Raw genomic sequence first — 121,896 nt, forward strand, 5'->3', positions numbered from 1 at the left:
GTTCGCAGATGTATAGTCCATTTCATACACACCAATTGAATTGAAATAGAAATTGTAAAGATTATAATTTTTTGCAATTATTCCATATTTAGTGTAGTCATTCCATATCAGAACCCCTGAAGTATAATCCAAATGCAAGCATGAAACTTCAAAGTGTTACCTTTCATTTGAGACCAAGATTATGCTTCTACACAAAGGGGTTCATAGGCAGTAAGCATTTGATTGTCAGTATGTATTTTGAATAACCAAAAGTCCTATGGGGTAGCCCGGTTAAAACCAGACCCTTCTCAGTCGTAACTGAGAGTGGGTCTGGGGAAGGTTGTTTCAAGGCCAACACTTAAGTGTAACATTCGAGTTATGCTCGCATAGCACACCAATTCAAAAGTATGTGTTTTCTGTCGGCTACGTGTCCAGCTACTGTAGGCATATAAATGAACAGAATATCAAACCGTTTTCAGTAGCCTACCACTGTTGCAGATATCACATAGGTATCCCTTACATACATGTTTGTACAATGTTGCATATTCCAAAATAAGGAAGCAGTTAAGAAACTTCTAACTCCCTGTCTTAAACCAATGTGATATCAGCTTCAAACAAGCGGCAGCAGCCATGGTTGATGTTTTTTTTTTTAAAAACCCCGGCAGAAGTGTGTAGGCCAATCGGCCCACCATTTTTTTCTACTTCGCCAGCTATAGATGTTTTACCGGTATGATATTTCGAAATGCCATGTTATTTCACATAGACATTCGACGCCCGGAAGTTGGATGGATACGGAAGTTACGGAGGCGGGACTTATTCCGGAGAGGTCTATAGAGCATCACAGTCCCGCCCACAGGATTTTCCGGAAGTAAGAATTCAATGCAATTTCTCCATTGACAATTCGGGTATAAGCCATAAAAACTTAACTGCACATGGTAGACTCAAAACCAGCTACGGCTGTACTAAGCGATTGTATATGGTCATATAGAGGGCGAAAATTTAAGGGGCACTAACCTTGTTTTGAAATAAATGTCTTTTAATCGCGATGTCTTGGATAAGTACTTCATTACCCACAATCCTGAACAATCCCACAATCCCACAGTGATGCCTCTGATTGGTGGAAAGGCTGTTATGATCATAGTTTGAAACTTTATCAGCGAAAATTATTGACAAAGATGGCGAAGTCTTTTTCTGCCTATGGCGAAAATCTTAATGTGAATAAAAACTTTCTAGACGAACATTGGTACTTGTATCAACAAGGATTGTGGTTTATATATCACACAAACTTAGTCAGGGCCAATACACCATCAAATAGAACACTGAATGCTAGTTTAAACACTTAACTTTTCAGGTAGCCGATAGGCTAATCATTAGCCTTTCAGACATTAGAATGTCATTATAATGCTGCTAACATTAATATAATGTTTTAGTGACCATGTTGTTTCTATGAACATGAATTGTTGTTTATAGGAAACATCAACTTAGTCGAGGCATAAAAATCCCTGTATCTCATTACGAACTTCAACTTTTGAACTAGCTAGCTAGCTGATAGCACATGCAAGCTGGATGCTACCACCGGCTAGCAGCTAGACACTGCAGTAAAATGGTTAGCAAACCGTCCATGCCCCCGTGAATATTTCACTGTTTCAAGGACGAAGACCATGGGCTGTATTTTGGGCCACCAGCGCATGTCGTAATACTCGTTATTCATTCGCGGAAAGTTGAATTCGTTATTTTGCACGTTTATTTTTTAAGCATTGCGCCCAGGGGTGTGGCAATTAACAACCTAGGGAGGGACCTAGCGCATTGTCTAAAAATCGCTATCATACACCACCTAAACCTGGTCAGAAGTCAATGGCGAGTTGTTCATATGCTATTTTAAGAGCGCATGTCAACAGTCATATTGGCAGGTGCACGCACCATCCTTCTATCATTCATGAACGCACAGCAGCGCACGTCCATGCAAAGCATTACAAATTGCACGATTACAATGGGAAACATAATTAAAATAAAGATATTACGAAATACTGTACATCTATACTATTCACCATCATTTGCAAATTGGTAATGAGGGTTAAAAGTCGTTAGGGGAGAGGCGAGAGACACGTATGGAGCACAGCTGAAGACGCACCGTCACGAGATATAAGCAACTCCTCTGCAGGATAAATGTTGTTTTATTCAGTCATTTGAGCAACATTAGGGTAAGTGTTGCTTTTTCCAGCCTATGTTTTCGATGGTAACCCATTGTCAGTCAATAGTGAAAGTAACTGCATATAACTGTCTTGTCGTAGACTGACTCCTTGGTGAAGTTAGTTTCACTTTGCCAATGAGTTCAAATAATAGACGAGTGCAAATGCGTGAAGGCTATGCTAGGTTTTAGTAAAGCATGGTTTAAGAATGACTATTCCATACGGTCTCGCAAGCAGCCTCCTTCAAATGCGCCATTGAATGCCAAAATACCGATGCATTTATTTGACATATCGCGCGTTGCGCCGTTAAAGGGAATGACAGATGTCATTCTCATTGGTTTAAAATGATGTTACGCCCCAAACACACCCATATGACTGATTAAAAGACCTAGGAACACCTTGTTACGCCATGCGCTCCACTTTTGAGAACGAAACCCCTCCCAATGGTAACTGGACATCCTACTAAATTTGAATAGACTTTTGACGAGTGACGATGCACTTTAGAATGTCATGATAGGGCCCCAAGAGTGTCCAAAGGGTTACATTATTGACTGTAGTGAATGACCAAATCGGGTTACATTATTGACTGTTGTGTGTCCGAGGGTTAGCTTGTGGGTTTTGTGAGGGACAAGACCTACAAAGTTGTGTGGTGAGTTTTGCAGAGAGGTTGGTAATGCTAGTTAACATTAGCTAGGCTTCTGTAGCCTTCATACTGTACGAGTCATATCATCAATCATTAACCTAGAAATACTTCTTCGTACATTTAATGAACATTTTGCGTAATAATTCACAGCAAACTGAATATGGTGGTCCAAGAGCAGACCATGCACCGGTCCATGCATCAGGATGGCATGTCAGATACGAAGCACTGCACAATGTTGCTAACGTTAACCGCTTTCACACACACACACACAATATAAAATACACACGATGGTAAATATAACATTCAATACCAAAACACAATTATTTGCACGATTACTCCTGAAATCCTAACTGCACATTCACTATATAAAAATCACTGTTTGGAGGAAAGGGTTCGCGTGCTGTCGCCGGTTGGAAATGATTTCGCGCTGGTTCGTGCATTGCTTATATATTATTCAGTGAGGCGCGGTGATTTATGGGATGAGTAGTTCCTTTGCTCGGAAATAAAAATATGTACACAGTCTTGTACCTTTGACTTTTTTTGGACTTTTCACTCGAAATGATATGTTGTATGCTTATGAGTTACTCCGTAGCTGATTACCCTAAGACATGCTCTAAAACTCTTTAGATACGGATTTTTCCAAAACGTCAATGGGAGAAATGAATGGGAAATTTACTTCCGGAAACTAAGCTCTCTCGGAGGAGGGGCGGGACTGTGATGTTCTATTGTCAATGGAGATATTAGGCGTGTTCGACTTGAGGCAGATCTGTGCAGATCTGACTTGATGTGATGCATGCTGGGTTGAACACAATGCATACTGGGATGGACGCAATGCTTGCTGGTTAGAAATTCTGTCCGACTTCTGTCAGCCGGGGAGGGACTTACCACCGTGACACCATGTCACATGACCTTAAAATATCGCGGGAGTCTTAGCCTGCAGACAGATCTTGCAGTTGCCTTCCACGAGCTGCACGAGCTAAAACACGCCCTCATGACATCAGTTCAAAGACGTGATAGGGCCATTTGGGAGGAATGTCCTCATGACGATTTTGACGGGAGTCTCATGGTGCTTCCTTATGTTGGAATATGCTAAAATAAACAGAAATCGAAGGGATACCTTCTTATACGTGATTTCTTCAACAATGGTAGGCTAGCCTACTGAAAACGTTTGGATATTCGTAGATAGACACACATATAGGGGAAACACTTGATATTGAATTTATGTGCTACAATGCAGGCCTGTTAACTGTATGACAACAGTGGTTTATTTAAACTACATCATAATAATTTATTTTGTCAGTCATCATGCTCATTTTAATGAGTAAGAATGAAAGTTCTGCTGTATTTATTGCAAACAAAATTCCGCGATATCTCCCGCGAGTCACGTCAGGCAGACTGTAGCCTGTCTGTCCGGGATGAGCTGCCCTCTGTTGTAGCTCCTCCTGGCTAGCCTCTGAAGATCACGTTTACGTAGAAAGCCAGACCAAGTCAGATCTGCCTCAAGTCGAACACGCCTATTGTATTGGATTTTTACTTCTGGAATCGGCTGTGGGCGTGACAGTTGAGGTCTATTTTATATAACTGGAGAGAGTGAATAGGTCCCGCCCCCATTCATTTCAATGGCCCATGCTAGGCTAGCTACTTCAGCCAAAAAAGTTTGACATTGACCGCAGCCATCTTTATGAAAATGCCGTTTCATGGGTGTTCGTTTTCGGCACCAGCTAGAATTCGCCTATTACGGCTCCTACACACAGCTGCGTTCCGTCAACGCATGCCAGTGGGTGTTCCCGACGGTAGCTATGCAAATGACTTGAAGTAAAACCGTAATGTGATTGGTTGGTGCCGTCCGTAGATTGGCTTGATTGGCTGGTGCCGTCTGTCGGTGCAGCAACAGCTGAACTTCTCAACGCGAGCGGCGGGAGAAACACGATGCAACAGACCCACAATTCAGTTCGGCAACGGATGACGTGAGCCCATGTAAAGTGAATGGGATGCGTCTCCAGCAACGCATCGCACGCAGCTGTGTGTAGGAACAGTTAGGTTCCACGTTACAGACGTGAGGTACAACGTAAGGTACAACGGTATGTCATTATGAAGATTGGACATTACCTCAGAGGAAAATAAGTTGTTCGGGAACGCGCTTCACCTACCATAGATGCAAATTTATTTAATTGGTTGGGATAACATTTTGAGAATGGTGGTAGAAGTTAGCCCGGGAAAAACCCAGACGAACGTCCGGCAAATTTGAGATTTGGTTGACGCTGGTTTTAGACAGGGAGTTAGAAGAAAGTTTCTCGTAACTGCTTCCTTATTTTGGAATGTGCAACAATGTACAAAAATGTAAGGGATATGTAATATCTGCAACAGTGGTTGGCTACTCTGTTTGATATTCTGTTCATTTATAAGCCTACAGTAGCTGCACAGAGCCGTCGGAAACACATATTTTTGAATTGATGTGCTATGCTGATTTGTTCAATGTAAGCCAACAATGGTTTCTTAAAACATCACAGTAATTAAGTGTGCTTGCGGAGCAAGCCCACTATTGTTCTTCTTAAGTTTTCTTATTATTAGTGGGTTTGATCCAGCAAGCCCACTATTGTTCTTCTTAAGTTTTCTTATTAGTGGGTTTGATCCAGCAAGACCACTATTGTTCTTCTTAAGTTTTCTTATTATTAGTGGGTTTGATCCAGCAAGACCACAGCATGGCTGAAAGCCATGTATTGTTCTTCTTAAGTTTTCTTATTAGTGGGTTTGATCCAGCAAGACCACAGCATGGCTGAAAGCGGAGCAAGCCCACTATTGTGGAGCAAGCCCACTATTGTTCTTCTTAAGTTTTCTTATTATTAGTGGGTTTGATCCAGCAAGACCACTATTGTTCTTCTTAAGTTTTCTTATTATTATATCTTCCTATAAGCCCACTTTTTGGCCGAACTACTGCTCCTAGACCGTTTGAGCTATCGACGCGGTTCGAACTCCAAAAATTCAGGCCCGAACCGGTGTAACTTGCTTGTTAATTTCGTGTCGCTGGCCCTTGTCGTTTTCGCGGTATTCCCGTTTTTCGGCGTTTTTGGGCCCCATTGAAATGAATGGCGGAATGTTCAGAATTCAAATTTCGATTGTGACATCACAGCTCTAATTGCTTAAGCTTGCACCTGGAAGAGTTCTAAGCCACCTGGCAGAGCTCTAATGGGCTGGGCTGGGCTGTCTGTGTATATGAAGGTGTGTGCATGTAACTTTTGACCCGTATGTCCGATTTTCATAAATGAGGTACCGTTGGAATCCTTGGATGAGGCCGAGTTCCATGCCCCTGATCAAACCCACTCTTGCAGTTCCTCGGAACCGCAATTCTAGTTAGTGGGTTTGATCCAGCAAGACCACTATTGTTCTTCTTAAGTTTACTTTATTTATTTATTTATTATTCCTTTTCACCCACTTTTTGGCCAAACTACTGCTCCTAGACCGTTTGAGCTATCAACGCGGTTCGAACTCCAAAAATTCAGGCCCGAACCGGTGTAACTTGCTTGTTAATTTCGTGTCGCTGGCCCTTGTCGTTTTCGCGGTATTCCCGTTTTTCTGCGTTTTTTGGGCCCATTGAAATGAATGGCGGAATGTTCAGAATTCAAATTTCGATTGTGACATCACAGCTCTAATTGCTTAAGCTTGCACCTGGAAGAGTTCTAAGCCACCTGGCAGAGCTCTAATGGGCTGGGCTGGGCTGTCTGTGTATATGAAGGTGTGTTCATGTAACTTTTGACCCGTATGTCCGATTTTCATAAATGAGGTACCGTTGGAATCCTTGGATGAGGCCGAGTTCCATGCTCCTGATCAAACCCACTCTTGCAGTTCCTCGGAACCGCAATTCTAGTTATTTATTATTCCTGTTCACCCACTTTTTGGCCGAACTACTGCTCCTAGACCGTTTGAGCTATCGACGCGGTTCGAACTCCAAAAATTCAGGCCCGAACCGGTGTAACTTGCTTGTTGATTTCGTGTCGCTGGCCCTTGTCGTTTTCGCGGTATTCCCGTTTTTCTGCGTTTTTTGGGCCCATTGAAATGAATGGCGGAATGTTCAGAATTCAAATTTCGATTGTGACATCACAGCTCTAATTGCTTAAGCTTGCACCTGGAAGAGTTCTAAGCCACCTGGCAGAGCTATAATGGGCTGGGCTGGGCTGTCTGTGTATATGAAGGTGTGTGCATGTAACTTTTGACCCGTATGTCCGATTTTCATAAATGAGGTACCGTTGGAATCCTTGGATAAGGCCGAGTTCCATGCCCCTGATCAAACCCACTCTTGCAGTTCCTCGGAACCGCAATTCTAGTTATTAGTGGGTTTGATCCAGCAAGCCCACTATTGTTCTTCTTAAGTTTACTTATTATTATTATATCTTCCTATTCACCCACTTTTTGGCCGAACTACTGCTCCTAGACCGTTTGAGCTATCGACGTGGTTCGAACTCCAAAAATTCAGGCCCGAACCGGTGTAACTTGCTTGTTGATTTCGTGTCGCTGGCCCTTGTCGTTTTCGCGGTATTCCCGTTTTTCTGCGTTTTTTGGGCCCATTGAAATGAATGGCGGAATGTTCAGAATTCAAATTTCGATTGTGACATCACAGCTCTAATTGCTTAAGGCGAGACACTACAGGTGAATAGGGTAAAATTTTTAACAAGCAGATATCACTATGAAACTTACCCAGTTGATTACTTACATTAATATGAGAAAAAAATGTATTACAAGTTTTCTGTAATTTAATGTTTACATATGCAAATTAGGCATTGTCTCATTAAATATGCGCTAATTTGCATACATTTTAAAACAAGAAACCTGAGCATTGGATACAGCCAGGTTCAAAATTATGTTTTCATTGTGTTCAGATAATAGATGTTGAAAAATTTACAGAGGGATTAATGAATATCTACTTTAGTTATCCTGTAAATCAGAATATAATGTCAATAGCCCTAAAAAATCGATTTTTGCCATGTTTTTAGGCATAAAATGTCATGTAAGTCAGGCTAGGAATAATATATCAACAAACCCCTCTGTAAATATCTTCGAAATATAGTTAGGCATAAGTCTACAAAGTTTGGTGTTTGTAAGTGCTTCTGAAGTGGAGTTTCCTTGCTCAGAGTGGGAGAGGAAACTCGTTTTGAGAAAACAGCCTTGAAAGACGAGTGAGAGACGAATGAGATTCCGTTCTCAGCCTAGACTCGTCTTTGAACTTTCGCGATTGGTTGCTGATACAAAGGAAGTGTCCATATATGGATCACATAGCGTGATACAGGAAAAACAGAGCTTTCCAACGGTACTACACACGATATGTTTTGGGTCACAGTCGCGGGAGTCCATGCAAGGTTAGAATGCTAACTTTTGCTGAATTTAGGATAAATATACAGGCGCGAGTAGACACAATATAATGAAATAAACACCTAAATGTGTAAATCGGACTTTTTTGTTGTAGTAGTGTGATAGAATACATGCTAAGGTAACAGACTAGCTCAAAATCTCGAAATTGACCAGTGCATGAAAAAACGATGTTTTCACCTGCCGTGTCTCGCCTTAAGCTTGCACCTGGAAGAGTTCTAAGCCACCTGGCAGAGCTCTAATGGGCTGGGCTGGGCTGTCTGTATATATGAAGGTGTGTGCATGTAACTTTTGATCCGTATGTCCGATTTTCATAAATGAGGTACCGTTGGAATCCTTAGATGAGGCCGAGTTCCATGCCCCTGATCAAACCCACTCTTGCAGTTCCTCGGAACCGCAATTCTAGTTATTTATTATTCCTGTTCACCCACTTTTTGGCCGAACTACTGCTCCTAGACCGTTTGAGCTATCGACGCGGTTCGAACTCCAAAAATTCAGGCCCGAACCGGTGTAACTTGCTTGTTGCTTTCGTGTCGCTGGCCCTTGTCGTTTTCGCGGTATTCCCGTTTTTCGGCGTTTTTCGGCCCCATTGAAATGAATGGCGGAATGTTCAGAATTCAAATTTCGATTGTGACATCACAGCTCTAATTGCTTAAGGCGAGACACGGCAGGTGAAAACATCGTTTTTTCATGCACTGGTCAATTTCGAGATTTTGAGCTAGTATGTTACCTTAGCATGTATTCTATCACACTACTACAACAAAAAAGTCCGATTTACACATTTAGGTGTTTATTTCATTATATTGTGTCTACTCGCGCCTGTATATTTCTCCTAAATTCAGCAAAAGTTAGCATTCTAACCTTGCATGCACTCCCGCGACCGTGGTCCAAAACATAACATGTGTACTACCGTTGGAAAGCTCTGTTTTTCCTGTATCACGCTATGTGATCCATATATGGACACTTCCTTTGTATCAGCAACCAATCGCGAAAGTTCAAAGGCGAGTCTAGGCTGAGAACGGAATCTCATTGGCTGTCTTTCAAGGCTGTTTTCTCAAAATGAGTTTCCGCTCACACTCTGAGCTCAAAAACTCCACTTCAGAAGCACGTACATACACCAAACTTTCTAAACTTATGCCTAACTATATGTCGAAGATTTCTACAGAGGGGTTTGTTGATATATTATTCCTAGCCTGACTTACATGACATTTTATGCCTAAAAACATGGAAAAAAGCGATTTTTTAGGGCTAGTGACATAATTTTCTGATTTACAGGATAACAAAAGTAGATATTCATAAATCCCTCTGTAAATGTTTTCCCATCTAATATCTGAACACAATGAAAACATAATTTTGAACCTGGCTGTATCCAATGCTCAGGTTTCGTGCCTTAAAATGTATGCAAATTAGCGCATATTTAATTAGATAATGCTTAATTTGCATATGTAAACATTAAATTACAGCAAACTTGTAATACATTTTTTTCTCATATTAATGTAAATAATCAACTGGGGAAGTTTCATAGTGATATCTGCTTGTTAAATTTTTTACCCTATTCACCTGTAGTGTCTCGCCTTAAGCTTGCACCTGGAAGAGTTCTAAGCCACCTGGCAATGTCTAATGGGCTGGGCTGGGCTGTCTGTGTATAATGAAGGTGTGTGCATGTAACTTTTGACCCGTATGCCCGATTTTCATAAATGAGGTACCGTTGGAATCCTTGGATGAGGCCGAGTTCCATGCCCCTGATCAAACCCACTCTTGCAGTTCCTCGGAACCGCAATTCTAGTTATTATATCTTCCTATTCACCCACTTTTTGGCCGAACTACTGCTCCTAGACCGTTTGAGCTATCGACGCGGTTCGAACTCCAAAAATTCAGGCCCGAACCGGTGTAACTTGCTTGTTGATTTCGTGTCGCTGGCCCTTGTCGTTTTCGCGGTATTCCCGTTTTTCTGCGTTTTTTGGGCCCATTGAAATGAATGGCGGAATGTTCAGAATTCAAATTTCGATTGTGACATCACAGCTCTAATTGCTTAAGCTTGCACCTGGAAGAGTTCTAAGCCACCTGGCAGAGCTCTAATAGGCTGGGCTGGGCTGTCTGTGTATATGAAGGTGTGTGCATGTAACTTTTGACCCGTATGTCCGATTTTCATAAATGAGGTACCGTTGGAATCCTTAGATGAGGCCGAGTTCCATGCCCCTGATCAAACCCACTCTTGCAGTTCCTCGGAACCGCAATTCTAGTTATTTATTATTCCTGTTCACCCACTTTTTGGCCGAACTACTGCTCCTAGACCGTTTGAGCTATCGACGCGGTTCGAACTCCAAAAATTCAGGCCCGAACCGGTGTAACTTGCTTGTTGCTTTCGTGTCGCTGGCCCTTGTCGTTTTCGCGGTATTCCCGTTTTTCGGCGTTTTTCGGCCCCATTGAAATGAATGGCGGAATGTTCAGAATTCAAATTTCGATTGTGACATCACAGCTCTAATTGCTTAAGCTTGCACCTGGAAGAGTTCTAAGCCACCTGGCAGAGCTCTAATGGGCTGGGCTGGGCTGTCTGTGTATATGAAGGTGTGTGCATGTAACTTTTGACCCGTATGCCCGATTTTCATAAATGAGGTACCGTTGGAATCCTTGGATGAGGCCGAGTTCCATGCCCCTGATCAAACCCACTCTTGCAGTTCCTCGGAACCGCAATTCTAGTTATTATATCTTCCTATTCACCCACTTTTTGGCCGAACTACTGCTCCTAGACCGTTTGAGCTATCGACGCGGTTCGAACTCCAAAAATTCAGGCCCGAACCGGTGTAACTTGCTTGTTGATTTCGTGTCGCTGGCCCTTGTCGTTTTCGCGGTATTCCCGTTTTTCTGCGTTTTTTGGGCCCATTGAAATGAATGGCGGAATGTTCAGAATTCAAATTTCGATTGTGACATCACAGCTCTAATTGCTTAAGCTTGCACCTGGAAGAGTTCTAAGCCACCTGGCAGAGCTCTAATAGGCTGGGCTGGGCTGTCTGTGTATATGAAGGTGTGTGCATGTAACTTTTGACCCGTATGTCCGATTTTCATAAATGAGGTACCGTTGGAATCCTTGGATAAGGCCGAGTTCCATGCCCCTGATCAAACCCACTCTTGCAGTTCCTCGGAACCGCAATTCTAGTTAGTGGGTTTGATCCAGCAAGACCACTATTGTTCTTCTTAAGTTTACTTTATTTATTTATTTATTATTCCTTTTCACCCACTTTTTGGCCAAACTACTGCTCCTAGACCGTTTGAGCTATCAACGCGGTTCGAACTCCAAAAATTCAGGCCCGAACCGGTGTAACTTGCTTGTTAATTTCGTGTCGCTGGCCCTTGTCGTTTTCGCGGTATTCCCGTTTTTCTGCGTTTTTTGGGCCCATTGAAATGAATGGCGGAATGTTCAGAATTCAAATTTCGATTGTGACATCACAGCTCTAATTGCTTAAGCTTGCACCTGGAAGAGTTCTAAGCCACCTGGCAGAGCTCTAATGGGCTGGGCTGGGCTGTCTGTGTATATGAAGGTGTGTTCATGTAACTTTTGACCCGTATGTCCGATTTTCATAAATGAGGTACCGTTGGAATCCTTGGATGAGGCCGAGTTCCATGCTCCTGATCAAACCCACTCTTGCAGTTCCTCGGAACCGCAATTCTAGTTATTTATTATTCCTGTTCACCCACTTTTTGGCCGAACTACTGCTCCTAGACCGTTTGAGCTATCGACGCGGTTCGAACTCCAAAAATTCAGGCCCGAACCGGTGTAACTTGCTTGTTGATTTCGTGTCGCTGGCCCTTGTCGTTTTCGCGGTATTCCCGTTTTTCTGCGTTTTTTGGGCCCATTGAAATGAATGGCGGAATGTTCAGAATTCAAATTTCGATTGTGACATCACAGCTCTAATTGCTTAAGCTTGCACCTGGAAGAGTTCTAAGCCACCTGGCAGAGCTATAATGGGCTGGGCTGGGCTGTCTGTGTATATGAAGGTGTGTGCATGTAACTTTTGACCCGTATGTCCGATTTTCATAAATGAGGTACCGTTGGAATCCTTGGATAAGGCCGAGTTCCATGCCCCTGATCAAACCCACTCTTGCAGTTCCTCGGAACCGCAATTCTAGTTATTAGTGGGTTTGATCCAGCAAGCCCACTATTGTTCTTCTTAAGTTTACTTATTATTATTATATCTTCCTATTCACCCACTTTTTGGCCGAACTACTGCTCCTAGACCGTTTGAGCTATCGACGTGGTTCGAACTCCAAAAATTCAGGCCCGAACCGGTGTAACTTGCTTGTTGATTTCGTGTCGCTGGCCCTTGTCGTTTTCGCGGTATTCCCGTTTTTCTGCGTTTTTTGGGCCCATTGAAATGAATGGCGGAATGTTCAGAATTCAAATTTCGATTGTGACATCACAGCTCTAATTGCTTAAGGCGAGACACTACAGGTGAATAGGGTAAAATTTTTAACAAGCAGATATCACTATGAAACTTACCCAGTTGATTACTTACATTAATATGAGAAAAAAATGTATTACAAGTTTTCTGTAATTTAATGTTTACATATGCAAATTAGGCATTGTCTCATTAAATATGCGCTAATTTGCATACATTTTAAAACAAGAAACCTGAGCATTGGATACAGCCAGGTTCAAAATTATGTTTTCATTGTGTTCAGATAATAGATGTTGAAAAATTTACAGAGGGATTAATGAATATCTACTTTAGTTATCCTGTAAATCAGAATATAATGTCAATAGCCCTAAAAAATCGATTTTTGCCATGTTTTTAGGCATAAAATGTCATGTAAGTCAGGCTAGGAATAATATATCAACAAACCCCTCTGTAAATATCTTCGAAATATAGTTAGGCATAAGTCTACAAAGTTTGGTGTTTGTAAGTGCTTCTGAAGTGGAGTTTCCTTGCTCAGAGTGGGAGAGGAAACTCGTTTTGAGAAAACAGCCTTGAAAGACGAGTGAGAGACGAATGAGATTCCGTTCTCAGCCTAGACTCGTCTTTGAACTTTCGCGATTGGTTGCTGATACAAAGGAAGTGTCCATATATGGATCACATAGCGTGATACAGGAAAAACAGAGCTTTCCAACGGTACTACACACGATATGTTTTGGGTCACAGTCGCGGGAGTCCATGCAAGGTTAGAATGCTAACTTTTGCTGAATTTAGGATAAATATACAGGCGCGAGTAGACACAATATAATGAAATAAACACCTAAATGTGTAAATCGGACTTTTTTGTTGTAGTAGTGTGATAGAATACATGCTAAGGTAACAGACTAGCTCAAAATCTCGAAATTGACCAGTGCATGAAAAAACGATGTTTTCACCTGCCGTGTCTCGCCTTAAGCTTGCACCTGGAAGAGTTCTAAGCCACCTGGCAGAGCTCTAATGGGCTGGGCTGGGCTGTCTGTATATATGAAGGTGTGTGCATGTAACTTTTGATCCGTATGTCCGATTTTCATAAATGAGGTACCGTTGGAATCCTTAGATGAGGCCGAGTTCCATGCCCCTGATCAAACCCACTCTTGCAGTTCCTCGGAACCGCAATTCTAGTTATTTATTATTCCTGTTCACCCACTTTTTGGCCGAACTACTGCTCCTAGACCGTTTGAGCTATCGACGCGGTTCGAACTCCAAAAATTCAGGCCCGAACCGGTGTAACTTGCTTGTTGCTTTCGTGTCGCTGGCCCTTGTCGTTTTCGCGGTATTCCCGTTTTTCGGCGTTTTTCGGCCCCATTGAAATGAATGGCGGAATGTTCAGAATTCAAATTTCGATTGTGACATCACAGCTCTAATTGCTTAAGGCGAGACACGGCAGGTGAAAACATCGTTTTTTCATGCACTGGTCAATTTCGAGATTTTGAGCTAGTATGTTACCTTAGCATGTATTCTATCACACTACTACAACAAAAAAGTCCGATTTACACATTTAGGTGTTTATTTCATTATATTGTGTCTACTCGCGCCTGTATATTTCTCCTAAATTCAGCAAAAGTTAGCATTCTAACCTTGCATGCACTCCCGCGACCGTGGTCCAAAACATAACATGTGTACTACCGTTGGAAAGCTCTGTTTTTCCTGTATCACGCTATGTGATCCATATATGGACACTTCCTTTGTATCAGCAACCAATCGCGAAAGTTCAAAGGCGAGTCTAGGCTGAGAACGGAATCTCATTGGCTGTCTTTCAAGGCTGTTTTCTCAAAATGAGTTTCCGCTCACACTCTGAGCTCAAAAACTCCACTTCAGAAGCACGTACATACACCAAACTTTCTAAACTTATGCCTAACTATATGTCGAAGATTTCTACAGAGGGGTTTGTTGATATATTATTCCTAGCCTGACTTACATGACATTTTATGCCTAAAAACATGGAAAAAAGCGATTTTTTAGGGCTAGTGACATAATTTTCTGATTTACAGGATAACAAAAGTAGATATTCATAAATCCCTCTGTAAATGTTTTCCCATCTAATATCTGAACACAATGAAAACATAATTTTGAACCTGGCTGTATCCAATGCTCAGGTTTCGTGCCTTAAAATGTATGCAAATTAGCGCATATTTAATTAGATAATGCTTAATTTGCATATGTAAACATTAAATTACAGCAAACTTGTAATACATTTTTTTCTCATATTAATGTAAATAATCAACTGGGGAAGTTTCATAGTGATATCTGCTTGTTAAATTTTTTACCCTATTCACCTGTAGTGTCTCGCCTTAAGCTTGCACCTGGAAGAGTTCTAAGCCACCTGGCAATGTCTAATGGGCTGGGCTGGGCTGTCTGTGTATAATGAAGGTGTGTGCATGTAACTTTTGACCCGTATGCCCGATTTTCATAAATGAGGTACCGTTGGAATCCTTGGATGAGGCCGAGTTCCATGCCCCTGATCAAACCCACTCTTGCAGTTCCTCGGAACCGCAATTCTAGTTATTATATCTTCCTATTCACCCACTTTTTGGCCGAACTACTGCTCCTAGACCGTTTGAGCTATCGACGCGGTTCGAACTCCAAAAATTCAGGCCCGAACCGGTGTAACTTGCTTGTTGATTTCGTGTCGCTGGCCCTTGTCGTTTTCGCGGTATTCCCGTTTTTCTGCGTTTTTTGGGCCCATTGAAATGAATGGCGGAATGTTCAGAATTCAAATTTCGATTGTGACATCACAGCTCTAATTGCTTAAGCTTGCACCTGGAAGAGTTCTAAGCCACCTGGCAGAGCTCTAATAGGCTGGGCTGGGCTGTCTGTGTATATGAAGGTGTGTGCATGTAACTTTTGACCCGTATGTCCGATTTTCATAAATGAGGTACCGTTGGAATCCTTAGATGAGGCCGAGTTCCATGCCCCTGATCAAACCCACTCTTGCAGTTCCTCGGAACCGCAATTCTAGTTAGTGGGTTTGATCCAGCAAGACCACAGCATGGCTGAAAGCCATGCTGTGGGCTTGCGGAGCAAGCCCACTATTGTTCTTCTTAAGTTTTCTTATTAGTGGGTTTGATCCAGCAAGACCACAGCATGGCGAAGCCATGCTGTGGGCTTGCGGAGCAAGCCCACTATTGTTCTTCTTAAGTTTTCTTATTATTATTATTATTTATTATTCCTGTTCACCCACTTTTTGGCCGAACTACTGCTCCTAGACCGTTTGAGCTATCGACGCGGTTCGAACTCCAAAAATTCAGGCCCGAACCGGTGTAACTTGCTTGTTGATTTAGTGTCGCTGGCCCTTGTCGTTTTCGCGGTATTCCCGTTTTTCTGCGTTTTTTGGGCCCATTGAAATGCATGGCGGAATGTTCAGAATTCAAATTTCGATTGTGACATCACAGCTCTAATTGCTTAAGCTTGCACCTGGAAGAGTTCTAAGCCACCTGGCAGAGCTATAATGGGCTGGGCTGGGCTGTCTGTGTATATGAAGGTGTGTGCATGTAACTTTTGACCCGTATGTCCGATTTTCATAAATGAGGTACCGTTGGAATCCTTGGATAAGGCTGAGTTCCATGCCCCTGATCAAACCCACTCTTGCAGTTCCTCGGAACCGCAATTCTAGTTATTATTATTATTATTATATCTTCCTATAAGCCCACTTTTTGGCCGAACTACTGCTCCTAGACCGTTTGAGCTATCGACGCGGTTCGAACTCCAAAAATTCAGGCCCGAACCGGTGTAACTTGCTTGTTGATTTCGTGTCGCTGGCCCTTGTCGTTTTCGCGGTATTCCCGTTTTTCTGCGTTTTTTGGGCCCATTGAAATGAATGGCGGAATGTTCAGAATTCAAATTTCGATTGTGACATCACAGCTCTAATTGCTTAAGCTTGCACCTGGAAGAGTTCTAAGCCACCTGGCAGAGCTCTGATGGGCTGGGCTGGGCTGTCTGTGTATATGAAGGTGTGTGCATGTAACTTTTGACCAGTATGTCCGATTTTCATGAATGAGGTACCGTTGGAATCCTTGAATGAAGCCCAGTTCAATGCCTTGCCAGCATTAAGTGTAAAGGTAATGTAAAAAAAGATGAGACAGCGCGAAGCGCTGTCTCATCTTTTTTTTAAAGCCAAACCATGTTGATACAGGTCATTAAAAAAAATATATATATTTTTTTTCCAAATCCATTCAGCCCAGTTCAATGCCTTGCCAGCACTAAGTGTAAAGGTCATCTCTTTTTTTTAAAGCCAAACCATGTTCATATAGGTCATTAAAAAAATAAATAAATAAAGTATTTCACCAATCCATTCAGCCCAGTCCTATACCCAGCTAGCTCCATTTGAACTAAGTCATGTGTACAGTTGTATAGATTATTACATTGAGAAACACACTTTCATACAGATATCATGCATATCCACGCAGCATTACTAATCAAGTTACTCATCGTTGCCCAGCAAGAAGTCCACAATCAATTCAATTGTCTTGCCACGATCTGTGGAGCTTACAGACAACGTTATATTACTATAGGTTCTGTATGCTATTTAAAGCCGACCTAACGCTGAGTCCCTTCTAGACGGTGTGTTGCAATGCATTCTGGGTGCTGTGCTGTGATTCGACGGCTCGTCACCTGACCCACCAAACAACAACTCTCTGGGATGTGGCAAATATCGCGTAAAAACCTTGTTGCCGGAACAACAGGGAAAAGGCAACAGGATAGCAGCACGAAAGATACACAGGATACACACGGAATTTTGATGGACGTCCTTATCAGTCTATGGTCTAACTTATAAACGTGTCGGGTCAACGTCAACGATAAGTAAGTTAGGCTAACGTAAACGTTAGCTATTTGCTGTTGTCATATGCTAGTGCTATATGCTTTAGGCTACGTGATGGCCATTTATCAGACTAATTTTAGGTACTACTTTTACGAGGTCTGTAGTTCTGTCAAAATGTATCTTATCGTTGAACAGACTACAAGGTTATCTTCCTTAGACTTCGTAGATGTAGTTACTACAATTTGGAAGCGAATTTCGAAGTGTAAATATGGTTTTAGTGTGTAAACAGACCAACCGCGATTTTGCAATGAAGTTAATGGAGCCTTTTATGTAGGGCTTCTAGGCTACTTTCACGAAGTCTGTAGTTCTGTCAAAATTGATCGATCTTATCTATGAACAGACTACATGGTTATCTTCTTTAGACTTTGTAGATGTAGTTATTACAGTTTGGAAGCGAAATTCGAAGTGCAAATATGGTTTAAATGTGTAAACAAGACGCCTGATGTTTAATATATGTTAATGAATGGGCACAGTATTATTGTGTACAGTAATGGGCTATCAGTAGTATGAACAGTTCATGTGTTATGTGATTTACATAAACTAGTAAACAACAGACATGTTAAAAGCTGGTATTGTGTTTCCTGAATTCTTACATTCAGGCATTCAAATGAAATGTAATTAAATAGCATATATATACTCTATCAGTGTATGATGCTTGCATGAGGGAAACATCCCAAAACAACGGCACCCATATAATTGCTGTTGTTTTGAGAAGTATTTCTCATGCAAGCATCATGCAACAATGCAAAAACAAAGAAACTAGTGTAGGCCTAATTATATTTTACATTAGTAAAGCCAGGGGCGTAGCCAGGATTATTTTATAGGGGGGGCCAGCTGGGTCCAGACTTTTTATTGGGGTGGCACTTGGGAATCAAAACTACAATATGAAAACTACTCAAAAAGTTTTGAAGATTAGGATACCCTGTTTTAATAATGGCAATAAATTGTGTAAAGCCAACTGATACACAGGTCCATTCACAGACAACTTGAACAGTTTGTTGTCCACTCCAACACATTTTCCATAAATAGGCCAATGCTATAAAAAGTACATTATGATAATGCACCTTACTTAATCAGTCATATTCAAATGATGTTAACTCAAAGAACAATAATAAATACTACAAATATGGTATGCAGATATTTAATCTTATACTGATGGCAAAACTATATTTCTTTCTGTTATCCACTCCAAGTACTTGGCTGTAAGTAACATGGCTCTGAATCAAGACATTAACCCTTAGAACCCTAGACTGTTTTAAGGGCTTTTTCACTACCTTTAGTTAGAAGCATTTATCCTGGTCATTGTAAGTGCCATACACAAACAAGAACAATGAGCCATGAACAAAGTGAAGGGAAAAAGGTGTTTCTTTGTCGAATAAATTGGGATGCAATGTGAGTCTTGAAATGGATGCCATGTAGGAATTTGCTAGGATCTCAAAACCGGATTATGAACATGCTATGCCATAGAGAAACACATTATAGCGTTGGATTATGAACATGCTTTGCCACCACAACAACACACAAAAACGTGGGGTAAGTAAGTCGAGCTATATGAAGTTATTATTTTGATGTCCCTTCGTCTGTTTTATAACCCAGAAGGATGTACTTGGTATCAAATGATAGCTCTGTGTCTCCTCTTTCATCTGACATGCGTGGCATAGGCTATCTATCCGATCACGGGTTCGTGAGTAGGGCCTAATTCAAACGAGAGTAATGGCTGTGAAGCGTTGGTTTTTGTACATGATGTTATTTTGCAGTCACGTTGTCTGTTTTTATAGCCCAGAAGGATTGATATACTTGGTACCAATGGATAGCCCTGTGCCTCCTCTTTCTTCTGATATGCCATATCTATGCGATCACGGGTTCGCGAGTAGCCTAATTCAAACGAGAGTGTGGGTGCGTAGGTAAACTAAATATGATGCAATTTGATTTAATTTCATGATTTTTTGTATTTTCATACTTGATCGCACAGACAAGTGTTTAGTCTCGTTGGAAAGCCCCACTTCTGCTCTGTCACGCAGTTAAGGTTTCATCTCGTTGCAATTACCGGAGCAATGTAACAAAGAACTCAGGCAACGCAGCAGCCTGCCTCTGCCTGACCAGCTATGGCAAGAACCACACGCAGTCAGCAAATTATGTTTTTATAAAGTAGCCTAGGCTAGACACTATTAGCCTACTTTTATTGGAGCCATCCGGAGATATGTGCCTAATATGCTTGCATTTCACCCGAATATTATCAAAATATTTTTGTAACAGCGTTACCGCGGGCATCCGCTTATTTTTGATCAGCCTCACACGTCAATGTCAGAGCCTACCTAACAAGAACAGCCCAACGCAGCTCACTTTGCTATGATTAGTGTCACATTTTAACATTAATGTTCCAAGTCATCATCAACTCACCTGTTGTCACTGAGGTTAAGTAAGTAGTAGTCTACTGTCAAGTGTTTTTAACAGATGACTTGAATTGTCCCCTGCTGCTGCTGCACTAGGCCTACTCACGATTTGATTAGAACCGTAGGCTACACTTCCTTTCAAAGTAGGCTACCGTTGAAAACGGCAGCAATCTTTTTTTTTTACTTTTCACTGAACGGAGCTGGGGGGGCCAGCAGGGTGGCCAAGCTTTGACCAGTGGTGGCCGTGGCCCCCCCTGGCCACCACGTAGCTCCACCCCTGAGTAAAGCAGTACTCTGATGTGCATGCTTTCACAAACTTTTGTGAACAATCTTAGCACTTTAAACATTTGACTGTTTTAAAGTGCATGTATAGCAATATAGTATAAAAATAATAATTGTGATATCATTACAATTTGATAGGGGTTGGGAGGAGGGGGTGGGTTCATGTAGGTGGGCCCTATGACCCCAAAGTATGCCTTGACTGGGCCTCAGGTCAAAGAAGTTTGAGAAATGCTGATGTAGACAACAAAGCAGCAAGGAGGCGTCGTGTGATCATTTAAACAAGTTTTATGACAAGGTCGATGAGGGTGGGAAAAATCGTACATTTCTGTGCAAACTTTGCCCGCACTTCAGTCACATTGTCTTTTAAGAAAATGCAGTCCTTTTTTCGGTTCCAGCAGCCAACAACCTCAGAACTGACCCTTCAGGCCGCAGCCAGAAGAGAGTCAGCAGAAATTTGATTGCCTTTAAAAAATCTGACTTCTTAAAAAATCTTAAACTGGCTGCATTACGTGATTATTTCTGAGATTCTGATACGTTTTTAACCATGACCTATACACAGTTCTGGTTTGAAAATGTATCTCTTAAAATAATCACTTTATGCAGTCAGCTTAAGATGGCTTACTAGCAACTAACTAATTACCCTAGCAACAACCTAGAAACCACCCCTGTAATGTCAACCTAGCGACCACCATAGCAACCAGCATAGCAACCATGTTATTTATGCGTTTTAGCTTATTGGATGTTGCGTTAATGCAGACAACTTTTGATCCGTGTGCCCGATTTTCATAAATGAGGTACCGTTGGAATCCTTGGATGAGGCCGAGTTCCGTGCCACTGATCAAACCCACTCTTGCAGTTCCTCGGAACCGCAATTCTAGTTATTTATTATTCCTGTTCACCCACTTTTTGGCCGAACTACTGCTCCTAGACCGTTTGAGCTATCGACGCGGTTCGAACTCCAAAAATTCAGGCCCGAACCGGTGTAACTTGCTTGTTGCTTTCGTGTCGCTGGCCCTTGTCGTTTTCGCGGTATTCCCGTTTTTCGGCGTTTTTCGGCCCCATTGAAATGAATGGCGGAATGTTCAGAATTCAAATTTCGATTGTGACATCACAGCTCTAATTGCTTAAGCTTGCACCTGGAAGAGTTCTAAGCCACCTGGCAGAGCTCTAATGGGCTGGGCTGGGCTGTCTGTGTATATGAAGGTGTGTGCATGTAACTTTTGACCCGTATGCCCGATTTTCATAAATGAGGTACCGTTGGAATCCTTGGATGAGGCCGAGTTCCATGCCCCTGATCAAACCCACTCTTGCAGTTCCTCGGAACCGCAATTCTAGTTATTATATCTTCCTATTCACCCACTTTTTGGCCGAACTACTGCTCCTAGACCGTTTGAGCTATCGACGCGGTTCGAACTCCAAAAATTCAGGCCCGAACCGGTGTAACTTGCTTGTTGATTTCGTGTCGCTGGCCCTTGTCGTTTTCGCGGTATTCCCGTTTTTCTGCGTTTTTTGGGCCCATTGAAATGAATGGCGGAATGTTCAGAATTCAAATTTCGATTGTGACATCACAGCTCTAATTGCTTAAGCTTGTACCTGGAAGAGTTCTAAGCCACCTGGCAGAGCTCTAATAGGCTGGGCTGGGCTGTCTGTGTATATGAAGGTGTGTGCATGTAACTTTTGACCCGTATGTCCGATTTTCATAAATGAGGTACCGTTGGAATCCTTGGATAAGGCCGAGTTCCATGCCCCTGATCAAACCCACTCTTGCAGTTCCTCGGAGCCGCAATTCTAGTTAGTGGGTTTGATCCAGCAAGACAACAGCATGGCTGAAAGCCATGCTGTGGGCTTGCGGAGCAAGCCCACTATTGTTCTTCTTAAGTTTTCTTATTATTTATTATTCCTATTCACCCACTTTTTGGACGAACTACTGCTCCTAGACCGTTTGAGCTATCGAAGCAGTTCGAACTCCAAAAATTCAGGCCCGAACCTGTGTAACTTGCTTGTTAATTTCGTGTCGCTGGCCCTTGTCGTTTTCGCGGTATTCCCGTTTTTCTGCGTTTTTTGGGCCCATTGAAATGAATGGCGGAATGTTCAGAATTCAAATTTCGATTGTGACATCACAGCTCTAATTGCTTAAGCTTGCACCTGGAAGAGTTCTAAGCCACCTGGCAGAGCTATAATGGGCTGGGCTGGGCTGTCTGTGTATATGAAGGTGTGTGCATGTAACTTTTGACCCGTATGTCCGATTTTCATAAATGAGGTACCGTTGGAATCCTTGGATGAGGCCGAGTTCCATGCCCCTGATCAAACCCACTCTTGCAGTTCCTCGGAACCGCAATTCTAGTTATTATATCTTCCTATATGCCCACTTTTTGACCGAACTACTGCTCCTAGACCGTTTGAGCTATCGACGCGGTTCGAACTCCAAAAATTCAGGCCCGAACCGGTGTAACTTGCTTGTTGATTTCGTGTCGCTTGTCGTTTTGACGGTATTCCCGTTTTTCGGCGTTTTTCGGCCCCATTGAAATGAATGGCGGAATGTTCAGAATTCAAATTTCAATTGTGACATCACAGCTCTAATTGCTTAAGCTTGCACCTGGCAGAGTTCTAAGCCATCTGGCAATGTCTAATGGGCTGGGCTGGGCTGTCTGTGTATATGAAGGTGTGTGCATGTAACTTTCGACCCGTATGTCCGATTTTCATAAATGAGGTACCGTTGGAATCCTTGGATGAGGCCGAGTTCCATGCCCCTGATCAAACCCACTCTTGCAGTTCCTCGGAACCGCAATTCTAGTTGTTCTTAAGTTTTCTTATTATTCCTGTAAGCCCGATTTTTGGCCAGCTCCTGCTCCTAGACCTTTTGAGATATCGCCACCGGTCCAACTCTGGAACGTCCGGCCGGAACTGGAGTAGTGTGGAAATTGAAAATGATGTCACTGACCCTTGTCATTCTTCCGCCATATTGGATTGAATAGAAAGCGAAACTAAAGTTTCACAGGTCACAAATTTGGTCCGAACTTCACAAAACTTGACGTACATGATCCTTGGACCAAGCATCACAAAAGTTACAGAAAGGATTTTTGATTTTCAGAAGCGTTTGCCCGTCACAGCCAAACGAAATCGGCGGTGAAGCTCCGAAACAGGAAGTTGTCCATATCTCAGGAACACTGTCACATATCGATACCAAATTATGTATATGAACTCAGGACTTCAATGTGAGGGTGCATAAGCTAAAAAAAAAAAAGAAATATTCCAAAAGTTTCCAGCATTTGGCAAACCACACAAAGGTATTTGGTAACTATCACCTTTCACCTTTGCAGTTGCACTTCTATCACAATGCCTTCCAAGTATGCACAATGTCTCTGGGCAGCCTTGCCCAATCATGACATCCTTGCTCAGCCATGGGATAGTATGGACTTATGAACTGAAATGGAAAGGAGAACATTAGCTATTTATTGCTGACGTAGTACAGTTATTTTCACATTGACGGTATTCAAATTAAATTTTTCATTATTGTTAAATATCATGATGGGAAAGTATTATTATTAATGTTACAAGTATGCAAATTCATATGTTTACGGGCATTAGGTTTTACTGTGTTGTTTTGTTGTAAAGACATGCAAGGCATTCTGGGCCATGTAATGAATAGTGGTCGGCAGCACTCCATACGTATGAATATGAATAGGTGTTTCTGTAAACCTAGGGACAATAAACAGCTATCTCTGTTACAAAAACGAGCTGGTAATCGCTCATTGAAGAGGGAACTATGATAAAAAGATTGTTTTCCTAAAAGCATGGAGTTGACGAAAGAATAAGCAGGAAATGTCACGTTAATGTTAAATACATCTGAACGCTAGGTGGCAACGTTGTATTACATTTCACTAAATACGGTGTGAGCTTCACAAGTAAGGAAGGTGCAAATATTATGTAATTTATCATGGGAAATTATTGGAAATGTTATTTCTTGTTTATTCTAATTGCAAACCACACACATCCATTCGTAATCACACATACACTTTTAATACCTTGAAAAGACTCTCATTTCGTTTATTTGATGTTGTCTAGCAACGCAGCCTTCAGAGCAAAGATTCTAGAACAGAGCTTCAGAGTGACACGTTTTGAGTTTGTGGCCAAGTACCTAAAATATCGGTTTCCATGTGTAGGGGAAACCGGGGACAGTTGCAACACTTTTTGCATTTGGCTCTGTTACTCAGAGACGGTTTGGATTAGACAAACCAATTTTTTATACAATACACGTTAATAGTCTAAACCAGCGGTTCCCAAACTTTTCCCCCCGCGTACCACCGCCTACATTCCGACTCGGCTCGCGTACCCCCATCCGACACATAAACACATAAAAACGTAACGCATTCTATATCTCCCCCCCCCCCCCGTGTTGACAATATTTGTCCGTTTCCCGGTTTTAGGTGTGTGCATTTGGTCAGTTAAAAAGTTATGAAAAGTAGCCTGCATAGTAGCCTAACTACATCCACATACAATATCTTATAATAGGCCTACAACAATGCCTGACAAGGATGTATTAGTTTGGACAACATTAGGCTATACAGCCTAGAAAGGCTAAACTTAGGCTACCTTTAGTTTGTTAAATGTAAAGCCTAGCTTAATGTTACCTTTCTTGCCCATCTGAAATAACTCCTAGCTTTGCTCCTTCCCTCCTTTCTGTTTTTGTTGTTTTCAAAAACCTGTTATATCCGCGAAACTTTCCCCCCACGGACCACGGACCATCCAACGCATTCAAAAGTAACGCATTCTATTAGCTATTCCAGGCGTCATGTTTAATAAGCTGCCCTTTTTTTGAATGACACATACAGAGTTTATAAATGATATCCTTTAATTTCATGTTTCCATATCATTATGACCTGATTCGAAATTATGTATTTATTCATGAATTAATTACAAAATATTTAAAATTTTCATTTTACACCTGTCCGCCATAGCCCTTTGCATCTCGCGTACCCCCTAGAAGCAGCTCGCGTACCACCGGGGGTAATTTTATATAATATAAAAATAATAATTTTTGTATGTAAATACAAGTTATGTAAGTTATAATAATATTAGTGTTATTTATTCACCAGCTTTGATTAGATGAGTAGACCTTATGTGCAGATGTCAAATATTGAAATTGATATAAAATACAGTAGGACTTTAGTGACATAATGGAAAAATTTGGGAGGCAATTCACTTTTATTTAGACTATTGTCATGTAAAACATGTTTTTAAAAATATATATTTTATATTATCATATTTATGCATTGTATGGGACTGTATGGGGACAGTTGCAACAGTTGTTGCAACTGTCCCCTTTCCTGTCAGCCATGATAAAACCTCTGCTAGCTAAACAAGGGGACCTTGACACATGCTAACCATAGTAGCTTAAAGTTAACATATCACTTATTTAAATCATGTAAGTTTGAGCTGAATCACAAAAACAGTGACAGCTATTGTCTACAGGAGCTTCCAATCGCGAGGGAACTTGCATTGTAGGCATAACTAAGGGATGCAATAACACCAGCAACAACCAAAACTAGCCTACTCATTGTCAACATGTACATGAAATGTAACGTTTCATTTGAATCAAATTAAAATGTTTTCTTTGCAAACGTAGGCATAGGCATATGGTGACAGATTAATTTAATAATGCTGCTGTGTAAATCACGGTAAGCGCGAATGAAGTGGCCACTTCTTAATGGGACCCACTGTATGGAAGTGGGCTAAGTAAAATAGAGATGTTTTAAATAAGATAAGGTTAATCAGAATTCTACGATATGCCCGCTTGACAACGGCAGAGATAGAACTGGCCTTTGGCCATAGCAACCATCCATTTAGATCCATCTTACATCCTTCATAGCAACCAAAGATCTGAGCTGTGTTGCAATGTGAGGCAAAATATAGAAAGGTGATGAAATATACAGAGACAGGTCAAGAAATACAGTATAGTGCAATGTAGACAGTAGTATACAGTTGATTTACAGACGGTGGTTTAGAGTAATATGAAGTATTCCTTTATTCTGAGATACATCTGAGATAGGCTACATCAATAGGCTCTCAAAACAACCCCAGGCTCACAAAACAAACCCAAACAGACATATCATGACATTCTAAAGTGCATCGTCACTCGTCAAAAGTCTATTCAAATTTAGTAGGATGTCCAGTTCACATTGGGAGGGGTTTCGTTATCAAACGTGGAGCGCATGGCGCAACAAGGTGTTCCTAGGTTTTTTAATCAGTCATATGGGTGTGTTTGGGGCGTAACATCATTTTAAACCAATGAGAATGACATCTGTCATTCCCTTTAACGGCGCAACGCGCGATATGTCAAATAAATGCATCGGTGTTTTGGCATTCAACGGCGCATTTGAAGGAGGCTGCTTGCGAGACCGTATGGAATAGTCATTCTTAAACCATGCTTTACTAAAACCTAGCATAGCCTTTACGCATTTGCACTCGTCTAGGCTATTATTTGAACTTATTGGCAAAGTGAAACTAACTTCCCCAAGGAGTCAGTCAACGACAAGACAGTTATATGCAGTTACTTTCACTATTGACTGACAATGGGTTACCACCGAAAACATAGGCTGGAAAAAGCAACACTTACCCTAATGTTGCTCAAATGACTGAATAAAACAACATTTATTCTGCAGAGGAGTTGCTTGTATCTCGTGACAGTGCATCTTCAGCTGTGCTCCATACGTGTCTCTCGCCTTTCCCCTATAATCACTTTTAACCGTCATTACCAATTTGCAAATGATGGTGAATAAATACTCATCATGACCGAGATGTACAGTATTTCGTAATATCTTTATTCTAATTATGTTTCCCATTGTAATCGTGCAATATGTAATGCTTTGCATGGACGTGCGCTGGTGTGCGTTTATGAATGATAGAAGGATGGCGTGCACCTGGCATTGTTGACATTCGCTCTTAAAATAGCATATGAACAACTTGCCATTGACTTCTGACCAGGTTTAGGTGGTGTATGATAGCGATTTTTAGACAACGCGTTAGGCCCCTCCCTAGGTTGTTAATTGCCACACCCCTGGTCGCAATGTTTAAAAAAATAAACGTGCAAAATACCGAATTAAGCTTTGCGCGGGTGAATAACGAGCTTTACGCCATGCGCTGGAGCCCAAAATACAGTCCATAAGGTCTTTATAGAGCAAATCCATTATTTGTCACATAAACCAGTTAAACATAATTTGTGGGATGGAATATATAACATTCACACTCATATTTTTTTTTAAATAAATCAGTGAAAGAGTATCCTGACAAACAAGCAGCTTTTTAATGCCTTGGTCATATTTCATAATTTCAATTCCTCTGTAGGTTACCTGATAGTCCAGTTTGAGAGGCGCAAGACGCGTGATATTATTTATTTTTGCAGCCAATCACTGCTGTCATTTTATTTTATTGATTTGATCTCAGTCATAGAAGCTAAATTCGAAGGCAGGCCAAAGGTAAAATCCAACGAACCGCATTCAACCCGCAAGCCAATAGTTGAATAGCCCTCTCCTAGAGTTTTTGAGATATTGCCACTGCTCCAGCACTGAAAGGCACTGTTACAATGCCTGGATCAAGCCAGGTTCAGCATAGCGTATGCCACTGTCTGCTCACATTGCTGACCGGACCAGGGCAAGCACACTTTCGCAGTTCCCGCCGGAAATGCAGTCTAGTTTATTTTGTCAGTCATCATGTTCATTTTAAAGAAGATGACCAGATATTGAATTCTCAAAAAATTCTCAAAAAATGAAATAGGCCTAGGCTAGTCTAAACACATCAAGAGTTTTTATGGGAAGAAAATGATTTACAGACCACTAGCTGTATTAAAGGATAATTCCGGTATTTAGCACTTTGAGTCCCTTTTCTGGTTTGTTTTGGATGAACTAGAGTGGTGGACACCGACATTTTGACAATTGGTCCTGTCTCGACTTTTCTGACTGGCTTTGAATCGCCTTTACTGCTTCAGAGTGGCTGCCTATGGGCATGCACAAAAACAACCCTTAATGTTCGTTTTCAAAACTGTGCAACTCACTGAGTGGTTAGTGGTGTTTGTTGATTATTTAAAACAAATATATCGGCGCAATGTATGATTTCCAGCCGTGTTATTTGCTATAGTGGAACTATTTTTTCAGATACCTCACAACCGCGTATAAACTTCCGCTCAATATTTGAGCCTGAAGCATAGACAGTAAAAGAAGGTCTCGCGGAAAGACTACAACCAAATGTAAACAGCCCCCGTTTCCGTTTCCGGTGGTGCAGTAATATCAACGTGCAATGAGCCTTCCAACAGAAATCAATGGGATTTTACAAAATGCCAAATAAAACATGACAGAAACTGTATTTAGCTACGCTACTTGTTTTGGAACATCAACGAACACCACTAACCACTCGGTGAGTTGCACAGTTTTGAAAACAAACGTTAAGGGTTGTTTTAAGGACATGTTTGTCCTTAATTTAGGCCCCAATGTGTTAAAATTAGTGTCTGTCAGTGTTGCGCGGGTTTGGTCACAAGCGGCCCGCGGTCGCCCGATATTTTAATCAACCCGACCGCAACTCGACCGCGAATATTAATTAGGACAAAATTATACCCGACCCGCGATCCGACCCGCTTATTTACAAAATGTGTGCTTTTGGTTATAGGCTGCATGCAGTGTGACAGTAGGCCATTTCTGTAAAAACAAACTAATTTATTTACGAAACTTGATGCAGTAGAACTACACGCAGTAAGCATGCAGGACATAATGTTTGCGCAGGAGAAAGAATGAGAATAAGAGCGCAAGCACGCACGCAACGCACAAAGGATAAGAACACTAGGATAAGATTTGAAGGCCATGGACATACATCTTTCTTTCGAAAACAGAAATGGTGAGGCGAGGTAGGCAAGAGAGATACATTGCTGGTCAAAACGTTAGCGTAAGAACTGGTTTATAATGCTGAATGAAACACAAAGCTTTACTAAAGCACATCCACTGTTTAAAGTCACAAACACAACGAACTAAGGTAACTTTTATGCATGCGCGAACCTATACATACCGGTAGATATGGCTGTGTAGTCTGTGCCATAACATTTATTCCTGCAGGCTGCCCGTTTTGGCTGTCATACTTTTAAATGGCTTCGCAAGAAGTAGGCCTAGACCATAACCATAGCCTATATCGCTTTTCCTGAAGGGGTGTCTTTATTATTTTAACTCGCGTCTTGCTTCTTTACTGTTGACTTTACTGTATTGATGCTTTACTGTATTGATGCTAGCTTTCTCGTGATATTTTAAGTAGGCCTATTTGTAGAAAATATATATTTAATTAATTTTAACTGACCCGCCCGCAAATGACCCGAATATCATTAAAATATTTTGTTTATGACTCATAACCGCGGTCATCCGCGGGCGACCGCTTAATTTCGGGCAGACCGCGCAACACTGGTGTCTGTAATTCAAACAATCAATTCGGTCTCGTGAAGTGGTCACCACACATAAAAAGTCACACACACTCTACTACTTTACCAAAAGTGATTGCAAAATTAAACAAAACAATTTGTTCAAAAAAAAGTACGCCTGCATCATTATAAACATACGATTAATCTGTCAGTGACACTGGACCCCAAGCTGCCAGATCCATTTGGCATGACAGCTGCTTCCCTGCAACTTAGCCTGCGAAGCACTACCCTCAGCAGAAGGTTTGGGGGTGGGGTAAAGGCTGCTTTATGTTTCTGCATGGACTCCACGCATTGCCGACCCTGTCGAAGTTCTGGGTCTCCTGTGTCTGCGTAGCTCACCACTGGAAGTAGTCAGAATGATGAACTCCATAGACTGCCGTGCTGAAATGTGAATCTTATTTATTTGGCCTTTTCTAGCTTAGATTTTATCAAACTTATCGAGAAATAGACACTGCATTTTAATGACGTTATTTACGAAGTGTCTGTCAGCCAGTTTATGTGCAAACTTTACCACAACTGCCCACAAAGTAGGCTACCGCTTGCTGGCGAAGTGCTGATTTCAAAATGTTTGTGACAGTAGGATAACAAACGGATTACAAACGGATAATCCTGTCATGGTAACCAAAATATGTCTGAGTTTTATTTGCCAAGCTTGTCAGTGAACTAGCATGTTGCTACTCTCAACAACAGGCTGTTTAAGCAGTCGGCTGTCAACCTATTTTATACAGTCTATGCTATCAACACAGGGCGAGTCGAATGCGGTTTGCGTCGCCTCGTTGCGAGGTTAGAATTGTTTGGAGATGCGCGTCGAGCGATGGAGAAGGGCTCGGAGGGGGTAGCCTACGCGGCGACGCAGAGGGCTCGGAGGGGGTACGCCGTCGATTCGACGCAGAAGCATAAATCAGACTTAAGGACAGTTCTTAGATAAACCTGGTAGCCTTATTGTTCCATATGATTAATCAGATTTATTGTCTAATCTTTCAGTGAGACTACATCTCACTGAAAAGTAGGTCTACAATCCTTCTAGGAAAGTCCTTCCCCATGATAGCCTACTAAGGATTCACCATTAAATTGGCTATTGCTAGAGTAGGCTATGTATTCACAATTCATTGATGCTGTCATATCACAGCCAGTTTTACTTCCTGGTTTTCTGAAATGTGCATAAGTGTATAATTGACATGTATACTATGATATTCTGACCTGGTCCACAAGAGATCACGTTGAAGTTAAGGGATTCAAGTTCAGCCAATGATAAACTAATCTCATGATGTAATTGGTTCTGTCGCTGCGATTGTAGGTGTGTAGGTGAAGAAGGCACAGTTCGATCCTATAGCCTAAATATTCAGTCATATTTAGACTAATCAATGAATGTTGAAAGTCACAATCTGTCTTCATCTGTCATTGTTTTAAAACGTGTATGCTATTCCACCAGCATTGTAGCGTTATAAATCGAGGCACTGGATTACTTGTCTTGGAAGATTCATGTGATTGGACAAGCTCAATGTCACATATTTCCACCCTTCGTTACGTTATGGGTATGTCGCGTGCGCGAGCGCGGTGTTGGCGCTGCCCGGTTTGTGTATTTCATTTCACTATGGCGGCGTTCAATTGCGGAGGAGGACAAGTTGCTTCGAATTGCCTCCAGTTTAATTGGACTCGGCATTAACCTACAGACTCCATCGTCATTCCAGTTTAGTCTGAATGTCAAGGTATCACAAAAAAACAATGGCTTAACGTGGAATCTTATCAACGGAACTGGTCCTGTGTCTGCGGCAGCTGTAACGTTAGGACTTTGCTTTCTGTGACCACTTAAGCTATTTAGCTAGCTATCCAGCTAGCTGATAAAATCCCGGATTTGTGTTTATTTTTGTTAAACAAGTTGGCAACTATTTTTCTTGGCGACTAACACCACTCCCTCCGACGCCGAAGACTCACGGATTTTCAGAAAATCCTTTTTTGTCTCAGTTGGGCAATATTGTTGATTTGCTAGTTTACATTAGCTACGACAACTAACGTTTGCTAGCTAATATTCGGATAAGAGACCAACTTGGGCAGCTACTTTTAGAAATAGCAAGCCACAAATGATATTACATGTTGAGCGAGATACAACTTTTTTGGGCGCATCATAGATAAGTCAGACTCCGAACCTGAATCGCGGATGAACATTTTTGCCCGTCAGACGTCAGCAAATAAACTGGAAAGTGTGCTTCTGTTGTGGGGAGGGGTAGCTAGCTAGGCAGGAATGCTAGATAGCCAGTTTGCGAATTAGCTAACGCTAACGTTTAAGGCATACAAGATTTTTGCGGAATGTGTGCTTGAACTTCCATCACAGTGCAACTTATACTAGCAGTTAAGTGTCTGACAGGTGAGATCAAGTGTAAAAGACATAGCTGAATGTTAGGTGTTTGCTGTGAATGTAACCACGGTAATTTGTGTTATTTTGAAGACTTGCTCAAATCCTTCTAGTTCTACAACGAAAGGTAACGTTAACGTCAAAACCAAGGAAGGCGAAGGATTTGCTAGCAGTTTGCTCTCAAGGTGGCCACGGATGGCTAGATATGATGAACTCTTGGATTTTATAACGGTACGGATTAGATTACAAATACATGGATTAACGTGATTGCTTCTAGACAATCTGACACTTGTTTCGAATAATCGATCTGAGCGTTTTCCTCGAGGAACGTATCCGCGTTGGTCGCCTGTTCACCGTAGGTAGTCCCAAAAGCTTATTATTCACCGTTTAGCTTGTGTTAGCTACTAGCATAGTACATTCAACATGAGCTACCTCTGAGTTCAGAGGCTGCAGGTCTGGCCTAAAGCCGCTTTTTAAGAGGTACTTTTTATGGATTTTGACAGCTATATTTAAAGTGGAGTATTGGTTTTCCTTACACCATGGAGGTCTTTGGAGACAGTACATTTACTTATACATGATAATTGAGTTATTGTTTTAGTTATGTAGGCAATTGGGTATAACGTCAACTCATTGATGAGTTTCCCCCCTCGATTGACAAAATATATTGGTGAATGCATTGTCGAAGCGAATATATTGTATAGCTAACCTTATTCCAGTTTAGTTAGGGGCTAGAAAGTCAGTCATTCTGGATCAAGAAACCTTGTCTTTCGTACCTGGTTGGAGTAATACTCCCAAGCCATCATCAATGCCTTCAGCGCTGGCAGTTTTTACCTGCCGCCCGAATTCACACCCTTTTCAGGAACGTCATGTCTACCTGGACGAGCCAGTCAAGATTGGGCGATCTGTGGCTCGCTGTCGTCCTGCTCAGAACAACGCAACGTTTGATTGCAAGGTGTTGTCCAGGAATCATGCACTCGTTTGGTTCGATCACAAAACGGGCAAGGTAAGTCACTTCGTACTTAGGCTACTATGTATGAAGGCTTAAATGAACAGGTTGAACAAACAATGTATTGACATGTGTTTTGAAATATGAAACAAGTCGTCGCCGAATATTCTTTATCGCTGTCCAGTTCAAGTGGTGTTGGAGATCCTGTAGTGCTTCTATAATGTGGGTCAAATCCGTTGAATATAGGCATAAATACCTACAAAAAAAGTTGTTGGAGGATATGTTGATTGCTTTTGCCGTTGAGTTGTGGTAAGATGTTGACATATCCAAACAAACTGCACTGAAGGTATTTTAACCCTATGGAGTCAGAGCCCAGATTGTGAGACTAATCTGCTGTTCCTTTTTTAGCAGTAGCACCAAAGTCAAATATATGTTAAATCAAACTCAACTTTACAGTAATATGTTAATAGTCTGCATGTCTATGTAAAATGGTGCAAATAATTGAAGATTTGCAGATGAATGTGGAAGCAGGGAAAAAAAGCTGCAACCGCTTCACCTAATGATCTCAGGATCTGTTAATGCATTGAAAAATAATTGATTGTAGATTGCAGTTCATTTCAATTTTATCTTAGACAATAACAGATACATTCAGTTTCGTCTTCCCCACCTGCCCATATGAGAGTATTTCAGTTGAGACAACTGAGAATCTACTAAATGAAGTTTAGCCACCATAAGTGCTTTTCCTTTCAGTGTGCAGTCATTTTACATACCACCAATGATTAACAGAACTCATGGGCCTTCCCTCAATGGAACAGCAGCAAAATTAGTCATCAAAATAGCAGTGTGTGTGGCTCTGTTAAGGTGAACAAGTGAGGCAACGAGTGAAGGCTGATTTATGCTTCTGCATCAAATCGACGGCATACCCCCGCAGACCCCTCTACGTCACCACGTACCCCCTCCGAGCCTTCCATCGTTGCTCGATGCGCACCTCCAAAAAATTTTAACCTCGCGTCAAGGTGATGCACACAGCAAGGACTTTGATTGGTTGACTTGCCCTGTGTGTTGATAGCCGACTGCTTCAAGCAGTCTACTTTGGGGAGTAGCAACATGCTATTTCACTGATACAAGCTGGTTTATTTTGAATCTTTCCTCGTAAGGAAGACCATCAAATGGCTTTAAAAATTCAGGTAAACAATATTAGCATAATCTAGCTGCCACTTTACACAGCTAACAGCGAGCTAGTGTCACAAACTCAATAACTAAATATATATATATTATAGTTTTATTTACAGTAGGCTATTTACAAAGACATAGAAACTGACCGTATTGCTGACAAATACAGGTGGAGTGGGTCTGGGGAAGATTAATTTACAGCCCATTTCCAAATGTCGTTCCCAAATGGATGCCGATTAAAATGCCTCCGGACGCAATAGGAGAGGCCAAAAACCAATCAAAGCAATGAAAGAGACAGAGTGACTGAAACACACAATTTGCAACAGTTTACTGTCTGGTTGTAGGGAGAACCAGAGCCGTATAGCCTCTGTGTAGAACCATTTTAAGAACACTTTAACTAAATACACTGAAAGCTAATATTTTGTCACTAGCAACCTACTGCCCTCTGTCAAACACTATTGCTTTTTCATCTCTGAACAAAACCGTTCATGTTCAAACGAGCATTTTGTTTCATTCATCATTTCTGGCCGGCCGGATAAAGCAGGCATGGGGGACGAGACTGAAACGTTCAAAGCAATTATGCCGGAATTGTTTCAAGGCAAACACTGAAGTGTAGCTTAATGCAGTGGTCTTTAAATCATTTTCATCCCATACATGATGACTGACAAAATAAATTACTGCGATGTTTAAAGAAACCTTTGTTGGCTTACATTGAACAAGTCAGCATAGCACATCAATTCAAAAATATGTTTTCCGACAACTACGTGAAGCTACTGTAGGCCTATAAATGAACAGAATATCAAACAGGCTACCACTGTTGCAGATATCACATAGGTATCCCTTACATTTTTGTACATTGTTGCACATTCCAACATAAGGAAGCAGTCATTGTTTATATATATTTTTTTAAAACCCTGGCTTCAACAGGGTGCTCTATCATCATCGTGTAAAAATTACGATAGACTACCGGCAAAAACTTGTTGCTGAATGAACCAGACATGAAGTTGAACAAGTTCTAGCATAGTCTAGGTAGTAATGTAGATACAGTAGGCTTGTTTTTGACGAAATTTTCCGCGATATTTTAGAGGCGGCGCCTCCCTTGTAGTCTTGGAGGGATCGCCTCTGAATGACGGGGTTATCTGTTTGGAAAGTCTCTTTGTCAGTAACGTTTTGAAATCAGCACTTCACCAGCAGGCAGTACTTTGTGGGCATTTGTGGGAAAGTTCGCTTGCTAACATAACATAAAATGGCTGGCAGACACCTCTCAAATAACCTCAAACTTATTTTCTGGTTACAATAACTAGGTCATTGGAATTCTGACTTCCGTTCCGGTGGGTAGCGACACAGAGTAGACGCAGAACCTCGAAAGGGTCACGCTGGCGTCGAGGCAACGGCGTAGTCATTGCGTGATGATTTGTGATGATAGAAACTTATGCATAGTTTCAACTGTATCATTGAATAAAGCTGCAACTCCTCGACCTAATGTGTGTCTGTTGCACACAACTTGCTGCAACAGAAGTGAAAGGGGGTTGTCTCGAAGGTCTTGATCACTTATAATGACCTGATTACAAACTGAAGCAACATTTTTCTTGGTAACATCGCAAAACCAAAGCGAACAAAATGAAAAATGGCCTAATACTAAAATTCAAGTTAGATTTATCTACCGAGCCGTTCCTCCAATGGGTTTGTTTTTCTTTCACCAGCTAGCACGGTAAAGTGCAGCCATGGCCTACTGGTTAGGGCTTCGGACCTTGAGCAAGGCACCTAACCCCTCAAAACCCACCGTAAGCACAGTATGCAGAAACACCATTAGGCGGTGGGCCGATGGCTGTTATCTGCTTTAATTTCTGAGAAAATCGATCCCCAGTCATAGTCAGGTTGGTTTTTTCCACGTGAACTAAATATTTTTCTTCTCAACACAGTTGAGCCAGTTTTAAAGCTCATATATTCATGAAAATGAAACTTCCGTTTAGTAAACTGACTACGCAAATGGTTTGGATTACTAGATACTGCGAACCAATCAAGAACTTGTAATTAGCATAATCTGATATGAAATCTGCCTATGAATAAGCGGAGTAGACGCCAAAATGAGATGATTAACAAACCTACACCATCCTGATCTGTATCTTCATACCCCTTGTGGGCTCTTTCAATATGCTTTATGTTGGCATATTGCATTAGAGCCTGACCGATATAGGATTTTGAAGGCCGATACCGATACAAATATTTGTTAATTTAAAAATGCGATATTCCGATATATCGGCCGATATATATTTTTTTTTTCAGACACGCGCAACAAAACATTAACAGATTTCCCTAACATTAGTTATTTGTAGTTATTTATGAGTATTGACTAAAATACTATGATAATGCATTTCAAAAACAAACTTGTTTATTTTTAAATAATATTGTCACAGTGGAACAGAGGAACATCGAAATATATTAAAGTTCTGATAAATAAAATGTATAAATATAGCTGCAAGCAGCAATGTGGGGGCCAAGCAGGCAGTTCAGCAGGCCAGATTTGCCATGCAACTCAATGCCGTGGCATCAGGCATATAGCATTAAGCAGTCACAGCAAGTTCCATGTCAAACAACCCAAGATTGGCTGAGTTACAAGGTCAAGTTTCACATGAAAACATAACTGATTTTGTGTCGCTGAACCAGGGTGAGTGTCGCCGCCCCCTCACCCAGCCAACCCACCGCCGCTATCGCCCCTGCCCGTCCCACCCCGCCCCACTCTTGCACGCACGCTTTAGAATTAACTGGATGGAACTCGCTGTCATCAGTTTCACATCAAAAATAAAAGATTGATTGAAATATTATCATGCTTGCTGTGATTTCAATGACCCCATAGAGGTCAAAGGTCACCAAATTATTTGTGCATCATCAGGATGAACCAGACGGTTCTATGGGCTACCATTGACCTCCATTGCAGAATAATGCAGCAACTACAGGCCAAAATACATTTTTGCCAATTACAGAGATTCCTAGAGGTCAAAGGTCACCAAATTTCTTGAGCGTCCTCCTGGTGGGTCCTGGGGACAATGTACTAAGTTTGGTTTTGATACATGAAAGCATTGCTGAGATATGAGCTCACTTCCTGTTTGGCGGCTTCGCCGCAAATTTCGATAGGCTGTTACAGACCAATGCTTTTGTCAATTGTTCCAGAAAGCAATGCACTCATCAGGCATGGTCTGAAGATGGTCTCTGACAATTTTGGTGAGGATACGCTGAAATTTATGACCTGCGAAAACTTGTACGTGTTTTTGATTAAATCCAATATGGCGGCCGAATCAATTACGATGACATCACAAATTGGCTTGGGTCGGCCTAAGGACCTCCAACAGTACTACCAGACACCACTAGTGTGTTTTAATTCTAAGCACAACTGCAGTTACAGGCCAAAAGGCATGTTTCTTAATTACAGCGCCCCCTAGAGGTCAAAGGTCACCAGATTTCTTGAGCGTCCCCCTGATTGGGTCCTGAGTCCATGCACTTAGTTTGGTTATAATAGATCAATGGGTTGCTGAGATATCAGCTCACTTCCTGTTTGGCGGCTTCGCCGCAAATTTCGATTGGATGTTATGGATGAACGGTTTTAGTTCCGGAGACAAAACACCACAACTTTTGTGAGGCTTGGTCTGAAGATCATGTATGTCAAGTTTGGTGTCGATCGGACAAAATTTGTGACCTGTGAAGTTTTAGTTTCACTTTCACTAAAATCCAATATGGCGGAAAATCCATCATGGCGGAAAATGACGTCATAGAGTGCGTTGAACTCGGCTTGGTCCAAGGATTCCAACGATACCTCATTTTTGAAAATCGGCCATACGGGTCAGAAGTTACATGCGTGAACGCAAGTCCAAATTTGGCCTGTTGGTGGCGCTAGAGCGCTGGAGGTGCCGGCATGAAACTTGGTGAGATTAATTATTGGACTGTCCCCAATCAGTGTGCCAAAATTCACAACTTTTCACCAGACGGTTCTATGGGCTGCCATAGACTTCCATGGCGGAATAATAATAATAATAAGAAAACTAACAAACACAATGGTTGCCTCGCAGCTTCGCTGCTTGGCCCCCAAATATAGCTGCAAGCAGCAATGAGGGGGCCAAGCAGGCAGTTCAGCAGGCCAGATTTGCTATGTAAGTCAATGCCGTTGCATCAGACATGTAGGCTTAAGCAGTCACAGCAAGTTCCATGCCATACAACCCAAGATTGGCTGAGTTACAAGGTCAAGTTTCACATCAAAACATAGCTGATTTTGTGGGGCTGAACCAGGGCTGAGTGTCGGCGCCCCCTCCCCCAGCCAGCCCACCGCCGCAACCGCCCCATCCCACCCCGTCCCACCCTTGCACGCACACATTAGAATGAACTGGATGGAACTTGCTGTCATCAGTTTCACATCAAAAATAAAAGATTGACTGAGATATGATCACACTTGCTGTGATTTAAACACAGAGGTCAAAACTTGACGTCATAGGGTGTGTTGAACTCGGCTTGGCCCAAGGATTCCAATGATACCTCATTTTGATATTCGGGTCAACGAGTCAAAAGTTACGTCCGTGAACACACGTCCAACTTTGGCCTGTTGGTGGCGCTAGAGCATTGGAGGAGCCGGCATGAAACTTGGTGAAGTTAATTATTGAGCTGTCCCCAATCAGTGTGCCAAATTGTATAACTTTTTACCAGACGGTTCTATGGGCTGCCATTGACTTCCATTGCAGAATAATGCACATCAGCAACTACTGGCCAAAATGCATTTTTGTCAATTACAGAGCCCCCTAGAGGTCAAAGGTCACCAAATTTCTTGAGCGTCCTACCGATGGGCTCGAATGTGCATGTACCAAGTTTGGTTTTGATACATGTAAGCGTTGCTGAGATATGAGCTCACTTCCTGTTTGGCGGCTTTGCCGCAAAGTTCGAAAGGCTGTTACGGGCCAATGCTTCTGGCAATTGTTCCAGAAAGCAAAGCACTCATCAGGCATGGTCTGAAGATGGTCTCTGCCAATTTTGGCGAGGATCCGCTGAAATTTGTGACCTGCGAAAACTTTTTGATGTTTTTGATTAAATCCAATATGGCGGCCGAATCAATTACGATGACATCACAAATTGACTTGGGTCGGCCTAAGGACCTCCAGCAGTACTACCAGACACCACTAGTGTGTTTTAATTCTAAGCACAACTGCAGTTACAGGCCAAAAGGCATGTTTCTTAGTTACAGCGCCCCCTAGAGGTCAAAGGTCACCAGATTTCTTGAGCGTCCCCCTGATTGGGTCCTGAGTGAATGTACTTAGTTTGGTTATGATAGATCAATGGGTTGCTGAGATATCAGCTCACTTCCTGTTTGGCGGCTTCGCCGCAAATTTCGATTGGATATTATGGATGAACGGTTTTAGTTCCGGAGACAAAACACCACAACTTTTGTGAGACTTGGTCTGAAGATCATGTATGTCAAGTTTGGTGTCGATCGGACAAAATTTGTGACCTGTGAAGTTTTAGTTTCACTTTCACTAAAATCCAATATGGCGGAAAATCCATCATGGCGGAAAATGACGTCATAGGGTGCGTTGAACTCGGCCTGATCCAAGGATTCCAATGGTACCTCAATTTTTAAAATCGGGCCAACGGGTCAGAAGTTACATGCGTGAACGTATGTCCAATTTTGGCCTGTTGGTGGCGCTAGAGCGCTTGAGGTGCCGGTATGAAACTTGGTGACATTAAACATGGGCCTGTCCCCAATCAGTGTGCCAAATTTCCCAACTTTTTACCAGACGGTTCTATGGGCTGCCATAGACTCCCATGGCGGAAGAAAGATGTTTAATAAATATAGCTGCAAGCAGCAATGAGGGGGCCAAGCAGTATAGGCCGGAGTAGCCACGGTGACAAGATAGAACTCAGCAGACACCCGGGATCAACAGGGCCGAGTATTGCCACCGCCTCCGCCAGCCAGCCCCCCCCCCACCTAATCACCCCAGCCCGTCCCATCCCGTCCTGCCCTGCCCTTCCCTTGCACGCACGCATTAGAATTAACTGGATGGAACATGTTGTCATCAGTTTCACATCAAAAAGTAAAACATTGATATAACACATCAGCAACTACACATCAAAATGCAATATTGCTAATTGCAGCACCCCCTACAGGTCAAAGGTCACCATATTTTTTGAGCGTCATCCTAATGGGGTAATGAATATATGTAGTAAGTTTGGTTATGATACATGGCAGGGTTGCTGAGATATGAGCTCACTTCCTGTTTGGCGGCTTCACCGCAAATTTCGATTGGCTGTTACAGCCGAATGCTTCTGTCAATTGTTCCAGAATGCAAAATATTGATAGGTTATGGTCTGAAGATGGTCTGTGCCAATGTTGGTGAAGATCAGATGAAATTTGCGACCTGTGAAAACTTTTTGATGTTTGATATTAAATCTAACATGACGGCCGAATCAATTACGATTACATCACAAGTTGGCCTGGGTCGGCCTAAGGACCTCCAACAGTATTATCAGACACCACTAGTACATTTTAATTCTAAGCACAACTGCAGCTACAGGCCAAATGGCATGTTTCTTAATTACAGCGCCCCCTAGAGGTCAAAGGTCACCAGATTTCTTGAGCGTCCCCCTGATTGGGTCCTGAGTCCACATACTAAGTTTGGTTATGATAGATTAATGGGTTGCTGAGATATGAGCTCACTTCCTGTTTGGCGGCTTCGCCGCACAATTCGATTGGCTGTTACGCGCGAATGGTTATAGTTCCGAAGACAAAAAGCAATGCATTAATGAGGCATGGTCTGTAGATGATATCTGTGAAGTTTGGTATCAATTGGACAAAATTTGTGACCTGTGAAGACATTTCAGGTTTTTTGATGAAATCCAATATGGCGGAAAATCCATCATAGCGGAAATTGACGTCACAGGGTGCGTTGAACTCAGCTTGGTCCAAGGATTCCAACGATACATCATTTTTGACAATCGGCCATACGGGTCAAAAGTTACTTGCGTGAACGCACATCCAACTTTGGCCTGTTGGTGGCGCTAGAGCGCTTGAGGTGCCGGCATGAAACTTGGTGAAATGAATTATTGGACTGTCCCCAATTAGTGTGCAAAATTTTATAACTTTTTACCAGACGGTTCTATTGGCTGCCATTGACTTCCATTGCAAAATAATGCGCATCAGCAACTACTGGCCAAAATGCATTTTTGTCAATTACAGTGCCCCCTAGAGGTCAAATGTCACCAAATTTATTGAGCGTCCTCCCGATGGGGTCTGAGGTACATGTACTAAATTTGGTTTTGATACATGAAAGCGTTGCTGAGATATGAAATCACTTCCTGTTTGGCGGCTTCGCCGCAAATTTCGATTGGCTGGTGCAGGTCAATGCTTCTGTCAATTGTTCCAGAAAGCAATGCACTCATCAGGCATGGTCTGAAGATTGTCTCTGCCAATTTTGGTGAAGAACAGATGAAATTTGTGACCTGCGAAAGCTTGTACGTGTTTTTGATTAAATGCAATATGGCGGCCGAATCAATTACGATGACATCACAAGTTGGCTTGGGTCGGCCTAAGGACCTCCAACAGTATTACCAGACATCACTAGTGCATTTTAATTCTAAGCACAACTGCAGCTACAGGCCAAAAGGCATGTTTCTTAATTACAGCGCCCCCTAGAGGTCAAAGGTCACCAGATTTCTTGTGCATCCCCCTGATTGGGTCCTGAGTCCATGTACTTAGTTTGGTTATGATAGATCAATGGGTTGCTGAGATATGAGCTCACTTCCTGTTTGGCGGCTTCGCCACAAATTTCGATTGGCTGTTATGCGCGAACGGTTATAGTTCCGAAGACAAAACACCACAACTTTTGTGAGGCTTGGTCTGAAGATCATGTGTGTCAAGTTTGGTGGCGATCGGACAAAATTTGTGACCTGTGAAGTTTTAGTTTCACTTTCACTAAAATCCAATATGGCGGAAAATCCATCATGGCGGAAAATGACGTCATAGGGTGCGTTGAACTCGGCTTGGTCCAAGGAATCCAACGATACCTCATTTGTGACAATCGGACATACGGGTCAAAAGTTACGTGCGTGAACGCACGTCTAACTTTGGCCTGTTGGTGGCGCTAGAGCGGTCAAGGTGCCAACATGAACCTTGGTGAAATTAATCATGGCACTGTCCCCAATCAGTGTGCCAAATTTCACAACTTTTTACCAGACGGTTCTATAGGCTGCCATAGACTCCAATGGCAGAGGAAAGATGTTAAATAATAATAAGAAATCATAGAAACACAATGGGTGCCTTCGCAGCTTCGCTGCTTGGCCCCCAATAATAAGAAATCATAGAATCACTAAGGGTTGCTTCGCAGCTTCGCTGCTTGGCCCCCAAAAATAGAAACTTAAGATATGAAACTTAGTCTTTTGAACAAAAACATAATAACAACAACAACCAAATCAAAGTTACCAGTATTAAAAGACTTAGTAAGCTTCATAAATATGACTTTGAACTAAGACTTAATAATTACAAAAAATAATGATGACATTATTACTATCATCATCATTTGTATTATCATTAAACAAGATAAAGGTCACTCTTAAATGTTTGAGTGTGCGTGTGTAATAATTAGTCCCTATTGCCTTATAAGCTACTTTATAATTACAATGTCAGCTTGCTTATCCCTTTACCTGCACTTTTAAAATGATTTCCATCAAGCTACATCAAACCATTTTCAATCATCAGTTGCTGTCTGCCTTCTAAAACCTACTATTTAGTGATCTAAATACATTATGTAACTTGTTAATGCAGCTGCTGAACGACAGTCTGAAACGCACACTTCGCGTCATTGGATTTTTACACACGTGTAAAAGAAAAGCTAACTTTTATGCACAAGCTACGTTTTGCACAAGCTACGTATGCAGGGACTGTAACTACAGATATACTAGTTATAAATAATTACTTTATTTAGGCAGAATAAGTTCGTTGTGGTTTCCAAGCTCATTAATGTTAACGTTAGCGGTCTTCCACTGATATTCATGGCATTAGCTAGCTTTGTGGTTAGCTAGTCTATGATGAGGCCTAATTTAGCAATGGATAACGTCATACTGCAAATTGTAAAACATGCGCGTTCAAAATAACAGGCCGGGGAGAGATGATACGTCTCACTGCTATAACTGTCACGCTATTAAAGAAATAAATCTTCAGTCACATTGTCAAAAGTTAAAAGAACAGACAGTCAACTACACTGTAACAACGTAACGTAATTACTAGCTAATTCCGCTTCACTCTCGGCTTATTTAACAGCAGCAAAACTGGACATTGTTTTCACGAAATTTTGTCATGCTTATTTGAGTTAAGAGAACTGATGGGGATGTTCTTTTAATTGTTATTTCAAGCAATGTATGTCTCGTGACCAACTCACTTCACTGATGATCTTACTCGCGGATAACTGGTTCTCTCTGCCCGACTCTGGCTGGATCAGCAGGTTGCAGGATGTGTGGCGCGTTATACACGAGTGTTGCCAGCAGGGACGGTGTAGAGTGCCCTCTGGTGGACAAACTATACAACGCCAACACTCATGACATGGTTGAAGGGTGTTTTGTCTGTTTTTATTTTATTTTTAAAATATTCATTTATCGGCCATTATAAATGCCGATACCGATAGTTTGGAAAATGTCTAATATCGGCCCACCGATAAATCGGTCGGGCTCTATATTGCATGCACTTTCTGTGGTAGCCAACATGAGCTGGAATGTCTGGGATATTGTGTTCCTTTTTAAGGTTTAATTTCGACCAACTTGGGTGTAGCTGACTTATTGCACAGTTGCACCCTACACTACATGTTTGCAGGAAATAGACCTATAAAGTACTTTTGTTAGTTTAGAAAAAACGTGAATTTTTTTGACTGAAGAAAGTTTTTATTGTATTTTAACATTCTACAAAATGTTCACATAAAAATGTACAAAGGTTTCTAAAACAACGCCTTTGTCACACCACTCAATGAACTAGCTAGCTGGCTAGTTAGCCAGCAAAGTTAACCAACTGACCAGGCACTGATCTGGTTCCTTTTCAAGGTATTTAGGTATTTCACACTGGTGATGACACGCACTATCTGAAGGTTGATGTGAACATTGTACTAGAGTTGAATGTGGATTAGATTAGATTAGATCCAACTTTATTGTCATTGTGCAGAGTACAGAGACAACGAAATGCAGTTAGCGTCTAACCAAAAGTGCAAAAAAGTAAAAAAAACTGCAAAGTGAACAGTATAGACAAGTAGTGTAGTGTAGTGTAAACAGTATATGACATATAGTGCAGTGTGTTCAGTAGTATACAGTTAGGCAAGTGGCATGGTTCACAGTCGGGATATGTGCAATGTATTGTTAACAATAACATTATAAGAGCAGAATAATTATGGATATCCAGTATGGACAATACAGACAGATATACAGTTGACTATGGAGTATAATCCGTATGATGGCATAAACATTATAAGAGCAGTAGAATATTGGTATGTATAAGTGTGTACATTTGTAAAAGAAATAGAATGCTTTGGGCAGGATAGGGTAGTGCCACCTCTTTGTTGTCCCTGTCAAGTGGTCCATGGTCGTGGTGCTGCTCAACAGGCGTGGTGTGTGTGTGTGTGTGTGGTAGTTGGATGCAGTATGGACAATATAGACAGATGTACAGGTCTGTGCAGTGTATTAACAGCAGTGTTGGGCAAGTTACTGAAAATTAGTTATTAGTTACAGTTACTAGTTACTACTTTCAAAAGTAATTGAATTACTGTACCAATTACTGTATATCAAAAGTAATTAGTTACTAGAGAAAGTAACTTTTGAGATACTTTTAAGTCTGCTTTTAAAATGTCAATATGAACAGTACTGAACAGTCACACACACAATAAACCTAATTTTTAGACCTATTGTTTGTAGTTTCAACGGGCCTTCAAATCAATAACCTTGTGCATGAGTTCTCAAACTTTTTCCGACCACAAAACATTCTACAATGCATGAAGGCTTCCCTGACCTTGTTTTGCGCCACCCTCATCATCTAGGTGGTTTGATAGATATGTACAGTACACTGCCTACTGCTTGCCTTCTACTATACTATACTACTACTACTACTACTACTACTAGTAGTAGTAGTATCAAGGATTAAAGTTCTCCGTCATAGGACGGATTTCCGTCAATTTGATTTTAGAAATGTCATATTTGAGATTGATGCAGATCCGATGAGAAAAAAAAATAGGAGGGGGGGGGACTATCACCTTTGCTTTTCCAAAGAACACGTAGGCTATGGAGGACTATAACGGTCTAAAAGTTGGATTATAGTGACACATTAGATACAGCTGACGAGGTTGGCCAATCCGTTTAACTTTTTTGGATATGATATTGTGAGCTCTATGTGCGAATTCGGAGAAGAAGCGTAGGCTGTGTTCTTTCCGTGCATCAATGTAGACAATTTCTTACTATCGCGAACTCTTGTCAGAGGAGGTCATTCATTTTGGGTGTCACCTATGACTTGAACAGATAGCCTTCTATGCCACCCGATGTAGGCTACTATTATTGTTAGTTTTTAATCAATGCAACATTATAACATTATGTGTAAAGCGACGCAATATAAACCGTAGCCTATGCAATTTATTATCCCGTCTGTTGTCATGTACAACAATGTTTTTCACAATTTGCGACGGAAGGTTTTGACTGAGCGTGTTAGCATAAAAAATAATAATAATATCACTGTCATCATCGCGAACTGTTGAGTAAGGGGGTCAGTCTGTTTGTGACGCACAGACAGCCTTGTAGCCTATTTTGCTTAGGCCTCACTTTTAACGACAGTAGATTGTGAGTGTATGTTGAAAAAAAATAACCATACAATTAAAATAGTCAACTTAAAACTTTGCTATAAAATATTATTAATTTATAGCACAAAACCATAACCAGTAGGCCTACCAGAACCTTGCATATTAGCGTCATGATTTGTGTGCGTCTATTTGGCAAGGCCACTAGCTGTCATGGATGCATTGTTGCTAAAGGAAGGCAGGTGTCAAAAGTTAAAAAATAAATGGAGATGGGCAGCTGTTGGAAACGGGGGAGAACTAACAAGCCATGGTGTAAAGAAATTAAAGTGCCAGGGGTTTGCTTTTGCGCGGTTCGCTGCAAGAAAATTGTTTATGGATGCAATAGGAAAACGTTTTAGCACGCCACCAATCAGAAGACCGCTATAAGGTTAACGTTCGTGCACTTCAGGACATCTTCCCTACCTGGTGCAACTAGCCACCACGACAGAGGTAGGCTACGTTTATCTATGGCTGACCGTTTTTACGTTTAGAAAGTAGGCTACGCATGTTCTTTCATAGCGCAACACGACCTGTCCCTCACCATATCGCAACCTCTTGTCAACCTTATACAATCTGTTGCTGAAGACAAAGCACCGTCTCCAGATTGTCGTTATCAAATGCGCAGACCTCCTGCATGAGCACACACAGTATTGCTGCTCATTGAAAAACTGAGTTGTCTGTAAAACTCAAAATTACCATGTTTTCATTAAATGCGGATGAGGCAACAAATGGAAAAATGAACAATATCTAGAATGTTCTGATTCGTTACTTTGATGAGGAAATGGGAAGTCTTGCAAACTTGATTTTATAGATTTTACTTGGTGTTGAATTGCATATTAACCAGAAAAAAATCTCCCCTTTAAACACTTTTGGCCTGAAGTAATTAAATAAGAGTGTGTTAAAGCCTTTCTACAATATTGCTGCAGTAGAAAAGAACAGCAATGGCTAATCAGCAATGGTCAGGGATGGTACTAAAATATATTTTTGTTCATCAGGAAAACTCAATCTCAATAAAGAACACTTTCAATTCGCCTTATTAACATGGCGGCCATTGGCGGCTAAAACAAGGCTACAGGGTACACAAACCATAGGATTGTTATGTTCTATGCCAGTGTTTCCCAAACTTTTTTTCTGGGGACCCACTTTTTAAAAATGACAGACCATCGCGACCCATTTCACTTCAGATCTAACATGCAACCTGCATGCAACCACCAATATTTAATTTATTAGACAACATAAATTGTGCTGGCGACCCAAATAAAATCTCCTGCGACCCACCTGTGGGTCGCGACCCAGTCTTTGGGAAACACTGTTCTATGCATTCACCTGTAGGTGGCATTAATTATATAGTAAGTGTACCCTGTAGCCCCGTTTTGGTTTAAAAAATGGCCGCCGTGTGAATAAGGCGAATACTCCCTTTACTTTGCTGTTTGCATCTTTTTGTACATTAAAAAACAATAGGTTTTCTCTATAGGTAGATAAGAACAACGTATGACTTATGGCCTGAAAAAAGTTCAGTCAAACGATTTTTTTTCACTTTAATCCCTGAGTAGTATGCATGGTGGTGCACTGACACTGAATTCTGCAATATAGTCATGAGTTATTATTATCATTATTATTGCAATCCTTCTGTAGGCTATATGGAATGAGTTCAATGGGATGTGAAACAATGTTAAATGGCCTATTTTCAAAGCAGTTATTGTCTGCTCACACACACATACAACCTTAGGTTATCCTCATCCTGCTTTGAACACAGTTGTATTATATAGCATTTTAAGCACCACCAGTTTAGGAAAAGCCTGCGCTGAACAAGTGCTGACCTACCGAAATAAGTTCTAATGCGCATCCGAGGGTTTGGGGTTGTCGCGCACTATGCAGAAGGTTACTCTTCAGCTGATAAGGTGTTCCAGAGAGAAGTTGCATGTTCCGTCGCAGACAAAATTAATCCATAACACCTAGGGGTGTCACGATTCTCCAAATCCTCGATTCGATGTAATTTTTGATTTTAAAGTCACGATTCGATTCGATTTTCGATCTTTTTCAAATATTACTATTAATGCATTCCTTATATGTTATTTACTCTTTTTGGTCTTTTCTTTTTCAGGGGGCTTTTATTTTGAAACCGCTTTCAAACCGTTCCAACCGCGAGGTTGTAATGTAAACAGAACTAACATTAGGCTAAAACAGAGACGTGAACATATTGAAATGAAACAACACAGAATGTTAATTTGATTGTTTCAGCACACTCCGAAAAGACCCAAGGTTAGTGTTCATGGAATATGTACTTATAAATGTGCATTTTAAGACTTAAAGTAACTTTGGACTGTAATTAGACCATCTTTTCACTGGCTAAGTTGAGTGGGCTAAATTAGTTTTAATTGACGTGAATGAACGAATACTTCCACACCGGTGATTTCAAAGTAGCAAGAGGGGCTTTGATTTCGGTAGGTTGATGTGTAGGCCTATATTTTAACTGGCTGCAGCGATCGGAGTGTTGACGCTGCAGTTCAGCACGTGCATGTGTGTTTGTGCGTCTTGGCATACATGCTGGACGTGACATTGGGGGTGTGGCTGCATCGTCGATTCTACTTTTAAGTTCGAAGTTCGAGATTGAGATGTAATTTCGATCGATTTCGAAATAAAATCGAAATCGTGACACCCTTAATAACACCATGGACGTCAATTCTGATGTAAGCATACTGTGCAAATAACTAAAGTCGCTGTATTACGTAGGGTAGGCTATTTGGAGGTTTCTTTATCTGGTAAGTGAAATCTGCATTTTCCTCGAGTTAAACGTGTGCTTGCTTGTGCCAAGACTATATATAGGCTACTGTATGTAGGCCTATTAGTGTGTGGCGTGGCTATGTTGTAAGAATGAGACATTGATATAACGATGCTTTTGCGCAATAGGCGAAAACGAGCAGAGATCAAATAAACAACAATGCGCTTTTACTGTAGTGGAGCTCACGAGATGGAAACGAAAGGGAAAAGGCTTTTAAGATGCCCATTTAAATTGTACTCTTGTGTGTTTTAGCATAAATCCGAAATAAGGAGGAATGTGAGGAGGCTCCTATTAACTGTAAAGAATGCATCTGCAATCTAAACATGAAACACAATCGCTGGAAACACAGCTAAGGTCGGGAGACGTTAGATCAGAAGCAGCAAATGTGCATCTGTCATCTTGTCTGCAGTCATTCATTCAAGATCAACAGAGTAACGCAAGTAACGAACTCTTTGAAATTTCAGTAATTGTAATTGCATTACTTGATTTACAAGAATACTTCGTTACATGTTCGTTACCACTAAAAGTAGTGGAATTACAGTAACGCGTTACTTTGTAACGCATTACTCCCAACACTGATTAACAGTTACATTATAAGAGTCGTAAAAATAAGTGTATGTGCAGTATTAACAGTAGACTGGTACAGTTGACTATGGAGTATAGTCTACAGCAGGGCTCTTCAATTGGCGGCCCGCGGGCTGGGTCCGGCCCGCGAGGTCATTTGTACTGGCCCTTTAAAAAAATGTAATCTCTAGCAAGCGCATGAGCTGTTGCATCTCTCGCTCGCTTTAGTCCTGCAGCCACTGCACCTCAGCCCATTGAACAAGTTAGGCTACATTACAATTCATTACATTTGTACATTTATAAGCTGAACGTAAGTGCCATAGTTTAGTTTCAACCTAAATGGAGTTGGAGTTTATTAACTACTAATATTTAACAGATTGCACCACACATAGTTTCTGTCAACAATATCGCAAAAAAACACGGGCACAATTTCTGCAAAACTTGGTGGAAAGGTGGAGCAGATCCGACTCAAAGAGAATTTCAAAGTGTTTCTATATAGTAGCCTGGCTATTGCCGATGTCCTTCATTTCTTCACGTCTTACAACATAGACAAATGCAATAATAGTCTAGTGAAGTCAGAAATGAGCCTGTCTAAAGGCCTCTTGGAAATCATGTGGCATGTTACATTAAATGCGCACACAATTGCGATTCGAAGCAAAAAGTATGATAGCCTAATGAAGGTAAATTGCATATTTGTAAATGTGGCGATGGCGAAGCGTTAAAGTGAAACGTAGACTTTATAATAACCAAAGAAAGTAAAGGAGATGATTTGCACCTCTGTTCACCAAATAAAGGCCGTGGTTGTGTTTCTACAATATGTTGGCACAAAACGTAATTTCTGTCAGAAACCAAGTAGGCTAAACGTTTTCATTGTCATCGTGAACTATGACGATGCCAATGTTCAGTAGGCTATGTGTTTTATTTATTAAAGCAGTGACATTTGGTTTAATGCATGGGGTAACGTGAGGTGCGTCAGAAAAAAGATGGGCCTGTCCCTCTCAAAACATGTTAAAATAGCGTGATTAGCAACCAGAAAGTAAAAAAAAATCCCGGGGGAAACACCCCCGGACCCCCGTGTTGTTATTATTATTATTAGGCTATTATGACTGGCCTGCCACCACTGCTAAAACAAATCTAGACGTCACGGTCATCTCAAAAATGGTGGGAACTTCAAATGTAACAAGTAGGCCTATAAGTCAGAAGAGCTACATATGCGACTGATTACACATTTAATTTACCAGAACAGTGTTTGAATCCTGTTTGTAGCCTACTCACTGGAAATCTTGGACCTAGCAGTTACTGTGCAAAGCACAGATTCCATTTGTGTTATCTGTTATCACAGATTTCATTCCATCTTACAAGTAGCCACCAACAACCAGCTAATGATGTTGTTATGCATGTACAAAATACAACATTTGAACACCCATATTGCTGCAGCTGTTAATGTGATTACTCATATTTCAAGCCGCATTTCTCCGGCCCCTCAGTTGTGATGCTTTTCATGAACTGGCCCCCATTACAAACTAATTGAATAGCCCTGGTCTACAGTTTGATAGCATTAAAGTATGGATGGTAACACACAACCCATTTATTACCTCCTGGTCGGGAGGAATGAAACGGGCATGGGGACGAAAGAAACATACAGTTGAAGTTATGAAAACTTCAGTATTTATGGCCGCCGCTGGCGGTCAATGATTCCCGGGACACCGAAATACCAGGGCACTTGGTCGGCATGTAGCTCCACTAGACTTTTTACGGAAAATTGTGTTCGTTCGGTCCCCGGGGTCTGTGACACAGACCCTGTCACTGTCACAGACAACAATGGTTTCGCATGAGACAATTAGGAAATATGAAAGCGGAGCTCTATAGTATAGTAATATATATTGGGGGGAAAAAGTGGCACCTCTGTAATATTTTTTGTACAGCTAGGGTTGTAACTGTGCACAAAAATCACAATTCGGTACCTCAGTGTTGAAGTCACGGTTTGGTTAATTACAGTAATGCTAGCCTTACATTCACTGACAAAATTGCTGATGCTCAACACGTATAAGCAGGAATAATATTTTGAAAAGATGTGAAATGTTTTTTTACCGTTCTGGTCTGCCACTTAATATGTTTGTGTGCAAACCCTAATTTGAAAAATGGTCCGTACTGCACATGCAAAAAAAGCCCAACGTTGGTTACTGTATTCGGTACATTCAGTACAAATCTGTCTTGAACCTAACGTTATGTACCTAAATGGTTTGTTACAAATATAGCCCTTTTCACACAGAGATCACACAAGAGGAGACGTCTTTTTGCCGCATCGTGTGTCTGAAAACGAGGTGAAAATTTGCCGGCCTGCTGATCTGTTCACATGATCCGGCATTTTGGGGAGCCAGGAGGCAGGATCAGCTAGCAAATTAAAACATGACGTGCAACAGGGGGCGTGTAGAGTGATAGTCGTAGGCCTTCAGATGCAGCAGGTGTGTGTTTTCCAAAACCATGGCGGGAGAACCGACTGCACTTTGGTTAGCTGCTGCGCACATTTTTAGTACCCTACAAATCTAAAGCCCTGATGAAGACCTCTGTGCTAGGTCGAAACATTTTGGTGTTTTATTGAAGTAGCCAGTTCCTTGCTGTCACTGTTTTTGGAGTGCTTGGATTAATATCTTTCTTATATTGGACTGATCCCTCTTATCCAAGAGCACCCGATATCGCGGATGTACGTTTATCAACTAGAGCTACCAGCCATTTGTTCTGAGTTGAACTAGCTATTCAACAACCTCAGACGTCAAATTGGTTATATGCAATCACGACTACCTGTGTAAACTACCTGTGTCAGATCTGTGGTGTGTGCGTTCTGTCACTGCTGCATCGTGATTGCAAGGTGTAAAGACTATTGGAGTTGGTGTCTGTTTTTGATAGGCCAGTGTCATAGAACCTGAAATGTGCACAATATCATACATGCACATGCACAGTTGCATACCCAGCTGAAGATGATAGATCACTCTTTTCTTCCACATCCTCCTCCTTACACATCCTCCTTTTCATATCTTTCTGACTGCATAATAAGCCACACACTTACCCAGTAATGCAGAAAAAATCTGGTGATATACTGTGGAAATACTGTTATACACATTTTTGGTCGTACTGTCCAATACTACTAACAGTTTTTTGAGGAATAGCCTACAAGGCAAATAAAACCAGCAAATTCTACAGGTTGAAAAAGAGAATATTTTTAATAGGATGAAGCATAAGGCAGAATCCAGCTCTAAAGGATGGAAATAAGAGAACAACACAGTTGAGAGACCAAAAAAAGCGTTCAAACATGTGGGCCTGGTTATGGTATAAATCTTAATTTAATATGTTTCTTGTTTTATTGAAATTGCCATCTATAGCCATAGCCAGTTCAAATCTGTGAGGTGAGATGAGCTGCAATTACTTGAACTCACAATCAGAAAGTGTCCCCTCACATGCTGTCAAAGTGAGTGGCTTTAAAGCCAGTACCTTTTGCCTGTCACTTTTTCTTCTGAAGTGAGAGTTCTGGTTTCCAAAAATAGTTGACTGGAATTCACGCTCCCCCACCCCTGGTTATCAGGCACTCTAAAAAGGGACAACCAACTGGCTAACAGCTGACTGCAGGCAACAGACCCCCCCCACACACACACACACACCACCACCACCACCAAATCACTCACAAATCGTCAGAATACCAGAGCAGTATCCTATTCTGTATAAACTAGTACACCTATTTTTCTACATTACACTATTGTAATGTAGTATTGTGAATTTCAAAATGTTTATTAGGGTAATATTGGGGCATAGCTATTGTAATTTTCAGCATCACCTACGCTTCAAGGCCATAGCCAATAGAGCCCGACCGATAAAGGATTTTGAAGGCCGATACCGATACAAATATTTGTTGATTTAAAAATCCGATATATATAGCCGATATATATATTTTTTAGAAACGCGCAACAAAACATTAACAGATTTCCCTAACATTAGTTATTTATGAGTATTGACAAAAATAATATGATAATGCATTTTAAAAACAAACTTGTTTATTTTTAAATAATATTGTTACAGTAGAACAGAGGAACATCGAAATATATTAAAGTTCTGATAAATAAAATGTATAAAAATAGATATGAAACTTAGATATGAAACTTAAACTAAGATATGAAACTTAGTCTTTTGAACAAAAACACAATAACAACAACAACCAAATCAAAGTTAACAGTATTAAAAGACTTGGTAAGCTTCATAAATATAACTTTGAACTAAGACTTAATAATTACAAAAAATAATGATGACATTATTACCATCATCATCATTTGTATTATCATTAAACAAGATAAAGGTCACTCCTAAATGTTTGAGTGTGCGTGTGTAATAATTAGTCCCTATTGCCTTATAAGCTACCTTATAATTACAATGTCAGCTTGCTTATCCCTTTACCTGCACTTTTAAAATTATTTCCATCAAGCTACATCAAACCATTTTCATCAGTTGCTGCCTGCCTTCTAAAACCTACTATTTAGTGATCTAAATCCATTATGTAACTCGTTAATGCTGCGGCTGAACGACAGTCTGAAACGCACACTTGGCGTCATTGGATTTCACACAGCTTATGCACAAGCTACGTTTTGCACAAGCTAAGTTTTGCTCTGATACTTTTTCTCTGTCTAAATGTTCACTCCTCGCACGTCTAACTTACATTTTACAATGCAGGGACTGTAACTACAGATGTACTAGTTATAAATACAGTAATCATTACTTTATTTAGGCAGAATAAGTTCGTTGTGGTTTCCAAGCTCATTAATTTTAACGTTAGCGGTCTTCCACTGATATTCATGGCATTAGCTAGCTTTGTGGTTAGCTAGTCTATGATGAGCCATAATTTAGCAATGGATAACATCATACTGCAAATTGTAAAACATGCGCTTTCAAAATAACAGGCCGGGGAGAGATGATGTGTCTCACTGCTATAACTGTCACGCTATTAAAGAAATATATCTTCAGTCACATTGTCAAAAGTTAAAAGGACAGACAGTCAACTACACTGTAACAACGTAACGTAATTACTAGCTAATTCCGCTTCACACTCGACTTATTTAACAGCAGCAAAACTGGACATTGTTTTCACGAATTTTGTCATGCTTATTTGAGTTAAGAGAACTGATGGGGATGTTCTTTTAATTGTTATTCAAGCAATGTACTGTATGTCTCGTGACCAAATCACCATGAACACACTTCACTGATGATCTCACTCGCGGATAACTGGTTCTCTCTGCCCGATTCGGCTGGATCAGCAGGTTGCAGGATGTGTGGCGCGTTATACATGAGTGTTGCCAGCAGGGACGGTGTAGAGTGCCCTCTGGTGGACAAACTATACAACGGCAACACTCATGACATGGTTTAAGGGTGTTTCGTCCGTTTTTATTTTATTTTTAAAATATTCATTTATCGGCCATTATAAATGCCGATATCGATAGTTTGGAAAATGCCTTATATCGGCCCGCCAATAAATCGGTCGGGCTCTAATAGCCAAACACTGAGATGGAATTGAATGGAATTTGAATTTCCCCTTGGGGATCAATAAAGTATCTATCTATCTATCTATCTATCTATCTATCTCTCTATCTCTCTCTCTCTCTCTCTCTCTCTCTCTCTCTCTCTCTCTCTCTCTCTCTCTCTCTCTCTCTCTCTCTCTCTCTCTCTCTCTCTCTCTCTCTCTCTCTCTCTCTCCTCAACCTGTGCTCTATTTAGTTTTTAGTTTTTGGCTCTAAATTCCGGAAGGAAGAATTCAATACAATTTCTCCATTGACAACTGGAGTATAAGCCAAAAAATAATAACCGTCAATGGTAGACTTAAAACCAGCCATGACATGATTAAGCGATTGTACGTGCTCAAATAGACATCAAAAGTTCATGGTGCATTAACCTTGTTTTGAGAGAAAATTGTTTTATTCACAATTTAACGGAAAGTACTACACTTCCCAAAATCCTAACGTGTAAAAGCTGAGCCTTTGATTGGTAGAGATCACTGTTGCCATGGAAATGTTTATGCCATTGTTCCCGCAACCGTCGGCTCGGTACTCGCTGAAATCAAGATGGATACCGAGGCTGTAAGAACCGATGTGTGGCCGTCCGATGAAAACTGTTTTTCTCATCTTGAATGTTGAGTTTACTCAATGGAAACGGTAGGAAGTTAGTCATCTTCTTGTCTGACATGAAAAAGAAGCATGTTAAACTTTCATTAGGATACAAATGTTCAGTTCGAAAAGGCTTATGGGATGAGTAGTTCCTTCACTCGGAAATTCAAATATTTAGTCTTGTACCTTTGCCTTTTTTTGTGTTTTTCTGTTCGTTTTTTTGCTTGACATGAAATGTTGTATGATTATGAGTCACGTCATAGCTGGTCAGCCTAAGTCAGGGTCTAAAACTCTATATGGATTTTTCCAGACGTCAATTGGAGAAATGAATGGGAAACTTGCTTCCGGAAACTAAACTCTGGAAACTAAGGAGGGGTGGGACTGTTGAGCTCTATTGACCAAGTATTGAGAGAACACCAAAATCATCAGCTTCAAAAAGGTATACAATTGAAGCTTATGGGGCATGTGGGAAACATTCCATATCAATTCAACCAGGGCCCACCCACTTAGGTCTCAAAAAATCGGAAAAAATTACCAGGTGTTTATTTTCCTTATAGAGATAAGTAGAAACACTCTCACAATGCAATGATCAGAAAAAGAAATTCCTTCAGGGTCTGAACAGCAGACCTCACAAGTCTGAAAATTCATTTTGAATCTCATTTTCAAAGCACCCTAGCACCTTGTGGGAATGTACGAAAAAAGTTTTAAATATTTTTTTCTTTATTCTCTATGATCCCTTCTTTTTAAAAACACTAATTTGACTACTACCAGGAGTAACCTGCTTGTTTTCACTGCTGACTACTCAAAATATTATTAAAAATGCCTTGCTGACATGAAGATCCCTATAATTTCTTCATATTTACAGCTTGGGTAAGTAAGAAACCACTGCACATTTTTCTGATGTCATCCTACGGTTGCTGAGTGACATTCGAATGAGTCATATTCAAATTAGCAGTGGTCTCTTAATTTTTAATATGACCGTCAACTCATTTGAATGTCACTCAGCAACCGGATGGTAGGATGATATCAGAAAAATCTGCAGTGGTCTCTTAATTTTTTCCAGAGCTGTTAAAGTTTATCATACTATATTGGTCTATCAAATTAATACATTATTGAACATTACTGATTATAGTGTGTAGGTTATTCTGTCTATAATGAACATCAAACTAGTCATCAAAATATCCAAAACATTCAAAAGACTTTTTACAAAACTTTGTCCCAATGGTACAACTCAAAATCATGTTGTGTTCAAGGCCTGCACCTTGGGATTTATAATGAAATACTGGTAAAATAGTCTCTTAGCTTATGAGCATAGGAATGTTTGTGTTTGTTTGCAAGAAGGACATGGCTTTTCTTTAAACGACAATTCCGGCGCAAAATGAACCTAGGGGTTAATAACACGTGTACCGAGTTTGACCGTTCGCTGGGATTTATTTTCTACATGTAAACCGAAGCATTGAGAACTTTGTAAGTGTACAGGCAGTGCTTCGGTTTACACGTAGAGACCCTCATTATGCTACTGTGCAAGTGTGGTGCTATTTTGAGCCTTGTTAGTGGTATAGAAATAGCAATTTCTTTTTACTGTACATGTGCCCCAAAGGCTAGCGTTAAACGCTAATTAGCGGTTTGCAATAAAACTGGTCACATTCGACTAGCATGAAAACAAATCCCAGCGAACGGTCGAACTCGGTACACATGTGTTATTAACCCCTAGGTTCATTTTGCGCCGGAATTGTCCTTTAACTGGCATCTATGCTTATTGGATATTCTCTTTTTTAAAATGTTTGTTTTTCTTATTGATAGCCTAACTGAGGTCATATTTCGGGCAATCTTTGGTCGATTGTCATGAAACTTCTTGAGTGTTTGCCACTTCTCCCTTGACAAAAAGATGACGTTTCCATGAAAATTATGTTTAGCGGCTGCTAGTCCCCCACATTGCTGCTTGCAGCTATAATTGTTAGATGATGTTGACCGCGTCTTTTTATTGTTTGACTGAGTCATGACCGATGATCAAAGATGCTCGAAGATGTTTGAATTTTGTTCAAATGACTTTTTGGCCTTCATTATGGTACATTTCATTCTACTGCAGTTGCATCAACCAAGAAAAGATAAAGGAGCTGCTTTGAAGTTCCCATTTCAAATCCCAAAATAGCTTGCACTCTCCTCATGTGCATGCTCGCTTTAATTAGCAGGTTTGTGAAATGTAAATGGTGCCAGCCATCCCCTGACATGTTGATGATGGCCGGGCATGTAGGCTTTGTGTAAGTAGCTGTCTGTAGTGTCAGTCAAAGAGTTTGTGCAGATGCTTAGTGAGCGAAATCATAGAGGTTTCTTATTACAGTAGTTCATAATGTGGGAGTGCTTTTTCAGGAAGTGCAACTTTTTGGTTGGAATCAAACCTGGGTCCCCATGTAGCCTGACGTAGCCATACTGCACACAATTGGATAGACCTAACCAATCAGGGCAACTAAATAACCTTCTGTGAGTCCTGTAGGGAGAACAGTCAAAACCTCCTTTTTCTCAACAAATGCCTTAATTGCTGTTTTGTGTTAATTTTTTGAAGTTATTGCACTGTCAATATTTGTACAACAGACGTGATGGCGACATCTAAATGTCTAGCTTCTTCAGCAACAGCCGTTGTGTTGTAAACAACATCAACCGAAGCACGCTCAGGTGACCTGAATGACTAGGCACCGTTGCTCACATATCTATGGTTGCTCATATCTATGGTTGCTCATATCATCATGTCTGATGAAGGTCTAGTTGCCGAAACATCACAATAAATAAACTAAGCGTTCATTGGGAGCTGGTGTAGCGGACTTTTTTCTCACTCTTGCTCATATCTATCCATCATCGCATAAAGCCTGCTCAGACGATCAGACGTTTATTGGTCCACACAGTTCTGATACTTGTTTACATGATGCAGGTTTACAAAATACTTAAGCAAACTTTTAACTTGATTTCACTTTGAAATTGCTAGTGAATTTCTAGGTATATATTCTGCGTTCGTTTTGTCTCTTAGCGAACTTGGAGCTCGTCAGGAACGTCATGTCAGTGTTAAAAATATGAGCTGTTTGCGTTCTATTTGTCAACAAGATGGGCTGCCGTTTGTTAGCAATTGGCTATTGTTAGCAATTGTTACTAGCCAGTTTGTAACAAAGCATTATACAGTGCATTATACCCAAACAAACATCAAAGCAAACATAGCGACAGATAGAGGTTGGACACTATTATTTCTACGACTGATTTAATATGACACAAATCCAACAGAATTGCTAATAAACAGCGCATATACGGCTCACATTTACTGTTAATGGGCGCAGCCATCTTGGAAATTCAAACTCATAGTACTCTGGGTTCGACCTAGTTGAAGAGTTGTGGTAGAACTTAAGAGAGCTTTCCCTGGTCGTTTCTTTTGCAACTTTCACCTTTGTGGACAGCTAACATCCAGTGCTACACAACAGATTATCGCATGTTGTTAGGACAAGCTGTGTGAGTGAAACTGAACAGAAAATATGCATGGGTAACTCTATATTAGTTCAAACGGCTTTTACCCCATTGTTTCTGGGTTTTTTTTGTCCAAACATTCCCCCATGTCTCATGACTATCATAAGAACATTTCAGATTGGTATCTAATTTCATTACGAATATGCTTTTTTTCAATTATGAATGTACACACCCTAGAAAATTGCTGAAAATCTCACCTATTTTTGCTGAACATTTGCACACTGGGGTAGTAGATGTACTGGGGTAGTAAATATAGTGTAGATTTCTAATATCACATTGGAATTACTGTCCCACCCAACGTTAGTGCTCGGTGGTATATAGGGTTTGGTATCGTTTGAATTTGAACGATTCCGATTCTCGATTCCGATTTTTTTTAAGAGGCAGGGTCAAAAAAAGTTTAGGATATTTTAAATGAGCTAGCTAACCAACGGTCTTTCTTAGGGTATCTGCACATTTTCCAAGTGCAAATTTAAAGACTTTAAGACCTTTTCAAGACATCTAAATGAAAATTAAGACTATACCACGGCAAAAAGATATATATGACTGTTTATGCAATAGTTTTTTTTTGCTACTAATTTTAACCCCCACCCCATTTTGGATGTCTACAGAAGTTACCAAATATATTTTGGCGAAAGAAAAATAATTGTGTGAGAATTACCTTCACAACTATAAATGCCCAATTTTAGGGTCTGGGCTGCTTGCTTTTGAAGCTGGCTGTACATATTTGGTTTTGCTTACTGCTGTGGCTGACTGTTCTTCACCTGTGTCTGTAGTAGCCTAGGGCTACTTGCCAAAGACATGTGCACTGGACTGGATTCCCTTCAATATTTTTTTCAAAGTTAGACTAAGCTATTTACATATTTTAATAAGCCTACTTTATATAATTTACTATGTGCATCTATTGTCCAATATGCAGCACAGCAAATTAAAGTTAATCCACTACTTTACATTTTGCATACCAGTTGTATCTAAACCAACCAAAGCTTGACTGAGACATTGTAAAACCATTGACTTGTTTTAAATTAATTAAGAGACAGGTCCTCCTCGCATGATCCTGCTAAAAACTGCTGGTTTCATCTCAAGCACGCACGTATTATGAACACACGTTTTTTTTTTTTATGTAGCAGTCGCCGACATTCAAAAAATATGCGGTTATATTTTACAACTTTTGCGAAGTAGGCCTAGCCTACTGGGAAACGCTGGCAAGCAAGCTGCTGGCAGATATTACAGGTTGGCTATTATAACTTAGACAGATATTTTCTTCCCTAGGCTAGGCCAGCAACACACGCTGGAAAGATGCAAACAGATCAACTGAACATAGTATTTCCTCCTGATTCCGAAGTACTGCACATAATTTGACCAGCAGTCTTCGCGTCCATAGTTTGTGAAATGATGCTGCGTCCGAGCAAAGATTTTAGATGCCAAGCGCATCTCCAAAAAGGAAAACAAATGAGCGTCCGGCTTGAGGCTGCGCCGGACGCCGGACAGGGCTTTTAAAATCCATATGTCCGGCCTAAATACGAATGTATGGCCAACCTATCGTTAACTGGCTTACCAACTTTCTCCCGCTCTTTCTACCGTAGGCTTCCTCATTCCACGTAGGCTACCTGTCTATCTCAGGCCTCAGCTACACCACGAAAACGTCAGGCATATTATTTTGTACATACTGTATTATTACCGTTTTCACACCTTTAACCACACCCGTGAAAAACATCTTCACTCTGCAACCACTAAGCTTCCTCCCGTAGCCTAATAGCCTAGTCACTTATACAATTGCGTTTTAAATACACGAAACTGGATGGAGACATCACTCGCTCTCTTGCACTCGCTGGCGGTCACATACGCACATTTAATACCTCTCTTTCGAAAATTCCTAGTGGTATACCGGTCTGAATTTTTTGCACCGGTGTGGAATTTTCACAAACCGGCATACCTCGGTTATAACGTTAAGTTGGTAATGTGTGCCTCTGAGGCCACGCAGTAACTCTGCGCAGTAACTACTGTGCAAACATTATAAACTGACATAGAGGGGGACATCCGGCCATATTCTTTCTACCTGTGCACTTAACGCAGCCGTGGCCTACTGGTTAGCGCTTTGGACCGGAGGGTTGCCGGTTCGAACCCCGACCAGTAGGCACGGCTGAAGTGCCCTTGAGCAAGGCATCTAACCACTCACTGCTCCCCGAGCGCCGCTGTTGTTGCAGGCAGCTCAATGCGCCGGGATTAGTGTGTGCTTCACCTCACTATGTTCACTGTGTGCTGAGTGTGTTTCACTAATTCACGGATTGGGATAAATTGAGACCAAATTTCCCTCACGGGATCAAAAGAGTATACTTATACTTATACTATACACAGGTGATGTCACTAATTATCTGATCTACCTGGTTGCTAATTAGGATGAGCTGGTTTACTAAATGGTTGGATCAAATACTTGGCAGGACTTTTACTTTCTGAACCCAGGATGTCCGCCTCTGCTGACATACATAAACAAAGTAAAATGCTATACAAATGCAGTAAGAGGAGAATTGCGTGAGTCGGGAGAATACCTGGTTGGTTGGTAACATTTTGCGGTCGGCCTTGGGTGATCTTAAAAACAGGCGTGCTATCGCTGTTTTAAATATATTGCTGTGTGATCACAGCCCCTCACTCTCTCTCCCAGCAGCTCTTCCCTACAGTTCTAGTAATGCTGATGAACTGTCATGCAGCAGGTTTGCATAAGAACAGGCACAGCACAGACCCTTAATGAAGATTTTAGATGGGCAGCCGTGATGGGTTTTAAGTTGCACTGGATTTCACTGTGTCTAAAATAGAAGTGCATAAATATTTTTAAATAATGCAAAATAAATTAGCAACTGCAACTCCAAGAGTATCAATAATATCTACATGTGTGCTGTCATGAATAAATACAGATTTTAGAAATACAGGATTTAGAAATACAGTATTTTTCTGTTTTCTTCTTATTGTAATACTTTTTCTGTTGTGATATGAAGCAATATTTATATACATCAGTAGTATGTTAAGAAAATGATTGTGTACTGAAAGCCTCATGATCAAATTTGTATTGTATTTGCCTCTGTAAAATGAAATACAAACCTATAGAGGGCTAGTCGTGCTAAATTAGCAATATCCTGATACACCATGAAACAGTCAAAATCTTAACTTACTGTAATACTGATTTTTAGTCTTACCGCCCAGCACTACCCACGATTGATGTCCCATTGATCCAATTGAACAAATCCAAATATTTTTTGGCACGATAACACCTACACCGATAACGATAACACCTATTAATGTAACTAAGCTGAACAGCAGTATCTCACAAATTCTAATGTAATTTAACAAAATACAAGATGCATATTGTTTGTGTTTGTTAACTTGGCAGGTAGTTTGCTAACTGTTATGTAAGTAGTCTAGCGGTTTCCTGTTGTGCTTCATGAACAATATAGTCTGGCAGTCAAATTAGTTTTTGAGACTAGTTTCTGTCCTGAAAAAACTGGAGTGTGAAATATTTACTAAACCTTTTTTTCCCTTTTGAAAGTATATTGTGTGGATGTGTGGAAATGGGTATGGTAATGTGGCTTCTGGTTCTCTAATCATGTAAATGTCTTCCTGTTCTAGTTTTATCTCCAGGACACCAAGAGCAGCAATGGCACCTTCATCAACAGTCAGCGCCTGAGCCGAGGCTCTGAAGAGAGCCCCCCCTGTGAAGTCCTGTCTGGTGACATCATTCAATTTGGTGTGGATGTGACTGAGAATACGCGTAAAGGTAGCATCCCTCACTCCATTAATTCATTAATCAGTAGTTACAGTATATGTGCCTGTGTTTGAGCCTGTCTGTATCTTATGAAGCCCTACATGCATTACTCTTCAGGTTATGTAATGAATCTTGGTACTACCTTCATGTCTCATTTCATTGTCCATTTAACACAAGAATACTTTCTATAATTTTGCCCATTTCAGTTTTTTTAGTAGTGGTTGGTAATATCAAACCTATATGTAAATGCTTGTTCCTCCACCTTGGGAAAGATTTCTCCCAGCTATTTTATGTTCTAAAGCTGGAAAGCAGATTATATTTCTTGGCACTTCTTATTTGTCTGGTCTAACAGGGCACAGTCCTAGCCCTTGGTCACATGAATTTAGCAGGTGTGAAAACCAAAAACATGTCTTTCAACTCTTACCCTGAATGTGTGGTAATGGCAGGACATGAAGTAATCACAATTGGATATGAATGCAAATGAACTTGCCCTTTTACAGTCCAGCTACAATCATGAGCTCAGAGTATGCTGGAACAGCTTGCGTTAGCAAGGATGTGTTGTGTCGCCTGCTAGAGCTGATGTAGTATGACGAATGAACGAATGGTGTTTTGTTGAGTCATTAATGTCTTGTCTGTAGTTAGTGTAGTGGGCTGTGGTGTCATTCTGACCTACATCCCATTCGACTTCTTTCTGGATTAAAACCTGATATATTATTGTTGTATGTCACTAAAGCTATATGCTACATTTTGAGATTCTTACTTTTTTAGGAGCAGTTGCTACTGTATTGTTCTGTGTGTTTTAAGACTGTCAGAGATGTGCGCTCTATCAACTGGAGTCTTCTCCTTTTTCTAGTTACCCATGGTTGCATTGTGTCCACTATCAAGCTGTTTCTACCTGATGGCATGGAAGCTCGGCGACGATCAGAGTAAGTTTCAGATCTTGAAATGATGTTATTGCTAAGGACAATGTGTGTTACTTATAGTGCACTTGTAGAATTAATTCATGAAACCTCTAGTGGCTGCACTGTGTTTAGAAACTGTAGATTGCACAAGTAGTTTTGAGGAAAACATGAGGGCAACAATGGAGGAAGGAACTGGCTTTCATCACATGTGGCCCAATGCAAAGTGTAGAGGTTTTGTTAGCTCTGCAGTTATACTGTATTAGCAGAAAGCTTTTTTGCGCCTATATGCATCACATGCAGCTCTCGGACTTCCATTGGGGCATTCATTTCACTTGTGAGTATTGATCAGCCACAGAGAAATTAATCTTAAGTGCCCTGATTCTGATGGATACGACTTTATGTTGTATATGGATATAACCTTGGCTGGATAATGCCCTAAAATAATGTCAGATTTACCTCAGTCATAATAAATCCATGAACATTTAATTTCTTGTCCAACAAGGCCTGACCTCACAAATACTCTAATGATTGAAAGATTTCCACAGAGTCTAAAAAATCCCTTCCAAAAGAGTGGAAGCTGTTACAGCTGCATTTGGGGGAACAATTTATCCATCCATATTTGTGTGTGTGTGTGTGTGTGTGTATAAAGTATAGGCCTGCATGATATTGTTATAAAATCGCAATCTCGATTCAGGTGAGTTTAAAAACAGGCGTGATCTCGTTGTTTGTATAAGTTCATTACTGTGCCATCACAGCCCCTTTATTCTCACTCCCAGCGGCCCCTTCCCACAGACCTGGTAGCCTTGTAACGAAGCAACCGCTGTGATGAACTGTCATGCAGGTTCACATCAGAGTGGAGACCCTAACCTACTGAACATTTTAGATGGTCTGGATTTCCCCCCTAAAATAGGAATAGTCCCAGTAATGTATTGAAACCATTTTTAGTAAATTAAAGAATTCCTGCTAACTTGCGACATGACAGAATGAATGCCTCTCTGCTTGTGCAAAGTTGAAATAAAAAACAAGTTTTATATTTAAGTTGTCATGATAACATATTGTAGGCCTATATGGTTTGTCATATAAGCCTATTTAATGTTATTAATTGATAAATGTAGCATATTTTCCACTGGAGAGTCTGTCAGTTTTTTTTTTTTTACTGCCAGACAACTACATGTGAAACCAGTAAACTCTGGTGTGTGTGTACACTACTCACAAAAAGTTAGGGATATCTAGCTTTCGTGTGAAATTTATGGAAAATGTACAAAGTTCAAGCTACAGTGGTATTATATCATGAAAGTAGGGCATTTAAGTAGAAGCATGCAATGGTGATTTCCTCATCTCAAACAATTTATTAAAGCAAAAGCCAACAACAGTGGTGGGTATACCACAGCAAAAAAAATTACTTCCATTCTTCTTGAAAGGCGACCCTCATGTCATTGAGGTTCCTCAACACGGCGACAGCTGATCCCATAGGTTTTCTATGGAATTCAGGTCTGGAGAAAGTGCAGGCCACTCCATTTGAGGTACCCCAGTCTCCAGCTGCCATTCCCTAATAATGCGACATCGATGAGCTGGAGCATTGCCGTCCATGAAGATGAAATTAGGCCTGGATTAATGATGTTATTCAGGTAGTATGGGCTTATCACTGCACCATTCACAAAGTGTAGGCCAGTTCTGTATTGATTAGACACACCTACCCACACTGTTACACCACCACCACCAAAGGGTCGTCTGATGACAACAATAGCTGATGCATAGCGCTCTCCTCGACGTCTCCAACATCGTTGGTGGCCATCATTTCTGCTCAACATGAATCGACTTTCATCAGAGAACAGCACAGAGGCCCATTGGTCCCTCGTCCAGCGTAAATGCTCCCTGGCCCATGCAAGATGATGACGCCTGTGCCTGGTTGTGTGGTCAGGTACCCTTGCAGGTTGTCTAGCACGCAGACCATGCTGATGTACACGGTTTCGAGTGGTCTGACGTGACACTTGGGTGCTTCTCACCTCCCTTAAATGTGCCTGGAGTTGAGTGGCATTCATCATCCGGTTCCACAGGGCAGGTTCACAATAAAGCGGTCATCAGTGTGGGATGTGGCCAATGGACGTCAATGCCTTTCTGTGACTCAGTCTCTCTGTATCTCTGTTGCAACCTGCTGATGACACTCTAAGCTCAGTGGCCACTTCCGTCTGACAACATCCTGTTTGAAGCCTCGCAATGGCGAGATACTGTTTATCAATTGTTAGGTGTTGTCTTGGTCTCATAATGTCAAAATGTGAACAGCATGATGATGACTGTTTAAATACTAATTCTAATTGAACCAGGACATGTATTGGTCGATTCATGGATCAAACACCTGTTGTGAATTTTGCCATTAAGCTCCTTGTTAGAGAACAGCAAGTTGTGCAGAAAGTACTGAAACATTAAACTGTTGGACATGCACATTCAATAGTTTAGAGAAGGTCCATCCTGAAATTTCACCCAAAAGCCAAATATCCCATACCGGTGTAGTGTTTCCACTCCATTATAGACATAAAACCAGCTGAGATCCGTTGCATTGTTTTTTAACACTGCCTTTTCAAATGATGTAAGTGAATTAGTAAACAGAATGTGCCTGAGAAATGGGCAATGTAGATATTGCATTAAGATTGGCCATTTCTTTCTACAACAATCGAGAACCCTTTCGCAATTTTGTAAGCACATAATGTAATCTGGAAACTGCTGCCCTGATTAAAACAACAATGCAACTGATCTCAACTGGTATTCTGTCTATAATGGGACATCCCTCCACTGAGTTTGTTTACTTTTCATAGTGCGCAGTGAAATGCAGAGCTAATGACACTCTAGCGCACAAGCCTATAAACGTTCAACCTGTAGATTAGGTAGATTCAATAGAGAACCAATTAATGTGAGGGTGTTCGCCAGCGAAGATTCAACGCAGATCCACAAATTTTGAGAAGTTTATGTTTACAGTCATCCTGAAATAAACGTAGCCGTGGCATATGATTTCACACACAGCCCTTGTTGCATGTTGCACACGCACCTGCGTCTGCTACAACCTGCCAAACATACAAGCACGGAATGGATATGACTTGAGTTGTGCTATTCTTTGGTATCAAGGCGAACTACAGTACACTACACATGCTGTTTATGGAAGGTGCCCGTTTTAATATACAGTCTATACCAATGGGCTAAATAAAGCATTTGAGCAGAGAAGGATCCTCTGCACCTCACTACCTTGCTTAGTAGCAGGACCAATTTAACAATGTCATCCAAGATATCAGTAAAAGGTTCCTTAAACAGGAAAGTGGAACTGTACTCCACACAGTTTCCAAAGCTTGTGTGTATTTTTGGGCCGTGACCCTCCCCCCTCTGTTTGGCTCTCTCCTTTGAGGCCCAGATTAGTTCACAGGTTTAGGTATGTGTCACTTTGTTTCTCTCATTCACACCCTTTTCTGCATTCTCACCTTTGCGCCTTCGCTGTACCAGTCCAGTCACTCTTTGAGCCAGTCCTCCCACCCTTGCACACACTTTTCCCTCTTATTCTTCCTTCTTTGCTCTATTCCCTTTCACTCCATTAGTTCCTACACTCTTCCACCATTTCTGTCTATACCCTGGATGTGGTGTTTAAGAAGTGGGTGTTGAATGTGGTCTTGTGATTATGGACACACACACACACACACACACACACACACACACACACACACACACACACACACACACACACACACACACACACACACACACACAGAGTTCAGTGACATGTTTTCATACATTTACTCAGAGAGACTTTGGAGAGGGCAGTATTTATAGAAGTGAGATGTTGATTGTTGAGTTGCAGTCAGCAGTAGTGAATAGCGCTAGATGACTTAACCGCAGTCGTTGAATTTGACCTTTTTGTCATATTAATGGAATGTCACACAACAGGTACCAGTGCTTCATTATGACATGCAGGAGAAGAAGCTGTAGGTGTGAACCAGAGTATCAGGTTCCTTTATTGTTATACTTGAGTTATGCCTCACCATCAAGGAAATTATGTTATTCTCAATTTCTCTGTGGTCCTTTTGCTGCGTGTTGAAATTTCTGCTACACTCTGGGACAACCAATTGAATGATGAGCATACTTTATTGCTGTTAAATGTTTTCTCTATTTTTTTCAGCACTGGGCAAATAGAAATTTGTCTGAGCCTATACTTCAGCACTGTGAGCAATTAAGCCAATAATGTGTTTTGTACTACTAGATAAGAGAATAATAGTACTAATAGAAAGATCAAAACAGAAAGCTGTATAAGGTTAATTATCACAAATTGAAGGCCATCATAGTTGGCCACCATAGGCCACCTTATAGTTACGGCATGTTAAATGCAGAATAAACACTTGTAGTGTTATTAACATGAACAAAAGATGGGAAGAATAAGGCTAGTCCTATAATTCACTGTTCTGTTGCAACACGTTAGCTAACATGATGGCGTTCACATACTAATCACACTTGAGACTTCTTTTCCGACAGGTTAACTGACACTAACTCTATGATTTAATATTATAGCCAGTTGGCAGAAAGCCATTGGTCATTGTAATTGCTTGCTAAAATGTACCCATCTGGAGTTAACATAGAGATCATGGCTCTAAGGTGCTTGTGTTTGAGATTCTCATGCATCTCTACCGTCTACTGATTGCTGCCAAAGCAGAGTTAGTGAAGGAGACTATGCGTTGTTCAAACTATTGGCCATTGAATAAAGCGGTGATTTCTCGCACACTATGTCTTGCATCTGCCTGTTGCTCATGAATTAGGCTACAATTGAAGTGAATTGAGAGTTGACTTCAGTCTTGGAGTATATAATGATTCGACTAATGATCTGGAGTAGAGGCAGGGAAGGGTAACATTTCTCAATAAAAATGACAAATTGTGAGCTAACAAAACACTATGCGAATTAAATGTATCTACTGAAACAGAAACTCCACAGATTTTGTGTTGTATGCTAGGCTTCTTATCCCCGACTAGCGGAAAGTACAGAGCTACACTAACACCAGCCACGCACAATAACAGGGTACCCGCGGAGTCTTAAAAGTATTAAAAAGTATTGAATTTCACCTCAAAGTCTGGAATTTTTTCACGGAGGTCTTAATTTTTCAAATGATCAGTAGATTCCTCACGTAGCGTAAATCAGTCTCAATGATTAAAGTTCTCGGTCGTACGACGGATTTCCGTCAATTTGATTTTAGAAATGTCATATTTGAGATCGATGCAGATCCGGTGAGAAAAAAAATAGGAGGGGGGGGGTCTATCACCTTTTCTTTTCCTTTTTTTAAGGCAACTACAAATATTAGGTCCGATGAATGAATGTGTGTGATGGTAACGTTTAAAGACCTAATAGTGTTCTTGAGAACTTTCTGTGTCTCAATCAGAGACCGCTCAAGAAGATACGTCAGTCATTAGTTTCGCTTTGTTTATGTTGTAGCTACACGCTTGTCTCATTGGCCTGGGGCGGTTGCTTAAAAAAAAACGCACAGATAGCCTATTTTGCTTAGGCCTCACTTTTAACGACAGTAGGTTGTGAGCGTATGTTGACAAAAAATAACCATGCAATTAAACCATGCTTTTGCGCGGTTTGCTGAAAGAAAATTGTTTATGGATGCAATAGGAAAACGTTTTAGCACGCCTACAATCAGAAGACCGCCATAAGGTTAACGTTCGTGCACTTCAGGACATCTTCCCTACCTGGTGCAACTAGCCACCATGACAGAGGTAGGCTATGGCTGACCGTTTTTGCGCTCAGAAAGTAGGCCACGCATGTTCTTACATAGCGCAACACGATCTGTTCCTCACCATATCGCAACCTCTTTTCAACCTTATACAATCTGTTGCTGAAGACAAAAGCGCCCTCTCCAGATTGTCGTTATCAGATGCGCAGACCTCCTGCATGAGCACACACAGTATTGTTGCTCATTGGAAAACTGAGTTGTCTGTAAAACTCAAAATTACCATGTTTTCATTAAATGTGGATGAGGCAACAAATGGAAATATGAACAATGTCTAGACTGTTCTGATTCGTTACTTTGATGAGGAAATGTGAAGTTTTGCAAACTTGATTTTATAGATTTTACTTGGTGTTGAATTGCACATTAACAAGAAATAAAATCTCCCCTTTAAACACTTTTGGCCTGAAGTAATTAAATAAGAGTGTAAGTTAAAGCCTTGCTACAATATTGCTGCAGTAGAAAAGAACAGCAATGGCTAATCAGCAATGGTCAGGGATGGTATTGGTACTTGATGGTATTCGCCTTATTCACATGGCGGCCATTGGCGGCTAAAACGAGGCAACGGGGTACACAAACCATAGGATTGTTATGTTCTATGCATTCACCTGTAGGTGGCATTAATTATATAGTAACTTAAGAGTACCCTGTAGCCTCGTTTTGGTGTTTATTTGGTGCTTTACTTTGCTGTTTGCATCTTTTTGTACATTAAAAACCAATAGGTAGATATGAACAGCATATGACTTATGGCCTGAAAAAAAGTTCAGTCAAACGATTTTTCTTTCACTTTAATCCCTGAAATCAACTAGGTTCTATTCCGTGTAAATTTGTCCATGAAGCGGGACATTGTCACGTTACTACCGCGACAAAGCTTTGCGTTGCCACTGCACTGCTGTCATGTTCATGTTGGCATGTTCAAACACTTGTAAATAGTAATTATGACCGCCGCGCAGCGCACCGCATGCCCAAATTTCCGTCAATGATTCCCGGGACACTGAAAGACCGGGGTACACGAAACTTGGTGGGCATGTAACCCCACATGGATAGCATGGAACCATCGTTTTTCGTTTTGATCTGTAGCCCCCCCGCTGGACTGGACCCCCCGAAAGGAGGGTAGGGCAGACACAGTTTTCTGTGAATATCTCGAGAACCGTAGGGTTTAGGAGGACCATTTTTTTTTGTATGTTGATCTCAAGGGGCCATGTCAACCCATTACATAACCACTCATTTCATGTATAGCGCCACCTAGTTAAACACAAAAAAGTAAAAATTAGGTGTTGTAATCACAGGTATCTGTGACTTAACATAGTCAAAACTGCACGAAATTGGAAATTGGAAGTGTAGGATCATTATGACACCCTCTGTATGCACGCCAAGTTTTGTGGAATTCCGTTCATGGGGGGCCACACAATAAATTCATTTATGTTACTATACACCAACTGGCCTGTAGGTGGCCGGAGACAGTTTTCTGTGAATATCTTGAGAACCGTAGGGCCTAGGAGGTCCACCTTTTTTATGTATGTTGGTCTTAAGGGGGCATGTCAACCCATCCCATTACCACTTATTTCATGTATAGCGCCACCTAGTTAAAAATTAAAAAGTAAAAAAAATCAGGTGTTTTCATCACAATATCTCTGGCTGACAAGGTCAAAACTGCACGAAAATAAAAGTGTAGGATCATTATGACACCCTCCGAATGCATGCCAAGTTTTGTGTACTTTCGTTCATGGGGGGCCTTACAATAAAATAATTTATGTGTACATTTAGTGACGTACACCAACAGGGATTCCCGGGACACTGAAAGACCGGGGTACACAAAACTTGTTGGGCATGTAACCCCACATGGATAGCATGGAACCGTCGTTTTTCGTTTTGATCTGTAGCCCCCCCTCTGGACTGGACCCCCCAAAAGGAGGTTAGGCCAGACAGTTCTCTGTGAATATCTTGAGAACTGTAGGGCCTAGGATGACCATTTTTTCTGTATGTTTGCCTCCAGGGGTCATGTTAACCCATTTCATGTGCACACATGTGCACAAACAGATACACACACACACACATACATTCACAGTAATCATACGTATGACACATACTCACACAGTAGACATATGTACGCTTGCATGCAAAGGCACATACGCACGCACACACACACACACACATACACACACACCCACCCACACACATAACATAAACATGTACATGCACACATGCACACAATTCAAGAATTTCTCAGAATTATGAACAGGCAAGATGGAGGTGGGGTTGTATAAAATTAATTTTACATGTGAAATCTATGCACTAATCATGTTTTGGTACTTGTTGTCTAGCAGATACCAGTGAGAATTGAGTGTGGATAATGCAATTTAGTGAGACAGTTAGAATCATATAGGCCTTTCAGCGTGATTTATTTTTGTGGAAAAAATGTGCTGGACTGGGCGGCGGTCATATTTTGTACCGCTCTGCGGTAGTGGTATTAAAAAGGTCTTAAGTCTTAAATTTAGGTCTGACAATTCTGGGGGTACCCTGAATAACAACTAGGCTACACTCAACTAAGTGTATGTCACATACATAGTTTAGGTGAGCTATAGTTTAAACGGAAAACCATGTGCAATGGTATTAGCTGCATTGATTCAATGCAGATACATTAATCTAGCTATTTGTATGTTTTTCAAGTGCAAGACTGAAATAAGTGTCGCGAGTAGGCTTCATAAAAACGTAGCAGTAGTTTCTTGAGAGCAGCAGCAGAGCTACTATGATTAATACTGTAATTAAGTAGTATCGGTGGGTGGTATCCATGTTCACTGCTCTGGGTTGAAATCAGGACCCACTCACCCCTCCAACTTATATAATACACCAGTTATGAAGTGGTTTCTTTTCTCAGTTAGGCCTAATGTTTAAGAGGAAGTACTCTGTGGCTAGGGTATTGATTAACCAATGATATGATCCTATCTTTATCAACTTTAACAAGTAGTTGAGCTGACACGTGATTGGATCATTCAAATTCTTTCACTTTAGAAAAACAAACGAATTGTAGCTATGAGGTGAATCATAATTTTACATTAGATACAGTAATATTGTTCCATTGTCTGGTCCTACTGTGCTATTTATTTCTGTTTTGTAATGTTTTCATGGAAACAACTGAGGTCTTTGCGTCTTTTAACACAGATGTCTCTTTCCATGGTGGTAATTAAATTTTCTGTGCAATCAGGTTCTCTTGCACTTAATATCCCACTTTCATGAAATCTACCACATGGTAATTCACTCTCCTTAGTCACTCTTGTTCTTCCTTTAATAGCAGTTGTAATTTAGTAGGCAATGCTATTAATTAGAGATAAATCACATGAGTAAGTAAAAGGAATGTGTGGGTGTGTTAGGAAGAGAAGAAGTGACTGCCAGGGGTAGAGGGAAAGGAGCCTGGCCAATAAAGCTTGACTTCATAAACATCCTATCCTATCACAGGAAAAAGCTGCAAAATATCATGTAAAGAGCCTACACGCAGTTGTGTTGATCCAACTGGCTTCAGACGCACACCTTGATGCATATCACCTGGGCCTGTTTTGCATTATGTTAATGAGTAGGTGAAGGGTACACACTGGGTACACTGTGTGTGTGTGTCTGTTTGTGAAGCCATTTTGATCAATTGGCCTGTCATTGACATCAGATAATAATTCTTCTAGTATCTTGTGCTGTACAGTAAAGTGCAGAAGAATTTCCCTGGCCAGGGTATAGAATGTGCCATAGCACATTCTGTGCTAGTGTAACCTACTTATCTTAAGCCCAACTTGTGCGTGTTGGCGCAGCTGTTAACTTTTGTCTTACCTGTACATGACGGGACAGTGTAAAATAATTAACAAGCAGCTATGCTTCAGTATTTGAGGGTGTTTTTTTGCATTCTCAACTTCATTTCAATAATATGTGGTCATATGAAGGGCAGGTAAATTCACCTCTCTTTCTTAAGTCATCCAATCTGTTCACTGTGAGGCTTTGTGGTTTCAATTGAAATCCCCAAGAAATGTTACTTTTTCCAGCAAGCAATATCTAAGGATATATATAACCTGAGTTTTTTTATCAGTTCTAGCCATAGTGTCTGTCAGGTCAGCTATTTAGCTGGTTAGTTTTAGGAATAAACTCAATAATAAAGTATTGTGAAGATAAAATACTGCTTACAGCAGCTACAAGCTGCAAACACTACGTCCATGTCATAAATATTCGTTTATTGCTTTAACTGCTGTATGGGTTAAAAAGTGAAATGCAACTCCTATGTTTTATAACACTTAATCTAGCCTCTGTCACTCAGTGTTCACTGTTAAAGATTAACAAATCTTTGCTTTGCTGCAAGGGTACACCTTGAACACAGCGATAAATATTTGCTTCAGCACAGATTTAAACAGCAAAGAGAATAAGCTTTTGTTTCACAGTTCTTTCAGCAGTTCATCACCCATGTTTTTTCTCCCCGCAGTGTGATTCAAGCACCATTACCACTACCTATTGATAAGGTAAGTCTATTTTGTCCATTTTTGATGTTGCCGTGATGCCTTTCCTTATGTGTGTTTGCAAGAACAGAGGTTTTGTACTTTTAAAGACTCTGATTGTAAAATCTTAATTTTTAAACTCCTGTCACTCTGTGTGATCTGTTTTAGCCATCTGTGTTCCCTCGGTGTGTGGCACTCTTCACCTCTTTGGTGAAATGCATACAGAATAACAATGACATCATCCCTGTGTGTGCTTGCTGTGTGTCTGTGGCCTTTCCCTCTCTCGGAATTCCATTTCCCTTAGCCTGCAGGGCCATAAAAAAAAAAACCATTAACTTTCCGTTAATGCAGTAACACCAAATCAGACAATTTGGTTCTTCTTGACCAAAGAATGCAAACAGTGTGTTAGAGAACTAGTGAATGATCTCCTTTTAATCTACCCATCACTGGGTGACTAATAAATTACTCTCCTTTCAGATGGAAGTAGCTGGTTAGTTTCCCTCAAATTGATGAGCCCATTTATATATACCCCCCCCCCCCCACCCCCTTTCCATCCTGAAGCCCATTGTGGAGTGTTTAGGGCCCAACCACTGGAGGTGCGAAAGCCCTATTGTTTCTGTAGGGAAGAATGGAGATTGCATTTTTTGAGGTGGTTTCCGTTGGCAAAAACGGAACACGCAACAGTTGGCACACACAACAGTTGTAAGATAAAGCTCTCAGGGACAAAGGCTTGGCCCCAGGTGTGGTCTAGGGACTCCATAGTCCCCTTATTCCATTTATTCTTGTGGTTAGCATATAGTTTTAGCTACAAACACCAAATTTGTTACATGCGTGTAAATCACCAATAGCCTTTTTCCACCGACAGAGAACCGGTTCCGTTCCCATTCGTGAATCAACATTTGAACAGTTGTAAGATAAAGCTCTCAGGGACAAAGGCTTGGCCCAGGGTGTGGCCTAGGGACTCCATAGTGCCCCCTTATTTCACTTAGTATTGTGGTTAGCATATAGTTTCATCTACAAACTCCAAATTTGGTAGGTGCGTGTAACTCACCAATAGCTTTTTTCCACAGACAGATAACTGGTTCCGTTTCCCTTCGTGAACCAACATTTGATCTGTTCAGAGCATTTCGACCAAACAAAAAACAGTTCAGAACGTGGCACTTTGGTTCTGAGCTTGAACCAGAAAATAGTTGTTTTTTTCCTGAGAACCGGAGTGGGCGTGTCATTCTACCGTTCAGAGGGGAGAAGACTAAAAGCATGAGTTTTCCGTCCACATCAACTGTTACCATGAGTAAACAAAATTACTCAACTAGCAAAACACTGCAGATATTAACCCCGTTTTACACAGCTAATTTCTTCCGTTTTTACAGGACAGAACTGTCATATCAACCTCCTGTTTATGCATATCATTAACTCTTGTTTATGCATGCAACACCCTCTGTTGGTGACTCCCTTGGTTCCGTTCAAAATTGGTGGAAATGCGGGCAGGTTCACTAGATGGCAACAAGGTTCATTCAATTTTGAACCAAACTAGTTCAAGAACGCTTTCGCTGTTGGTCGAAAAACTCTTTAGAAGATAAACAACTTTCGTATGTACACCGCATAAGCCACACCCAACATTAAGTGAGGTATTTGGGATTTTGTGCGTTGTGACACATGACCAATATTTGCATACTTCTTCAGTTCATATGGGTCTTGTCACAGTTGAAAACCACGCCCACATTTTCTTCACAGGATCAAAAGAGTATATAGACTTATATACTTACACTAGGGATCGACCGATATGGATTTTTTAGTGCTGATGCCGATACCGATTTTTTCATCAGCCTTAGTCGATGACTGTTACAGACTGCCGATTTTCTTGAGCTGATATTTGGAGCCGATACTGCTTTTGCTCCCTGAATTTACATCATAAAAACTAGAAAATGTAATTTCGAATAAATTACCAGTGCATGAAAATATAAATATACTGTATATTAACATAAAATGCAAAACAAACTTTTATTTGGAAACAGTTGGCAGGAGTCATAGTTGACAACAACTGACAGTTGAAATGTCTAAACAGTTAAATAGTTGAGTAGTTTAAATAGTTATTTTTATTTAATTATTATTTAATAGTGAATTATTGTAGTGAGGACATTCATTTTGAAACAGTTGTGGGCAGAGGAAATAGGAACAGAATCTGTAGTCTTAATAGAGCCATATTGTATGCTTAAAGCCTGAGACAGAGTATATAGTTTAAAAGTTGAATTTAGATATTGTAATGGATGTTGATAGACAGAAAGTTGAATGGATGTTGATAGGCAGATTGTTTAATGGATGTTGGTGGATAGTTTAATGGGTGGATGAGTGAATGGTTTGAAGAGGATGGATAGAAAGTTGGATGGAATGTGCATAATATCCTTGTAGAATGGAGAGACACAGAGAGAGTTGGCCTAGTTAAGCAGAAAGCAGTTGATAAAGGTGCAATCAGTTTAACTGGCCCTTTGATGGGTCCTAGTAGTGAGCAGCTGGAAGTTGATACAGGTGCAAATCAAGTTAATTAGCCCATTGTGATGTCATCAGCCCATGTTAAGTCTATGGGGAAAAATAAGCTTGTTTTATTAATATCTCAAAAAGTATAAAGTTTACAAAAGTGAAAAATACATTCCCCACGTGTCCTTTTCAAGACCTACGTTACAAAGTTTGAACTAAGTTTCTACGTTAAACGGTTAAAGCTGAATTAGATGCAGAAATTTGGTGGGAAGAATAATAACTAGAAATGCAATTCCAAGGAATTACCAGTGCATGAAAATGCTAAAGTTGTGATGTAAAATATCATGTATAGTTAAAACAGATAATACAGAGATGGTTACTACGGTGATGCTAGGATAGACATGGTGGTTGCATAGCTTAATAAAAGTTGATAGTTTAAAAGTAGACTGTTTAAAAGCTGAATGTAGATAGTTTAAAAGTTGTTGATAGACAGTAGATAGTTTAAAAGTTGTTGATAGACAGCTAGTTTAATAGATAGTTTAATGATAGTTTAAAAGTAGACCGTTTAAAAGTTGAAGGTAAATAGTTTAAAAGTTGTTGACAGACTGGAAGTTTAATGAATGTTGATATTCAAATAGTTTAATGGCTGTGTATAGGTAGATATTTGACGATAACTGAAAGTTGGAATGGCTCTAATGTTTGCTAGCAGTTATGCTAAGATTTTTAACTATGCTAACCATGTTACTTAGCTAATGTTTTATAGCAGTGCTAGCAATGCTAACATGCTAACCATGTTACTTAGCTAACTTAGCTAACGTTTTCTAGCAGTTTTGTAAACATGCCAACAATGCTAACTATGCTAACAATGCTACTTAGCTAACTTAACTAACGTTTTCTAGCAGTTTTGTTAAACATGCTAACTATGTTAGCAATGTTAACATGTTAACCATGTGACTTAGCTAACCTAGCTAATCATTTTTAGTAGTTATGCTAACTATGCTAACTAGCATGTTAACTATGCTAACCATGTGACTTAGCTAACCTAGCTAATCATTTTTAGTTGTTATGTTAACTATGCTAACTAGCATGCTAACCATGATAACATGCTAACTACGCTAACCATGTGACTTAGCTAACCTAGCTAATCATTTTTATCAGTTTTGTTAAAAATGCTAACAATGTTAGCAATGCTAACATGCTAACCATGCTAACTAGCTACAGTGGGTAGGAGTCATAGTTGATGACAAGTGTTGACATAGTTGATGACAAGTTAAAAGTTGTTGATAGACAGCTAGTTTAATAGATAGTTTAATAATAGTTTAAAAGTAGACCGTTTAAAAGTTGAATGTAAAAAGTTCAGTAGTTTAATGGGTTACATTGTTTAACAGTGGATTATTGTAGTGAGGACTTTTATTTTGAAACAGTTTTGGGCAGAGGAAACAGTTGAATAGGATGTGTAGTCTTAATTGACCCAGATTGTATGCTTAAAGCCTGAGGCTGCAGGTGGCCTGAACACCTGCCATAGGATTCTAATTGCTTAATGGCCGTATTATGATGTCATAATCGGCAATGTTAAGTCTATGAGGATTTTTAAAAAGTTTTTCTTTAATAGTTTAAAAAGTATAAAAGTGTCAAAGTTGAAAAGACATAGCAACCCGATCTGTTTGAAGACCTACGTTACAAAGTTTGAATGAAGTTTCTAAGTTAAACTGTTCAAGAGAAATTGCGTATGGAAAAAGTGGTAAGCGGAATAATAATAAGAAGCCTAGGAAGAACAGTACAGTGCATTTCATGCACTGTAATAATAATAATAATAAGAAGAAGAAGACTTCGGATAACAGAACAGTGCATTTTCATGCACTGTAATAATAATAATAATAATAATAATAATAAGAAGAAGACTTCGGATAACAGAACAGGGCATTTTCATGCACTGTAATTACACAATGATGATAACAAATGTTACAAGTCTCAATTTAAAAAAGGAACATTTATTGAACTTATGGTTTACTGCATATGGTTAACTGTGCAAGGGTAAAAGTCTTTCATCAACATCTACAACACAGCCTTGATGATGCATTGCTTGCTGACATAAGACATAATTCAGGTCATCACAAAATGTCCTTTGTCATCAATGTATCAAGTTATACTGTAATTTCCAAACTATTTACTGAGGTTTATACTTTGATTTTGCAATTTGCTCAGCTATGAGGTTGATACACGGTGGTGGGCTATACAGGGGAATCAAGGATTAAAGTTCTCAGTCATAGAACGGATTTCCGTCAATTTGATTTTAGAAATGTCATATTTGAGATCGATGCAGATCCGATGAGAAAAGAAATAGGAGGGTGGGGGGGGGGGGCTATCACCTTTGCTTTTCCAAAGAACACGTATGGAGGACTATAACGGTCTAAAAGTTGGATTATAGTGACACATTAGATACAGTTGATGAGGTTGGCCAATCCGTTTAACTTTTTTGGATATGATATTGTGAGCTCTATGTGCGAATTCGGAGAAGAAGCGGCTGTGTTCTTTCCGTGCATCAATGTAGACATTTTCTTACTATCGCGAACTCTTGTCAGGGGAGGTCATTCATTTTGGGTGTCACCTATGACTTGAACCGATAGCCTTCTATGCCACCCGATGTAGGCTACTATTATTGTTACAGTTTTTAATCAATGCAACTAACATTATGTGTAAAGCGACGCAATATAAACCGTAGCCTATGCAATTTATTATCCCGTCTGTTATGACATGTACAACAATGTTTTTCACAATTTGCGACGGAAGGTTTTGACTGAGCGTGTTAGCATAAAAAAAATAAATAATATCACTGTCATCATCGCGAACTGTTGATTAAGGGGGTCAGTCTGTTTATGACGCACAGACAGCCTTGTAGCCTATTTTGCTTAGGCCTCACTTTTAACGACAGTAGGTTGTGAGTGTATGTTGACAAAAAATAACCATACAATTAAAATAGTCAACTTAAAACTTTGCTATAAAATATTATCAATTTATAGCACAAAACCATAACCAGTAGGCCTACCAGAACCTCGCATATTGGCGTCATGATTTGTGTGCGTCTATTTGGCAAGGCCATTAGCTGTCATGGATGCGTTGTTGCTAAAGGAAGGCAGGTGTCAAAAGTAAAAAATTAAATGGAGATGGGCAGCTGTTGGAAACGGGGGAGAACTAATAAGCCATGGTGTAAAGAAATTAAAGTGCCAGGGGTTTGTTTCGTTACTTTGATGAGGAAATGGGAAGTCTTGCAAACTTGATTTTATAGATTTTACTTGGTGTTGAATTGCATATTAACAAGAAAAAAATCTCCCCTTTAAACACTTTTGTCCTGAAGTAATTAAATAAGAGTGTGTTAAAGCCTTTCTACAATATTGCTGCAGTAGAAAAGAACAGCAATGGCTAATCAGCAATGGTCAGGGATGGTACTAAAATATATTTTTGTTCATCAGGAAAACTCAATCTCAATCAAGAACACTCTCAATTCGCCTTATTCACATGGCGGCCATTGGCGGCTAAAACGAGGCTACAGGGTACACAAACCATAGGATTGTTATGTTATGCATTCACCTGTAGGTGGCATTAATTATATAGTAAGTGTACCCTGTAGCCTCGTTTTGGTTTAAACAATGGCCGCCGTGTGAATAAGGCGAATACTCCCTTTACTTTGTTGTTTGCATCTTTTTGTACATTAAAAACCAATAGGTCGCGACCACAAAAGGGGTGCTATCTCTATAGGTAGATAAGAACAACGTATGACTTATGGCCTGAAAAAAGTTCAGTCAAACGATTTTTTTTCACTTTAATCCCTGAGGGGAATGCATTTCTTTTCTTCCTCCTTTATAATTAAAGCATGATCTGATTCACTAGGCTACATAGTGGATAATACATGCAGTTGTTTGTGTGTGTGTGTCCTGCGGTTTATACACAATGCAGCTCATACATGGAAAGTACTGTATAGGCCTTAAGCACACTTCCAGCTAAAATTGGATGATGGAGTCATCCTTGCTTTCAGGAATTTTCATTTTTTGTTTGTCTCTCTGGCATGAGAAGTGAGGAGAGGAGCAATAGACTAGGGCCTCAGAAGTTGGCCGCCAGCCTCCTCATAGAAGTGTCTTTCTTTGTAGATGTGGAAGTGCATAGTCCATGGTTAGAACACCTAATCATATTAGGGAGTAATCTGGAATCTAATTTTGATTGCCCCTCTCTGCCCTGAGCAGGAATCCTCACCCCCTCTCAACTTGCCTTTGGTCTGCTCAAATTGTGCTACACTTCAGCAGAGTTGGGCTGTTGGTTATTTACTTATCATCAAATCACCAAGCAAAGGCAGATTGCCTCCTTTCTATGCCATGTTTTTTTTTTTATTATTTTAATTCTTCACCAAGGAAATTCTTCTAAATGAGAGGCTTTCAATTTCTGGATTATTTGAGTCTGCTCTGTAAGACTTGTAGTTTCTTCCTTCAAGAATGCGAGTGTCAGCTTTTGTGACCATTTACAGGCTGTCCTAACCAGATCTGAAACCACTAAATCCAGTATCTAGATCTAAAGTTGTCAATATGCTCCATAACATGTTTGTCGTCACTCATTGTTTTCTCTAATTGTGCCTTGATGCGATGCGATCCATTCTGTCATTTCACGGAGTTGTAAATTAAAGTCAGAATTAAACGCAGATGTTTCAGATTTGTTCTCCATGATGTTATTTGAGTAGTTTGGCCTCTGTCACTGAACCTTGTTGAATATTGTACAAAATAAATGTTCATTAATTATTATTAGTGTCTGGTCCATCATGAATTTACAACTTTACAAGTAAATGGGGTGTTCTTAAGTGGTGGTGTTCTGTCCTTGTGTTAGATACACTTGTGTTATACTTATGCAAACACTTGCGTTGTGCTCTGAAGCTGCCCTCTCACAGTGCTTTGTCTGGGTTCTGCAGGTTGCTGCAAACACACCCAGTATGTACTCTCAGGAACTGTTCCAGCTGTCACAGTATCTGCAGGTATGATATTACACTGACACCTAGTGGTTTTGCTTTGAAATGCACTCACACTTAAAATGTTCTGTCTCTTTAATAATGGAAGTGTTTTTGAGTAACTCCATTTCATTCATTCATGATTGTAGGCTATGTTGAAATGCGTTCAGGCAATATGCACTCAATAAAGCTCTCGTCGCTTCCTTCCCATGCTACTCTTTAGGAGGCCTTGCATAGGGAGCAGATGCTTGAGCAGAAACTGGCAACTCTGCAGAGGCTGCTGGCCAGCACACAGGAGGCCTCGGAGAGCAGCTGGCAGGTAGGAAACACAAAAACATTCTACACACACACACACACACACACACACACACACATTAATAGTAGTGTTATTAATTAATGCCATACTGTTTTTCAAAAGTCTAGCTGTTGCCGCTCCTCTTTCCTTTATTCTGTTTTGCATTCCCTTAATATATATTTGAAGGGTTGATGAATTTGAAATAATGCAAATGATTATTTTTATAACTCTCTGCTTATTTGCAGGCTTTAATTGATGAGGACCGACTGCTTTCTCGTCTGGAGGTGATGGGGAACCAGCTGCAAGCTTACTCTAAAGTGAGAATATGGTCCTGTTTTGTGGGACCAATACCAGGTGTTTCCTAACAGACTTATGGATTTAACTGTGTCCTGTTTCTTGAAATAAGAGTGTCCTGAAACATTAGCAGTTAATTAGGCATTAGCAGTTAGTGGTATAATTTTACATGTGACACTGGAACACCGTTGATGTCTGATTCTTCTAATATAAATATTAGCCATTTTGAAAAGTCGTTTATCACTAAAAGGGCACCAAGAACCTCTGCAGTACTTAATTTAAATGAATAAAGGAAGAATACAGGAGTTTGATACCTGTCAGTTGAGTATGCTACTTCAGCAGTGAGACTATAGTTGAAAATCGTCTGTTGTACTTTTACCTCTTAATATTCTATGTTCTTTTGATGTAGAACCAAACAGAAGACAGCATCCGAAAGGAGTTGGTAAACTTACAGGATGACAAATTCAATTATGAGACTACAGCCAAAGAGTCCCTGAGGCGGGTACTTCAGGAGAAAATTGAGGTGGTCAGAAAGCTGTCAGAGGTGGAGGTGAGATGTATTTAAGAATGTTTCCATCATGGGGGACATTTACAGCACTAGGGCCATAAGCTTGTTGATTACTTTTGTTATCGCGTGCTTAATTAGTTGTAGACATTGGCACTAGAATTGTTTAGAAAGTATGTATTAATGTATTAGATGTTGTAAAGTTATCAAAAGTTACTTATAGACCATTTTTGTTGGCTCATTAAACTGTGTTTCAATGTATAGCGGAGTCTAAGTAACACAGAGGACGAGTGCACACACCTGAAGGAGATGAATGAACGCACTCAGGAGGAGCTCCAGGAGTTGGCCAACAAGTACAATGGCGCAGTAAACGAGATCAAAGACCTAACTGACAAGATCAAGGCAAGTGTCATAACACCGAGGGGAGAAAAATGTTTTCTTCACTGTAACACCCATCAACGTAATAAACCACCAACTTAATTTGCACTTTTTAAATGTCATAATATGTCACCAACATAATAATTTCCCGAAAACTTTTTTTTTTAATAAAACTTGTTTTATACCACCAACAAAATAATTATTACATTAGTGGGAAGTTTAAAAAAAAAAGTAATTACATTAACTTCCCCCCCAAATTACTAATTTAATGAAATGCTGTCTATGTGATAGATTGTATGAGTGTGTCTGTCAGAAATAGTCACAATTTAGTCAAATCTCATGATCATATTTTTACTTCATTTCTATAAATAATACCCAAACAGCAAAGCTTTGTAGCCCCCCAATGTCGTTCTATCTTTACCTAGGAGCCAAGCAGGTAGAAACACAATTGTTGTCTATCCAGATTCGAGACTTGGTTCACAGTAAAGGTGATGGATTATGAGCATAGCGTATGCCTATGCAGTTTTGCAAAAAGTATAACTGTCCCTAGTAAATATGTCAAATTAACACTATTTGCGGTATGGTTCTAATGGCTGCCATTGACTAACCTGACTCCGCCAGATGGATGCTTCGCATTTGCTCTGCATGTCCATCTGGGAACTTTCCGTTGGAGAACTTTTGGGAAGGGGCGGAAATACTGGTTAGCTGATTGGATAAACCATCTGTCTATCACCACCCATGTTGGTTATCGACGGGCCAAATCAACCAATTAGATGAACGAAGTGTTCTTCTAATGCCTTCGTTTAACATACAATTAAGTTAATTAAGTCATTAATATTAGCTAGGGCGATAATTTTTTGCCGTTATCATTAGTTATTGTTCTTGTCGTCAACGGCCCGTAAGTGCATGAGTTAATGCTTTTGGCTGTGTGTGTGTGTGTGCGCGCGTGTGTGTGTGCGCGTGTGTGCACGCAGCTGGCTGAGAGCCGCCAAGAGGAGCTGACTCAGAAGGGGCAGAATGAGAAGAAGGAACTGCAGATGCGCATAGAGGAGATGGAGGAGAAGGAGCAGGCCCTGCAGGCTCGCATAGAGGCCCTACAGGCGGACAATGACTTCACAAACGAGAGACTCGCAGCACTGCAAGGTATGTACACACACTTGCATGAGCACAGATATACACATACATACATACATACATACATACATAAGTATATCATTATGATTGATTCTCTCATCTACACTCACTCTCTCACTCAATCTCACTCACTCACTCTATATCTATCTATCTATCTGTCTGTTTATCTCTTTCTATCTCTCTCTCTCTAGGGTTAGTTATCTCTTTATCGCTCTCAAACACACACTCTCACACTCACTCACACACACACACCCAAACCACATGTTCTTGCTTGCTGAATTGAAGCAAGTACCCCAGCTGGATGACTTGAAATGAGCATGGCATTGCAAAGGTGCATGTTTTTTTTTTTTTTTTTTTTTAACCGATTTCCAAATGTCTGCATCCAAAAACGCTTGGGTTGCTTTTAAGGGTAGGTTGGACGGTAAATCTTTATTCAGTCTCACTGGCATTGTGCTGAAGTGCATGGTTCTCATTAGGCTGGGAACACCCCAAACCGTTTCCATGTTTTCTTTCACAAGACTTTTTTTTCCGGTCATATCCACATCTTCCCATTGTCGTTTCCAGTCAGGTTAGAGCAACTGCAGGAGAAAAGCATAAAGGAAAACAACAGTTTAGGTGAGTGTGGGCAAGTGCAGCCCCTCAGTGTCCCTCTTGCTAACTCTGCATCACCTCTCCTCTGCTAATATGGCATGTTGCTTGTACTTCTCATTTTGTTTTTTTCCTCCTTTGTCCACTTCACACCTTGCTTCTGTTCTGCTCAATGGTTCAGTACTGAATAGATAGAGCCATGTCTTTCTCTGTCCTCTGAGCATGCCTGGCCACCTGAGTCAAACACGGTCAATCAGTTTCTCCTCTGAGGACTTTCTTATTCTCATTTAACATTGGGCTTTTTATGAGGATGCTTGCAGGCATGTAGGTCTCCTGATCCTGATGTTATTGGGAGGGTGTTTTTGTTGCCATTTTGTAATCCAAGTGATGTTTTTTTCTGATGATGATAGGTAGCCCACAAGGGGACTGCCTCCACAGTCTTGATCTCACTACAGAGGAAGGTAGTATAATGTTTTCCTCTCGGTGCCAGAGCAATCTCTGCCCTGCCAGCTTTCTGTCTAACACTTTAATGTACACTGTGAGACTGACATGGGGTGGCTGGGCGGTCACCAATTTTCTTGAAATAGAAGTTCTCAGTCAGCCACTCTACTTCTTCTTTAGGATGTTTGTTGGAAATTGCATTAATTGAAAAACTGTTACTTCATTGTCAGTTTTATTTGTAATGTTATAGGCAAGTTATGCACAATTATGTCATTTATTTCATTTAGGGAATGTTGTTGAATTCCTGACAAAAGTTAGCCCAGATAACTATTTTGTTCTGGTTTGAGGTTCTGTTTACACTTGCGCATCACTGAAAATTGAATCGTCAGACTGTGAAGCAGTTGTGTACAGCATGGTTGTAAAAGGAAGCTAATTTATCACTGTGAGATTAAGGGTTCTCTTTGCATGACTGTAGAGGGTGCTGGTGTCTTTGCGCCATAAGGACTTATTTCAGGAAGTATTTGAGTCAAGCTTGGTCACCCAAGCAGCAAAGGGAAATAAAGTGTACACTCATGTACTGTTGTTTTAATCATTGTGAATGAAGTCTGCTAGGCAGAAGCAGAATAACTTGATATGATTAGCAACTACTTTGTAGCTAGTTAGACCAACTCAACTAAAAACCCTGCATTCTCAACTATTTTTATTTGTCTGTGCAACATCAGAGTTTACACTACATTGCCTAAATATATCTAAGTGTGTAGAACCAGTTGGTTACAGATAATGCAATTGATGAGGCTATGTTTTTTTTAACTGTTCAGACTAATCTCAAATGTGATTTGACTTGATAATTTCCTCGAGCTATCTGTTGTAGAGGTGCATATAGCAATTTAGCAGTGAGAGGCATATGGAAGTTTTGTTTGGAGGAGAACTATTTAAGCTGGTGCTCATACCTCTATATCTGTTAATTGATCAGATGAGAGCCCATTCATGGAGCTCATGCCCATATCATGAGCATCATGAGTACGTTCAGATGAAGGCTTTGCTTCAAAGACACTGTGTGTGTGTGCATGTGCGTTTTAATGGAAGGGTAAGTGTGTAGGAAGCCCGAAAAGATTCCTGTTTATCCCTGCCAGCCCTCTACATCTGTGTGGTTTCATCTGTCGTCCCCTGTAGTTCAGTTTGGTTGTCATTTATAATTTTGTACATTTTATTGTACCAAATCATCTGATTCTATTTTACTTAGTTTCACTTGTGGAGGTCATGTGCTTCCATTACACTAAGCTCAATAATGTTGCTGTTTTATTTAATGGAAGATTTTTCTTTCTTTATTAGACCACTTTCTTTTAAAGAGTGGAGGGGACTGCACTTTAATCCATCAATTCATTGAGTGCGAGCGTGAGTACACTGCATTCTTTCCACTGCCTTACTGCCACTCTCACTAAAGCCTTATTAACTGGCACAGGGTCTCCCCAGGCAGCTGTTGTCCTCAGAGCTTTATGGAGCTTTATGGACTATACATGGAGAGTATGCTGAAGATTGTTGTTTTGAAAGACAAACATGCGTTTCAGGGAGAAAGGGTACATGATTATGCTGAGGTGCATCACCCCTTTGAACTTAAAGTGTGCTTTAAAATTCACATAGTCTTGTCAGATCCAAACACTTTTTTTCCATCTCATTATATCGACCACACTTACTGGGCTGGGATGCTGGGCTGCAATGGGGTAGCTCAACTCATCCAGAGGCCACTGGTTGAAGCTTAACATGGGAAGCCAGTCTGTTCGACCGTTATGGGCCAGAATCAGTTCCTTCACAGAGTTGTCAGCCTTGGGGACTTTCATGAGATGAACAGTTTGGATTGAACCGATGTTAGTTGTACCCTCCCAGTCAGACTAGTGCTCACATTGAATTTATATGATTTGTTGTAATTCAGGTGCTCCCCAGTGTATATTTTTCTTAGAAGTGGATTCCACTTTCGTCTCAGTCAAAAATGTTTCACCTTGGTACGATGGAGATAGGGGTAGAGTTTCAGGTTAGTTAGCCATGATCCAAATCAGACTTGGGGGTAAAAATGGTTGTTGTCTGTGTTGTGCATGTTATTAGAGCTGTAACACATACAGTCTAACTGTAAGCATGCTTTTACTTTAATGTTTCTTTCTTTCTTGACCTCCCCCTGCCTTTGGTTTTACCATCTAGTAGGGGGTTTTCTCTCACTGAGTTGCATGGGAACCTATACCAGCCTGACTGAACCACACTGCTTTCTTCTCATCGTTTTGCACATGAATGATGTATTTAAACCAGCAAGGAGCAGCTTTACTGACTGATTTTTGCTATTCAGCATCTAACCTCAGTAGTTGGATATTGCTTAGTTTGCTAATTATGCGGATAGGTATTCAATATGTGTGCTGGTGCTACACATTTTTATTTTTAATCAGTTGAAAGGTGATCGTGACGCTTCGGTTTTTTTTTTCCTGCACAGCTGTGAAGCAGTTGAAAGAGGCGGTGGATTCCTCAATACACAAGTTGTCCAACTTTGATGGTAAGCTTTTTTCTATGTTGTCCAAAGCCTTGGAGTGAGGTCACTGGTGGATTATACAGGAGTCTGTAGCTAATCATTAGTTTCTTTATTGTGAAGCATGTATGTGTGAAGCTTGCTTATCTCTTATCAAAATGAGTTTGTTATACCTCTGTATTATCCAGCTTCACAAACATGGCTGTTGAACAGGGGCTTTATTAAGATGAAGTCAGTGTGTTACAGAATAAAATCAGTGTGCTTTATTTATATACCTATGTCCTACACCATGGGTCTCCAACACGTTGCTCTCAAGCTACCAGTTGCTTGCCGCCCCTTTCTGAGCTTGCCAGAGGCTGAAACAGTACTACATTTAAGCACAGTTATTGCCGTGAGGCATTCCAGCCTACAAATTTAATAAAAAGGTCAAACCTTGTCTATATCAAGAATGGGTCCTAAAACCAAGGCCTGTAAAATATATTTTTGTTCAAATCCTGTGTCTTTATGTTATTTTCAGCCCTTGAAATTACATTAGTTTTACAGCCAAAAAATCACATTATCTGGGAAGCAATGTTTGGGCATTAATATAATGAAAAGTATTATTTATAGGCTGCCCAAACTTTATAGGGTGGATGAAAAACATGTTCTCAGTATAACTGAACTATTAAAAGTTTGTACGAGATTCTCATTCATTTTCTACAAGACTCGAGATTTGGGAAAAAATTACAATCAAAAAGTTATACAACCATAACACATACAGACATCTATCTCACATACATAAAAAAATATTTAAAAGGTTAAACATTTGTGAAGTGATTATGGTGCCTGCACACACCAAAAGCTTGAGAATATTTGAGCTCCACATATAATGGGCTTGAAGATTTTAAGGATTAAACAAAGGGAGGTTGTGTTTTTCGGTCATTTTCATAGGATGGAAATGGTATGTGGGGCAGCTAGTAGGCACTTAAAAATCTATGTGAAAGTAGCTCAGTGTATGGGCATTTAGGGTACAAAGTGCCAATGTTGTACCATAGATAAATAAATAGTCAAAATAATTGTTTTGCCTCAAGGACAATATACAATGTAACCAAGTAAGTATATTTATGTATGAATGAAACATGGTACATCATAGGCACACAAAATGACTATTTCCACATTGATTTTCGTGTTCCTACTAGCTACCCACATACCATTTTAGTCCTATGAACGTTAACAAAAAAAATGCAATCACACATTGTTTCATCTTTAATATCTTTATGGGCATTTGTTACAGAGGCCTCATATTGGCTCAACATTGATAAAGTATTGTATTTGCAAAATAATGATTGGTGTCGTGGATACAAAAAATGAGTTTAGAAGACCCTCAATGTCACCAGTTTTGCATTTTATTCCATATCTAGGGCCTTATATAAAAGTAATGGGCATGCAGTACAAACTTTTAATGGTCCAGTCATACTGTCTGTCTTTCCTTCTGCAAAGTTTGAGCAGGCTGGGAATAATACTTTTCAAGATATTAATGCCCAAACATGGCCTCCAAGGCATTTCTGAGAGTGTAAAAAATTATACAAAAAGTTTTGGGACTTAAATATTAGGGAGCAAAATCTGAGATGGTGCAGCAACCATTTTCCTGGATTTTGTCTGATTTGGAATTAGACGGAATGACCCATATATACACACACACACAATATTAGAAACTTTTTTAAAATATTTTTGCACAGCTGTTGCCAATAAGATTGATGCTTCATAGTGAAGATCTATTGTTTGTGTATGTGTGTTTTCAGAAGTCATAGATGCTCATCTCCAGAACAACCAGACAGCGGGTGACAACAGCCTGGCCAGTCCAGAGAGACTGAAAGGTAATTTTTCACTAAACACTACCTGAAATTATGTATTGAGGTACATAATCCATAAATGAAAGAGCCCTTGAGACCACATCTGTAAAACAATGTAAATGTTTTATTGCCCCTATTTGTTACTGAATAGGAGTTGGTAGCAGGCCCCTTTTAAAGATAGGTGTACACATATATACAGTTATGTGCCTGGATAGCCTTAGCTAGCAGTGTGACACAAGATTAGCCTCATGTTCACTTTACCGGGCACCCCTAGTGCTTTGTGGTGTGGCAATATCAGGATTTGTGTACATTCCTATAGAACACTTTCTTCCATTGCCCCTTAATTTGGCCTTATCTTGAACTCGACTGCTTGTTAAACTGCCCATCCATCCAACAACATACAAGTCCAGTTACCTGCTGGCATCCATGTGTTTTGTTTTCACTACCTTATTGCACGTGGTTAAGTAGCAGAACGCTAAAATCTCTTGCCTTGTTACAGAGGTCAGCTATAACCTTCACTTTGCACTCTGTGGTGATTAGATAACTTTGGAATGAGCGGGAGAGCCTGAAGAGATGCACTGCAGCTATTTGTGGAACCCTGAGTGAAAGGAGCTCAGATCAGGGCAGCCAGCCGCATGCAGAGGCTGAGGCGTGCCAGGGCGCGGAGCTGCTAATCCAGCCGCAGCCTCGCTCACCTCTCCCTTGACCATCCGTGCGTGTGTGCTGCTCGCATGCTTGTGCTATACGAAAAAGGGATAGTGCTTTTATGCTGGCACGGAGTGAAAAGTCTCACAGGAAACAGTTATATTATGCAAAAGCTTGGGTCTTAACCAACCATTAACCACGAGGCCGAAGCTTCTTAAAGAGGAGAATAAGCACCTGCTATTTTTGTGTGGAAGGCTCATTACTACCCTAGTGAAATTAACCCTGTACGTGTATGCTTTTGCATGCAATACGGTTATGGGAGAGTGCAGTAGCAGTGTGAGACAGGATGACAAGTCGTGTAGATAAACAAAGTGGTTTTAGTCTAAAAGTAGTGTTAACTACCTAAAAGACATGCAAAACCTTGCAAACATCACCAACAAGCAACAACCCAATTAGTCCAGTCATTTTAAGCCAAAATAGGGGTCAAGGTTGAACAAATTGCAACACAAGCAAACTTAACTGATTTTGAATCCTCAATATGTCCTGAGTAAGGGAAAAAAAGCTCCGAAGAATCCCGATAGGGGAAAGTTTCGAAAAAGACCCAAATATACCCTATTCATACTCCTATACAGTATTTTTCTCACGTGAATAGGGGAAAAAATAACCTTCACATATCACCATGAAAATTACTGAGTTGATTACTTACATCAAGACAAACAAAAAATGTATTATACGTTTTTTGAAATTGTTTGTTAACATGGGCAAACAGGGCATAATGTAATTACGTATAGTTAATTTGTATAAATATCACAACGGAGCTAATAGTCCAGGCAAAGGTCTGACCCAAAACTAATTGCAACAGAATTTATTTTCACATTTTTATATTTCAATTGGTGCTCTTTACACCATAGTAAAAGACCATGAAAATCCAGTTGGTGGAAATATGTTAAAATGAGGGTTGTTTTATGCATTATTCTTCAGCAAATACTGACAAAACTGTAATTAGAATGTTGTAGAATACACATTCTAAAGAATATCTGACCCCATCTAACTTAACATGGAATTTTAGAATCTTGCATTGTTGAGGAATATTCTTTTATTTTCAAAGAGTGAATTCCTTTGGCTTATTTCAGACTGGTTTGTTGCAAAATTGGTGTCTATTTTTACATTGTGGCCCTTTGAATCAATGGAAATGGTTGTTGAATCTTTAAATAGAGCCAAGTGGGTTTTTGCATGTAAGTGTTCCACAATGTGTAATCTGTACAAACACATAGTTAGGCATTATTCAGCCTAGGAAAGTGGTTTTGGTGTTTACGTAATCTGATTTAGAGGTCACTGAAACATACAGTATATCACACTAAAGTATCAGTCCATCATTTTGCAAGTCTTATAGTAATTGACCTCTTGCCCAGGGGTTGACTGATATACTGTCTGTCCAATCAGAGGGGCCTGTATGATGCCCCTTTACTTTGCACAATTTTTGTCTAAAACAATAATCGGACAGCACAGTGTGTTTATGTTAGTGAATGCAGGAAAATTGTGAAGGCAAAGTTGAAGATGGACATGATCATGTCCTAATTCGACAGAAGGGTGCAGATGGGATAACTGCAGTAAGCCTCCAAGTGACTCTATTGTTGTGACATCTGGCAAAAATGCTATACTAATAAATATAGTTTAAGATGAATAATTAACAATGCATGGGTCATGGTTTTACCAAAGTCATAGAACAGTCAAAACTATACATATTCTAAAAGCATATGCACTGTACATGAAATATAGCATCAATCAACTTATGTCCCATCTTCCTCCATACCATGCATAACACATACTCCTCTATTCTGTATAGGCGAATCAAGTGAACAGCTGATACATTTTGGCCTGCACTATTAAGGGAAACAAATTAAACACCATAAACTATATATTTTCTATAAGCATATACCCTCTAGAGGAGAGATAACACCATTTAAGACATTTCCCATCTTCCTCTATGCCATGCACAATACATTGCCCTCTATTCTGTAAAGGCGAATCTAGTGTAAAGTGGATACATTTTGGCCTATACTGTCCAGGGAAAACAAATTAAACACCATAAACTATATATTTTCTATAAGCATATACCCTCTAGATGAGATATAAAACCAGTTAAGACATGTATTATCTTCCTCCATGCCTTGGACAATTTCTTTGTCAAATGTTGCAATTAGTTTTGGGTCACTATACATTAGCTATACATAATTACATTATGCCCTGTTTGCCCATATTAACAAACAATTTCAAAAAACGTATAATACATTTTTTGTTTGTCTTGATGTAAGTAATCAACTCAGTAATTTTCATGGTGATATGTGAAGGTTAATTTTTTTCCCCTATTTGCGTGAGAGAAATACTGTATAGGCGCATGAATAGGGTATATTTAGGTCTTTTTCTAAACTTTCCCCTATTGGGATTCTTCTGGGCTTTTTTTCCCTTACTCAGGACATATTGAGGATACAAAATCAGTTAAGTTTGCTTGTGTTGCAATTTGTTCAACCCTTTCTCCTAAAATGACTGGGCTAAATTGGCACCAGTGTTGTGTCGGTCATTTCAGGGGCGACCCAAACTTGCCTGGTGCTACAATTCATCCTGACCTCGACGCAAACTTTTCTACTTTACTTTATTCCGACAAATGTTAGGCTGTATGGCAATTTAGCCTACTGGTGCTTATGGGGATTATTAAATATGTGAAAAACAATGCAGTAGTGTTAGCATTATTTTACTGGCCTTTTTGTTATTAGGTCAGGGCAGAGCCATATAGATAGAGAGTTGCGACATCTCCATTGACGCTAATGTTCCATTTTTTTCCAACAATGGCGGCTAATGGAAGCCTCAAATAGTTCCCAGAAGTTAACAATTAATAATAGCAGCAGTGCAGTTACAGCAGTATAGACTGTTTGTAGCCAACATTTCAGACTCAGATTTACAATTATTGGCTCATCCAAATAATAACTAGATGTACCGCGTAGCGGTACAAAATATGACCGCCGCTCAGTCCTGCACATCCATTCCGCGAAAATAAATCATATTAATGAATTTGTCTCCATCTTCTACTCCATCCCCCACTCTTGAAACTTTTGTGTGTATGCTTGTTTGGAATGTGTGTTTGCACACATTCCGCACACAAAGTAGCCTACTGGCGCTGCAAAGGTGAATAGATTTGTTTCTGGGCCAAAAAATCTGTAACATTGTTATAAAACCTTTAAAATCTCTAAACAATCACAAGTAGGGCAGTTCATCACAGTCCATCCATTGCAACTGGAGTGATGAAAGGTACACCTGTAGGCTACATTGTATTTGGGAAAAGCAGAAGGTAGCAGCATAATGTATTTATTTATTTATTATTAAACAAAACAATCCGTCAGTTCCATGCAGTTTTCAACAGCTATCAAGAAGAGAGGTCATGTCATGGATTTTTGTGAATGTTTCTTCTTCTACATATGCATAAGTTTAGTCATCTAGTTCAAATGATATTCAGCTTGATTGTCAATGCACAAATTAAATACCAGTAGTCTAAAACAAAATGCCGTTTTACCCAGTGGTGCAAATAACTGACATGTCCAAAAGGGCCTTCATGAAATGCGTTGCGAGACTGTTCATACACATTTTAACGGGCAAAGTTGAAGAGCTACTGTCCGTTATTGTTTGTGCAAATAATATGCTGATTCATGTTCCCTTGCATTTTGCAACCATGAGGTCCATGGTTAAGCTCAATCTTTTGACGCAATCTTTTGATTTTCACCCAGCCTAGTCCATGGTAGGCGCCCGATAGAAATATTGTTTAATTTTGCGATTGAGATATCCACGCACTGGTGCCCCCCCTGTGACGTGTGTTCGCTCCCCGGTTTTAGAGCTATTCTAAATGCAAAAATGCATAGAGGGAGTTATGACAAAACCGTGACTGTTAACAAACTATAAGCTATATAAGGTAGTCCCTATTCTAGGCCTATTACACAACACAAATTGTCACTAGGCTATGCTGGCGACCCAAATAAAATCTCCTTTGGCTTACACCTTACAGTATCAAGCTGCCACCTCTTGGCGAAAAGTTAATAGTTTTGCATATCAGTAGTAATTAATTTCACGTAGCTGTGAATCACGGAAAGGGCGAATGAAGTGGACACTTCTAAATGGAACCCAACCCACTGTACAGTAGCTCAAGGTCTGTGGCTAAAGCAGCCATAATGAAAGCGTTATCATTGTTTGGATACTTCACACACACGTGTTTTTTAATCGCATAGACTACAACTACCAAGCTGGAATCAAAGCACATCGACTCCCCTCTCACACCCTAAACACGCACTTCGAACAAACAAAAAGCGCCTCAGTCTCACGGAATAGCCATAGGCAAAACTGTATCTGACCGGTGTAACGTTGGTACTAAATCATCCATCGCAAAGAATGATTTTTGTAGCACGTGCAACAAATATGTGTAGGTACAGCCCTGCCCTGAATACATCTCAACGTGCGCTCTAAAACATCTGGTTTAAATGGAGATGTAGATCATCACGGGTGCGTTAATAAATCTACATTGCGGCGAGTTGACACAAATGATTCACTTTGACGAATTTATGTAGTTTCAGTTATTTTACTTTGAGCCATGCTCTTCCTTACTTGAATCACCTTTGAAAATAGAGGATTGAAGTAGCCTATATGGGTGTTTGGAAATGAACGTTGACTCAGATGCTTTTTGAGACCTTGAGCAGAAATGTCCCAGCCCGGTGTTTAGGGTGCATCATAGACAGGTTATCTTTCAGGTAGCCTATATATTTTCCATTAAAAAACCATCACGTAGCGAACGTGTTGTGGCTAGCTCACTTAGCTCCTGTTAGTAGCCTAGGTTATGGTCATAAGCAAATGAGATGACAGTCGAGACAATTAGTGCTGTTATCGATTTGCTTGGTAGCCTATAAACGCATTTATGGTTTTCTACAAATACATCAATAATCAAATTGGCCTCCATCACTCAACCATGCTAACGGTAACATTATTTTACCTACGTTCTGCTATTGATAGGATTAACGTAGCCTACCTGCAGTAAAAAACAAGCATGTCCGATAAACATTCTCAGATTTATTTCGGCTTCAAGAGGAAATGGGAATTACATGTCATGCAGAAATCATCCTACCCTTAGACGTTCTCTGCGGTAAACTACTGTAGCCTACAGTCTTGTCCTTGTAGGAAGCGTAGTGTCTTTCCAACCCACTTTAGATTAACTTCCAACAAAATTACGTCTCACTGCAACGATGCGCCATCTAGTGGACAAACGACTACTTATCGCCAATAGTGGAAATGCAGCCATGATGACAATGATGAATATTTATTTTGGCTTTCTTTTAATCCTACTGAATTTGTAATTATGTATCGGCCGTTCTAATACCGATAGTATGTGGGTGCCTGTGTGTGCATGTGTATATGTGTGCACCACCATCTACAGGTCAATGAGTGTACAGTCACTAAATGTACACATAACTTAATTTTTTAGACCCCCCCCATGGATGAAATTCTACGAAACTTGGCATACATCCAGAGAATGTCAGGTTAATCATACACATAAAATGTGGTGCAGTTCTGAACATCTTTACTGAAGAGAGGGGCGATTAAAGCAGAATGATATTGCATTTTCATTTTTTACCGGGGGGGTGCAAATCACAAATGAGTGATTATGGGCTAGGTTGATGTGGGCCCTTGAGACCAACATACCATAAACATTTCTTCATCCTCGGTGCCACGGTTCAGGTAGTTATTTAGGAAAAACTGCATTTTTGGGGTTTCGGGGGGCCCAGCGCGGAGGGGGAGTGGCCCCCGGGGACCAAACGAAATTTTTCCATAAAAGTCTAGTGGGGCTACGTACCCACCAAATTTCATGTGCCCCGGGTATCGTTGACCAAAATTTCAGGAAGTAGATGAAAACTTTGACAATCCCTATATGACCGATTCGCTAGCTTCGCTAGCGGCGGTCATAATAATAACAGTGATAACAGTAATAGTAGGAAAGTAATAGTATTAATAACCTAATTATAATAACTATTCATGTATCGACTATGACATCTTTTCTGCTGCTCAGTTTTTATCAGTTCCTTATCAAATAAATTAAAAGAGGCTGAAGCCCAATAAATTTGCCACACATAATAACCTAATACAAGATAAACCTAGCCTATCCCATTTCAATTCAATTAGGCAGCACTAGGCTACACCACGAACAAGCTGTCATTAAGTTTTTGGGTTTGTAGCCTACAACTTTTATGACGTGACGTGTCTTGGGCATTTAGCTTATCATGTCAACATAGTTGTAACGTTATGCGCAATGCTCATCTAGGCTATGGAAGTGGTTTAATTTTAATAAGGGCAGCAAAAGTGGGATAAAGTGCAACTGCTTCCCCAAAACAGTTCCTCCATAACTGTGGATTTAATCGTTTGATATGTGGGTAACTTTCAGTGGACTAAACACATAAAAGGTAAGATTTTGTGATCACAAAGCTAGCTGGTTCGTTAAATATGGCGAAGCGTATTTAAAGCCAACTTTGTACTTGCAGCAGTGAAACTAAGTTTGTTGTTAACATTGTTGGTAACGTAAACGTTTCTTCAGTTAGGAGCAGGGCTGCGTTTTTTTTAAATTATTATTTTGCATTCATTTTCATTGGCAAAAGCTAGCCTAATATGCATGAGAACCTAGATTTGAGGGAGCTGCAGCTGTTAGCATCAGCACGGTCATAGTAACACAGCAGGGCACACTAGCCCAGTGATGAAGGATCGTGTAAAATCCCCATCCCCAGAAAGTTTCAAACCAAGCTTGCGCTCATATGATGCATGATCACTGATCAAATTGCCATTCCCAGGTGCTCACCTGTCTGAATAAGCTCTTTAGCCTACAGTAGCATCTTAATGCTGTTCACAGCACGGTGAATGACAAACGATGACTAAATGCTGTTCATGTTTATGAGTTCATAGCCTGGTTATTTATCGAAGGACTTACATGTCACGTTTTATATTTTATTATGATCACTCGCATAGAGCATCACAGTCCCGCCCCTCCTCCGAGAGAGCTTAGTTTCCGGAAGTAAATTTCCCATTCATTTCTCCCATTGACGTTTTGGAAAAATCCGTATCTAAAGAGTTTTAGAGCATGTCTTAGGCTAATCAGCTACAGCGTAACTCATAAGCATACAACATATCATTTCGAGTGAAAAAACGAATAGAAAGTCCAAAAAAAGTAAAAGGTACAAGATTGTGTACATATTTTCATTTCCGAGCGAAGGAACTACTCATCCCATAAACCACCGGGCCTCACTGAAAAATATATAAGCAGCACGAACCAGCAAATCATTCATTTCCAACCGGCAACAGCAGCGAACCCTCTCCTCCAAACAATGATTTTTATATAGTTAATAGCAGTTATTTCCGGAGTAATCGTGTAAATAATAGTGTTTTGGTATTGAATGTTATATTTACCATCGTGTATTTTATATAGTGTGTGTGAAAGCGGTTAACGTTAATGTTAGCAACATTGTGCAGTGCTTCGTATCTGACTGCCATCCTGATGCATGGACCGGTGCATGGTCTGCTCTTGGACCACCATATTCAGTTTATTAACTTGAATTTTTACACAAAATGTTCATTAAATGTACGAAGAAGTATTTCTAGGTTAATGATTGATATAGCTCGTACAGTATGAAGGCTACAGTAGCCTAGCTAATGTTAACTAGCATTACCAACCTCCCTGCAAAACTCACCACACAACTTCGTAGGTTTGATAGGTCTTGTTCCTCATGCTGGCCCATACAAAACCCACAAGCTGACCCTCGACACACAACAGTCAATAATGTGACCCGATTTAAAGTGGTTTTCACCCCTTTGGACACTCTTGATTTCGTCCTTGAAACTGAAATATTCACGGGCCGGGGGCATGGACGGTTTGCTAACCATTTTACTGCAGTGTCTACCCGGTGGTAGCATCCAGCTTTGCTATCAGCTAGCTAGCTAGTTCAAAGGTTTAAATTCTTAATGGGGATATACAGGGCTTTTTATGCCTCGTCTAAGTTGATGTTTCATATAAACAACAATTCATGTTCATAGAAACAACAAGGTCACTAAAACATAATATATTTCATACCTGTGTTGCAGCATGTAGGCTAATGTTAGCAGCATTATAATGACATTCTAATGTCTGAAAGGCTAATGATTAGCTAGCCTATCGGCTACCTGAAAAGTTAAGTGTTCAAACTAGCATTTACAGTGTTCTATTTGATGGTGTATTGGCCCTGACTAAGTTCGTGTGATATATAAACCACAATCCTTGTTGATACAAGTACCAATGTTCGTCTAGAAAGTTTTTATTCACATTAAGATTTTTGCCATAGGCAGTAAAAGACTCCGCCATCTTGTCAATAATTTTCGCTGATTCAAGTTTCAAACTATGACTGAACGGCCTTTCCACCAATCAGAGGCATCACTGTGGGATTGTTCAGGATTGTGGGTAATGAAGTACTTATCCAAGACATCGCGAATAATAGACATTTATCTCAAAACGAGGTTAGTGCCCCGTGAACTTTTGGCGTCTATATGAGCATACACAATCGCTTAGTACAGCCGTAGCTGGTTTTGAGTCTACCATGTGCAGTTAAGTTTTTATGGCTTATACCCGAATTGTCGATGGAGAAATTGCATTGAATTCTTACTTCCGGAAACTCCTGTGGGCGGGACTGTGATGCTCTATTGACTTCTCCAGAATATATCCCGCCTCCTAACTTCCGTATCCATCCAACTTCTGGGCGTGGATTGTCTATGGGAAATAACATGGCGTTTTGAAAGATCGTACCTGTCAAACTCTGTAGGTGACAAAGTAGAAAAAGCTGCTGGGCAGATTGACCTATACACTTCTGCCATCTAGTTTCCACTGGATTTTTTGATTTTCGGTGCCGTTTAAGTAGTATACTTAAACGGCACCGACAATCAAAAAATCCAGTGGAAACTATATGGCAGAAGTGTGTAGGCTAATCTGCCCACCAGCTTTTTCAACTTCGCTACCTACAGATGTTTTACCGGTATGATATTTCGAAACGCCATGTTATTTCTCATAGACAATCCACGCCCGGAAGTTGGATGGATACGGAAGTTACGGAGGCGGGACTTATTCTGGAGAGGTCAATTACCATGGGGTTAGTGTGTAGGTAATGCCACGGTTAACTTAACATGCCCACCATTACACTGGAGTTAAAAAAACTTTTATTCTCCCGCGACGATAGGCTCATTAGCTCAGATCAGTGACTAGGCTACCAGAGAAAACGCTGGGGAGAAAACTCGAAAACAAGTTAATGTTAGACTAGCTGTGTTACAGTTTCTAGTTGCAAAATCAAAATTTCACTGGAGCTCCATGCCCTTTTGTAGGCTACAGTCTCAAAAAAACTGTTTACAGCTTTTCGAGTTACGTACAAGGTAATTTTTTTATAACAATAACGTTAATTTAGATACACTTGGGTGGGTGCAAAGCGTTTTCTAAAGAATCTCCCGTCTTGGTTTTGTACAGAAATTAGGCCTAATATTAAGTGACACATACGTAAAAGGGAGAAAAAAAGGTCACCTTCCGATATTTAGCAGGCTACGATATAAGGTCTGGAATTTATTTAATTTAATATTGTTGTAATGGTAGGATAACTAGACAGTTTACACAATAAATACACTGTGTTATAAATATTGTATATCAATACATTTATTGACTGTCAATTACCCAAAATCGTGTCTCTGTCTATCATTGAACAGTAGCCTATTTAATGCATTCTAATCCATTGTCAATCACTTCCGGGAACTTTTTGAAGTTTACATGAACCACGTGACCTTAACGAATTTTTAACACCCATTGTCGCAACTCTATCTGTAAGGCTATGGGTCAGGGTTGTTGATATCAACTGATAATGGCCAGTTAAAAGAAGCTTCCATTAATCTATGAGCTCAGGCAACCATTGAATTATATCCCACTCTGTTAAATTCGATCTGACCTGTTTTAGGCTACTTTTAACTTGACTACTTGTGTAGATTTAGCCTATTTAGGCAAAGGCTGACTGACTGTAAAGCCATGGTGCTACTGAAGAAGAAACATGTTTATTACAGCACATTGACTATTATGTGAAGCACACACTGCTTTCTTGTTGGAATTTGAGTCAGTCAGTGATATTTGACTAATGTTTTACTAACATGCCCGCAAATTACCTGAATATCATTAAAAATATTTTTGTTTTACTTGCAACTTCATATTGGATATGCCCGCACATCGCTGGTTGGCACTATTAACAACTTGTTTACACACTAACTGTTGTCTTTTGGTTTTGTAGTTGACAATGTTGTGCTGTGAAAGCTTTTCTTAAATGTTCTTGGTGTTCCAGCACGTACCACAGAGCTGCGATGTATATATCTTGAATGTTTGATTGTGACCGGTTATATGTCCTTCTCATGGTCATATTCCTTGCAATCAAATTTCAAGATGATACCAAACTAGATGCCTTCAAGCATACTTCTTTCTAATTGTTGCCTGCTGTTAATTGTGCATGTGTAGTTCCATGTGAATGTCCCACAGCACCCCCTACCCCACACATACACACTCCTTCAGAGTCATGTGGTCAGCCACTGGTGCAGCAGCTGGCGTGACAGCTGCTCCTGACCTCTCAATCCTGTGGAGATTAAGAGCCCAGATTACACATACTCAGATTATCGGAGCGGAGTTTCAAAAACAAAATCCTAACTCTCTCCAGAGCTATAAACATCCAGACCCATGACCTTATCTTTTCCCTTCTGAAATTATATAAAAATGAAATTATTAATTTAAAATTGTCATTATAAATTAACACTCATTTTCAGTAAATCGGTGTGTTGGCACAATTTGCCCAGATTACATCCTCGGACACCCTTTCTGAGGTTGACATGACGTTGTAGTGAAAAGGGTTATCGATGTTCAAAGGAGGCCAGGGTTGAGTTCATATTCTTGAATTTCCCCTGGTGATCAATAAAGTATATCTATCTATCTCTATCTCTATCTCTATCTCTATCTATCTATCTATCTATCTATCTAAAAACTCTTTAGAAGCTTTAGAACATTTCCAGGGAATCTCAATAGAACTGCCCATCACTCAAGCGTATGCGCACACACCCCATTATTTTCCATCACTATCAGTGTTGTTGAAAAAAGGCCAGGCTATTTTAGCATGCAAGTGTATTCCTAACCCCTCTGAACCCAAGCAGAAATTACCATGTGTAGCCTCATTGTATGCAGAACAAGAGGGGAGAATCCAAGAGGCTTATACAGAAGTACACTGAGTAGGGTTTTCCTTTTAATGTTCTCCAAATAAAACAAGAATTTTATTCACTTTAATATATTTCCCTTGTAGGAAAAATAATGTTACCTTGGATTAAAATAATTCTCGGAGTAGTGAATAGTATTGAATGAGTTTCCCCCCCCCCTTCCTTCCTTTAAATGGTGTCTTCCAATCTGCCCCCTTAGAAAATCAAATCGATGCTAAAGAGTCCGATATGTCAGACACACTCAGCCCCAGCAAGGACCGAAGCAGTGACGATACTTCAGGTAAGTCGGTTTTTCAATGCAAATTTAGTTGTGAATTTCAGAAAAGTACCAAAAGTACCATAATATAAGAACCTACATATTGACACATACGTACAACCTAAATGGCAAAATGTAACTAGATTAGTGTACAGAAAATTGTATTGTTTTCATTTTGCATAGCTTTAATGAAAATTATAAGCATATAACTAATTAGAAGTTCAAGACTTTATGGCAATTATTAAATAAATACCTCAAATAAAATAAATACCTCAAATATTACCAGATGTCTGGAAGCTTGAGGATGTTCATCTTTTCTTTCACAGACGGACAAATGGATGAACAGGAAATGAGTGAGCCCCAGAACAGGGTGACACTTCTCAAAGGTAAAAGCCACTGTAGTTTCTCATGAGCGTTCTAAATTTATTTCAGTGTTTGATTAAATGTTAAAAGTACTCCCAGCATAACTGTGTGTGTGATGTTTTAGTTTTCGGGCTGTTCAGCTCTAGAGTAGAGCAGAGCTTGCTCTCTTGCTGGCTCTGGCTTGGTGCCACAGGGCTCATTAGGGTGGCATGTAGCAGGGTGGTGAGGCTGGTGTGGGTGTGGCACAGCTTGGCGCTGGCTATATAAGGCATTGTGTTGGGCATGGAACAGTCTCACAGGGCTTAAATCCTGGGTGTTTTCTTTGGACCTAAGTGTATGTATATGTCCTCTCTGAAACAGGTGTGTGTGGGTCTTAACATGATAGACACGCATACCGTCATTCCCTTGGAACATGGGGGGGGGGGGGGCTCTCTTTCACGTGGAATTTAAACCAATTAGAGAGTAATTAGTCAGGAAAGGGCACTCTTTCTGCGAATGTCACTGTAGTTGAACAGAAGAAAATTCTGTCAGCAGCCAGTGCATTTCAGGGTTTTCCAAAAGCAGATTTGCTCTTTATAAGATCCACTTCCCCTCTGTCACAGCTCAATTTTTTCTGATAAAAGCATCTTGCATATTTTGCACTTTATTGTTGTATTTGTTTTACATTCCAAAGTTTTTGTGATTGTCTCCTCTCTGTATCCGCTTGTTCTGTTTTGGAATCCGAGAAGAGGCATTATAACTTGAGTAAGATGAAAAGACATGTAGCAGTGGTGATGTAGCAAAACCTGTAGATTAAAGGCTGCGTTTGTATGCAAATTAAAACTATTTTTATAAGTCCAAACTATTAATAGGAGTGATGAATGGAAAATGGTGATAATTCCCAGTTAAACCTGTTACATCTCACCAAAGGTATTGTTGTGGAACAGAGGACAGTTGCTGATCATCTACTGACAAATGTGCAAACAGGTGATGTGCTTCGCCGCTTTGTTGGACATTCCATTGTTGTCTGAGTATGACTCTAACTTTAGCTCCCAGTAAACACACAGCACTCCATCGGTAATTGTTACTGCCGTATGGGTTTTATGGTTATCATTACTCTGATGTGGCTTAGACATTTCTGCTCCTAAGATCTTGCTTTGACCTTTTCCCTGCTGGCAGCTGGTGTCTTTTCACCTTTGTATGGAATTTGTTTGCTTTTATTATTAATATATTGTTCCTTAAGGGGCCATAACGTATGTATTTGGATGGTGCTGCAGGTTTATGCTTGACATTAGTGGTCCTAAATTAGAATTGCATGATTGTTTTTAGTATTTTGTAGGGCTGTTGAGAGTGTTTTTTTGTCAGTTGTCTCCAGTTGTCTGCAAAATAAGATTTAAATTTAGTTAGGCTTCATCAATCTCTTTTTGACATACTTCTCCTCTTGCCATTTGTCATGTTGGCCGCAGAGGGCATTTTTGGATTAAGTTCTGAGTATGTTTCTTTGTCCTGTCAATCAGCAGTATATAGTGCCAGCTTGTGTTGATGCTGGTCTTTGCCAAATGCTAAAGTCTCAAAGTGCTGACAGGTCAGAATTTAGGCAGTGTGCCCTTGGTGGGGCTGTAAAGGAAATGGCATTTTGGTGACCCTACTGTGTAGTAGTTCTTATCAGAATATTGTGAGGGGGCAGCTAAATGTTCAGCCAAGCATATCTTCTCAATATCTCTGTTGGTGGAAAACACCTCACCCATGGTCAAAAATGGTTTCCTGATGTGGTGAACTTGACCTTGGTTCTAGTTTTAAACTACTGGCTCATTTCTGTAATGTTTATTGGTCTACATGTCTTTTGATGTCTATTACCTATAGACTACCTATCTATCTATCAATGCAGCCACATTAGTGAGTGTGGAAATTGTATATCAGATCAGATTTTTCCTTCTCAGACTTCATTGATGGTTGATCAGTTATGTAGCACTGTTAAATGATGATGATTATTATTATTATTATTATTATTATTATTATTATTATTATTTGTTCAGGGCTGTTTACATCTTAGGCTTGAGTGTGCAGTGTTCTGTTCAGACAGGTACCATTGGGTGGCCCTTGGTGTGCATTTACAGATATCGTCACCAGAGGGAGATCTTAAGTTATTTCAGGGTGCATTCAGCAGTCAGATGTGCAGTATGTACATTAGGGCTGCAACAATTAATCAATTATTCGACTAGTTGTTGACTATTAACTTAAACGTCAACTCTCTTGGTAATTGTTTGTGTCTCTTTTGAAAGGAAACAACCTCAAAATTCTTTGGTATTAACCTCCTTAAACTTTTAATATGTTCTGCTTTACTTACTCCTCCATGATGGTAAACTAAATATATTTGGCATGTGGACTAAACAAGGCATTTGAGGACATTTTTGGGACTCTGGCAATTACTCAGTTGAAATAATCGATAGATTAATCCACTGTAAAGATAACTGTTAATTGCAACGCTAATGTACACTAATGTACTCATTTGGCAGACTCATTTATCCAAAGCAACTTACAACCATAGAACAGCATTTAAGCTATTAACATTTAGGCAATTTAACATTTAAGCTACAGTGCTACAGCTACAGCAATAGAATAACATTTAAGCTATTAACATTTAGGCAATTTAACATTTAAGCTACAGAGCTACAGCAATAAAATAACATTTAAGCTATTAACATTTAGGCAATTTAACATTTAAGCTACAGAGCTACAGCAATAGAATAACATTTAAGCTATTAACATTTTAAGTATTTTAACATTAAAGCTACAGAGCTACAGTAATAGAATAACATATAAATGCGCAGTCAGCGATTTCGTAGGAAGTCATCTTTGCTAATAAATTTAAATATATAAACACAAACAGATATAGTGCCTAAAGTATTCACCCCCCCTTGGATATTTCCACTTCTACTTGATTTTATAAAAGGAATCTTGATCAATTTATTTTGGCCTTTTTTACAACAATTGACAGAAATTCCCCCCTTAAATGTCAAAGTGAAAGCAGATTTCTACAAAGTAATGATAATTAAAAATATATAATTCAAAATAAGGAATTGCATCAATACTCCCCTTTAAGTCAGCATTTTGTAGATGTAACTTTGGCCGCAATTAAAGCATGGAGCCTACGTGGATAGGTCTCAGTTAGGCTTGCACATCTTGATAATGCAATTTTACTCCATTTTTCTTTGCAAAACTGCTCGAGCTCAAGGACAAACGCCCAACCCCCCCTTAAGGCTTTTGCTTCTTGTACCCCCACTTTTAAACTCATTTAGTTTATTAAGGCTTTTGCTTCTTGCACCCCCACTTTTAAACTCATTTAGTTTATTAAGGCTTTTTCTTCTTGCACCCCCACTTTTAAACTCATTTCGTTCATTTCCCACATCAAGTTGCTAGTGCTCCCTCCAGAGCATGCTTCACAAGGTCCAGTGGCCCCATTGGTGTGCCCCCTTGACTCAGCTTAGTCAGTGTAGGCCATACAAGTTACTCACCGTCATGAATTAAATAAAATCGGCCAAGAATGGAAATGGGACCTGCATTGTGTGATTGGTGCTGTAGCTTTGCAGATGTCTGATGATGTGGGCACAATGGGGAGTGTCCTATTGGTGAACTGATGCAGATCCTTTGTAATAGTCCTTAGTTTATCACCTATCCTTGGCAATTGTCACGTTGTTAATTTTTTACCTTGATCCGTGTCTCAAAGCAATGCCATGTTGGGTCCTTGAATTTATGGGTCCTCGTAAAAGTCCTTGAATTTATGTTGAAGAAAGAATGGGAACCCTGTGTCATCTTTTCTGTCACTTTCATACAAAAACTTAATGAAATTTCTGATATGGCTCTTTTAGTTTGTTAGCTATTACTGTCTGAGTTAGTAGTGTCTTTACCAGGCCAGTTAGTCATATATAATCATGCACTGGGCCTTTTCTGGGGTTTTCTACAGTTTGTGAAAGTGTAGCACTTACTCCTTGTAGACTTACTCCTGGAGGACAGTAGCTGGTTTCATTACTTACTTTTTTCCTTTGTGGAGACCATCATTGGTGTGTTTTAAGCTCAAGTAGTTAACTTCACTGTGCTTGAGGCATGAATGATCTCAACTGCCATCAGAGGATGAGAATGCGATTGCTGTCCTTTCATTAAACCCATGGCAACACATAAAAGCCAGCTGCTTTGAATTGAGTTGTGTGAGGCCTTTACGCTTGTTTGTCATGATGTAATGTGAATTACTCCTTTTAAACACCCCATTTGACCACCAACTGCCAAGTTGATAGATGTGCACAACTATCTATGTAGCTTGAAGGCAGAAGTGACATGTGCTCATCACTTTAGAGTGAAGAATTGCAATAGCCAAACCACACACATCCAGATGGAGGGCCTGTTTGGATCATTTATGTGGGAGTATGTGTATGATGACTGTACCCTGTTTGGCCTGCTGCAGGGGTGTTTTTGCACTCATGGTTTTAGATCTGCTGCATGATTGCCATGTCCCTGTGCCCCTACTAAGTTGTAGAGGCCAAGCACTGACCTCTGTTGCCCATGATTCTGTATTTGATCACGACAGGGACAGTTGTTTTATTTATTTATTTTTATTTTTAAATCGTGTTCAGTTATATATTGCAGACAATCACAATTTAAGTCCTTCCTGACGTCTGGTTCCTTGCTTTTTTTTTTGCCATTCTTCTGTTCACATTCCACACAGACTATTTCAGTACAACGCATAGGAACATTGCCGTTAGGGAGGTTTCTTAGGGTCAGCATTGCCACCTTCTGTCAAACATTCCCCTCTTCTAATCAGGAGCAGCAGTTCGGGCCTATTATTCACTGACTAAATAATGTTTGTTTATTCATCTGTGTGTGTGTGAGTAAAACAACTCAGACAGCAGGAAAGAGAGCCTACATCTGAACTAAAGTGTAGAAAGGTAGGCTACATAGCCTAGAGATCCAAACGAGATTATGACTAGAGATCCAACCTCATTTCTTAATTTCTGCCAGAAACATCAGTCTATCAACTTGGATCAGGATCAAGTGTCGCTTTCTTTCTATTTACTATGTTACCTGTGAATGAGAACTTCAGGAGCCAGGTGCTGGTGATGTTTTTGCAAGGGTATCAGGATTTAAAAAGTATATAATCACTGCACAATGGTCTGTCGAATATGTTTTATTAGTGAGCAACACGTTTCGCCGTTTGCCTTCCTCAGGTTCGCTCTCAGAGATGCGTCATTCGCTAATAAAACAGTTCTTGACAGACCAGTGTACGGTGATATCTACTTTTTAAACACATATAATAGTTACACATTAAAATATGAATGGGTTATTTATCATTCGAATACCATTTGTTCACATCATGTTCGACCGAATGTTCAACTATCGGTTAAAAAGTGACAGCCCTAGTTGGTGTGTGTGTGTACATGCACTTTGATGGATATGGTAGTTTTGGGATGTCAGGCATCTTTTATTGAATTGCAGAATAACCATAATTGTTTTGCTTGACTAATTGACTCAGTCCAACTCTGAATAGACTTGTAGATCTCTGGAACAAAGCTTCCTTTCAGACAACCCTAGAGAGATGAGGAGTAATGACTGAATAGTCGGTCAAGCTCCCAGTGACCACTGAAGTGGTATTGTTCAACTGGTGCAATCTCTCTTTGGCCCGGCATCACAGTCAGACACCCCTCTACGCCTCTAGCTGACCTTGGTGCAATCACTTCACTGTCACTTGTACATTTGGGTTGGTTTTGGACCCAGGTCCCTTTGAACACTTGGACATATTTGTTCCGGCCGCCATAAGACTACATAACGGACCTGTTTGAAGTGCATTAATTATTTACTACTGATAGTAGCTTGTTTTGTGACACTTTATTTGATTAACTGTTGTCATCAGGGTTTTATTATATACGTTCACAATTTCCTGCTGCACATACAGTATGGTTTTATTATATACATTCTTTATATTGCCTCTGCTCTACTGTACCCTCTGTACCTGTCCAAAAGTAGAACTTAGAGTGATGTATGTGCATGGTTGTATGCACACACACACACACACACACACTGACTGACTGACTGACTGACTCAACTGTCCTTCCACAGATGAACTGCAGAGGGCAAACCTAGAGCCTGGTGACACAGAGGAGGTGATCCACCACCTGCACAGAGAGCTACTGGAGGCCCAGGAGTTGGCCAACACTGGCAAGCAGAAATGCTTGGAGCTGCAAGGTATGGTCTTTCACCATGATTACCATAACTTGTCAATAGTACCACTTTATATATATATATAATTTTTTTTATTTGGGGGGGGGGGGGAGAGAGTCTTGGTCCCTGTGGGCACGTGGACCCGAAACTAATTGAGAAGATGGAATCATTTAGTTGTTGATGACTGCTATAGAATAGGTAGGAATGTAAGGGAAATGCAGTGTTAGTCAAATCATTTTTTTACCTATTTTATTGTAGCTTTTGCCACATAGCTCACTGAATTGTGGAATTATGGATTGATTCATTTCAATTGATTGACCACCCCAAAAGTAGTGAGGTTGAAGAGACAGGAACAATGTGATGCTCAGAGTTTATGGTGGAGTGGTGGTGTGATGTCACTTGGGAATTGGTGATTGAGTTGTTTTTCCTTTTGGCTTTCCTCAGCTTTGTTGGAGGAGGAGAGGAGGACCAACCGCCAGCAGACCGAGGAGTCTGCCAAACAGATCCAATTCCTACAAAGTGAGTATCAGACTTCTGCCGCGTCTATTTCTTTGTTCATCACAACGGAAAGCTCACCGTTTCCACACCAGACTTAAAGGTCTCATCTCATCGTTTTTTCATTAATTTTGCAGTGGTCTGTAGTATTGATGAATGCCCTGTGAGCCGGTTTTGGTGAAAAAAATGCTGTCCTGCGTCTGTTTCATGTTGTTCTAGTTTGGTGGGGAAGGTGGGCGGGGAGGAACGACTGGATTTCGCCTCTAGTCATGAATATTAATGACATGCTAATGAATTCACCTCTGATTGGCTAACAGTACTGTGACGCTTCCTTCAGTGCGTCCTCATCCGATTCTGCCTGTGCTATGCTCCATATTCAACTTTACAGTGCTAAAACCTGGCTAAAACTCGAGTCAAAACTGTTGCACAAAATGTCTTCGGAGATACAACTTCATGTGTTTGATCCTAGTATTCGAGTAGGAAGAAGAACCGCTTCCTGATCGTTTGTCGGTGAACGTTGGTTCAATAGAATGGTAACTTGCCTGTCCGCTTAAAATTTCTCCTAAAAGAGGTAACGTTAGCAGCTAAACGTTTGTGACAATAGTCATCTTGCTTTCAAGTAATAAACAGTTGGAAACGTTTTAAAATAAAGACCTATTTCTTTACACAGTCAAAAGTCTGCAATTTTCCTAGTAGATATTTTACTTCACAACACAGGTAAGCACCCTAAATGCAGTTCAGCCACTGACCTAGCCTGCTAATGCTATCGGAATAGATAGTTATGGTTTGAATTCCATGATACTATCATTGAAAGACCACTTGGTCATAGCCCAATATATATATAGATCTAAATGCAAACACACCTACCTAGCTATATTTTGCTGGAATTGTACCAGAATGCCTACAGAAGCAGAGAATGTGTGCTTCATGACTTCTCCGGTAATGAGAACTATGGCTTTGGCAGAGGTTAGCCTACTCAAGTTGTTTTCTGTCACGTATGACAGAAAAAGTAGCCTACTATAGGAATCTTATAGTATTTTGGGACTAAATATTACAGTAATCTTATAGGAATACTATAGTATTTGGACATACTATAGGTACTATAAGACTACTATAGAAAAACTAGCGGTTACAGAATATTATAGAGTTATTAGTAGTACTTCTACAGTATGTCCCAATTATTCCTATAAGATTACTTTAATATTTTGTCCCAAATACTATAAGATTCCTATACTACTTTTTCGTAAGGGGATTGCTCATGTGGTTAGAAAAATGGGCAACACCAGTACCCCTGTTGTCTGTATGACCCTGTACCCAGGATTAGAACCAGTCTGCCTTAGCATAATGTACTCCCTTCAAAATGCACTAAACATTCGACTATGACTACTATGGCCCTCTGTGAGACAGAAGATATGAAAGGTACCTTAAAAGGGACAAAAACTGATGAAACTCCTAAAACAAATATACAAAACAGGTCCATTTTCAATAAATAACTTTATTATATTTACATACAGCAGTGGTACTCAAAAGTGTGGTCCGCAAGCTCTCAAGTGTTCCACAAGTAGATGTGGTAAAATATAATAGATGAGTTGTTTGCAATATTGAACCAACTTGTATTTAAATCCAAACAGTTCTGCAACACTGATGTAACCTATGCCAGTTTAAATCATATGAATCCTCTGACACCATAAGCAAGGTGCAAAGACAATAATCAAGGTGGTTCAGTGAGAAGGCCTATTGTGTAATATACTGTTGAAGTAGGTCTACTGTTTTTTTTTTTTTTGCTAGGTGGTCCGTGAAACACTGACAAATAGTAATATTGCAGTCTATTAAAATAATGCAAACACAAAACAAGAACATCCAAACTATGCACAGAATTAACAATGTCCTCATTTTGCCAGACGATGCAGACATCTGGCCTACAGATCCTTTGTAAGATGGTGCTGGGATTATTTAGGCAAAAAGGTCTGAGTTGTTGTTTCGGCTTGTATTGTCCTGGGGATCCGAAGGGACAACACACAAAACACATTCGTTGGCTGTGATGATTCTATTACATTGCTCTTTGATTGCGCTGGGCCATAGGTGTTATTGTGGAGATGTCGCTTTCATCCTCCTCCTCCTCTTGATCAACCCGATCAACCGATTTTGTAACAGACTTTAGGTGGAAAAGTTCGTTTTTACTTACAGCCTGTGAGCCTGGTGGTCGATCGTCATGACCGTACAGAACCAGGTTTTCAGAACATCGATGCAAAACCACTTTCTAACTGTAGGCAGTGAGTGTGGTCGAAATGATTGGAACACAGAACTAATGTTGCACTACTTCGGTGGTGGTGTTCCAACGATAAATCCGAACCATTTCTTCCTCAACTCTTGTTTCTAAGGCAAGACATGCAACATTGATGTGTTATTGCCACAAATAACACAGGCACGATTTTTTTCCGCCATGTTAGCAACTTGCTGTTAGCTCCTACTAGCTGCAGAGAGACAATCCCCTAGCCGCAAAATCTTCCAGTCTTCCTGTAGGCGGTCACAAGCCAAGGTGGGCGAGGCCGTGAATAATTAGTTTCCCTTCGGCGTCATTGGGAAGGGCTCTTTCTGATTCCCTTGTTTTTCCGTGTATTTTCTTTCATTGGTTAATGCGGGCAATGGGGGTAGAAGATCGATCATTTTCACGTGCAGCATGCATATGCAACTTGGAGTGAGCAATAGTATTTCGAAAGTAACAAGTATTAAACGGTTTCTCAGTGAATGAGACCTTTAACAGCTAATTTACTAGGAGCCTGGTCGCAAATGGATAACATCCATTTCAGATACAACATCATTCATTTTTTTGCCACTTCACAGCAAAAAACAAAAAATATTTTTGAACAAATTGTTTTGACACTTTATTTGAATAATTAAATATTGATTAATGAAATGTTAATCCTTGGAGCAATGCTTTAATGTACTGTAGTCCTATGCCTTTTCCCGCAGAAGCGTTAATAATAACTAAAGTGACTGATATTTAGCAGGCACATTTATCGAAAGCAGCAGGGACTTGCTCAAACTTGTTCAAACCCGTGCCAGCCGATTATCAGATGGCACCACTACCATTGCTCCTCCACGCCTGCATTAATTCATGTCTACATTAATATTTTAAGTGACACATTGAGTCAGAGGGCTCTTTGTACAACGTACAGCATGAGTTCTCTGAGAATCAATTTCATATCCAAACAAAATTGGTATTGTAACTGAAATATGTCTAATGAAATTGATGTGGAATCAAATAAAATATAATTAAGTCTTGTGAATTAGAATTGAATCGATTCAGGGAATCAGTGACGATGACCAGCCCTATAATGGCATGAGTGTAACTCTGTGTCCACCCCAAACCATTTGGAAATGAGTCAGTGTCATTTTTCTTTATCTGTAATAGCCTGGGTGATTTGCCTTTCATCTTCTGAAAAAAATCGAGATTATGTGAGATTGTTTGTGGTTGTTCTATAGTGTCATTTTGGAGATGAACATGAACATTAATGTAAACGTTTGTTCTGGGGCTGTACAGCTCAGCTGCAGAAGCTGCAGGCTGACATGGAGACTCTAAGGGAACAGAGGGAGAACACCATCAGCAGCACTCGTGAAGAGCTCTGCAACGCCCAGGAGGAGGTCATCTTGCTCCGCCAGGCTATGGATGACACCACCCGTGAGCGCGAGCGTGAGATTGCTTCCCTTCAGGCTGACCTCAGCAGTGTTACCACTGAACTGGACAAATGGAAGCAGGCTGCCACCAAATACGAGGTGGAGATCAGCACTCTGCAGGCCAGCTTCCAGCAGCAGAGCCAGCACCAGGCCAAAGCAGCCCGGCTGCAAGGTATGCACCCACCCAGGTTTTGTCAGTCCATTTTGAGATTAATGAAAGACCATGTTGGGGCCCTTCAGAGACCTTTTAGGAATAGTGCATTGGGACATTGTGTGTATGTGTGTATGTGCCTTCTGTTCCTGAGCAAGCACAAACACATGGACATGCACAAATACAGACATATAGAATCAATTTATTTTGCTCTGCAGGGGTTTGGTTGAATTTTGAATGTGGTGTTTGAGTCATGGAATACGTCATTCCTCATTTTTTGCAGGGCCCTTAGCTGGACCTGTTGATCTGTTTCACAACTGGCGTTTAGGCACTGCACTCTTAGAGATGTGTAGACATGGTTCCTTTTGGTTTTTGAAATGGTTCCTTTTATTTTCATTTACTATAAAACGCTCTGAGGCAAGTACAGTACATAAACTTGTTGAAATATAAAGAGGTGGTAAAATCGTACTTTGCCATGTCTACCAGACTGAATCTTGACTGAGACAAGTAAGCATTTCTGTCCTCATACAGTAACTAATTATTGACTTTAGAAAGATCTGGCCAGATTTTGGTATGCCAATACCAGAGGTGAGACATAGTGGTTTGCATGTGTATACTGTGTTTCCAGTCATCTTGGTTTCTCTGTAATCAGTTTCAGAGTTGGCTGACTTTTAAAAGCTGTGTGTGTGTGTGTGTGTGTGTGTGCGCAGGTGAGCTGGAGAAGCTGCAGCAGGAGTGTGGCAGCTTGCAGAAAGAATGTGAGGGTCTGCGCTCAGAGAAGGTCTCTCTGCTGGAGAAGCTTAATCGGCTGGAAGTGGAACTGGACAGGTTGGTTTCCAGACGTGAAATCAGAACCACTGATTGCTGCCACAGACTTGCAGTCATCAAATGAAATGCCTGACAGACTGTTAGTAATGGTCACATCCCTATGTAGAGATGTAATGGTTACTGGTGTAACGGTAAACTACGATAAAATTCTTGACAATAATAATAATAACCGTTTTGATTTTAATTATCATAATTACCGCGGTGGATTACCATGGTGTGAAAAACGTGTGTGGAGTTCTTTCCAGCATCATCTGAGTAGAAAAAGGCGCACAGGCGCAGCATCAACGTGGACTTGTCATGTGTTTGAAATCAGGTACCACTGCTACGCATATTTCAGGATGACTGCAAACACAAATAAACCTAGCTAGATTTGTGGATCTGCGGTGCATTTTCGCAGGCCTACTCTCACAGGAATGGTTCTCCATTGAATCTATCAAATGTATAGGATAAGTGGCATAACACTTTTGAGATTTTGAGATTTTTTACCACTCGTCTGATATGAATGCATACAACTGCCTACTGCATCTTGGAAGTTTGTTGTGATAAACACTCATGGCATTCACGATATGTTGTAAAATATTGAAATTGTCGGAAGTTTACATAGGCTAGTTTAAACTGTATGTTTTTCTTGTCAACCATACCCGTTTCATTCATCCCGACCAGGAGGTAATGAAACATTACGCACATTCCGCTTTTGTTGAAATAATTCCTGAACGGTTTTGTTCAGAGCTGAAAATGCAACTGTATTTGACAGAGGACAGATACCAGTTTAATAGTTTGCTAGTGACAAAATTCTCTCAAATTATCAAGCCCTACAAGCCTGCTACAAGGTGTAACAAGTTACTTAAGTGCAAAGATGTTTTAAATGAAAAAGTGCTAGCCTGGCTGACACCAGATTGATCTCAAATCTCAATTGGTCTGGGGAACGCTAGGGTCATAGAATGGATGAACATTTGAATGGATTGCATTTTATTTTGTTCTCTGATGTAGACATAGAGGGTATGCAACTTTGATCTGGCAAAAATAAATGCTCAGATGTTATTTTACAAGCCCAGTTGCAACCAGATAATTAGGCTTAGTAATGCTTACTAAGGCTACAGGTTTTCAATATTAGCCATTGTTTGTCTAGCCTAGCAACAGTAACATAGGAATGCAGGACTTCCTGTAGCTGAACAGCATGGGCTGGTGTACGTTAAACTCTTACCAAATATTTTCGTAAGTACAGCAAACACATCTTTCTTGTAAACAGTTGTTTGCAGTTGTTAAATCAGTTCCAAAGAAAAAACACATCCGTGTCATTTAACTGCCCATCAGCGCAGCCATTGGTAGTGTTCAACACACTGCTAACCGTACTCTCTCTAACACATTAAGCCAGCCTCATGCTGGATAAGCAGTTGTGATTAGTTCCCGGGTTTTTGGTGATTCAGAAATCTGCTTGAAGCGCTAGGTTATCATTGACTAATTTGTCCTTGCAACAAATAGAATTATTGACAAGGACCGTTTCCTTCGACTTTGAATGAAGCATACCCTTTAAGCTGATATAAATAACGGAGCAGTTTATGACCCACTGCACATACAGTCCATGATCTCTTTACAGACAGAACCTAATATCTGTCGTCATAGGAATATTCATCCATAAGTTAGAGTACATTAGACGTGGTGGTTGGTTATTTGGGGCATCACAGCAACTGAAATGGACAAGAGTCAGTAGTATAATTTTGCTAAGAAGTACAACAGTTTTGTTGTCTCAAAAATGCTCAGAAAATTGCAAAATAAGAGGCTTTTTGTGATTGATACTGGCAATCTGTTACATTGACACCTTGTTACCTAACAGATAATCACCCTACTGTTGAATCTGTGGCTTGTGGTTCTGTTTCAGACTAAATGTGCTAGCACACTGCTACTACAGTACAGGAGGTTGTCCCTGTGCTGTGTGAATGCTCTCAGCACTCAGCACTCTTTCTTGGTAGTGTTTCTGGTGACTCATGTTGCAGACTCATGGCGTTGAGACCCTGTGTACCTCTCACCTCAGCCAGCTTTATGCTAATAAAAACATAACCTGTTGTGAATGGTTGGTTATCGTCACGCTGCTCTTTCAACATGGAAATGTTTCCACTGACCTCACAAATTGGACGCATTGTAACAGGAGGTTGTTTGATCAGCTTTGGCTGTTATGACACTCCTCTCACCACCCTACACACACACAAACACATATACACACACACACACACACACACACACACACACACACACACACACACACACACACACACACACACACATACACATACACACACACCCGTAGATACCCGAGGTCTCCACTACACCTTAACTACTTCAGTTAACGCCATTTTGGTCCCCAACAAAAGTTTAACACACCCTAAAATAGAGCCTACGTTGTTCTTTGGCTGAACTATTCCTTTAATAAAACCAGGCAAATGACTAATGGTATATTTTAAGCCATGATATTGGTTATGTTCTATGTAAGGGCTTCTGCATATGAGTTTCTAAACGTTTGTCTGCCCCTACTTTCATCATTAAATTTAATCATGAAACCTTGCAGATATATATGTATATACTGGTGAATAAATTCTGTTCGCATTTGCATTCACTTGTAACTGTGTGTGTGTGTGTGTGTGTATTTGCATGTGTTTAGCTCAAGGGAGGAGAGTGCTACACTCAGCAGCAGTCTGAATGCTCTGGAGAAATCCCAGGGAGACTTGCAGAGCCGGCTGGGCTCTATGCAGGATCAGCACCTGCAGGATGCCAGCATGCTCCAGAGCCAGCTCGCCCAGGCCGACAGTCGTACCAAATGCCTGCAGATAGAGGTAAACTGGAACAGCAAGACACAAACACAATGCACACCGTCCATACAACACCCATAATAAAGGATGCCGTATTCTCGTGGCCTTTTATGAGGAATAAATCTTATTACATTAGTTTAGGGGTTTGTTTTGCTCCTTTTTTTGCACTTCCTCTGACCTTCATGGATGCCTCTCCCCCAACTGCAGTATGAGGAGACTCAGACGCAGCTGTCAGACCTGAGGCGGCGCTATGAGAGGACCGAACAGGAGAAGTCCTCCATCAACGCTGAGCTGGAGCAGTGTAAGGTCAACCTCAAGCTGCTGCAGGAGAAGGGAAAGAATGTGAGTTCTCTTGTCTCTCTCTCTCTGTCTCTCTCTCTCTCTCTTTCACTTACACACACAGCTGATGCAGCCAGGGCTGCCATTGCTATCAACTTCTTCTCCATACTGCCCTGGGTGAGTACACACAGACACACACAAAAGATTTAGTTCTGACATTTTAATCTACAACAGCTCCGGTTGCTCCTCAGCTTTAATGTGTGAGGCTCTGATCTGCCTGTTCTTGTATGATATAGGGTAAGAAAGAGGCTCTAAGCACAAGTCTGTGTGTATGGTTGAATTGGTTCTTTGGTAAATAAATCAACAAATAGAGGTCATCTTTTATAAATAGCACTTTGCCATGTAAAAAAGTTAATATCCTTAATGACTATTCCAAAGGCCACACAGGCAGCAGATTTTGTAAGCTTAGTCTGAGTTTTTGAATAGCCTGCTTATTAGTGATTATATTACTCCAGATGTATGCTTGGTTATGTGATCGTGGAGGGCTTTTTAAACAGGAGGCAGCAGTCCCCTAAGAATAAGGTTGAAAACTGCTGCCGTCAACAAATGCAAATGTACCATCCACAGTGAGACCACTATTTCAGCAGTATGTTGATGCCTTTGCAGAATGCAAAGCTGATCAGAAATAGGCCTAGTTACATTTTGCTGTCTTATTCTGTTGACGTATGCTCACTTAGTTACACACACTGACTAAAGCGGTATCGTATCATACTGACAGAACAGGAATTTCCTAAATATAAATCAGTTTATACATGAATGTTGAATTCCTGCAGTTAACTGCAGTGTATACACAATTTAGTGTTATTATTATTATTTGCATGAAATACTGCCATGCGGTTGATTTACGATACGTCCTATATTTAAGAAACTATGGTACACACTTTCAGAGTCACAGAGGTGCCCCTGCTGGGTTGCATGGGCTTTGCACCTGTGCATGAGCTATTACTGCAAAAGTTGAAGCTGACCCAAACAAATAATAATTTCTGATTGGTGAGAATATACCAGGAGATTTTTTATTTTTTTTATTTGTTAGTGCATTTTTGTCTACTTACTTAACACTTCCAAGTCCAAGTTCCAATTTAATCTTCAGATGATACACAAACATGTTTTTTTACATGCTTTCACACACTTTTTCCAAAAATGAGCTTTCTCGCACTGGGATGCAGGGTGATTTGGTGGTGTGGATCTGCACAGCCTGTTGGTTGCACCTCAGACTTCTGCAGGGGCTGTGGAGAAAAAAATGGCTAAATATGGGCTGGGATGAATGGATAGATTCAATAACCTGAATGTTGTGACAATTTCTTGTATTAACACCACTTCACTGTCTGTGTCATGTCTGTGCTCCTTGTTGTTGTGGGTGGTATGTAGTTCAGGTATTCAACAGTGGTCTTTTTTGTGGGTGTATGCTGTTTTTAGCCTGTGTTTATCTGATAGGAGCTGTTGATATTTGTATGACCAAACCCTTCCCCCTCCTTACTTTTTATTTGCAGAGCCCTCCCTTAGCCGTCCTTCCCCAGCCCTGCCATCAGATCAGGTCTTTGTGTTGCGTAGTGTTAAAGTTGATTTTCTGTAATGTCCCTTCCTCCTTTAGCCATCCATATCGCAGCCCGCCCAAGCCATTTTCATCGGCCTTATCCTGGCTTTGCTGTACTGGTGCTACGGCCAGTTGTGGTAGAAAGGTACACGGCGCTCGTGTCGAGTCTTTTGTCTGTGTCTCTCGTGTTGTCTTCTCCCTTGTGCATCATGCTGTCTTCACCATCTCTGCATGGCCATTTGAACCAAGCTCATCTCACCCTGTTGCACACCCTACACCTCTCCACCCATCGGCTTTGCCCTAAAATCTCTCGTTGGAACTTTGCTTCATGAGGGAGAAGATTTTCTCCACATAGTTTGTCCTCCTAATCATTCACTGACCAAGTAACACCTGTTCTGTCTTGCTTGGATCATTAATGTGTGTCATCTTTTCGCTTGTAGGGAATTTGGCTTATTTTCTTCTTTTGATCATCATTTTACTCTTCCATTTTCTTTTGACTAAAATTCAACACAGTGTCTCTAAACGCAGAACACTGTGTTTGGTTTTGCATCATCATCAACTATTATCTGTGAGGCTACTGGTTCTCCCATTGGAAGTGCTCTCGAGCGCTCAAGTGTGTAACTCTGTTTCTGTCTCTCTCTTTGTCTTTCTCTTTCTCCCTCACATTGTCTCTCTGTTTCTTTTTTCCTACCTGTACCCATCTCCCTGTACCCCTGCAGCCGTATGTTAATGACCATAGTGCAAGTTGTGATAATCTCTCTCTCTCTCGCTCTGTCTTGTGTGTGTGTGTGTGTGCGTTTGTGTGTCTGGCGCTGTGTATGTGCCATGTTACAGAGCGGCTGGATGCCATGGATGCCGGTTGTTGCTGTGATGGTTGCTGTGACAGCGGCAGTTCTTTACCCCGGCCTGTCAAAGAGCACCTCCTGAGAGTGTGGCTCATGTACACTCTCCACGTTTACCCTTCCTTCAAGATGCGCGCGCACACACACACACACACACACACACACACACACACACCACAACATCCTACATACTCCATCTCCATCTGGACACTTCAGTCTCACCTCACACAAGGACAAATGCATCCCAACCCCTCCCTGGGTCCCTTTCTGTTTTGAGGCCCTCTAAGGACCCTTAGTGCAACTGTATAAAATGTAACTGTAAATATATATAGATTAAGAGGGAATAAAAGTTGTTACTTCTACAATAGAGAAAAGATATATCTGCTGTTTTTTTCCCTTTTCATCCTTTGTTTTTTTGTCATAGGTGAGAATGTTAACTTTACAATGGCCTAAAGTAGGCTTTTTTCTTGGTGGGTACCAAACTCTTGGCAAGTTCTAGTTTCCTTTTTATTATTTTATTTTATTTTGTTTCTGTGGTTTGCCATGTTGGAATTTGATGTGGTATTCCAAATAGATGTAAAAGCCAAATCTGAATCTTAACATCTGGGCACAAAGGGTGAAGTGCCTAATGTATCTACTACAGAGCTAGATGTGCGTGTCTGTGTGTGTGTGTGTGTGTGTGTGTGTGTGTGTGTGTGTTATGTGTGTGTGTGTGTGTGTGTGTGTGTGTGTGTGTGTGTGTGTGTGTGTGTGTGTGTGTGCGTGTGCGTGTGCGTGTGCGTGTGCGTGTGCGTGTGCGTGTGCGTGTGCGTGTGCGTGTGCGTGTGCGTGTGCGCACTTAATTTAACACATGCTACTTGTCATCCAAGTGCCACACAGACTTGTGCAGTATCAGTGAATTAGTATGGTGAGACAGGAGGAGGAAGCAATGTTCTAAACTCACAACATGAATCCCTCTGTGGTCTAAATGTCTGTTCCAATCAACATGCTTGTAGCACAAGTATGTCTGTGTACTCTAGCATTGTTTATTTGTATTGTGTGAGCAAAAAATGTTCCTGTCAAAGACACTACAAAAATGTAGGTAATTTGAAATTAAAATGTTCCTTGATATGTTGTTGAAATGTGGTCTGTATATCTGGGGAGTGATTCATTGAATTAATGGCATCTGTGCTCAAGCTATTAAGTCGAACAATGTCTGTCTTGCAGTCTATACAAGAGGCTGCTGAACAAATAGCTGTCAGTAGCTGGTCACCCACCCTGTGTATCTAAAGGACCATACACAGACCCTGTAGCACATCATACACCTGACTCTGGGATTAGTTTTGCCTTAACAGTGATTGAGTTCATTTCCTGTCCAAAGATGGAATTTGGATGTGGATGTTTTGATGGTGTAAGACAAGAACAATGTCTCAAAGCACAGAGATGTTTTAGTGTTAAGTTTTGAGTATGAATCAAAGACATTGACTGTGAAGGGTATATTGGAGTGTGACTGGGTGAGCAGTAATGTAATCCAGTAAAATGTGGGGTAGGTTAATATCTTCTTTGAAAATGCAAAATATATCCTTCCTATATGGGCACATCCATGAGCTCTCTTATTTAAGGAAACATGTTACATGTTTCTTACTCTCATTATCTCATTCACTACAGTGAGCATGAATATGTTCTCCGAATGAGTTTGGATACAGGTAAAGCTAACATGTAGTCACATCTATAATCTACTGATTCTATGTTATTTTGGTTTAACACTCACCTTACCTCTTTTTTTTTTGAAGACATTGATGCATCTTATTGGAACACCCACAGACTCCTCATCCTGTTGATTTTGCAGATGGTATAGAAGAGGGTATAAACCTATAGAAAGTCTTCATTGATTTATTGTTTGTAAATATGTATGTATGAATGTGTGTGTGTGTGTGTGTAAATATATACACAAAATAAAAGTTAAATATCTATAACTATCTGTTAAAAAATGTCCTGAATTACTTGAAGGCATTTAACATAACTTTATGTAAGGTTTATCAGATTATCATGTATAGTTAATACAATAATCTGAATAACTAGGAGATTTCTATTGAGTTTTTTTATTTTATTTTTTATTATTATTTAGATTGTATTCAGTTATGATTCATGTTTTCAAAATAAGGGATAAGGATGTTAATGACACGAGTTATTATTTAGGTAAATTGTTTACATGACTACTCAGACTAAGGAGGAGGAATTTGGGGACATATTTTGGATGGGTGCATCTTGAGAGGTAAAACATGCTGGCTTTCATGTGGGACACTTGATTTAAAAAAAAAAAAATGTCAGTGAACTGTGAGTTGGCATGGATGGAATACAATCACAAAAATAAATCTCATGCTGGGCTAGTTTTGCTGTTTCATACAGTTATTCCACAGGTGTTTTAACTTACACAGTACATTTTACATATAGTTAGGAACAAAATTATTCATAATCCTGGCAAATATTGATTTAATGTTGGTTTTCTCTTGACCAATATGTTTGTTCATTGTTCAACACCCATTTTTTAAATGTTTCACAAAGAAGAATATATGTCAAAGCATTTTTAATTCATAGTCCTCACCAATATAGCTGATACTGAATATTGACCTCAGTTTGAAATCCAGGGTTCTGTTTGAGAAGTATAACCCTTGTGTATAGTAAATATAAATCTTGTGACCTTCACAAATTCAGTGAAACACATGCTTTTTAGCTATGTTCAAGCCTGACCACAGGGTGGCAGGCCATTCTCAAATGGAAAATGGGTCCAACTCTGTTTCTTTTTAATCATTGTAACAACCTTTACTTTAGTTATGTGAATCATGGATAAAGGAATGTATGCGTCTAACGAGCCCATACAAATGAAGGATCTGTTGTCAGAAAAAATATGAACCTAAGAAGCTAAAATTATTGTAGTTTACAAATTGGAGTGATGAAAATGCTGTGTTTTAATGGTAAAGAAAATTATAGTGGGATTGTAAAAGGAGATAGTAGCATTCACTCATACTTTACAGAGTTCTTAGGCTATTTCATCTAAAGAGGCTAAAATGGTACTAATTTCTGCCTTGCATAGCGTGAATCATCTCTATTGACTTGCAGAGCAGTGAGCAGCTATGCCAGCACTCCTTGACTAAGGGAGGTTTTCACTTTGTCAGCTACTGACTGATCTCTTGCTCATCACAGCTCTGTCACAATGGTACTGAGCCACAGCCCTCCAACTCCTAAATAGACGTTTCTGTCGTTAACTGTCGTGTGTCGTTTAGC

At 40.3% G+C, this 121,896-nt stretch overlaps 1 protein-coding gene across 6 annotated transcripts; it reads left to right on the forward strand.

Moving 5' to 3' along the window:
- The first annotated feature begins 31,104 nt into the window (after positions 1 to 31,104).
- slmapa (sarcolemma associated protein a) lies at positions 31,105 to 119,742 on the forward strand. 6 transcript variants are annotated; one of them, XM_076269285.1, is made up of 25 exons: positions 31,105 to 32,924; positions 62,483 to 62,630; positions 63,472 to 63,544; positions 73,733 to 73,769; positions 81,172 to 81,234; positions 81,431 to 81,526; positions 81,748 to 81,819; positions 82,206 to 82,346; positions 82,566 to 82,703; positions 83,654 to 83,822; positions 84,378 to 84,428; positions 84,812 to 84,862; positions 86,175 to 86,237; positions 87,319 to 87,378; positions 89,133 to 89,207; positions 101,353 to 101,433; positions 101,736 to 101,795; positions 107,860 to 107,985; positions 108,406 to 108,480; positions 112,001 to 112,306; positions 112,996 to 113,113; positions 115,770 to 115,941; positions 116,125 to 116,259; positions 117,848 to 117,935; positions 118,625 to 119,742. In XM_076269285.1, exons 1-24 carry the CDS (start codon positions 32,727 to 32,729, stop codon positions 117,929 to 117,931), a joined length of 2,592 nt encoding a protein of 863 aa, XP_076125400.1. In that variant the 5' UTR covers positions 31,105 to 32,726; the 3' UTR covers positions 117,932 to 117,935; positions 118,625 to 119,742. The 6 variants fall into 6 exon arrangements, with proteins under 6 accessions (XP_076125400.1, XP_076125399.1, XP_076125401.1 ...); XM_076269284.1 differs by lacking the exon at positions 117,848 to 117,935 and having other exon boundaries at positions 31,106 to 32,924; XM_076269286.1 differs by lacking the exons at positions 86,175 to 86,237; positions 117,848 to 117,935 and having other exon boundaries at positions 31,107 to 32,924.
- Positions 119,743 to 121,896: the final 2,154 nt, after the last annotated feature.

The sequence above is a fragment of the Alosa pseudoharengus genome, unplaced genomic scaffold (genome assembly GCF_046254945.1).
Source record: "Alosa pseudoharengus isolate Yale_2024_CS ecotype anadromous, Long Island Sound unplaced genomic scaffold, YU_APseudo_1.1 YU_APseudo_1.1_scf_5, whole genome shotgun sequence".
Taxonomy (NCBI): domain Eukaryota; kingdom Metazoa; phylum Chordata; class Actinopteri; order Clupeiformes; family Clupeidae; genus Alosa; species Alosa pseudoharengus.

Excerpts from the sequence above, each read along its gene's own strand:
- slmapa (XM_076269284.1), top strand. The coding sequence starts at position 32,727 with ATGCCTTCAGCGCTGGCAGTTTTTACCTGCCGCCCGAATTCACACCCT. Across the intron at positions 84,429-84,811 it reads AAAGGAAAACAACAGTTTAG|GTAGCCCACAAGGGGACTGC; the intron begins GTGAGTGTGGGC and ends TGATGATGATAG. Across the intron at positions 84,863-86,174 it reads TGATCTCACTACAGAGGAAG|ACCACTTTCTTTTAAAGAGT; the intron begins GTAGTATAATGT and ends TTTCTTTATTAG.